The sequence below is a fragment of the Manacus vitellinus genome, unplaced genomic scaffold (assembly GCF_001715985.3).
Source record: "Manacus vitellinus isolate BGI_N305 unplaced genomic scaffold, ASM171598v3 scaffold_29_pilon, whole genome shotgun sequence".
Taxonomy (NCBI): Eukaryota; Metazoa; Chordata; class Aves; order Passeriformes; family Pipridae; genus Manacus; species Manacus vitellinus.
Window position 1 is genome coordinate 7574414 of NW_021940207.1, and position 144179 is coordinate 7718592.

Consider the following 144179-nt stretch of genomic DNA (forward strand, 5'->3'; position numbering starts at 1 on the left):
AATTGACCAAAGGGATATTCCATACCATATGATGTCAACTCAGATATAAAAGCTAAGAAAAGGAGGAGGAGGAAACAGGGGCATTAATGTTTGCCTTCTGGACCAACTGCTACCTGTGCTGAAGCCTTGCTTCCCAGGAAGTGGCCAGACATCACTTGCTGTAGAAGAAAGAAGAGAATTAGAAGAATATAGTTGTTTTTTTTCTCTTTGTGCGCACACAAACTTTCACTTTTGCTTTAGTAAACTGACATGTCTCAACCTATGAATCCTTTTCCATCTTATTTTCTCTTCCCTATGCAGCTGAGAAGGAGGTGTGATAAAGTGGCTTGGTGTGCAACTGGCATCCAGCCAAGGTCAGCCCACCACATCTGGTGATAAATATGTTGTCAAGTATGACTCCTAAGTGTTTCCTGATTTTGGTTGTTTAAAGTTTATATTTTCAGTAATAGAAGTTAGAGGAGACAGGAAATATATATGTCCGTGTTTGCTTCTGTTTAATAATCCTTTAGTAATTGCTTTGTGCTTGAGTGTGTCCTGAGGCAAGGAAAAACTAGTTAGTTACTTTTCTGTTTCTCCAGTTATCTTTCCTCCTCATTTTTTCCATGGTTTTCATGGATTTTAAGTCTGCCTGCTGGTGTGAGGGTGCAGGAATAATGAACAGAACAATTCCACTTCAAAAGCAGACACATGAAATGTGTATATTATGCCTTTTTAAAGTTAGCTTCTGCTGCTAAAGTTCCTTGTATGTGGAATTGCTGGAGGTGCATTTTTAATTCATCAACACTATTCTTAGGGAATTAATTTATTATTGTTATTTTGAAAAAATTTTGTGCTTTAATAACCAGCTATTAATGAGATATCAGAAATTCAGTCTCACTAAAATCTGCTAAAAGTTTATGATTGCTTGAATAAGGAATAGCTACATATATTAGAAATCAAAGTAAAAGACCCAGGACCAGACCTGTCCTCTAGGGATTCATATGGGTAAGTACACCATTATCACCCCTGCAAAGGGGTGACACACAGCTTCAGTTCTGCCTGTAGCTCTGAAGTCCCAGGCTCAAGCACATTTGATAGCTGACTTCAGCAGGGAGCGGAGTTACTCAAATAAATATTCCATAAAGATTGTTTTGGAGATATTTGAAAGTACCTATTTACTTCCATAGCAAGTGCTGCATAGAGTTTAAATTTACAATTTGCATTAGAGTGAGGTCTATGGCTGTTTGACAAAAGGTTTGAATAATACTTTGCAAGTAAGCAAAGCAGGGATCCCTTTGCCCATGGTAAAAAGAACCTTGGTATCATAAATTCATCCACTGTCAATAAACTGGGGAATATATGCAAATTTAAGTAAGGTATTAGGAGCTTGGGCTAATACAACATAACCAGGAGACTTTATTTTCATTCCTCCAGGTAATTAAATTTTGTTTGTTCAAATGTTGTTCTTAGGTATTCAGCATAAGTCCTGAAAACTCCATTGCCTCAACAGTCTTGCACATGAAATTACAAAGGAAAAATCATGTACCTCTCTGCAGAGCAGTAAGGGAAGAATGCGAGAACGTTAATGGTTAAGAATGATCAGCTTCACGTCAAGATGTGGTGGAAAAAAATGTTGCAACTCTCATATCTTAAGGAGAATTTCAGTTGCAAACAGTAACAATTCTGTGAAATATAATCAAAGCAAAGATATCTGTGCTTAAAACAGGTTTCTCAAATACAGTGAATCCCAACAATGAAGTTGTGCTGTTGCCATTTAGATTTTTGGATTTTATGCTGCTGAAGTCTAGTAGTCAAATTACTCCAGCTTGTTCCTTTACCATATATTTAGCAAAATTAGTAAATAAGGTGAAGAATTAGATAACCCAAGAGAAAAAGTATGCAAATCCAGCTAAGGAGTAAGAAGTAGAAGCTAAGGATCTTAGATTTGCCAGAATTGTGGTAAGAACAGGAAAGAAGTTCTGCAATCTCAGATCATAAAATGATAGAGAGAGCATTGGACTAGAGGAACTTGCCATTGGTTTGGTAACTGAATAGCTCTGATGCTGGTTACACACCTCATAAACTGTTGTCTTGTGAAACAGTTCATGGTCTCTTATGAAGGCAAAAATATTGCATGGGAAGTCCTAACTAAAACTATCAAGGGGTAACTCTTTAGTTAACCAAATGGTATCTTATCACCTTTGTAATCTCACTTTTTTTTCTATTGCTATTTAGTTGAAAAATGCTTAATCCTTAAATTTTACAAGAACTTTGGGAGACTTTCTCATTTCTGAAACTGATTGTGCTAAATGCAGAATAAATAATTCTTTGAGCCATCTTTCTTCATTTTGAAAGAACCCGTAACAGCATCCATATTTAATAAATCACCAGACCAGAACTCTCCACTCTTCATCTATCAGATTGTAAGCAATAGAGTGATTTACCCCCCATCCATAAATCCAGACTTTGGAAAACATTAGAAGACTTTCAGCATGCCACCTGTTATTCCACAGCATCTCAGTGAGATGGAGCTGTTACATAAAACCTTTACAGAGTGAGATTTGCAGATGGATTTCTCTAGTTCGGTTAATGATCTTTCCATCTGTATCATCCCTGTAAGTTTTTAATTTCCAGCTGCATCAGGAGATGCAGTCACTTAATGAAACCCCAGGGTCTATATAGCACAGAAAGACATAATTTATATGATGTTTCTCAGTAAAAAAAGCACAGTTAATTCTGGTTTCCAGAAACCAAAATTATAAGTGTAAACAAAAAAAAAATTACTCCTTTAGTCATAATCAAGATTGGTTTTTTGCTAATTGAAGAGAGAGAATAAGCTTGCTAATTGAAAAAGAGAAGGAGCATTGTTTTAAAGTACATTGTCTAACAGTTGGTCTTTTGAAAACATTTTAATTCATATTTGCAAAACTCATAATAAGGTCTCCTTGGGTCTTTTTGTTGACCCAAGGGCAGCCCTTACATCCCTCACATACTTCATGTTGGTTTTACTAAAAAGAATAACTTTGACCAGGAGCTGAGAGTCGAGAAAGACTGCACAACAAAAGGTGAGTCAGGGAAGGAGAAAACAACTGTTTTTCCTGAACTGAATTTATCTCGTTTACTGTAGGTACAGGTACATTGGAAATATGAGTGATAATAGAGAAAATCAAATCTATGTTCAAGGGAATTTATTGAAAAATAGCATGGCTAAAGTGTTTGACTACTAATGGGCATTGTATGATATGGATAGTTATAATTTGTGACAGGAATACTTATGAAACTGATAAATGGTAAAGGTAAAAGCATGATGCAGGGATGGAGTTGTGGAACCAGAGAAACTTGCAGATAAGGGAACCTCTCATGATCAGGGCAAGGAAACAGGTACAGGTTGCATGCAGGGGAAACCACCACTACACTACAAGATGAAGAAGCCATGTCAAGCAAAAAGCAATTATGTGACTGGATCTTAAAATTAGTGAGACAGGAGATTAAAAAAAAGTACAAGAGCACCACAGAAAACAGCAAGAGGTCAGAGGGAGAGAATAACAAAGAAAAAAGTGCAGCTCTGTTGGGGTGGAGGGAAAAGCCCAGCTAGTGGAGAATTCTGTTGGATTGGATCAGGGCTTTATGTGTTCTTTCATGATATATATGCTTATGTACTGACCAGATTGCTCTAAGGCTCTAGTAACTCCCTGTCACCATTCACAGGGAGACTTCCATACATTACTGATTTTGGTCTGGAGAGAATTTATCTTCTGTTCTATAGATATATTTGACCTATCCCTTAGTTCTAGTTTATTTACGTGTTTTACCTGATAACACTTCATTAATGACACTGTTATTAAAGACAGCGGTGATGATTAAGTATACATGAGAGCATTGCAGCACACCAAAGAGGGAGAAGAGATGAAAACAGGGATATATGACTGTGTCTCCTATTTTTCGATGGGTGGCAGTGTTAGCACAGAAATTATTTTTTCACTGCTTAAAACCTGGCTATGAGATCCACAGGCGGTTTGCTTAGATGTCATTCTGATTTTCTTAGTGGAAGAATTTCAGATTACACTATGTCCAAAGTATGTATTCCCTACATGAGTGTGGAAAGCTCGATGTGTCTTTCCCACCCAAGCAGTAAAATCCTAAGCTTCAAATGCAATTATGCACCACTAGGAAAATTAAAAAATGTGCATGAAAGTATGTTAAACCATGATTGATTTAGAATACTTAGACAAAATACTGTGTAATGTCCTTAAAGTTGCATTAGGCTTGGTAAATGGTATAATTTGGAATTGGACTATGATTTCTGACAGAATTTACTACTGAAAGCAAAAAGTTATTAATATACCACAGCAGGGTACATCAAAGCAAACAGGCTGATTTCATTGCTGCTTTAATGTCACTGATTTATGTCTGAGGGGCATTTAGCCCCCTAGACATGAGATAGGCTCAGTGTGCATGGCTATGACGTGGACCACACTGCAGGGCAGTGGAGGAGAGGGCGAGGGACAGGAGACCTGTGCCAGGCAGGCCTAGGAATCTGCTCCAGGCTTCCCCCCTGGCTTTGGTTGTGTTTTTCTCTGTTACATTTAAACTTGCTGCTCATGCCTCAGCTGGTTTAACCTTTAGCTGACCTAGTTATTGAACCAGGGCAGCTGGTAGCATCTGAGGAAGTCAATATTTCTCCTTTGTTGCTTGCCTTTTACCGAGGAGCAGACACACAGACACTGGTGTGAAGCTGAGCAGCACGGAGGGGAGCCTGCACTGGTCCTGTATACACCAGGACCCTTGAAGCTTCTTGTGTCCCTGCCCCTGATGCACAACCACCATCAGCCCCTGAGGGCAAATGCATGCCAAAAAAAAAGAAGGGAGAGTGAGCTAGTGCAGTGCAGGTACTGATGGTCTGGCTGCCTTCTGTCTAGGAGCCTCCTCTTCCTTGATACACGTGCTACAGAGAGGGAGTGACACAGAGATGTTCAGCAACAGGAAAATTCCTGTGCAACTCTACATCACAGCTTCAAGGAGCATGGACAAAGTTTTATTCCAAAGGTAAGTGTTCAAATTACCTTGAATTTTATTCAAGGTAAGTGCAATGCTGCCACAGCACTGCGTGAGGAGCTGGGAGTCAGCACTGGCATGGTGGTGCTGGCACTGTGGTGGTGCAGTGAGCTGGCACAGGGCCCCAGGAGGGAGCAGTGGGTGGCAAATGCTGTATGGAAACTCCTAAACAAACTGGTGAGGCTGAGGTTTGTGGTGAAGGCTGTAATTAAAGCTATTTATAATAAGAGAAGTATAAACAAAAGGTAACTTGCTAATTTAAATGACCCAGTTATACGTTTTGACCCTGAAGACACTAAAGACTTTGGGGCTGCCTTGACTTAGTGGCTTACAGCAGTGTTTTGCTGGTATTATGTATGACCTGCACGTCAGTGCAGTAGTGTTTTGTAATTGAGGTCCTGTCTGCATATTCCTGCTCTGAAGTACAGTCCCTCTTGTGTAAGTGTACGGTTCCTCCTGAATGTTGGGATTTTTTTTGGCACAATTTGAACAGCACAACTTCCCAAGGTATCTGACCTTGCACAAGCATTGCTCTGTGCTGGTCCACTTTCTGTTTAGTTATACCCTGCTATAGAACTGAGTTATCATATACATCATTGAGGAACTCACTCCAACAGTCTTTACAGGCTGTAAGTTGCTCCTTCAGTTATTTATGAATCTTTCCCAACCCCAGCTGATATTTCAGTATTTCAGCTCAGGCTCTGTCTCACTGTGGCTCTCTCCAGCCATGTAGTATTACAAGGAACAACACTTGCCCTTGGGAATTTGAACAAAATCAATCCTGATACTGTAAGGGCTGTGTATGTTTGCCAAAGACCTACACATTAGCACCTAAACCCTGTCTTTTTCTACTCGTGCAGCCAATCCTGCTTTTTAACTGGTATAAAACTTTTCTTTTTTTAATCTCATTGATTATGGCTGTACAATGGAACCAAGGCACACTGCTTTATTGTGTCAGCGAGTGTCTCATTTTTCTAAGAAGAGAATTTGTGGCTCCTGGAAAATATAGGTCTTTCAGCAAACTGAGGCTGAGCTTGCTGACACTCTGTTTATGTCCGTATTCTGCTTGTTGCCAGCTTGGGACAGAAAAGAAATACAAGCAAAGTTGTTCAACACAGACAAGGGTTCACTGTGCCCTGTCCTTTCCACTGGACAAACTTTGGAAAGGCTATGAGAGGTAGTAAGCTAATATTAAAATGCAGCAAGAATTAAAGCCAGCCATTGAAATGAACAAGAACGTACCTCTGTGTTGCTGAACACATGGGAAAAAAAAGAGCAATTAGTTAATGTTTCAGTAGTAGAGAGGAGTGCAAGACAGAGAAAGGTAAAATCTCTAAATCAACTATATTTATGAACTATGTTTGTGCTCCATTTATGCTGTTCAGCTTCTTAAGCAATAAGTTTAGCTGAAGGAAATATTTGTGCAAAAGTGCATATAAAAGAAAAGGAATGGAAAATAAATTTTAAAAATGTCAGTGGTTATGTATGCTCTAAGGAAGCTACTACGATGTGGTGCCACAGTAAAACAGCAACTAATCAACACCTCTTAAGCTGCTAATATGAAATCTTTACAGCAAATTGTTCTTCCTGGGGATTTGCACTTCAGTAATTATGTGGTGAAATTTAGCAAAAGCTTTCACTATCAGATAAACTCAAGCCAAATTTGTAGACGGAAGTATGCACAAGTCAAGTTTTTATCTTTTCAGAAAGATGTAATGAGGTGCAAACATCTATAAAACATGTTTGACTTCAAAATCCTTTGAGCTAAAGCTCTGCAAAGTCAAAGGCAGTTAGCTACCTGGTCCAGAGGGCACCTAACACCATGTAATCCCTGTATCTCAGCTCAGATGTAGCCAGAGCAGTATTTCTATCCAGGTACAGATTAGGTGATTCTTGGTTAATGTACATTTATGATTAGAATTTGACCATTTAGAAATGCAAATATAGCTGCTGACAGTGGGAAATAGCAAGAGAAGGAGGGCTAAAAATATCAGCATAATCAAGCTGCAGCCTGGAGTGACTGGATAAGAGAGCATGATGAGGGCTTTCCTTGGGATGTGCTTTCCTGGAGATGTACTTTGGTCCTGCCTGATTACAGGTAAAAATTGGAAAACTATTGCAATTCCTGGAACTTCATTCCTCCCCTGAGACCATTATCTTGTGCCCCAGATAGCTCCTGAGCTATCTTCCTGCAATTCATATTGATTCAGGTGCTTTTTGTTCAGCTAGGAGGAAGAACAAGGCTTATCCACCCAGCCTACAACAACTGATTCTGTCGGTCCTTTTGCTGCTGAGGTAAATTTGTATTGATAAACATTTGCAAATGCCTTCTTACAAACTCCCACAGCAATTCTACTAATAGCTGATGGCTGTCAGAATGGCATCAACAATTAATTCTGCTGAGGACCAAAATGTTTTAATCTAATGCATGTTCTTTTTTGGCTGTAATATGAGTGTATGTAAGAGGAATGCAGTGAGTGGGCCATTCTGGTCAGAACACCTGATCAAGTGTTTCTTCTCAGGTTAAAATATAAGAACTATAATTTTTTCTTACAAAAGAAGGAAAAAAAAGAAGCCATGAAGAATGATGAAGATGCTCCTCTTAATCTAGCAATTTTGTGCATAAGATTTTTATATTTTCATATACGATGGAATTGTCTAAATAAGATACTTGAATTAATTGTTATATTAGATTTAGTTAGACATTGCCCTGTTTATTGGAGATTTCTGTGACTGTGGAGCAGTAACTAAGTTTCTTCCAAGTCCCATCAGTTCCATGGTAATAATGGAGTAGATCAAAAGTGCAAAAGATTGCTTTGCTTTAAAAGTTTACATATGCAACTTGCAAATGAGTTTTGGTGCAAGACTAAGAATTTATTCCATAAATTTAAAGTCTGTAGAAGGCTGGAAAGAATTCACAGGAATCATTTCCTTAAAAGTCGTATTCACTTCCTCTATCACCACTGAAAAGGCACAGGGTTCCCAGCAGCACTGCTATGGGGAGTGATCTCGAGGCAGGTGGGGAGGGCCAGGGTGTTGCCAGAGGGGCTGCAGGTACTGTTCCCAGTGACATGTGCTGTCCCCCAGTGACTTGTCATGAACTGGCACCTCAACCACAGCATATGTGGAGAAACAAAGCATATTTGCTAGTACCTGTTTTCTGAATCTTTGCTTACTGCCAAATATTTTCCAGTGGGTTATGGGGAGACCACATCACAGAGAGGTGCTGCTTCCTAACTCTCACCCACTCATCATCTAAATTAGGTGTTTTATAAATGTTTAATCACCCAAGTGTCAAAGCCTTTCTCTGCCCAGTCATGCTCTCTGGTTATGGAACCCTAAAATGATGGGAATCACAGACTGAGGTTTGTGTGGAGTTAGAAGTGGATGGACAAATTCAGAATCAAGCCTCCTCCATAATGAGAGACTGATAAATCACGTCTGCTTTCCTCTACAATGCAAAGAGGAAAAAAAGCGAAGGGGTGACCTAATTTAGTCATTGAGATGAATGGTGTGATAGAAGAGTGTTCCTAAAAACGCACATAAAATGTAAATCCTTTTTTCCTGTGAGTGCCTGGGCAGCAGTTGACTTCTGTGACTCACTTAAGAGAAATTCCATGGGAAAAAGGTTAGGCTTTCTCTGGGATGAAAAGAACGAGAGTAAATGATATAAACGGTGATTGTAAAGCAAATCCCTGCCTTATATCCCATCTACACTATATGAAAAGCAAACTCAGACAGTAAAATTTTAATTGCTGCAGTAGGTTCCCTGTCTTTGAGAGGTGAACAGCACAGACTCCCAAAAACAGAGCTCAGCTTTAAAGGCCAGCCTGGGAATGCTGATCCTTTTCAGAAGAGAAAAGAAGTGCATCTTGTCAGAGGCTTTTGGCATGCCCACTGAAAACCGTGGACATTTAACCAGTAGCTTTTTCCTCACTCCACTTAGTTGTTGGTTTGATATGGAATAACCTATAGTGGAGTCACAGCCAAAACATCTTCCCCAACTGGCTTCAGGGAGAAGCAGCCAGAGTGGAAAGAGTGTGTGGATGGCCTACGTGCAGTTCAGTTCCAATGCACAGCGTTTGTTTATAGAAGCTTATATTCAGCTACACCATCAGCTGTCTCAAACAGTCCTAGAGCACAGGGAGAATAAAAAGCTGAAATTAGGTTTGAGAACTAGAGGATTGTTTATAGCAATTCAACAGAACAATTGGATATTGATATACAGCAATCTGGGCTGCTTTTGAGCAGCCAAAGGAAGATATGAAGAGCAGGATTAAATGGCCCACTCTTACTAAAACAACAAGAATCTTCATTCTCTCTGATACTGATTTGGAAAAAGACACATGAGGTATCAAGGACAGAAAGAGGCTGCCACTGAGATTTTGCAGAATCCTGGCTTTAGTGGCATATGAGTTTTCTTGAATTTCTCTGATTTAAAGGGGAATTTTTTCTGCCTTTAAATTGTCTTTGTTTTGCTTTGGAAGTTGTGTCATAGTTCTTTCTCTGGCTTTGGTAGCTACTTGGAGCATGGTCCAATTTAAAGATTATATTTTGTTGTGGAAGCAAGTGGTTTCTATTCTTTATATGGGAAAGCTGGGGATGTTATCACTATTACCTCTTGGGGGGTGAACCTTAAAACTGAGTAACGTGAATAGCCTGTGGCAATAATAATACCTCACAACGGCTTTATATAGTGATTTGAGGAGTCCTGATGGCTCAGTAAATATTTAATAACAGTCTCAACATCATCATTCAGATTGCTAGCCTCACACTATCCCAGGTGGTGCTCAGTAGGCTTTTGCAGGCTGTCACCACAATGCTGAGCACAATGTGTCTGACACTCTTCTGGAGTCAAACAATACCATATTTACTAAACTGGTAGCAATCATAAAATCAAATTAATAATAATCTACTAGGATTACTTCATGTTTCCTGCTGAGGAAAAATGTTTACTAAATATTTTTTTTCCTCCAAAAAACTTCCAAAGATGGTTATAATAGGGATGTGTTATTTAGGAAGGCAAGGTTGAAAAATAAAAATATTGCCTAATTGCCTTGCCTTGGGATGAGAAACCAGTAACATTTGTAGGAGTCCCTGGTTTCCTGCACACAATACAATTTCGAAATTACTTTCATGGACACTATTTTGAGAACTGGAAACCATGGCTTTTATGTTATCTGGCAACTTGAAATCTTTTGTATGGCACTAACCTTCAGGGGCCTGATCCAACAACTGCCTGGATCTGCATTCAGTGTAGGTATAAACACTCCAACTGGAGTATAAAAGTACATGCAAAGTGGTCTGATTCTTCCTTCTCATGAACCAACAACTTCAAAAGCATCTTGATAAAAAATGAAGGCCACCGGACTGTAAACACTGTGCTTGTGGCTGAATCCGTTCACCAAGGGGCTGGAAAAGTGTGCTGATGTTTCTGAGCACTGTTCCAGGCTGGAGCAGACTGGTGAACTTAGAGACAGTTGAGTCATCTCCACACAGAGGGGGCAGGACAAACAATTATACACAAAAGAGAGTTAAAGATAGTCACATGTCCCCGTCATGAAACACAGAGAGTGAAATATGTATGGACCTGCAGAGCTTTTATACTGAGACTGGGCTAATGCAGTTCTAGATACATTTCATGAGCATATTGCAGCAAAAAAAAAAAAGTGAACAGGAAGCATCTTGAAAACAAGGATACATGAAAGGGAAATGATATGACAATGGCTGGTGTAAAGGTTATTTTTTTTCTTTATAATTTGTATGAAATATCTCCGGTTAGAAACATTTTAGTAGCTTAACACAAATGTTTATGTAGCTTTTCCAAGCAGAGTAACAAGAGTAGTATTACTGATTTTTTTTTTTTCCTGAATCATGTGTACAAGTCCCACTCTGTGAATCTGAATGCAAGGAATACTGATATTCCCCACTACATGTGGGGAGCATTACAGCTGAGCACGGCGAATTCTGCAGGCCTTGTTTCAGAAGAATTCTAAATTCTAGCATGCAGAATATAAGCACAATGAGACAGCCACATTAGTAAGACTTTGTGTATGTAAGAATTTTGCAGAGGTGATAATTTGCTACATAGCTGCTTGCCAGAGTCAGACATAGGGGCTAAAAGTTTTTCCTTATTTCATTCTGGCTATATCAAAAAACACTGTTAATGTGTAAATACCTCAAAGGCAAGTATATCCTTACATTGGTACAGGGATACAAGGAAAAGGGAGTTGTATCCACCCCTTTTCTTTGCTATGACAACAGGATGGATTTTACCTGGAGATTTACTAGGAGTGTCCTGGGGATGTGTGCTCTGTGCCTACCAAGTTTCCAGCTTCCTTTAGACACTCTGGAATAGAGGCTGCCTGCATGGTTTATCTGAGGATACTATTAGGTTGAGTGTTGTAATTTTCATTCTTCTAAACCCTACAGAAGTGATTTTGGCTGCAGGAAAATAAACTACACATATCCTCTTGATGGAGGGGAAAAAGACTGAGGAAGAGGAAAAAGCTGAAGAAGACAGACCCAGGCTTACCAGCGTGTGTTATTTAGTCTATGTGCCATCTTGGGCCACTTTGTTAACTCTATTTGGGATTTTATAAACAGCCACTCACAGTGCTGGAGCACTACAGGGCTACCTGTGACTCCTGCTATTTATCCATCACAGTTTCTCCCCAGTCTGGAGGAGGTTGCTGCCTCCTTCCAATATGTAAAGCAAGTTTGTTTAGTTTACTTTAAACAGGAAGGAATTTCATTCCATCACATTCCCTAATGTAGACTCAATCTGTATGTTGCCTTGAACAGCACAGGCTTTGGATTATCTGGAAGTGAAGCAGCCAGATCACCCTCCTAAAGCCCAGACTACAGGAGCAAGATGTACTGCCAATGTCAGGTTTCGCCAACCTTGACACGTCATCAGAATTATTTTAGTTACAGACTTCATCTTCCTGAGCATCCAAACTAAATAAGCACAATTGCAGTCTCTGAGAAATTATTTCAGAGATTCAAAGTAGCCATCCTCCTGGCTTCTGTTGAGTGATGTGCTAAAAATAATTAAATTTCAAAATCTTTTGAGAAGAGTCCTCTTGAGGATCTGTTGGAAGTTCTTAATTTATTGTCATTCCGTTGACAGCTGATAGGTAAGTTGTTTTGAATGCAGAGTGGATAACATTCATCAAAACTATGTTGCTATTCAAAGTTTGCCTCTTCTATGCCCCTTTCCATGTAAGCTGAGAACAGTCAAGCTCCCAGTCTCAAAAAAAAGGGATGTGTGCTTTTGCTCACTGGCCTGAAAAATACAATTGAGAAGAAGCATCCAGTGTACTGGATGTATTTCCCTTTCACAGTACACAGCCTGTAACCTAAAACTTTTTCATTGCTTCAGTAACTCCTTGCCATTTTAGTGTTAAAAGTCTGAATTTGTTTTGCTCTCACACTTGCCCTATCCGTGACTGAGTGAAGTGATTAAGTCCACAAGTGTGGGTTAACAGTTGTGAATGCTTCTCTGCAAAGAAAGTTTTCTGATAGTGATGTGAACCTAACCTCCCTTCATATCCCCTTTTATCAAAATAAATTATGTACACACACAATGCAAGATGGGAGAAGAGGATGAGGAAAAAACCCTCAAAGGTATAAAGCTCCTAAATTTTTCTAAGTTTGAAAGCACATTCTCCTGCTGATTCAGTCATGAGATTTTCTTGCTTGATTGCTTATGCCAAGGACACTGCTCAAAACCTCAGCTTTCCTGGTAACTGTATTTAGCTGTTCATTTAAAGATGCTATTTTTACTTTCCACACCTTGTTTTTATTGGCCACCACCTTTTTTTCCCTATAAAGGTTTTTTTTGTCAGGAGGCAAAATAGTTAGGTATTGCAAAGCCATATAGTATTTTGACCAATGACTAAACTAGGTTCTGTGGTTCTTAGCTTTTCCTCACCTTTCCTGTGGTTGCTCTTTCACACACTGCCTGCTGAAAAGTGGGAGCTGAAAGGCTCTGTGCAAGGGGACTTTGCAGCAGCAAAATAATGGTCAGTCCACCTCCTTTCTTTCTCTCTTGAATCCAGTGCTCCAGAAATGCTGCCAGAAGTTGTTTTGGGGCCATCTGGGATTCTTCATTTAGATCATACAGTAAGTATGAAATAAGACTAATTTAATGGCAACGTTGTTATAAATCAAACTAAATTACTAAAAAAACTACCTGTCAAAATTAGGTTTTGTCAGACAGCAGTTTCTGTTTACCTTATACAAGTCAGCTGGAGAGAATGAGATCATTGTGGACAGACAGAACAGACACAAAACTCCCAGAGCAGAGGCAGGAAAAGAAACTTGGACCAAAACCATTCCAGTAACAGAGAATATGAAATCTGATGTCTTCCCGTAGGGGAATACTTGTGGGACATGCTTCTCTGCTCCAGCGGTTTTCCCAAATTGCCACTGTAGAACTCTCCATTAGTCTTCTGAAATCACAAAAAAAGTAGGCTTTAGGTCAACTATTGTAAAACACATACTGACCCCCCCTCCTCTGTCGATCCTACACGTGTGACACACTCTGGCCTGTTCAGTACCACAGGTGTGTTCGGAGGAACACTTTTACGTTACGATCGTTTGTTGACAGACACAAAACTTCAAGTACCTCCCAGCTTCATAAAATTTCTTAAAGGCATTTTTCTACTAGTTTCTATGAATCCCACAGTTAATGTTTAAAATTATTTTTTTTGCCAGTTTTCTTGAATGTCAGTTCATTTTCTGTTATATTCTTTTCTACATCCCAAAATAACAGAAGCAACACTTTACATTAGTCATTATGATTAATTGTGCATTTCAACACCTCTCATTTGAGAATCTGGGAAACATTTTATAGTTTATTGGGTGATGGGAGCAAAATCTTTACAAGATCAACCGTGCTCAGCTTTGTCTGCAGGATGTAATTCTTGGTTTCTTTGCCTATATAAATAACATAAACATGAGTGCAATGAAAGTGAAAAATGGGAATCAGATATTTGTGTCCACCAGAAGCAGTGACAGAGGTCTAATGCATCTGGTTTAAGGCCAGGTGAGCAGGATTTCTTCTCTTATGCTGCTCATTGACTTCTGTAGCACAGGATAGGCCCTTGAGGCTGGAGCAATCATGTCATAATGCCAAAGGATGGACCACAGACAAAAACTTAGCACAGCTTTTCATGAGCACTCATGTCTTCTTGCTCCCATCTCAGTACAGGAATGTAACTCTCCTTGTAATTTCAAAGCCACTCGCTCAATCTTTTTGAGTAATTATGGGATGACAGCCGATTATACCCTGAAAATGCTTGCTAACAGTATTAATCTTTTGCTCATATGGGCTGTTTATAGCTATAATTATAAATGAGTGAATAAAATGAAGTAATTTCTGATTGGTTGATTTGGGAAAGAAATTATGACTGTGGCCCACAGGGTTCACTCAGTGCTCAATAGCACAAGGTGCTGAGCCTCCACTGAAATCAGGGGGGCTCAGCATCCCTGAGGAGCACTCAGCACATCTTGGCAATGGGCTGGATCACACCCACAATAACAAGACTGAGGCAGGAACTCAAAGAAATGTTCTTATTGAAGTTGGGGATAAATTAAAGGGAGGCAACCAAAGAGAAACTATTTTCAGACAGCAAGTCTAGAATTTCAGTAACATTTAGCCTGATTCTTTGGAAATAAATTGTCTATGGAAGATATCTTACTAGGGTTTAAGTACTTAAGAGGCCCTTATTACAGGCTCTTATACACATAAGTCAAGCAATGTGATGCACATTTTAGTGCCATATTATTGCCAGATGGACTTTCACATTCATATTAATGTTTTTGTGAAAAAAGAAAAACCAAAATTAATTCTAGTTAAATTCTACTGTTTCATTGGCTTGTGGTCAAATTCAAACAACTTCAGGCATCTAAATGAAATATATCTGAAGAAGGTTGACTGAAAAGCAATTTTTAAATTTTTTATTACTTTAGAATGTCAGTTTCTATTGCTATTATATTATACTGCTGCTGGGGAATTGTTGACAATTACTTCTGTCATGTGGCTTTCCACAGACCAATCTTGTTATTTTTCTTTTGTTTTAATTGCTATATAACAAACAATTTCAGTGTTATAAGATTAGGGAAGGAAGTTCATGCGACCAACACTTCTCCATAGTAGCCTTTATTGAAAAGGTATTCTAGTGGGTCTCCAGAATAAAAGAATAGCTTTAGAGGCCTAGATGCAAGATGAGGTGAGTTCAAGGACAGGCAAAGCACAGTAGGAGCAGAGACTGTGTTTTATAAAGACAGTGAAATGAAGAGTAGTCAGAGGATGTGAAAAAGTTCCATAAGAAGTGTCTGTGGTTCAGAAGGCAGCTTCCCTCCCTTTGACTGCAGTGGTGGGCTGGTAATGGTAACTCTCTCTGATAACTCTCTCTGTTTCCATTCCATGTGACACCATCTATATGCATTTTGAAATAAAATTGGTGGTGGTTTGGGGAAGATGGAAGTTGCCAACCCCATGATAATTTCCTACAGACAACCAAGAAAGAGATCTGCGGATAGAAAGATACAGACAAGGAGTTGCCATGACCATAAAAGAACTCTCTAAACATCTGAGAAAGGGGCACTGAAGGAATTGAGATTAGAAACAATTCAGGAAGCTGTTGTCATCTGCAGAGGTCCTGTTAAATTTTGCCCAAACGCCTGCCAGCTGAATCCTAGATATTAATGCTGATCTGTTGAAAATGCACAGGGGCTGAAAAAAAAAATTAAAAATTTGGCAACTGATTATAATGTTAGAAAATCACTTTTCACAGTTACTTTCAGAAGTGAGGACTTCTTGCAAAACTGTTCTTGTTTTCTTCACTACTGCTGTAGTTTTAGGACAAGAAAACTCCTTGGGCTTCCACGTTCAGAGCCCCACAGCTAAAACCCTCTCCTCTCCTCCATGCCTACTTAACCAAACTGATTAATTTCTTAGAATCATGAAGAAATGGTCTTGTTGCAAAGGAGAAGGAAAAAGGCTTGATAAAATTAAAAGTCAGAAGAACAAACAGTGACAAGAGCAAGAAAGTGACCCTGTTTTTTGGGACATGTGTAGGAATTGTTTCTGCAGTTAACCTCTGTAGCATAACACATATATTTGCACTTTACATTACACACTGCTTATGTTATTCTTAAAAATTATTTTGGTTTGAGCATAAGTTCCTACTTAGCAGTTCAGAGATTTAAAGGATGAGTTGCTATAACAGTAATACAGTATTGAAGCAACAGCATCAGGAGAGCTGAAGACACTGCTAACTACCAGCTGCCAGTTCATGCCTTGAAGTTGGTATTTGTGGACAAAAGTAACATTTCTAACCCAAGTGTCTGTGAAGGCAGGGCGAGACAGAGCCCTTGGGCACTGCACAGCTGGTGGAGCTCTGTTCTGGAGTTTCACAAACATTTTCCCTTCCATCAGCCAATGTCCGAGTGAAGCCTCTGGGGGGAGGGAGATGTCTTGACCACATCTGTCACTTTGAAAGAGTGTTTTGGGTAGCTTTCAGCTCCGTTTTCTCTCTGGGGACAAAGCTTGCATTTTCTAAGAACAGTCAAAAATGAAACTAGCCTTCAAGAGACTAAGGAAAATGACAAGAAAATGTATAAGTTTCTAGTCCAAGTCTGGGCTTGCCCTTACAGGTACGAGCTGTGTTTATATCACAATTCTCTCAACCCATTTTCCTCATACATTAGAAATCTCTCTTTTCCAGCAATTTCCTTTCCTTTCATTGTTGCATGTTCACAGAGTTCTTTCACCAATTGTTTTCATTCTTCCCTGCTACTGTTTACGTGTACGTTTTGATAACAAAATGCCTCATGGGATCTCTCATGTTCGTTTCCACCTAATAGTGCTGTTTCAGGACCTGTGTGTTTTCTCTGGTGAAACAAGCTGCATATGACAGAGGTGAGGTGCCAGACTGATCTCTCAGAGCACTGTGTATGTACGTGACAGTCAGCTGCTGATTTTACTCTCAATTCTCAAAGCCAAAGCTTCATCTGCTTCCCGTCCCACCCATGGGAGCCATGACATCATCTCCATGGTATTCTGAAATGTTACCCAACGGTCCTGTCTTTTTCCTCTCAGACTTTAGTGATGAAATCAGTCATTTCTTTCAGGGATGATGGTATTAAGTGTGTTCTACATGTCTTTTCTGATTTAATCTCTTCTCAATGTGTTTTTACTTTTTTTCAGCTTTGTAATTACATGTTCTTTATATCTCTCAGTACAAGTGTTACGATTAAGCTGTTCTGGATCTGAGGTGAGGTTTGATCTGTTGAGGACCTCTTTTGAAATGCTTGTTTAAACTGTTTTCTACCTTAAAACTATAGCTGTCCTATATTATTTTTTCCATCATTGTTTTTCATTAGCAAAATTTCTTGAACTTATTTAAAAAACACAAACAAACCAAAGATTTAGTAGCATCCCACCATGGACATGTGCATAAATGTGGTCATACTGTTTACACTTAAAAGGTACTTGTTCTCTGGTGAATCTCTGTGTGCCTGTCAGAGGTGGCAGGAGAAAGTATGTCATGAGTAATTGCCCAAGAATTGGAGGATCTTTTTTGTTTCTCCATAGTTTGCAGCTGCGCCGTCATCAATTGCATGATTACATTTTCAGTTCCCAGCTCCTGCTTTCATGGGCCTCTATGTTGTAGGAGCTCCTTCAGACCAAAGACCCAGTCTTTTTCTTCGGTTGGCTTTGCCTCCTTCCCTGCTGTGTGTGCTGCCTGATCGAGAAAGAATGAACTCTCCCAATTAAACGTAAAAGTATCTGGGCACATAATGCAGGCTCTGACTTCTGCCCTGGGTTCCAAAGAAAAGCACACAGTTCTTACAGCTGCAGTAGCCTAGGTCAAGTTTTCCCTTCTTTCACCCTTTTTTTCTTTTCTCTGTGGCTCCAGGAAAGCACATCTGTTAAGCCCATAGACACATTTAGGATAAAAAAATGAGGTGTCTTTGATGATTATATAGGTGGATCTCACATACATGACTGTTGCTTTCACCACTAATTTTTGGTTTGGATTATGCCTTTAGTCCTCAAATAATATTTCCAAAGTGTAAATCCATACTGATTCCAATAGGCTGACATCTGCTTTAATAATTTTACATGACTTTTAAAGATTTATGGCAGTTTTTTTGAATATACTTTGTATCATAATAAGAAAAAGAGTGGAGTGGGTCCGTACACCACCTTTACCATGGCTGTGCTTGCCTTCAGTGACTTTTTTGGGCGTTTCTTTAATGTTAAAAGTGTAATCGTCTTACGTGTTAAGCTTAGGCAAATGACCTGTGTCCTTATGGAAAGTTGAATGCTGAGCTGATGGAGTGTTTGACAGGTATGTCTTCCACAAGCAGAGGGGATGAGCAGCGCTGTCCCGATGCCATCAGGGCGCACATGCGAAAGGGTCGCGTTGTTTCTGTTGGCTCATGGAGCAGCAGCTTCAGGTGCTCACAGTCGCCCGAACAAAATTAAATTTTCAGAAATAGGTTTATGGGGACATAACAGCCAATAAAAGCACTCGAGCAAACTGTCTAGAGGGGCAGGCGAATGTATGCCCAATGGCCAGACTGGCCACCGCACCTCGCTGGTATCCGACGCGGGGACACAGCGCGGCCGACCGAGGTCTCGCCGTCTCCGCGCCCCCCGCAGCCGGCCCGCATACCGCTCCACCTGCGCTCGCAACCTAACACGGCGGGACGGGCGAGGCGGTGCTTTGGCCGCGTCGCCCTCCTCCGCGGGCGGCAGCAGATGCAACGGCGCACGCCACGGCTCCTGTTGGCTGCACGTGCCTCTGGAGCTCCACGGCCTCCATACGCGTTCATAAAGCCTGCGGGCGGGCGGCAGCGCCCTTAACGCTCCTGCCCGCATGCGAGGAGGAGACACTAATCGACGGCGCGTCGGCGGCCAGCACGCTTCCGCCTCTTTTCCACCCGCTCTCCTGCCCGCTGATCGGGGCTGTGCGGCGGCAGCACGGCGATGCGGAGGGGAAGATGGGGGAACGCGCCCGGTGGCGCGCCTCTCAGCCGCCGCCGCCGCTAGCTGCTCTGCTGGCCCTGGCGCTGCGGGCGGCGGCGAAGCGGTGGGGCGCCCCGCCCGCAGTGAGCTCGGTGGCGGTCGGGGGTTGGATGCGATGGGTGCCCGCGCGGCTGTGGCGGAGCGGCGGGAGCGCCGGGCGGCTTTGGCCTTTCGATCGGTACATCTGCCAGGGAGGGAAGCCTTCCCCCCGGTGGAGGCCTGGGACCTTCGCCGCTTTCCCCCCCCGGTTAATTTATTTATTTCCCCCCGCCCGCACGGTAAATAACGCGCACGCGCCCGCTCGTGGGCGGCGGAGGCGGCCGGCAGTGCGGGAGTGGGCGGCAGTGCTGCCGGCCGGGGCAGCGCTCCCCAGGTTGCTGATAAGAGGAACCGCTCGGCTTGAAAGTGCCTTAACCCACCCAGGGGGTCATAGATGCATGATCACCCTTGGGAGAAAAGAAAAGGAAAAGGATTCCTTAAAGGGAATTGAGTCTCTTAGGCTTTTGCCTTGCCCGCCTCCCCCCTTTTCTTCTCTCTCCCTGAGACAAGGTGTTGATGAACATGTTTTTCCAGGCTGGGGAAAGCAATAGCGTCAGTCTCTGTGTCTCTAAACTGTAGCAACTGCTGCTGAAGTTTCCTACTTCGTACAAAAGTCAGCTGGAGACTCACTCCAGTGCCTGCCTTGCCTTTCACTTGTGTTCTCTAGCAGCTTTAACTTCAAGGAACCAGAAGGTAGAAGAAAATTTTATCTTCAGCATGTAAAATAAGGGAACGTAGGCAGGAAATTCCCTCAGAGAGAGGTGTCCAAGCACATGTATGTCTATCAATATGCCAAAACATGTTTTTTGCTCTAATACTTTTTGAGAGTCCGTAGTTCTGATTTCTATTCTAAGCGTACAAAGGTATTTCATCCCATTAGATTATTACCACATGATATCCAAAATAGTTTCATTTCTTGGCTTGTTTTACTCAAGTGTAATCAAGTTATTTTTAATATCTGGCTTAATTTTCTAGTGTGCATAAGGAGGCTGCTTTATTTGAGAAGCAAGTTTTGTCAGCAAGTTCTTTGATATGAAAACTGCTGACTTGGTTGAGAACTAGTGAAAAGTTAAAACAGTTAAAAAGAATGGTGTTGACGGATAACAGACTCCACTCAATGAACTTCTCATTTCCACTTTTCTTGGTACTTTGCTACTTTTGGTCATTCAGAGGATTTATCTGAAGGATGTGGTGTGGATGCTGTCTGTCAGAGGGGTGTGAGCGTTACCATTCAGCCTTTGCTGCCCCTTGGAGGTGCACCCCACAGGAACAGTTTTGAGCAAAAAGTTGAGCTTCTGTACCTGTTTTCAGGGCAGTGACTGCAAGTTGAGCACCTTTGGAAATCAGTTATTGCAAACACAGTTATGTTTTCACGAACATATCTATTCAAATAATGCTTTTTTAAACTATGCGCTTGAAATGTGGGATCTCAGGCTGATATAAACTAGTAGCTGGCATGGTAAGGATTTTTCTTTAATCCTGCTGCTTTTCAAATCTGTGAAAAGCAGAGTGCATAGTCCAGACAGCTCCGTATGATTCAGCAACCCAAAAATAGACTGCTATGTCTATATCAATAGTAAAAATGACGCTACACAAATTACAGTGCAAGAAAGCACTGATAAGTTTATATATAGGTGTTCACACAGGAAGACCTTAATTCCTTTTAGTTTAAACATGAATAACCTGAACTGTAGAAATCTGTGCAGGGCTGAAACCACTCTGTGAGTAGTTTCTTGACCCCAGACACTTCCTGCTGTGTTACGTGTTTTTATTCCAGTTTTAACCCTTAAATGTTTTCCCTGTGCTGTATGGCCTGAAGAGAGGCAGACCTTATGGTGCCTCTAGTTCTAGAAATCTGTTTTTCAATTTCTAGTCTCTTGATACTTTGTACAGTTTGGTGTAAAACAGCAGGCGAAGACACAATTTGCATGTCGATTTTTAACACAGCCCATTCATATTGCTTACTTGAGACGAAAGCTCTAACAAGAGTGTCTGAAACTGACTGCCAAGCTGCATCTTCATAAGACTTTATTCAAAAAGTCTTTGGAAAGAGCTGCCTGTTGCACAGCACTGGTTACAGTGAGAGTCAGTGTGGCCCTGTGGCAAACAGTGTTTGCAGAAATCTGTCCTGCGCTCCTTCCTTGGCCGCAGGTTTATATTTCAGGCAATTGCAGAGAAGAGCACTGTTGAGCTCTGAAACACTGGCCCCTGTGTGGTGAAGATGCAAAGTTTCTGTGTTAAAACACCAGTGTTGAAATATTTCCACTGCACCACACTTGCTGCATGCACATTGCTGATTGTGGCACACAGAAAGACAGTGGAAATGACATTTATCATTGCCTGAGAGGCAGACACTGCTCTTGGCAGCAGATGCAGGTGATGTTCTCACCTAAAATGTTTTGTCAGTCAGCTGTTTGCATGGGAAATGAGTTTGCTGCCTTTGAGTCTGTTCCCCAGAGCAGCTGTGGGGACTGGGCTGGAGCACAGCCGTGTTGAGGTGTTGGGGCCCAGGTTGCAGCAGCGGCAAATGGGCAGGTTTTGAGGTGGGTCCGTGGTGTCTGTGTGTGCTCCTGAAGTGGGAGGGGTGGGCTGGGGGGAACAGGGCTCCAGCAGCGTGGGTGGCTTTCCAGAGAAGCCTGGCCAGGAGGTGGGGCAGCACAGCTGGCTGCAGGAGCGCTCGGAGCCAGTGGGCTTTCCTCCACCTCGGCATCCATCAGCTGCTGGTCACAAATGCTTCAAGCAGTAACTGCTGGCTGGCCTAGCTCTGTGAGGACTCACTTGAAGATACAGCACATACTGTTGCCATTTGTGTTGACTTTTTTGGGGTCAGCCAAAATAGTATCTATGAGTGATAGCCATCGATAGACCTTCCCTTCTGGGTTGCTTGTGGTGCCCAAACAAGAGATTTTGGTCATTCAGCCATCTTGACATACTTATTAGAAGTACTGACAGACTCAGCCTGCTTGGTGGAGGAGAGATCATAAATACAGCACTCTATGCCTGCCTCCATCTCTCTGCCCAATCTTCAGTGTCTTGCTTCTTTGCTGGTGCTACTTCTGTCTTCTCTTGTCACCACAGTGCCTAAAACTGCTGCATAAACCTGTATTGTGGAAAAACCTCCTCTGGGTCTCTTGGGGCTGTGCCCTTTCTGTGGGGACTGTATGAAAAAGCTGCCACCTCCCCTTAGAGGTGAATGGTAAAAGCAGAGATTGATGAGCCCAGAACTGACCCTGCAGGAGACAGCACTTGGGTTGCCTGTGTCTGGGACACCGTCATACATTTAGCATCAGTGTGCTCCACTTCAAATAGAAGTATCTATTTCAAAAGATACCTTTAGCCTACAGCTTTGAAATCAGTAGTGACTGACAAATGTAAGTGTGTAGTGAGGGGTGTGAGTATTTGGAAATAAGATAAAAGTAAAAAAATATGGCTGTGGAGGTGCAAACCAGCAAAGTTGTTCTTTCATCACCTCTTTTTCCCATGAAAATACTCATCCTTGAAAACACCCAAAGTTTGCAGTCTGAGTTCTGTGTAGCACTTGTTTTAGAGGCTGCACAATGCCAGTATCTGTGGCAAAAGAAAATGTAGACATTTTTGTTCAGGCTTTTCTTTTTTTCTGTAGGTAGAGGGAATAATGAGGCTGTGGAAGTAGACCACAGAGATGGACGTGACATTGTTTCTCTCTGTGATATACAGTGGAATTACTGCAACTTTGACTGTAAAATGCATTTTTAATTAAAGCAAGAAAAAGTAAAACAGTTGTGACCTTTATCATCAGCATTAGATGCTGTAAACTGCACTGTAAAGGTACAGTGGAATGACTGCCGTGATTATCTGAGCCGGGGGTGTTCTGTGTGAAATGTGTCCCTGTCAGGGGTCTGAACTAATATTATGTTCGTGGCACATTCTGGAGGGTCATTATTTATGTGCAAGTTCTTGGCTTTTTCCCTCCTTTCTGCTTATTTAAGCAAAAGTGACTCAGTCTCTTCACAGGGAAGTGTTTAGGTTGAACTAACACTGTTATGTTGTGTCATCAGAAGCCGTATCTTTCCATTTGTGTAGAGCTGCCAATCTGAATTACAAATTACTTGACATGCTGCTCAAGTGAATTTCCTTGTCATGAAGAATAAGTATGGTTGCAATAAGGGCATTTTTGTTTTTATTTATGTTGTTAGGGGTTTTTATAGTTTTTGAGTGACCAGTTGCAAACAAGTTTGAAAGTGAAGAATGTTTTTGATCTTTCTTAATTTAAACATGAGCAGGGTTCTCTCAAGCACAAAACACAGCTTGACCAAACAGATAAGACACAATCCTGCTACTAATGTGTGGGAGTGTTGTAGCTCTAGAGAATAAACAACACTTAATTATCAAGGAATACATGCTTGCAAGCACAGCCTGACACCACAAATGGCTTTAGGATTAATATAACTGCTCCTGGAGTATTTCCTTAAGGTGAATTCAGTTTTAAAAATATGGATGGTACTGGTCATGAGGAGACTAAATATGTAAAGATGCTGTTTCATCTCAGATGTCTGTTTTCCAGGGGCTAGAATTTGCTTACAATTTGTAGTAGAAGTAAAACAAACAAATGAAAAACAAATTACAAGTGCACTAAAGAAACATTATTTGGTCATCAGAGTAATCTGGCTTCTTCATGTTTTCTGTGTGTGTGCATGCTTTTCTTGCTGTGAACTGGGTTTTTTAATATAATGTTTTAACATTGGTTCCAATGAACACTAAGACTGGAGAAATGTAGGTACCTACTCATTGTTTAAATATTTAGATTATTGACTAATGATACAGTTGACATATTTGAATATTTTATTCTGTTTCTGCATGAACCAAAATTAAAGATACTCTGTATTACTGTATAATTTCTTTTCAGACGTGACTATTTTTGTAATGGAGTTACAAAGTAATTACAGACGAATTTCCTTAATAGTTTAAAGCTAATCAGTAGAACTCTGCTTTGGTTTAAAACATTACTTTCGAATTTATAGGACAATTCTGAAGAAACTGCCTCTATTTTAGTGTTCGCCCCACCAGCTCTTATGGTCTGCCCTTTGAAAATATTTGAGGGTTCATTCTTGGAAAAATTGACAATCTCTTGATCCATTGTGGATTTTCCTAAAAAATAGACATGGGGGGAAAAAAAGGTGTGTGGGGAATCCTTTTTGATGGTAATACTGATTCTTGCAATGATAGAGCAAGTATGTTTTTAAAGCTGCAGTATTCGTAATTAATGCTAACAAACTGTAAGGGAAAAAAAAGACACAGGAAAAAAAGCTAAACAAAAATAGGTTTGTCATTAAAGTGAAGAATGTTCTCACTCCTCTGAGAATAAATTCTTTACCTGTGGGTCTAAGTGTTCTGAATGAGCCCATTGTTGAAATCAACTGTGCAAGAACTAATCAGTATCTGATACAATTGCTTTCCTAATTTTTTACTTTTTTAAAACGTAAAAGTCAATTGTTTAGTTTAGTTTTTAAAGTTCACATGAAACTTTAATACAGTAAAGTGTTCCCTTAGACTATCTTCATAAGCAATTTACTAATACTGTTTTGCTTTGCTGTAAAGCAGCTGTACTTGTGTTGGATCAGAACCAGGCCCATAACTTTATGAGCTGAAGTTGCTGGGTCAAGTGTATTATGTTAAAAGCATCTTTAAACATGCATCATACATGACATGACATGACATGTCTTGTGTCAGAAGTAGGACAGAAGTTTTTACTGCCATTTCATGATTTGAAGAACTGAGTTGTTCAAAACAGGGCACTGATCCCACCAGTGTGGAGTTTAAGTTGCTTGTTTGCACAGAAAAGAGAACTTTGAAAAGTATGGGATTTCCTTCCTTTCCAGGATAGTGTGGCCTGTGGTTCTGTTTGGAGAATTTTAGATGTCCAGTGTTTGTACACAGGACCAGATGTGAAGCTGTAGGGCAGCTTTTTCAAATGAACTGACTGATCCGGGTGGTAGCATCTGCTTACAACATGAACCACAGTGTGGGCACGAAGGACAGCTCTGTGTCTTCAGGATGGCTCCAGTTCCAGCTTAAATTTCTCTCTTTTCTTAAAGTAAAGACTAGTCTAAGGCGAAACCATTATTGCAAGTCCTAACTGCTGAGTTTCATTGATGGATTGATTACCTGTCAAAAAATGGACTTGAACAGTGCCTGTTGCTGTGTGTGACTGCTTCTGTTTAAACAGCTGGATTTGCTAAAGGACAGCTTAAGAAGTAACATGCTCTCCTCTAGATACATATTTATGAGAGAAGCAGAGAGGGCAAGGCTACAAAAAGGCAGAAGCTGAGTAAACTTTCTCACTTAGCCAGCTGATGCTAATTGTGTCCTGCTCTCAGCTGCACAGCCCCGATGACAGTTTATAGCAGGGCCATCCAATCGGTGCATTCAAGCAAGACACAGCTCGTGCCATGACTCCATCCATTCCCACTCTCGAGAAGATTTTTGTGGTTTGATTGCTGTCTGGGCACCAATAAACAGCTGTAACCTGATCTGTTCCCCATTTGTCAGGAAGTTAGGCAGTTCCTTCATGCATGGCAATGATGTCATTTACAAACAGTTGATTTTAATTTTTTTTTCTCATCTGGGAACTAAGGAACTCGTCTTATCTTTGCTTTACTACAGAATAACTGACTCAGTAAATAGGGTCTTATCCAAGTCCTCTGAAACTGATGGAAAAACACTTTACTCCTGCTTGTATTTGGCTTTGTTCAACTATCAAAACAAGGAAATCTTGCATTAGAGTGAGTGCAGGCCAGAGCACTGGCCAGCGCTGCACCCGGGACTGATGTGTGTGATTGATGAGTGCACATACAGTTCTTAATGAGCTCTTGTTGACTGTGTGTTCAGTACTACTAAATTAAAAAAGTAAGTTAAGGGCTGAGACATAATCAGCTTTTAAATGTTTCCTGAAATCAGTTGTATATTGGGAGTAACTACCAATCCTTGAAGCTGTGTATAGGTAATGTATATGCATATACAGAAAAATAGTTACAACCTGTGGGCCATGAGTTTTTATTTATTTTTTTTAGAACTGGCTCTGTTCAACATTTGATCATTTTAATGTAATCATTTTAGGTACTGTATCAGTGAAACATCAGAAATGATGTGGTAATAGACAGCAGTAAGCAGCAGCTCAGCAGGCTTGCTGTTTGAGTCAGTCTGCATGGGAGAGGGAAATGTGTGTTCACACCCTGTACTGTGAATTAAAGCATGAGGGAATTACAGTTGGTAGAAAAGAAAAAGAAGAGAAAGAAAAATTTAGTGTCCTGACCAGGAGCCATGTGTTAGCAAGTGCTAATCTAACATAGATTCTATAATAGGAGAAAATTCAGAGCAGCTCCTGCTTAGTCTAAGTGTGCGTTTCTGCTAACCAAACTTCTTTGCTCTTTAAAACACATGAGAACAGGCAGAATGTACTGTGGCTGAGGAAGTCTCCATAGTACCAGCTATTTGAAAGTAACTGAAACCAGGAAATGATACTTTCTATATTTCGCTCCCTAGGGAGCTCCTGGAAGCTTCCTGCATTTATTGGTTCTATTCCCTGGCTTGGAACAGTGTTGGCAGCTTTGATACCACTGGCTATTGCTCTGTAATTTCAGCAAGGTTTACAAACAACCTGGAGGAGCAGAGGAAGGGTTATCCACAGATAGCCCATGCATTGAGTGATCCTGATAACCATAAATGCCAGTTGTGGTCAGAAACTGTTTGCAACAGTTTCAAGGCAGAAGTTATTCTTGTTTTCCTGCAGGTTGAACCAATTTAAGGGTCAGGTGGTAGCAGGGATGATACCTGTGTACCTCCATTAATTCTGCAATAACTTTATACTAACAAAATAAAGACTTCCACAAATCTGCTAAGAAGGATTTCTAAGTTTTTGGAAATCACATAAATAATGTTCGTGCTACTCTCCGTATTTTGCAGCAAGGCATGTGTGTATGCATATATTGAAGTGCAGTGATTAAAGGGAGGTTTGTGATACAGAGGAAGATAGACCAAACTTTCAGAAGAGGTTGGTACCTCTTCTTCTAAATCTGACCTTTCAGAAGTATTTTAAGCATTGGTTCTTGCTGATATTTCATGAGTTTTTCAAGCATATTTTGTCTCCCATCCAAGGGTATTTTTTAGCATCAATCCAACCATGCTATTTAGTTGCAGAGAATCCAGTCTTACAATGTGATCATGGCTATGGTTAGTGGAACTTTGAAACCAGTCTGCCTTTCTGGGAAGCACAAAAATGTGGGATAAATGGAGGAATGCAGCAGTGTCCTGTGCAGAGCGGAAGTTGACTGTATTATATAAAGATCGGATTAAAAAAAACTTCAGGACTTCCAAATAGGAAGTAGTATTGTTTATGCCCCATTCATCTTTCCCCCTCCTGCAGTGTAATGCACATTTATTTACTGAGAAAAGAAGATGACCATGTTTGCTATTTCAGCACATTGTTGCCTTTCTAAAGAATCCTAGGGAGAAAATAAACAGCTGTCGGATGGTTCTGTCTTTTCTCTCTTTATGCCAAAAGTTTTACTTGACCAGAAATTCTTCTGTTGGCTTACTGCTTTCTTTGACCATATGTACATCACAAGTTCACACTGGATGGGTATATATGTTTAAAGCTTGTGTTTTTTCTCTTTGTGTACTTAAGATATTTGTTTGCTGCTGGATTATATATGTCTGTAGGTATAATGGTTACATTGTATATGATGGGTTTGTTTGCGAAGCCTAGCCATGAGATATGATGGGTTTCTCCTGTCTCTGTCTGTTTGTCATCTTTTCACAGTATGTGGATTTTCAATGGTTTTATTTGATGCAGAATCTTAAGTTTTAAGTAGTCTAATCTTGCCTTTGTGAAGGATAAGTGGAAGATCATGTTGTGCTAAAAGATCTGGAGTCTGAAAGTACTCTTTGATATTTTAGTTGTTTTAATGGTTCTTTGGATTTACACTTAGACTTACAGTCTAAGTCCATATAAATAGGGAACAGAAATTACTGTTGGCACCACTGATGACTCTATAGCCATCTGCAGAGCTTCAGTTTGTCTTGAAAGCATATAGAAGAATGGTTTTTTGTGATCTTGAACTGTGACAAGAGGAATCCAGGTTGAAACCACTTTTTTAGTTGTGTTGAGCTTTAGTACATTCCTCCAGTGATGCTCCTGTGGGGTGTAAAGGCAAGTTTGGAGTTTGTTTTCTTTTTCGTTTGTTTGTTTTTGTGGGAAACTACGTCCTGTTGGTTTCCCATATCTCCAGAGAGGCAAGAGACATAGTAGGCACAATTGCATAGCTTAATCAATGGGCTTGGATGCATCTATGTGCTTCTTCCAGTTATCTGTCCCATCCATCTTCTCTTCCAGGCATCTGCTTAACCCATGCCTTAGTACTACCTGACCTTTCTTTGCCAGTGTGTGGGCTTTTTTTTTTTTTTCTTCCTTAAATCCATGGTGTTCCTAGTATGCTTCTGGTTTCCAAGGTTTTTCTGTGATCTCCAGCAACTTGTTTATTAGCTTGCTGGAAATGTTTGGTGATTTATTTTTCAATTATACATAACTTTACACATTTAATGGGAAGATGGATACACAGTCATTACTCTGTTAAGCAGCTCTGGGTGGGGTGTAATGTGCAAATGGGAAAGTAGATTGTGTTAAATGTAGACACTGGAACATGAATAAAAATGTATTACAAGTACAAAACATCATTTGTTTACCATTATAAGCCTCTAGTTTTAAAGATAGAGATAGATTTTAATGTCATAATGTGGTACCATGCACAGATGTCCTTTGATCTTCCAGCTTGCTTCTGTTCCAGAGAAGTCCATGGTACTTGAATCCAAGGACTAAATGTCAGCTTCCGTGTGGCTGTAAGCAATATCCTCAGTTTTGGCTGCTCTGAATCTACTATACTAGTGCCCACAACCCCTGGTAGAAATTATGTAGTAATCTCTGTCAGTGTTCATTCAAGATAAATAAGAACCATGTGGGTGTGTGAGGAATGACTGCAGTTCTTTGCATGCTTCTTTGCCAGGATACAAGGAGAAAGGTCACTGCTACTTAAAGCAGTCCTGCCATGGAAATTCCTGACTGAGACCTTGCCAGGCAATTCACTGAAGACAAAGGCTCTGGCTTATTGTTCTTATTTCTGGAAATAAATATTTCTGATGCAGCCAGGTCCCTGAAGATAGCAGCACAAAAAATGGGTAGAAGAGTCAGATGTTTTGATAAACCTTCACTGGATTTCCTAATGCACTACATGTGCTCTATATGTGGTGGTGTCTGTGCTGAAGGGTTTCTGAATTTGCATATAAAAATGAATTCTGTATGTCACTGGATATACTTTCCTTGGCCAAACACATGCTCTCTCAGGCTTGTTTTCAAAACAGAACAGCTGTTTTGTGGGTGTAACTATTGGAAATCTGCCCGAAAAAAATTGCATTCTAGTAACTTAAGCACCCTCATACCGGGCATGGAGCTCTGAGGAGATTTTTTTTCATGCCTTCCTGTTGAACTTCAGTATAGGGTTTGCATTTCCTTTTTACACAAACTGACTTGACTTGTGGAAATAAATACCAAGCTTGGTAATCCCCTCCAGTGACTGCCAAGATGCCTCTGGCAGCCTGTGTGCTGGGGTAGCCCAGCCCTTCCAGGCAGCCTGTACCCTCTGTGGCATCCCAGTTCAGAGGAATGTGAGTGGGGAGGAATGTGACCACCTGCTGTGTTCTTGTTTTCATATGTGTTTGCACTTTGGGGATGCTGTTACTGTGGGAAGATATTACTGAGAGTGTATATTCATCCCCTTGTGTGTAGGGGGTAGTCAGATTTAAACTGTAGAGCTCCAGCCTATATGTAAGACCACACAGCAGAGCTCCTTTAGGGTGAACACCTCAGTGGAGGGCAGGGGTTTGTGCAAAGTGGATGGTGAAGCAGGAACTAGCTGCAGCTAGAAATCCTTGTGGGTTTTTTGTGGCACTCTCACTGGGGAGTTCCAGGCCACAGTAGTAGCCTGGGGTCTGTGTAATTGCAGGCATCTTTCCACTGCTACACCTGGTCTTCATTGCACCCTATTGGAGCCCTGGAGCTGGTACAGTGATGCTGCTGGGGACACTGGGCTGGTCACTCAACCTCTGTGTGGGAGGGCTCTGGTACAGCCCTGAACCTCTGCACTGACAGGGCTTGTCGTGGGGCCAAACCTGCTCTGCACAGCAGGGACACTGCGGGTGGCTGCAGCTGAAATACTTGTAGCTCAGCACATCCTGAAATGGAAACAGCGCTTGGATAAACTCACTCCCTTGGGAGTGTTGTACTTGCACTTTGACGCTCCTGTGCCATCATGAAAGTCATTTTGGATTCATGTTGCTAAACACAAATGGGACAAGTGTTCTAAGAGGTTGTTGGACCTAAATGTAGTGAGCAAGGAATAGATTTTTCAAACTGAATGCAGTTAAAAGGTTAAAAAGAAATTACCAGAAGTATTCAGTGGTCAGAAGCATTCTCTTCACTCACTTCCACTGGAAGAAACAAGTGTCTCCCATGCTATGTTTAGTAGAAGTCTGCCAGTGAAGCTGTACAAGTTGTCACTTAAATCTAAATAAAATCACAGCAGCCTACAGGAATTAGATTAATGATTTTTATTAGCTAGAGGAAAATAGTTCTGCTTTCCTCATTTGATAATAATACCCTCTATATTGTGCCAAGGTAACTCTCATTTAATGCACTTTGCATTGTCTCTCCATACACACTATATATAGAATAAAAACATGTTTCTCTGCACTTTGGTCAGACACAGCTTACTTCAAAAAACCCAAACAAACCACCACAAACTAAACAAATGCAAACAAAAAAACCCCACAAAACAACGAAACCTAAGTAATCTATAAAGAATCTCTAATTCTAAAGGGACTTTAAATCCTATAATTACACTTCTGCTGCACTTAAAAATTATTTAAGTACCACATGCATCTAAAAGTCAGTGGTGCAACAAAGACATGAAAATAAAGTCTTCTAAACCTTTTAATCTGTAATTTAAAAAAATTGACCATAGGCGAGTATGTTAAAAAGAAAAACATTTTCAACATGAATAATAACTTTAAAAATAGCTTTCTTTTGTACTGTGTTTGTTTGCAAACCTGACTCAGACAGCCTACTTAGATTTCTTCATTGGCTGCCAGTGCAATACAGGTTCTTTTTCATGTCAATATAAACTGCATTATTTGTCTGCTCAGCTTTCTTCTTTTTATATAGCTCAGGTTGAAATCCCTTATGCTTTGGCACATTGTTCTCTTTCCTCCTGTTCCACAAAAGTCAAGTAACATACCAGGCCCCATAGTGATTCTTGAAATACATGAATAATGTGTATTCCATTAAGAGAGAGTAACAATATCCCATAAAGGACAGTAGATTATTTTTTGCTTGCCAAACTGTACTTGTATGTTACTTTAATACTTTTTTTGACTTAGTGACTATGGAGGGAATCTGGTACAGCCCACATTTTGTAATTTACATGATGTTGTCAAGTACAGATCTTTGAAATCCTTGTTGCTAGCATTCCTCAGGAAGGTGTAGGTGTGAAATATGCCCACTCCAAACCAAATTCCATAGTTCTAGTCAGTGCTTGACTGGTCACCTAGGAAACTTTTAATAATGGATTCTCTTGGCTTAGTAATGCAGTCTGGTATGATCAGATTTTTCCAGTTCCCTGTAATTTGAAAATGTAGTGCTTGAACAACAAAAAAAAGTCATAATTTAATCTGTTCCATAGAGGAAAACCCTATCCTCTGTCTTCTGTTCTGTTTTAGTCATAATCTAAGATATCATGTTCTTTATTCTTTCTGTGGTGCCTTCTGTAGAATTACTTTAAATTGCATGACCTTTAGAATAAATGATTTTGAAGGTATTGAACCATAATTGCTGTGTTTGTGTCTCTCTGTGAGTCAGTATGTCTGTGAACGCCTTGCATTGGAATCCTCTGTGGATGTCCTCCTGTCCTTTTGAGATGTACTTGTGGGATTTTCTTCTGATTCTTGCCTACAAAAGGCTACTAACACTTAAATGGGATAAAGATGGAGCAATTTGTCTTCCAAATCTGTCTTACCCAAATTTTTGGATGTTCGAATTGACTGAAGCATTTAAAGTATTTATTTCCAGTTTCTTCTTTGCTATGCATTGTATTGCAGGAGTGTCAGTCTGGTTCAGTAGAACCAGCAGTTAAAATTGTCACTGGGACTGTTGAGGAAAAGGATTGTGTGTTGTCACCTGTTCCCCCACTCCCACTTGAAAAAGAAAAAGTGGTGTCAGGATGTGAGAGAAATCTATGAAACTGTGCGTGGTGGGGAGGGCAGGTAGAAGTGTTGTCTGCAGTTGATGAACTTGGGCAGTGTCAGATGAAACTGTAAGTACTGGGTACATGGTGTTGTCACTGCTTAAAGGTTGCATCAAGGAGTGACTAAGTAAGAGCAAGGTCTCAAAGCAGATTGAGTGTTTTGGAATGTACAGAAATACCATCAAAGTCAGGAAAACCCTTAGAGACAAGAAAAAAAAAAGGCAGAGAAAGCATCATATGTGGTTATCTTATCCCTGCTCTTCCTCACATACACCATTACAGCTGCAGATGAGGATGGACTAGCCAGGCCTGGTAGGAGTGTTCTTGGAAGTGATCTGTTGACCAGGGCTGAATCTAAGCTTTATTTCAGTGGAAACAGTCCTGGCGGTTCCTGAGACTAATCTCCATAGTTTGACTGCTAGTTCAGACAGACTTGAATTTCATTACAAGGGGTTTTATGTTTCTCTACAGACTGTGTGCTCTGACAGGTATTTTTACTTGACTGAGCAGAGGTACACTTGAAGTATCCTGGTACGGGGTTGCAGAGCATCACATGAGTAATTTGCAGGGTGCATTTCTTCCACAAAGTGAGAAGTGGATTATCATCTCATGTGTTAATTTTGCTGGTGTCACATAGAACAAAATGGCAAGTGGTGAATGATTTTAATACACTTAGGATGATGTCTGGAGTGTCTGAAGGCTGCTAAACCTGCGGTGGTGGGCAAGGCTGAAGGGTTAATAGGAATGTTTTCCATAGTAGCCACTTCTAGCACATTACTGGGCTAAATATCCAGAGGTTGTTTTTTGAGAAAGTGAAGCAGCAACAAGCACTGGGTCTGGAATGCTATTTGTAGGCGATTGATTTTATTTTCTTGTAGGATTGATCTTATGGGCTCTGCTTAGAGGGCAGCTGCTGCTTGCACTTGGACTGAATTGGGGAACTGCAGTGTTCTCTGGCATCCTGGCTGGTCTGATTAAATACTTGATTTTGGATAGGGGTCCTGTCCTCCTCATAGCTTTGAATTGCATAGTTTGATTATTCAGCGTAATGCATAGGGTTCTAAATGTCATTTAGTAGTTTAATTGGGAAGCTGTTTAGTGGGATTTTGTGACCCTATTCGAACTGTGTTAAAAGCTCTGGAATGTGAAGAGGAAATGGGTTGCATGGTCATTTGCCTGCATGCAGTAAGAGGGCAAAATTACCACTGCTATAATGTGCATAGGCTCTGAATAAAAAAACCAACCAAGCAAACCCCTGCGCTTTTGTCTCTGCCCAAGGACTTAAAAGCACTAAATGCTGTCCTTTGGGGGACTGATTTCCATGACTGGTTTTTTTGTCTTGTTTTCATGAAGAGTATGAACCACTGGCTTTCAGGGGAGTTACTGAGGGTGGGTGAAGTTCTCTGGCACCATTCAGTCCTGTGATAAGAGGTCACAGAATTAGCTCAGACTGAAAACTAGTAAGTTATTTTTGCTTTGAAGATTCCTTCCTGTCCAGTAGTCATACTAGCTTTGTATTTGTCTTGATCTAGTTATTTACAGAGTAGATGGGTTTACTTGCTTCTTCTCCCTGAGGATAATTTTAGATACAGCACCCTTGTCCATAGCAGTTCTTGTTTGGTGATGTTTCAAGACTATAATATGATAGTGTATTTGCCTCCTCTATTTGAATGAGATACAGGCAGGTCATAAAGCCCCCTGATCCAGTTCTGTTCCGTGTATTTTTTCTTATAAACTGTGCCCTGAAAACGAATTAATACGTGTTCCTTATTTTTCTCCCTCAGATAAACTGCTAGTCTTTACTGTAGCAACTAAAGAAACCGACGGCTTTCACCGTTTCATGCAAACTGCAAAGCACTTCAACTACACAGTGAAGGTATTGCATGTTTTGTACCAAATATTCGTACTGTACATGCTGTAAAACAGAACCAGTAAAGAGTAACTGACCTTGTCTGAGCTTTCTCGTGTGCCGGGACAAAGTAAAATAGTTGCAGAGCTTGGGGGCAGGAAGGGCACTTGCTGCTCTCCCTGTTGCTTATCTGCTGGTTCCCCTCTGAAGCATCATGGGAGGGAGCTGCTTTACAGATTTGTAGCCCTTGTGGTCAGCATCCTCAGTCACTCACCGGTTCTGTCATGATTTATCATATAGCCTTGTTTTTCAGTGTGGCTTATTTTGTTTGCATGAATACTTCTGGAGGCTGTACTGTACTCATAGGGCTTGGATCTCCTTCCTCAAGAAAGGCTGGATCCCTGCTGCAAGGAAGGAGGGAGGGTCACAACTGAAAATTTCACTGTGTTTTCCAGGAACCTCTAATTCTGAGAGGACAGTGCATTTCTGTAATTCTTACCAACCTTTTCTGCCTCGCTCCATGCCTCCGTATGTCACGTTCTTAGGCTGGCCTCTGTGTGACCTTGGGAAAAGGGAGGGCACCAACCTTCTAAACTTTCCCCACAAATTGGTTCTGCCAAGAGAAAATCCAGCAATTCATATGGTGTTACGAAATTTTTCAGCTTACTTACCACAGTGCCTGCACTATAAATAAGAAATTATTTGGGTCTCTGAAGTTTGACTTCTACCTGGGAAGCCTGAGCTCTGGATACGTCTCTTAGCTTTGCAGATTTGTGCGAAACATCATGCAATGTAGTTCTTCCAGCCTTTATATGTTGCAAAAAACATTATGTTCAAAACCCAGTAAGAGTTTATTTTTTTCTTTTTTTTGACAGGTAATCTGCTATAGCGCTTGGCTTGGGAGGAATTTTTTGTTTATCTGAGTTTTAGCAGTGAGCTGTATAGTGGGGAACCTGTCCTTCCCTTTTTGTGCAAAAAGACTGGAGCTTGCAATTTGAATTAGTTATACCCTGATCCACCAAAGTCTCTTGAGCCTCCTGTTCCTAAAGTGATTCTATTGATTTTTTAAAGGTCTCATTCAGAACGTTTTTCTGATAGAAATTTTGGTACAATTCTTGCCTTTTTTCTTTCTGAAGGAGGCACACTGAAATAAATGGCAGTAGCAGGCAATTGCTCGATTCTTATTTGGTTAAAAAATGTCTCTCTCATGTTTTTGCAGTGATGTCATTGTGCTGAATGCTGCTTCAGACATGGAAAACTTACCATGCTGGAAATGATGGCTTGCTATGCCTTAGTGTGTTGCTTCTGCTTTAGCATCTGTTTTTAATAAAGACCTGCTTTAAAAAAGCCTCATGGTTTTGGGTACTAGCAAAAAGTGCTTTTCTTTTTTCTTGTTCCAGGTTCTTGGAAAAGGTGAAGAGTGGAAAGGTGGTGAGCTGCCTAACTCTATTGGTGGAGGGCAGAAGGTTCGATTGCTGAAAGAAGGCATAGAAAGCTATGCTGATCAAGAGGACTTGGTTGTATTGTTTGTTGAATGGTGAGCAAACCTGTCTTCTTGTCTTTATATTTTAGTCTGGGCAGGCGTGCAAAAGTAGCTGCTGTGACATGCTGAAAGTTGCACACTGCTTTTCCTCCTTGCTGTTTTATTCGAGAGAGTTTGCTTCTATTTTTCTTCATTCATAAAAATAGTAGATTGCTTTTGGAGCAATCATTACTTTTTTAACAGATTTACAGATGTAAGATTTGTTCATAGTTCTACTGCCTCAAGGGGGTAAAAAAATGTTATTGAGAGCTGACAGGCTTTTAGGGAAGCATTTGTCCTCTCCTTGTTCAGCTGTGGTGAGAGCAGGATGTGGCTGCAGGCTGGGAGTGTGAATGGGAGGGGGAGCAAAAGCAGCTCCAGAAATAAAGTGGCCAGTAGGGACTAGAAGCATAATCTTGTTCCATGAAGTTGTAGTGATATGGAGGAAGCTGGAAAATGGGTCCCTGAGGAAATCATTGAACAGGAGAACTGCTTTTACATGTTAGAGTACCAAGACAAGAGACTTGGTGCCAGTTGTACCTGTCCTGTCTGTGTGATAGAAGAATGGAGAGACAGTACTGCTGTCTGCAGGTGCCAGATTATAGCTCATAGCACAACTATGCTTGAACATCCTCCCTGGAGGCCAGATAGGTTTCTCCTTGTCACAGAAAACATGGAGCTCAAACATGCTTGAGTCACACTTTTTCCTTTGTTTCCCCTCTGCTTTTTTCTTCTCCTCCTCCTCTTATTTTGCTTCTGTGACAACAGCATGATCACAGTAGCTAAGAATACAACTTAGAGCAACTACCAAGCTCTTCCACACTAAAGTTAACCAGAGCAGGGTCACAGCTTTAATCTCTGTAAGGAAGGCATGGAACCAAGCCTTGGATCAGGGACAAAGAAGCTCTGATTGCAGACAGGCAGCCTTGGAGAGGCTCAGCTTGGAGAGTGCAAGCTTGGAGAGGTGCAAGCATGGGTTCACACTGCTGTTAGCAAGTCATTGGAATGTCTGCTCCGGAATTGTCTTTCAGCTTTTAACTTGTTCTATTTATTTATTTATTCAAATTTGACAGCAGAAGAATTTTAGGAACACTTTTTTTGAGGTAGAGTTTTGACAGTATTTATACAACAGACATCATCACAAGACAGGAAGTGGTTGGACAGTAGCATTGTATGGATAGTTAATTTGTTTTGCTGAAGTTATCACTTCAGGAAAGTTGGAGTAGCCTATGAAACTGGTAGCAAATTCAAAAATATTACTCAGTTTTTTGTTATAATTCTACCCCTTGTGATGAGTTGAAGATAGACCTAGAAAGGCAAAAATCTAAATCATCTTCAGCAATTTATAAATAAGCATTATAAGGGACACTTTTGATGAAGATCTTCTTTGTATGCCTAGTTGACTGTAAAGGTAACATAGTTTGAAAGTAGACATTGGGGTTGTGAATGTTTTTTGTTATTGACTTGATCAATTTTGCATTTGCTAGGTGGAAAAAGGATCTTTCTAAAAGTAAATATATTACATGTTAGTTCATAATGTTATCCTACTAACCATACAATAGCTGAAACTTTAAGAGATTAATTTGGAAGATTTTATTTTTTACTAAAGCTCAGATGAATCAAATGTTTCCCAAATGTTTTCAACTTATATTGAATTTCTTTGTTTTCAAATTTATTATCCTGATTCATCACTATTTTCTTCCTATATAGTAAAATATGCAAATTTGTTATCAGATTGCTATCAGGGTGTAGCTCAAATTCCTCTCCAGCATAGTTTATTCTCTTGAGGGGCAGGCTGTCTGCTGGCGTGGAGGAGAGAGTACAGAGGACCATGTGTGTCAAAGTGCAGAGGCAATAATCTTTCTTTCCATGAAAAATCACAGGATTTAAGGCCTCCCAAGTTCTCGAGATCCATAATCCCAAGTACATATATATTTAAAACTGGTGGAACTGTTTCCAGATAGAAGAAAAAAGTAGTTTACTGATTCTAGCATTATATTTTAATTCTAATGAGCTTTTTCATTTCCAAAAATCCTGGTTTGCAATTTAAGTGTTGATCAATGTAGCAGTAAGTTTGGAAAAGACAAGTGTCATGAACTTCCTTTCTTCTTCAAGTGTTTCTTATTATATTCATTGTGAAGCATTTGGAATATTAATCTTGGGGGTGGGGAAAGGAAATGTCTGGTTTGCTTACTGTAACTAGGCAAAAAATTTCTAGAGAACTGTTTACTTAAACTTAGTTTCTTGGGTTTTTTAGTTTTGAGCAGTTTTTTAAATAGCTCAGAATGCTGGAAATAGTTTGAGCTTCTTTTGTGGACAATTCATGTCTAGGTGTACATAGAAAAATGTCTGCAGAGGGAACCTCATTTAAATGGGTCTTTTTTTTTCGCTTGAGCTAACTACTAGTTTATTTTGGACCATTTCAGGTTGAACTGGCTAATGGCCAGTATAGACTGGATAAATTGGTTGATGCTGTGACTGTTCATCCAGAATTCCCACAACCATCTCTTTGTATCATGGAAGAGTTTTGAAGCCTCTCAGTTTGTTGTTTGTTTTGTTGTTTTGTTTTGTGTTTTTTTTCCCTAACATTTGTTAAAATGTTGAATTTTAACAGTTTAAGGGATAAACATATCTCAAAATGTTTAAGGTGTGATCCTGGTGGGGATACAGTGTAAATGACAAAATAGCTGTGTGGCTGCACAATGCAGCTAAGATAGATGAGATAGGGGACCTGAATTGCTAGTCACTAGTGGGCCCTCTCTCATTTGTATTTTGAGCTCTTAACCTGCAGCTCCAATAGTAACAAGTTCTCATAGTTACAAAAGTTGTGGATGCAAAAATTGCATGGTCAGTTTTAGAGGACCCAAGTCACCGTTGCTGTTTCCCGTGTTGCCAGGTGCACAGCCAGGGTGCTTTGCTGCTGCAAAAGAGGAGGAGACATGGGTAGATTCCAGTCCCAAGCAACTGCCATCTGGGAGCTTCAGGAAACAGGATTGGGTTGTGGAAACTTTTTGGGTTCTTTTTTCCCCTTGCTTTCAGAAGGAATCAGAAGGAATTATGAAGAAAAAATAAGAGTATCTGAGCTTTTTCCTGCTTGCCAAGGAAGCCTGCTTTTTCCTGGATATATCCACACTCTTCCCTGTCAAATTTTGAAGTCCTGTTTAAAGCAAGCCATGTGCATCACCCTTAATAACAGCATAAACTGTAAAGGATAGTCCTGGGACCTGTTTTATGGTGGTCTTAGTGGTGTAGACCTGAGGTGAATCCTCCCTTACAGTAGGAGTTGAGTGCTGGATAGGCCAAATGTAATCTGACATAGCAGGTAAACAAGAAAAATGATGCATTTATAGGTTTTCATTTGACTCCAGGAGTTTCCCTGTTGCCTGGAGAGAAAAGTGGGAGCCTCATAAAGCAGCTGATGAGGACACTGGCAGCAAGGGGCAGAAGGCTGGTAGAGGTCCTGCCTGGGAAGAGATGTGGTGGCAGTAAATCACCTCTTGATAAAACAGAGTGCCTTGGACATTAATGGAAAATGTAGGTTCATGCTGGATTAATTCTCCTGCATAATATCCATTGCAGTTTAGCAGCTCAGTACTGTGCTTTGGATTATAAACTGTGCTGTATTAAGTAGCATATCCCTTTCACAAACAGAGCCTGTGGCTGGCCCAGCATGTTGCTCAACTTTGGCTTTCTTTTACGGAATGACAGTCCTAGGAAGCAATGTTCCAGGGCTATTTGGTTCCTTCCTGCAGCTGTAAGTCATAGCAGCAGCAGCACTAACCTGATCAAAGAGGAGAAGCACAGCCTGCCATAAGCTATTAAGTTGAAGCCTCAGACAAATCTCTTTTTGTCTGCCTTCAACTTGTCTCCTGTTTCTTGCATGTTCTACAGGCTCATTCTGGCATTCAATCGGGCTACAGAAATCAAATGGAAAAGAGAGTGAAGTGTATTCTGGTATATTTGGGCAGAAACAGGCATTTTTTGCAAAACTGGGGAAGCTCCAAAATGTACACTATTTCTTTCCAGCATTCTTCTGCCAAAGTTACAGAAAAACATAACAGTGAGAGTTTTCAGAAACCCACTTACTTATATAGACTACATAACACACTTCCTCTCCAGGGTTCATACTTTGCTTTGCGGTGAAAATCTTTTGCATTTGTAAGCCAGCTGTTGTTACTTCTCTTAGGCCAATTTCATGAGATCCTCTTTGAATTAAAGACATCTTTAATAATTTCAGAACTATAATAAAGGAGTATCATGTCAGTAATGGTTGATCTGTTGGCACTATTGCTGTGTAATAATACATTGCAATGCAGAAAGTTCTGTACCCTGCAAGCTGAAAGCTGCTGAAGCTAAAAGACTTCGCAAGAAAAACATCTTGGTCAAGGTTAGACCTTGATTTTTGGCAGCTGTACCATTGCCCATTATCAGGGCTGATGACTTTCAGTTACTAAGTTATATGTGTGGAATAAGAATATACCTGTATTCAGATGAGGAAACTTTGAGGCTGAGATGCTACCATTAAATTAAATTATTGTGCTTCTTCAGCCACAGACTAATCTGTGACGTGATTCCAATTTTACTGTGTCATTCTTCATGCTGTGTAAAGTGAACCTTGAACTGGGAGGCACTGGCACAGGCTACCCAGGGAAAGTGTGGATGCTCCATCCCTGGCAGTGTTCTAGGCCAGGTTGGATGGGCCTTTGAGCAAAGTGGGCTAGTGTGTGGCATCTCTGCCTGTGTGGGGGGGGAATTGGGAATAAATGGTCTTTGAAGTCCCTTCTGACCCAAACCATTCTATGAATAATGATTTTATATGTGGATCTCAAGTACAAAAAAGAAACCACATACTGTGAATATTTTAATACTTTATATGTATTTTGCGGTTTTGGTTTGGTTTCTGTGTCTGGTTTTGTTTGTTTGGTTTGGTTGGCTGTGCTCCACTCCTCCCCTCCGAGGCATTGGTTTAGATATGGTTCAACAACAAGAAACCACTAAGCTCGTGATACCACATTCTTACATGACCTTTGCCAACCCCATCCAGATTTCTTTCTGTTTTGGGGTAGTGTTGACCTTTCACTGTGGGTAACTGCCAAAGATGAGCCCTCCACTTTTAGGTCTTTGTCCTCAATAGGAATTGAGACTCAAATCTGATCAACACGTAAAGGCAGGTGAAGTTTTTCGTAAGTGTCGGTGGTTAAAAAGCAGAAGGGGAAATTGTATTGGATAAATAGTTTTGATTGAAATTTTTCTCCTAGAAGGGTATAAAATTTTTTACATGGTGATAAAACATAATTTCATTGAGTCATTTTTCAGAATAAAAGGGCTGTTTGATATTTAAAATTCGAATAGTCCAATGATTTTTGGTTTTCAACATAGAAGCATTAAAATTAAACTAATCTAATGAATGTATTTCTTTACTTTTCAGCTATGATGTTATCTTTGCAGGGGGCCCCGAAGAGCTCCTAAAGAAATTTCAGGAAACTAATCATAAAGTGGTGTTTGCAGCAGATGGACTAATTTGGCCAGATAAAAGGCTAGCTGACAAGTATCCTGTTGTCCGGAGTGGAAAACGATTCCTGAACTCAGGAGGCAAGTGTGATCCTCTTGTGAACCCATTAAACCCTTGGACTTGAACGTGACTCATCTCTGTTATCTGTTTTATGTATTTGTATGTGGAACTGTTCCTGAATTCCCCAAGTATAATACTGAGGACTGAGTTTGCTGTCCTCTTCTTCCCCTCTCCTTCCCACTTTAGTAGCTGCTCTTCTGTGTTTAAGCATAGTTTTCATTTGAATTTGCATAGTTTACTTGGCAATAACTTCTAAAAAGCAGGTAAATAAAGTGACAGCTTAGCAAGCAACTGTGCATTGCAAGGAAATGCTGGGCAGAGATGACCCAATTGCTTCAGAAACAATGTAGTGTTCAAGCCCAGTCAAAGCATCACATGATATTATTTATAGGTACAGTTTAGCTGGGTCAGGATTTCCTGACTTGGCTGCCTTGTTCTTGTGGATCTCTGCATCCAGGGGAGATGAGCTGGTAGCTCTGCCCAGCCTGTCAGCATGGCTGACATGGCTCATTCCAAAAGGAGTGGGAGTTACTCCTGTTAATCTCAATGATGGGTTAATTCTGGAATCCTCATTTAAATGCCAGTTTTGGTAATAATTTTGGAGTTGATTAATACATACACTGACACTGATACTCTATAACTGCTGCAGAGCACAGAATGTCACTTCTAATGAGTGAGTTGGGCAGTGTGCAGGTCTAGGAGTGTCCCTGTTTCTTTACCTCCTCCTTTACCTCACCTATCTGCACTATCTTTTTTTTAATTTTGGCTTAAAAATAATGTATATTGGTTTTGAGTTGAATTTGTTTTGTATTTCTGGCAGTATTGCATTCAGGCATCTCTGCCAATAAGTGATTGATGAATATCGAACTTTTTCCACAGATGGGCTTCTTGGGAAAAGTGGTAGTCTGATCTCTTTGGTATTCTCAGGACCATCCTAAACAGATCTGTTTTAATTTTTCCCTTAAAATACCATTGGTATAAAAGTAACCATTAATTATGAACTCTTTGAAGTAGAACTGTTCTATATCACAGGAAGAAAACTGGATTCTGAGCCAAGTTGTATGAATTTCATACTTTTCCTTTGCTGGCACCAGTCAGAATGAAGTCCCTGACTGGTAGACAGCATTGGCAGGGTAGTGCTTTTTATGGAAATAACTTCTGTGTGTGTGATTTTGCAGGATTTATTGGTTATGCTCCATATATAAATCGTATTGTGCAGCAATGGAATCTGCAGGATAATGATGATGACCAGCTGTTTTACACCAAAATCTATGTTGACCCATTGGCAAGGGTAGGTAGTGAATGGCTTTCTCATTTCTTTCTGCTTGAAATAACATGCTACTCCTCCTAAAACACCAAGAGATAAAAAGAAAAGGAATGCTGTCTCTTTGTTCTGGAGTGCCATATTGACAGTTGTGTTTGCTCTCCTGAGGTTCTTACTGCAGGAATGATGAACAGGCTTCCAAAGGGTCATGACTTGATATATTATTTCAGGCTGTCTTCAGATCCAGTCAGGTTGAGCTTCACTGTTAGAAATAATAGCTCTGAGGTATATGATCAGACACATTCATCTCAATGAGGGTCCCATGTACTTGGCAGTTTGACGGCCAGAGAATGTGGCATTTTTCCAGGGTGTCACTGAACTACTTGCTGATCCAGTGTTTTATACTTTGGCTTGCTGCCATTTCAGATCCTGCCTTCAGCTTTTTGTGCAAATATGTTCAATAAAGCTGCATCGTAAATTTTTGGTGAAGACCTCTTTGTGCCCTAGCTTAACAAAGTTCTCTGCTGAGTAGCAGCATTAAAGCATGATAGATGTCAGAGGCATGTCCCTGGTGCTGGAAAAAGAGAGCTAAGGAAAGTTAGCAGTGTATTGATGCAAAAAGACTTTTAGAAGCTGATAAAACAGAATTTTGAAAATGATTTTGATAATTTGTGTGCTTAAGGCAGATGCAAAGTTTTTGAAATATATACATGTTTTTCCTGGTATAACTTAATGGAAAATCATGTCTGTTTGGATGCAGGTTCAGAAATAGGATAGAATATTTCTGTTAGAAGGGACATACAGTGACCATCTAGTCCAACTGGCTGACTAGTACAGGACTGACCAAAAGCTAAAGCATGTTGTTAAGGTCATTGTCCAACTGCCTCTTAAACACTTGACAGGCTGGGGGCATTGACAGCCTCTCTAGAGAGCCTGATCCAGGGTTTCATCACCCTCTTCATAAAGAAATGCTTCCTGATGTCCAGTCTGAAGGTCCTCTGGTGCCGCTTTGAACCATTCCCAGCCGCTCAGCACCTCCCTCTCCCCTTCCCCTCCTCAGGAAGCTGTAGAGAGCAAGGAGGTGGCCCCTCAGCCACCTCCTCCAAACTAGACAAACCTGGAGTCCTCAGCAGCTCCTCATAGGACGTTCCTTCCAGCCTTTAATGTTCAAATTGATTTCATGGAAGTGAAGTCAGATGCCAGGTATGCAATTGAAAAGGCAGGGTGTAGAGACATTAAAGCTGACTCTGCACCAAAGTCAGAAGTAATATAATTAGTTGTCTAAACAGATTGTCTTCCAGACAATCTGGAAAGAAATGTGTATCTCTGTGCAAGGCACTACTGCACCATGATTCAAAACACCTCCATGGTGCTTACTGTGCATTGCTACTGCTGCTTTATATGATAATGCCCAATGCTGTAGAATATGTGAGAAAATTTTGGAAGACCAAAGCAAAGTGTGCTCTCTGTATAAGGGTTTTTAACTGTGTTTTAAAGGTTATCTACTTTGATTAACTTTTTAAAAATGGTATAACATGGTACTCAAAGTAAGAATTGAGGTAGGATTAATAATACAACATTAGAAAAATGTTTTAAAACTGCTAGTGTTTTCTATTCTGACATGATACTTAAAATTGACTTTTGTGTTTTTGAAACTGTGAAACACAGTATGTTTTGTTGCTTGGCCAAGACTTGCTAATTTTCTTGAGACACAGATTTGCTTTGGCTTATACTGCTAAATTGCTCTTTCTTTGGAGAGTTATGACCTTTATCCTTTGGCTTTAAAGTTTTTGCATATATAAAACTGATTGTTATATAGCTGCACAACTTTGGAATTCAAAAAAAGTAACAATATAAAATAAAGAATTGTATTTAAGAGCTGAACAGTGTAGTTTTACCTTATTACTTGCTGCCACTGTGGTATAATTGCAACATTACTGTAAAAATATTGGCTTTTAGAATGCCTCAACATCTTTGGTACTTTTATTTCAGGAACGCATTAACATTACTTTGGACCACAAATGTACAATTTTTCAGACCCTAAATGGAGCTGTTGGTAAGTGTATGATTTGCACATTGTGTGTTTTATTAACTGTTATTAACACTTTCTTTGCTTAACAATGAATGTAGTTCCCTAAACATATACTTCTTTTAAAGAAATATTTGGATGGATAGACCTGATTAATAGATTAGTTACAGGTCTTTTCAGTTGAATATTAATTAATTAATTGATTTCTCATGTTGATAAGATATTTGATTTAAAATAGAGAAATAGTTTTTAAATAAATTAAGTTAGCAGTAAATATGGAGTTAAGAAAAATTTTCATAAACTTTCACAAACTTAATTACAGGAGTAAGATAGGTAATTAAAATTGTATTTTAGATGTTCTCAAGCAAATGGCTATACATAATGAAATGCAATGTGAAATAATGTAGAATTTCCTTTACTCAAATGTCATGAATTTAAATAGAAAAATGCATCTGTGCAAACTTCTTTTCTTACATTTAACCTCTAATTATGGAACAATTTTTTGTAGTCAGATCACATCTGAAACAACTATGATTTCTCTATAAATAGCATTTGCTCTAAATTAGAATTATTTTTTAAGCAGATTTTATTCCAATACTGAAGGCTGCTGATGACAAACTCTGAGGTTTTGTCACCTTATTTAGCATAAAGAGCTTAGAATTCAAGATCTAATTAAAAAAAAAAAAAGAACAAAAGCTTCCAAATAAGTAACACTGATTATGATAGCAACAGCAAGGTATATTGTATCAGCAACGACTTAAAGAACTCTGAAATTTTAGCTTTTATTTATGAATTTATTACTGTATGGCTTTGATTTGCAGATGAAGTCCTTTTGAAATTTGAAGAAGGAAGAGTAAGAGCAAGGAATTCAGTGTATGACACACTACCAGTCACCATTCATGGAAATGGTCCAACTAAAGTGAGTGGTAGTTTGTTTTTATTTTCTTGCAAAACCACAATTCTAACGTAAGTAAAAAAAACCAACAAACAGTGGTAGAAGTGTCTGAAGTTGTCATAGCATCCACCACTACACATTTCCATTTAATATTAGGAATTGCAAGGATAAAACCCCTATTCTAATAGCTCTCTCAATCATGTTATTCTCCTGTCACTGTAACTTGATATCACTGCTGAAACAACTTGTTCTGCTCCCAAATTCATTGTAGCTTGGGATATAAGGAGAGAGTAAGCTTATGTTAATTTGTTCACTAACACAAAACAGTTCTTGATGCTAGAGATGAATGTCTATCTGGTTATTAAATTGTGATCAGAAGAAGAGATTTTCAGGGGGAAGGTAAGCTAACCAAGAGTGACAGTCTGGGATACAAAACAGTAACACATCCATTCCTGCAAGAGACCTGGGTGTGTATATACAGATATAGAAACATATATCGAATACAGACAAAAAAAAATTCTCTATGTGTGTGGGTGTGCCCTTGTGCCCATGGCTCATGAGCTTTGGGTTCGCGGTCGAGCACTCTCTGCCCTGTGAAAGAGCTGTTGTGACAGATTCTGTTCATGTGTAAGGATTCATTGGTCCAGAGAACCTTGCACAGTTTCTCTGAGGGAAATGACTATGTTTTGGTAATATGGCAGTTGCATTTTTTTGCTCTGTGTCAAAGAAGTGTAAGGGTGTATCATTTATAGGAGCATCTGGTGGCTGAAGGATTGGGCATGGCTACTTTCTAAGTTCTTCTGAATAAGTGTTCCTTACTATAGCTAGCTCCTTGTTTTCAGAAAAATGGCTCTCAGGAGAATTAGGTTTGAAACTCATTAATATCCCAGAGATGGCTGCTGCTTAGTTTTTGCACTGTTTTTCATTTTTGGAATTAGTGAATATAATGATGTTGTTATCTGTTCGGCTTATAATTACTCACTAGTAGTGAAATATTTGACCAATTTCTTCCATATTGCTACAGTTATTTTTGCCTCAATTAAATCCTGAAGTTATGTGTCATCATTGGCTTTGCTGACACATTGCCAAAGAAAAGTTCTGTATTTTACAGTTGGGCACACAGTTTAGGATGGAACTTCTTATACCAATCCATGAGTTATGTTACATTCAACAAAACTCAATCTTTGCATGTAGTGATGTGGTTTTAAAAACAAAGAGGAAACTCTTACTATGCATCACTTTGTCAGTATGGTTAGATTCTTCTCTTTTAAAGTTAGAATTGAATTAAGAGGACAATAGTATACTAGGATTGGAAAAATTTTTAATTAGTTAGTAAAGAAACTAGAATGAAAGTAATTCCCAGAATTTATTCCAAACAAAGTTTTTTATTTAGAAGATACTTCTGTTTCATATTTAATCTCTCCAATTTGCAGGTTAGTAAATAACATTGGTTAGAGAAACTTTTTGAAATGCATACCAAATTATCCTCACCTTCTGACATGAAATATTTTTTTTACTTCAAGTGCAATGTCATTTTTATGAAATACTAATTTTCATAGACTTTATAGTACATATATAATCTGTTTTGTAAATAAAAAGGATAAGAAGTTTTTACCATCTATTTTTGCTTGTTTCTTGTCAGTTGCCTTTAGTTACAAGAGATTAAAGAATAAACCTGAATTGTTTAAAGGTACAGATCACCATTTGTATACATGTTTCATTAATCTGAATTGTTCATTTATTTACCAGATTCACTTGAATTATTTGGGAAACTATATTCCTAATGCTTGGACACGGGAAACTGGTTGCAGTGTTTGTGATTTAGACTTGTTAGACCTGTCAACATTAACGGTAAGAATACTCCTATCTGGAACAAACCCCTTTTGAATACAGTTGAGAGGTGTATAGTGATTTCGGAGGCAAAGTGGCTTTGTTATGCAATATCACGTTTCTTAGACACATCAGGACTTTTTTTCTGGTACATGAAACTGTAAAGATGAAATTCTAATTCACTGGAATAATCAGTGGCTTTAATATAGGCTTCCTCAGTATTACTGAAAATGATCCCATCCCCAAAAGCCTTCCAGATCTTTACCTCTGTTACTGAGGGTGAATGAATAATTTTTGAATCATGCAACGTACAAGTGAATAATTAGAATTTTGGGGGAAGTAGAAAAACTCTTTAGATATTTCAGATTTTTAGCAGCAGACCTACAAAATACTAAGTATGCATCAGTTCAACAATTTCTATTACAAATAGAGTTTAATAGTTAACTAATATGGTTACAATTCCCATTTTCTGAGATAAACAGTCAAAACTGCTTTACCTTGTAAAGGACAATACAGATATCTCTATTGTATATGTAAATGTGTTTCTGTAGAAAAAGTATAATGTGATTGAGACTGGATTTCAGTACAGAATTCTTGTAGAAAAAACATACACATGACATGTGTGTATATCCAGTATTTGGCAATTTTGGCTCTTTGGCTCCAAGCATGATGTCTTTAGTGTCTTTATGAATATTTCAGCTTGTACTCAGTAAATTTTAGGCAGAGTAAAGACTAAGCTCTACCGTGTGGAATTGTGAGGCTTGTACTTAAAAAGAAATTCTGATTTTTCTTAACAGGCTGTTTCCAGCAGCTGTTTTGTTTCTGTTCTGTACTGAAGTTTTGAATGGGAGCAGGTCTTAGAAGGTGGCTGAGGATAGCATGAAAGAAGTAGTGGCTTGTTATCTTTGTAGTGAAGGGAAAAAGTGAAAGAATTTCTGGGCAATAAATAGCTAATGGACTGGGATATAAATTTAAAAAGTCATTACTGGGATTGTAATAACTTTCAGATTTTTTTAATATTTTTAATTTTATTTTTGTTTTTAAGAGACAACATTTGAATGGTGATTTAATGAAATAGTGTTGGCACTCGCATCATAAAGTTTACCTGCAGAAAACAAATTGTCTAAGTTTTTTCTAATGGTATTGGTAATTAAAACATGGTTGAGGGAGCAGTTAAATCTTAAAGCCAGTAACGGGGAGTAGCTTGCAATGATTTACTGGACAGTTTCCTATGGTTTATGTACATCTACTTGGAATGTGTATTTCTTACTGTAATGCATTCCTTGGACTTCATACCTCGCTTACTCTGCCAGTAGAAACAACAAGGCTTTTCTTGGCCTCAGTGGAAGTGTTTACTTCAGGCATTTCGAAGTACAAGCAGTATTTCATTTTCTGAACGTGCTTTCTGTTCAGGCCTGTCTGGTTGCTACTTGACAAGAAATCCTCAGTGAAAAGAGCAGTACTACTCTGATAATTTTTCCCATATTGTTTTATTTAACTTTCTGCATTTGTACACTCATATCTTCTGAGGATTTTGCTCGTTTTTTGGAGTTTTGTTCAAAGGAGCTGAGAGCTTCATGTGCAGAGTCTTCTGCTCAGTCCTTGTGCCCTTCACAGAAACAGGATCTCCTGGGCAGTGATCATGGCTGAGGTGTGGAAACATCAGTAGCTGCTTTCATCTTGTAATGTCAGCAGCCTGTGCCACCCTCAAATTAGTTATCTCTTCAGGTAAAAAAAAGGTAATGGAAAATAAGTTGAAGAATGCACCTGGACAAAAAATGTAAATTTTTTAAGTTGTTGGGTTTTTTAATTTTTTTTTTTTCTAAAACCTAAACTAAACTGGACAACAAACTTAATCCCCCAAGAACTGCTTCTTAAGTCCTAAAGCTTGCTACTGCTATGAAGACTTCCCAGTGCATCTGGAAAGGCTGACCTCACTCATCCTCTCGCTTCACTGGTAACTCCTGTGTCAGGAGATCTGGGACTTTGCTCTGTGTAGTTGTACTGAGACACTGTTCTGTATTTCTTCCAAAAATTGTCACATGCTCAACTACTGCTTGTGAAAAAGTAAAAATATGTGACCTCAGAGAAAACGTAACATCCTGGTGCAGACTGTGTGTTTCCAATGTGTTTTTACTCAGGCACAACTGGGAAGAACCAAAACCTCTGACTTAATATACTCAAAATACTTGTTGTGATGTAGACTCAGATTATGCAGTGACAACTATGTGGTAAACCAAGGTCTACATTGATGAACTCTACTTTGAGAAGATGCAGTTTACAGGAATTTTTACTCTTAATTTTTTAAACACTATTTTGCTCTGGTCACAGATTTTAGTGCAGAGCCAAGTGGTTCACACTTCAGTGTACTGAAGCAGTGTCAGTAATTCCTCACTCTCGGTATAACCTTTGCAGGTCCAGCCTGAACCTGTTTCCCTTTGTCCTAGAAAATAAGGGGAGAATGACAAAAATCAGTTATTGCAGCAGTTCTACCATTGGCAGCACATGTGTGTGCTCTGCTTGGTCCGATGGCTTTCCTGGCCATCAGTGGTACCAGTTCCTGTGACACCACTCTCAGGTGCCTTTTTCGAGACACATATGTCTTCATCAGTTATTTTGAAGATATTAGGATCTCCCTGTGAGTGCTTATTAGGTTTGCAGATGAAGCTGTGAATAGGAGGTAGTCAGGGTAAACACTGGTGCCTAATGTTTCCGATCTGGTGCCTTTGCCAGGGTGTTTCTGGATTTCCGATGTAGACAGTGACACTAAAATCTCAGCATGTGTTGATGGTTTATCCAGACACTCTTCAAGTGGGTGTTGGAAAGCTAGGGAAAGCTAACTGGCAGACTTTTATACTCATATAAGGTTTCTCTCTGAACCTTGTAGTGGATTAGACGTTCGTAATAATTGTCTGGGTTTGAGATGGAAATAATTTTTGTTAAATCAATGTATTTCTTTGTGTAGGAGTTGAGGCCTCTGAAGGTTAAATTTCTTTGTCTTGCATAATGTAATGCTATACTTCAGGAATACACAAAGCACAAAGGTGCTGTCAGTGTTTGTTTTAGTGGTTATGATCTCTATCAAGCACAGGAATTCCACACCAGGAATTAATACCACTGTTCAGAAGATGTGAATTCAGATTAAAATAAGGTGGATAAAAGTTCAATATCTTTGGATGTGAGGAGAGAATCTCTAATTAGATTATCAAAGATCTTCCTAAAATCAGTGGGTGGGGAAGTAATGCAAAGCCCACTTGAAATGATCAGGGAGGAATAGTGCATATACATTTATAGAAGGGTACTGCAGTCTTCATCTTAAAGTACAAATGACTAAAATATTTTGTGGTATTTATTCTTTAACTATTTTTAAAAAACTAGTCTTCCTTATATTTTCTTGTAAATATAACTTATGTATGTATGTGTGTTATTTTCAAAAAATGAGTTGGCTGTGCCATTCTAGGTATATTTCCTTAAATGCTTCTTTTGGTGTTTTAGTATTCTTTTAAAGTAAGAATTTTAAAAACAATAATACATTATTTTCTGCTTCCAGTTTATTATTGAATTCAAAGAATTTTCCAGCAATATTAAATCCATTATCTTTACTTTTTTGTGAAGCCAGTGAAAATAAACAGGGCACATAGCACTTTTGAGCTAGTTGGTTTTGATTGCTTGAAAGCTGTGTGGACTAAATTTACTACAACGTGACATTAGTTGCTCTTTAATATAAGTAATCTTAGAAAGGAGGCAAATCTTACTGGTTATGTCAAAATATCATTTTTTTTAGGAATATCCAAGAGTAAAAATTGGTGTTTTCATTGAACAACCAACTCCTTTCCTACCTAAATTTTTAGACAGACTGTTGACTCTGGACTACCCACGGGAGGCACTCAGTATCTTCGTTCATAATAATGTAAGTATGATGTTGCTATTGTGCAAAACTTCAATTTTGGAAATTATGTAGTGAATCAAAGTGTGTGAGGGAGTATATGGATTCTATATAGGAACACAGTTAAAATGCATAGGAAGAGATAATTTTTCAGAGTTTAGTATGCTGAACTGTGAAAAATGCACAAATTAAATGAAATTGTGGCAGGGCTTACTGAAGTCTTTTTAAAGAAACTGCTTAGATTCTTTTAGTAATGAAAAAGAATGTATTTTGAAGTGTGTGCTTCTGGGGGAGGTACTGCTTGACGTAAAACAAGAGAAGAGAGTAAAAATAGAATAGTTCCAGTTGGAAGGCACCTACAACGATCATCTAGGCCAACTGCCTGACCACTTCAGGACTGGCCAAATGTTATTAATAATTGTCATCTAATAATTGACATAGGTTTTGCTTTTCTTCTTGATTCTCCAATGCATTTGTGTTTCTCTTGGCATTCCTGCTGGGACCCATGGGAAGGACTGATGTGTTCAGATATAGTCTGATTGGTACTACAGAGAAGTTGCTTTCGAATACTTTTTGCTAATTACCTAATGATCTGGTGTTGCTGGTCCTTCACTAGTGCCTTCAGTCAAGTTTTGCTATTTTGAGCAGCCTGGTCTAATGGAAGGTGTGGGTTTGGAAGGAGATGATCCTTAAGGTCCTTTTCAACCCAAACCATTCTGTGATTCTGGGATTTTAGTGAGCAAGGTGTCAAATGTGTATGATTCTTTTGGAAGAAACTGGGCTGGAAGAGAAATGGGAGTAAAAATTAATTGTACCCTTTCTCGCTGTGTGTAAATTACTGTTGATATGGTAGCATGAAAGGGATAAGTAACAGAAGTAGAGCTTATCTTTAAAGCCTTCAATGTGCTTTCCTAAGGGGATGTTAAATGTGATATGCACATAGGAATTGTAGGCTATTTTGTTGCTTCAGCCAGAAGTCATATTATGGTATTTGAAATGAATATAAAAACTGAATCGCTTTTTATTATAGTGGGAGGAAAACCCCTATCCAATATTTTAATTATTCTAAAGTCAGGCATAATAGGCAGAAACTACACTGAAGACACTGGTTTGGAAGTAGTGAATGCAGCTGAGCTCTCGTAAATAGAGGTAGGGTAAATAGAAATTAAAGAAACAATCAGTGTGACTGCATTTTAAAGAAACAATGACTGTGCCTGCACACTTTGATACAGGTGGCAGCTCCCTCTCTAAAGCGATTTAGAGTTGCATGAAAAACCCCTGTGTGAGGTTGTAGGATGGGTTTTAAAGATTGTAACATAAATATCCTGAAAAATATTGCATAAACAATCTGTGAATCTTGCATCATTGTACAGCTTTGATTAATATTGCTGATGTTCTGGATTATTTTGCTAAAATTTTGGACAGAAGAGCTTTATTTTAAATGTTTGGCATCTGTTTCTTTAGGGAAGAATACAATGTGTTCTTGGACACTTATGTTTATGATTTCATAGCAGTGTACTTTTCATCTGCTATAAACAATGTTAACATGATTGCAGGAGGTTTACCATGAAAAGCACATCAAGAAATTCTGGGAAAAAGCCAAGAATATTATCAAAAATATAAAAATTGTTGGACCTGAAGAAAATCTGAGTCAAGCAGAAGCCCGAAACATGGGAATGTAAGTTGTAATTTATAAATATGTTCTACTGATGCATACCACTAGCATGTTTTCATTTTGCATGTATGTTATTTTGCATCTTAACCATTAACAACTTTATATATTCAGATATGAAAGTGGGAGCTTTTTTTGGTAGAAAAGATCTAGACATAAGATATGAGCTGTTGAGTGTTTTATGGTTTTGTCTAACATAAGAAGCTTTTAGTCATTGTGAAAACATTCTTCTGCTTTGGACTACCTAATAGCCTCATCTTCTGATGGAGGCATAGACAATGCATAAACAATAGTATTTGTTTTATTTTTGTTTTTTTATTCAAAACATTTTTAAGCTAACTTTTTATGGAATAGAAGTACCTGTTGCATTGGATATGCTTTTAACAATTGCACTTTGGTTGTTTTAGTCCCTACTCTTTTCCTCAAGTGACATTATATTTAAGTAAACACACTGTTAAGGCTTGATCTGGGTGTGCAGGTGATGGAATTATATTTCTTCCTGTAGTTCAAAGAGGCAGGAATATTTTTTTTTAAGTGATCTAGCTGCTTCTTCCAGTGGGGAAAAAAAGAAAAAAACAAACCAAAACCGAGACTTGCAAAGGCAACTGACTTTATCTTATGGTTTGTCTTGCCTTTTTTCTTTTTTTTTTCTTTTTTTCTTCTTACTAGAGTATCCAAAACTTTAGTTTTTAAACCTGGCACTTACCAGGTCTAAATCTGAACCTCGGAGTTTGTATCCCACATCAGGTCTCCCTGTCCAAAGGTTTCTTTACTGGCTTCAGCACTGGTTGCTATCATAGAGTTGCTCATGGCTCTTCCAGGACATCAGTCATAGTATAGAGTTTTACAGACCAGGATCCCACCAAGATCAGAGTCCCAGGTGGCCCTTGAGCAGACGTCATTCTCTGATAGTTCTTTCGCTCTCTCTTCTACCAAATCTTCCATGAGCAGAGAAGTTAGTTTGAAAAGGCCATTTTCTGTTCAAAACTTAAGAGCAAAGCATAGGCTGTTCATAGCATCAACTGAAAGAATGAAGGTCTAGTCTTGAGTTTCTGTAGTGTTCTTGGAAAGTTGTTTAAATGGCATTTTGTTGTGCTGAAGCCACTTGGAAACTGATCTGTGGCTGAGATCCAGGCCTCTCCCCTTGCCTTTCGAGGAATGCCGCAGATGTCCAGTGTTAGTCTATGCAACCATTCACTTGTTTATAAATAATTCTTTTCTTTATTTCTAGTAGTCTCTAAAGCAAATGTGCCATGTTTGCAAACTCTTTTTAGTGTATGTTATGTGTAACTGAGGTGGAGATTCTGGAGTTGCCTTTGCCTCTTTGTTGCTATATAGACAGCATAAAGCAGAATCTTCAGTGTAATCACTATCTATACTGTTACTAAATCTCACCCAAAGATCTTTAAACCTGTCATCTTTTGATAGAATATACCTACTTATGTGAAAGAGCTTTTGATATATGATCTTTGATTGATCTATGGATAAAATAATAGTAATTTAAGTGCATATTTAGCATGCTAAATAAATAAAAATGCTATCCATTTAGGTTGAACTCAACGATCTCAGAGGTCTTTTATTTGTTTAGTCTTTTCCAACCAAGTTGATTCTGTGATTCTGTAATATTTACACAAAATTATTTTAAATTCTGTTTGAAAGGCAGGGAGATAATCATATGTGTGATGTGTTATCCCTGTGTGGATGTAATTTGACCCATGTTGCTCCAGTTTTGAAAGGCCCCTCTAATAAAGAATCTGTCCTAAAGAGATACATTGTATATAGAGAAAACATGAAGTATAATGTGTGTGGAATGAGACAATGGCAAAACACTGAATCATCCAAAAAGCCTGAGTGTTAGTAGTAGGATCTTTCATGTGGACAATGTAGATATAATTCAATGGCTCCCTTCAGTTTGTCTGAAGCAGATTCAGTTAATCTGCTGCTTGCTTTGCACACCTGGTCTGCATGGCTGCCCTTGTGAACCTCACCAACTTCACTGGAACAAACACATTTTACATTTCTTTAAAAAGTCTAATTTGGAAATACAGGATGTTCAAGGCAAGGGCAGTTACTCTAATAAATTATTTGCTTTTCAACCCTTCATCTGGCTTTGAGCATCATAACCTCATTTATTTCTCACTAATACTGCAATGGGAATAGCTTGAAAAGAGTAATTCTTCAGACTTGTTTATTGTTTTGATTTACAGAGATTGATATATTCAGTCTTCTGATTAATTTTCTCCTGCCTCTATCTGCATTATTGACTGATAGTTTTGTTCCATCTGCCTCAAACACTTGCTTTCTCTCCTTTTCCAAATTAGCTGATTTTAGTATCTCTGTTAATTTCCGGTAGACTTAGAATTAATTTGTTCTGCTCACTTGCACATTTCACACAGAGTCTATTTATTTGAAGAAGCAAAACAGGATTCAATAAATACAGAGAGGGGCAACTTAAGCATTGAAGGACTAGTTTTTCAGCAGAATACTTTGAGTATATAATGCAGTTGATCTACTTTTCTCATTCACATAATAAAGAATAATTGAATCATTTACTTTCTTGCTTCTTCTTGACATGGAAAGCCCTCTCCTGTGCTTGTGAGAGTTCAGTAGGGACCAAAAATTGTGCAATCTGCAAAAACTTGTTAGAATTCAATAATACTGGGGAACAGGAGTGCACAGCTTTCCTTGTTGTGGGCTGAATCGAAATGGAAAGAGAGCCAAGTAGAATAAAGAGAAGGAGGGTTCAGCTGCATGTTTTCTTAATATGTTCCCTGAATGTACATCACTTGATTTCCATGTCTTTCTTTTTTTTTTTTTTTTTTTTTTTTTTTTTTTTTTGTAGCCTTTGTCTATAAGATATAGTTCTTACAGTTTTTTCTTTTTTTCTTTAAGAAAAAAATCTGTGATTTTTGCCTTGGTTGCAGATGAGATTTCAGCCAGCTGTTACAGAATTTGTTATGTCAGAAAACATAAAATAGTAATTAAATATGTTCAAGCAATAACATAAAGTCAGGAGATATGGGAATTTTTCTCATGCATTTCTGAGGCTTTATTTATAAAAAGCTTTTTATTTTGCATGATATTTTTTCCCCCAGTACTTAGTCTTCAGGGTTTTTCTTTTGGGGGCTTGTTTCTTTTTTTTTTTTCTCCTCCCTCAAAAACATTAGTAACAGAACTGTGTGCAGTTTTTCCTTAACTTTTAAAAAAATTTCTTTTACCTCAGCTTTTAGTGGTAAAGTGCACATTTTAGTGAAAGTTTACACTGAAAGCTTTCCAAAGTTTCAGGAAGAGTAGATCAGAATCAGTTAGAGTTCATCGACAACACCATTGAATTTTGAGCTAGATTTGGGATTTCCTGTGTGTTTCTTGAAGGAGGATATTAAATCATTGTCTCTGAGCTCCCATTTGGTGTTGATAAACAATGTCATGGACACAGGAGGACCCCCCTTCAGTCCTTTGAGTAGGGCAAGTGTCTTGGCTGTGGTTGAAGTAAGAGCAGGGGGGATTAAATCTTTTTCTCCTAGATGTCATGTGTTTTCCATTAGAGACTTGGCTTTTCTGGAGGTGCTTCTCCAAAACACTTCAGCATTTTGAATTTTGAGTGTTGCAGAAAAACAACTTTTCCACCTGTTCCTGATTTCAGTAGCTTCCAGGTGTGGTGGACTGTGGTAACAATACTTAAACATGAGAGGCAAAACTAAACATTAGTGCTGTTTTCTGGCTACATTTGTTTGTTTTTAGTGATGGTTGATAAGAGTTTCTTTATACTATCGTGGCTGCCTGGAGAGATGCAAAATGTAACTCTAAATGGCAGGTGATGACACCCTGTCTTTCAGTGGGTGTTGAAGTCTTGTATCTGGAACACCTTTTCTTTCAGAGATCTGTCAGATGGTTTAAGTGCTCTCACTTTGGGCTTGCAGTCCACATTTGGAATTGTATTTTCAAACTGAGGGGTGTAAAAACAGTAACTTGATTAATTGCAAGTTCAAACTATGTCAAAAAAGAAGGTGGCTCAATGGCAAAGAAATTGTCTATGTCTAACTCTTATAAACAGCTAATTCTTTGGAATATCTCAGTGGAAAGTATGAGGAAGAGAGCAGTGACACTTTTTCCCATTTTCAGATGAGGTCACTGTTCCAGATGGGTTTGTGGTTTGTAAACGAAGTCAAACATCACTCTGATTGCAAAATACTTCAAACTGATCTGCTGAGCTTCACTTTACACTTCCAACAAAAAAATCTTGGCCACCTTCTAAATTTTTGTTAATCACTACACTGAAATTACTCTATGTACAAGAATACAGCTTTCTTTTCAACATTTGGTCTTGGTTTAGAGCAGGTGGAGTGTAAAGCAAGTAGTTTGAAGGTTTTAGCCATTGCATTTAGGTAAGAAAGTATATTACAATACATATGAGCATTGCTAGAAAGCACTTTCCACTTGTTCCTTGCAGTGACCTGGATATACATAACAAATAGTTTTACATATGATCTGGAATTTCTGCATCTGGAGAGATTAACATATACTGTAAGAATGTAATACTTTAAAACATGAGAATATTCAGGATTACATTTATCTCCTTGAGAAAGCTACTTGGCAGCACTGAAAGCCTAAAGAGAAGATGCATGAATTTCTTGAGAGTATGTGTGCTTTATTAATGTTGACTGAAACTTTTATCACTGTCTTTCTATCTCTATGTGAAACCTGTAGTGTTTTAGGGAGATTTTTGTTAGTGAGCTTAAAGCACAAAGGATCACCAAAAGGCAAAACTTGGTGTTTTAAAGCATAATTCTCCTAGCATTTTCAGATACAAGTCATCATGTCAAATGTGAAGAATAAGTTTTACCATTTGGTGATCCAGTCTTCAACGTTGTAGAGAAAGAAATACGAGGAAAAAATAAGTCAGAATGGTAACTTTGACATTTCTGGACTATTTAAGACAGTAATGCTTTCAAGGAGTTTTCAGTAGATTACCGAATGAATGAATGTGACTTAGACCAAAGCTTTTTAGTATTCTGTGGTTTGGATTACTGTGTGAATGAAGAACAGGAGGATTTCTAACACTAAGCACATGGGACCAGTTGTAATAGAATTCTCTGGTTCTGGATTTAAAGGGAATGGGGACACAAAAAATAAAAAGGCAAAAGTTGAAGGACAGTTCATTTCACTATTATGCAATTAATTTTCCAGTTAATTTTATCTACAACTAACTATAAATCTGTTTCACTTTATCACATGTTTGTAATTAAAAACGTTAATTCCACTCATATTTTTCTTAGCAGCAAACAGTTTACCTGCTTTTGGGGATGTGCTGGCCAGTGTTGTGGCTGGAACCCTGGACTGGCATCAAGTCTGTTGGTCTCTTGGGTTTATTTTCCTCATTAGAATAATGACAAAGGAGCTGAATGTTTTTGGAAGAAAATTAACATCCAATGCCAAGTGCAATATAAAAGTCAGGTTACTATTAGTAATTGTAATTAAGCTAATGATAAAGCTACATGTGAATTGCATTCAGTAGTTATAAAGCTTTGAACAGAATAGGTTAGTAATGGAAATGTCATAAAGACTGAATTGTAGGACCATGTTATGGCCAAAATAAAACCTGGTAGTTTCAGCTGGGGCAATTATGTGTGAAAGTGCTGATTAAGGAATTTCTGTCATAAAAATATATGCATAAGATAGAAGAAAGTCTCTAGTTTTGCCTCAAAGGACAGACCAAAGATTTAAACTGAGGGTGTTGTCCACACAGTGATCTCAGCAGTAGTGGGGAGACCACTTCTGATATTTGAGTATCTTGACAATATATCTCAGATCAATTAGCACATCTTTAGTGATCAGACTTGAAGAGGAAGAATGTCTTAAATTTATGGAATAAAAAAGCTGTACCTTTTATGATTCCAACCAAGTTACACCTCTTCAGTCCTTTGTGCAGGAGAAAGTTTGAACAAAAAGACCTATAAGATGTTGATAAGTAGTAGTTCTTATGGAACATTTAGTGCTAGGTAGTGGAAGGGAAGAAAAGCAGGCAGGAAGCCATGCCAGCAGTTTTCTTGACTTGTATGTAACCTGTCACATCCAGTGTTTATAAGATCTTCTGAAGTGACAGAGATCTTTTCCTTTGCAGAAAACAGTCACAATCAATCAAATCAAGTGGAACTTAAACTAAATCAGTATTTATAGATGTTTTAAAACAAGAAAGTAGAATAATTTTAGTGTTTCAAGCTGTTACGATGGAATTAAAATAGGGAAAAAATACACAAAATCAATGCCACCACCTGCATGATAGGAAGCTACTGCTGTAGTATTGACTTGAGGAAATTGTTGCACTTCCTCTAAAAGTATATTTGATTTGCTGTAATCTCCTGCTGTTCTGATGGCATAGGAAAGCTAAATTCACTCTAGCAGGTATAGCCTAGCAAGTGCACCCTGACAGAAACATACAAACGTGGTCCGTGTATCCTTTTTTTTTATGGTAGAATGTGTTTTTTGCTTGGTGGCAGCTTTCTCTTGAAGGCCTGGGAATCTGCACAGATAGTTTATTCTTCTGAGATCAAAATGGTAACACAGAAATAGTGTGTGGACAAACTCAATTACTTTTTCGAATTTCCATTCACTGCCTGTGCAGTTTGTTTATATTTCTCTTTACCAACCCTGTTGTTCTTGTAAGTCACAAAAAAAGACAAAGAAAAGGTCTTTAAATGTATATTTCTTTATACTTTTTGTCTTACACCTTCCATAAGGTTTCAATTACTATTCAGATCATCAGATCACATCTGTAGAATCTTTTTCCAAAGATAATATTACAACCACATGGAGTCTTGCTAGAGGAGCTTACTCTTACTTCACTATTTCACTATGAAGTGACTGTACCGATATCCAACTATATAAATTAGTGGCATGATTCTCCCACCCTGTTTTCCATTAGGAAACTGTATAGTAGGTATTACTGAACTTGGTAAAGGTTAGAGGTCACTTAGTTTATTAAAAGAAAAATATAAGGCATCTGATCCATGTATTTAAATTTTCTTTTAGTTAATCACTCTACTGTAATCCAAACACACCTTTCTTTACAATACTGTGCTGCAGAGGGCTTTTAATGCAATGAATTAGTAGAGTACTTAGTTGTGGTTTGGGGTTTTTTATCTGTTTGTTTGTTTTATTGTTTGTGATTTATTTTTTTCTGGACATATGGGAGTTAATAATTCTTTTTTTTGTCTTTTTAGGGACCTTTGTCGCCAGGATAAAGCATGTGAATATTACTTAAACATAGATGCAGATGTTGTGCTGACAAACCCAAAAACTTTAAGAATACTGATAGAACAGAACAGGTGTAGTATATCTCTTATTTTGTAGAATTTCCTTTGGGTTGAAAGGATTCTCTGGGGCCCGTCCAGAGAAAATAAGATCCCCTCTGTTCTCATAGAGTTAGATCCTCTTTGTTTACCTGTGGTATTTCATTGCCATATTTCATAAGAGGCTTGGAGACCAACAATTCACAAAGCATTTTGTACCTGTCAAGCAGCAGTTCCTGATGTGAATTTCAAATGCTTCAGAGTTTGATATTTTCTTATTCAAATATGTCATTTCACAGAAAGATAATTGCTCCGCTTGTAACTCGTCACGGGAAGCTTTGGTCTAATTTCTGGGGTGCTTTGAGCCCAGATGGCTACTATGCCCGATCAGAAGATTATGTTGATATTGTCCAAGGGAACAGAGTGTAAGTAGTTGTAAGCTAATTGTTAAAGTCAAGGCACCCAATATGCTTATATTGTTTTGCATTTTTAATTTCATAGAAATACACTTGTTACTTCCCATTTACAGCTTGAAAAAAAAAAAAAAGCAAAGTGCTTAACCTAATGAGCTGATGTTAGTACTGGACAAAATCATTACTAGTTTACTAGTACTGGTCTGTTTGTGCCTGATTACTCTAGCAGTGCATAATACAGGAAAAGGCAGGACAAACAAATAGCAACCCCAAAACTTTGTCCCTGGAACCTCAGCCAAAAGGAACGATTGTTGCATTCATCAAATGACTTTGTCATCTCTTTGGGACAAATGCTTAACCAGGGGGACAACTGTAATTTCATTATGTTTTTCATCCTGCATATGTTGTCAGATATATCTTAAGGAGCTCTTCAGCAATACTTTTGTCAAGGATAAACTTTTGGGTTTATCCTTCCCCTAATGAATGTGATGTAAGTTTTTCCAAGCTTGACTTTCCCATGTGGTGATGCCTTTTCATTGCTGTGGAAGAACAGAAAGGTCAGAAACAGATTGACTGCTTGTTTTCAGTTGTACTGAAAGATGTGCTCGTGGTGCTGAGAGGGAGGAAATCTGCAGAGTGAGCATTCTCAAAGCAATGCTTTTGTGTTGATATTGGCCCAAGTCACATAAATACACAGCCTGCTGTGGTCCATGGGTATTTGTGTGAGGAGGTCAGACCAGCTGTGTGAAGTCTCAGTGAAGTCTTTAAACTCATTTAAAAATCTGTTTTGGAATTACTTTTTCCATCTGGCAGTGTAGAATAATATTTTAAGAGAGTTTGACTGATTGCTTTAACTATAGAAATATGAAGTAAATTTCTAGTTAAAACTCCATAGAGAATTTGACCTCTCTATATTTTTATAACAATACTTCATAAAAATTGAGTTACTGCCTACGCCTATGTTTGAGATGTCCAGATGTAGTTTTTCAAATGTCTTGGGAACCTTTCAGCTTCTTCTCCTTGCAAATTACTTACTCTTGTCAGCAGATATAGAGATCCTGATTTAATAGAATAGGCAACAAATTAGTTTTCATAGCTTTAAACTATTTGTATGTGTTGGGTTTGTTTTTGTTCTTTTCTCAACAGAGGAGTATGGAATATCCCTTACATGGCTAATATATACTTAATTAAGGGACAAACTCTCAGATCAGAGATGAAAGAAAAGAACTACTTCATGCGTGATAAGTTGGATCCTGATATGGCACTCTGCAGGAATGCCAGGGAAATGGTAAGGTGTATCTATAACAGCTTGCTTTCAAATACACTCATGTCTGCTATACTTCGCTGCTTTACTTGATTGATCTTGGATATTATATTTTAATTCTAATTTAAAGTACTGGCCAATTTTTGTGAGATAGAACACTAGGTTTATTTCTTTAAATTGTTGAGAACAGAGGTTTTTGCAAAGCCAGTGCACTGGTGCACTGACTGCATGATGGTTTCTAGTTAAATTCCCTGGAAATGTCTATTGAGGTTAAAATACCTTTCTCATTGGCGCAACCTCAACAGATGAAAGAGGGCTCAACTTCTCTACTCTGTTTTATTTAAAACTTACCAATGCATTTGGACCACCTCTTTTATGCACATTTTTATACAGTGTGAAACTTGTAGCAGACTAAGTTGGAATATTTTGCAATTTTTTTTATCTAAGTAGGTATATATTTAAAATAATGGTGAGCAGTGTTATATGAGAGGCCAAATAATTTATCAAATGGTCGGAATCTTCTTAAGGAGCATGAATTACTCATTAAGTTTTCTAGATAGATAAAAACTGTATCAGAAATGTGTTACTTGCATTAAGCTGTAAGTACTGAGAGAAAACGTATTTGTACTGTAAAGTTATGAATTTGTAAATCCACATTTCTACTGATATTTACACTAGTTTCAGCACAGAAACAAATAAGACCTAAACCAGACCTATTTCCAGACACTATAGCATTGAAAAATAATTTTGCTGAATTGAACAAGAAAAGTTGGCAAGTATTGATTTTTTTATTCCCTCATAACAAGGCATGATCTCCTTTGTTTGTACTGATTCCTCAGAACGTTGCTGTCCAATCCTGTTGTGTTCAAACCTTCTCAGCATCAGTTATTGCCAACTTGTGCTTTCCATGTGCTCATTAAACTAATCTGACTGGCTCCTCAGAAAATTGCTTTCTCTTTTCCCCCTTCTCAGTCTGGGCTGTAGGATGGTTTGGTATGTGCTTGTTTTTGTATTGGCAGCAGATAAGAAGGGGCTGGTGGAAACAGCTTGGACATGTGTATTAAGAGCTTTGCTTGGAGATGCATGTTGTCTGTAAAGGCATATCAGCTATAAAGCGAAGGCTGCTGTTTACCTGATGTAACTGTGGAAACCTATTCGTAGTCAGAAAAAGAGAGATTATGTATCAGAAAACTGATGTGATGATTCTCCTTCATTTTAGACTTTACAAAGGGAAAAAGACTCCCCTTCTTCGGAAACATTCCATATGCTCAGACCCCCAAAGGTTTTGCTTTATTTTTTTTATTAATGAGTTATTATTACATGCAGTATTATTCTACCACAGGAAGATAACTTCTCTTCTGTCCACTCACTCTAATGAAATACTGCTCTAGCTTTCTCTTCAGTCTTCTGAGGTTCAAGTTTTTACCAGGGACAGGTTCTTCATGACCAGCTCAATGTATCTTAGAGAGGCTCATTGTTTCCCCAGGGAGGTTTCTCAGTGCTTCTGAGGCCAAGGTGTGCTGACGCTGTGCCTCTGTAGCTAAAATTGATTCAGCAGTCTTAGGAAGGAGTAAAGCTCTAATCACCCAGTTCTGCCAGGCCCCCTCAGTGACCACAATGTCAGTTTAAGCTGTATTTCTTGACCCAGGCCCTCCTTATTCTCCTTGCTGCAGCTATTTTATGATTTGGTAAGCGCCCAATGATTTTGGGCATGTTTAACATAATCATTATCTTTCTAACAGTTTAACTCTTTTTCAGACAAAAACGTAGACAGAAGTACCAAAATGCCCAAATGATGTTGTCTTTGTCCGCTGCAAATCCAAAAGTCACAAACATTTCAGAAATGAAGTTTTAGTCTGAAAAACTGTAAACTAAAAAAGTCCCACAGAACCTAAGTTTCTTTTTAAAAATACTATTTTCTACTACTATTTCTAATCAAGAGAGTTCTGTTAATATCTTCTGTTAATAGCTTGATAATAAAGCTGTATCTTACCACACTTCATATCTTGCATATAATTATGTGACCAGACTTCAGAGTGCTCAGCTGTTTTGTATGCTGATCTGAATATTGTTGTGTGCTGTATTTGCCAATATCTTTTTATTTCAGGCCAATTCACCAGACGGATCACGTAGTGAATACTCTGAAATAAGTTTCTTGTTCTGACTTTCAAGAGCCCTGTGATTGTTAGCTTATTCTTTCAGTTTTTAATTGGAAACTAAACCCTAGATGTTGGTTTTCTTGTGTGAGCATTTTCAGTTTGAGAAAAGATGCTTCCAGTGTGTCTGCTTAGGTTTTCTGGGAAACAAATCAACCAGTTGCTTCTCTGTTTTTTCCTTTCTATAACTGTACATGGTTTTATGTTCTCAACAATATATGTTTCAGTTTAATGTGTTTAGAAAATAATACAACCAAATGCTTGTAAAGAAAATATTATGAACAGTAGCTGGTGATTGGAGTCAAACATTTGAAAATTAGGATGCTAAATGATCAGCACATTTATAATAATGTGTGTCCAAGTGTGTGATATATTTTATGGAAGTGCAGTCATAAACAGACCTTTTTAAAACTTGGTATTTGCTAAGATGGACAGTTTTGCTAATGATGCTTTCTCTACTTGGTATAGGGTGTTTTCATGTACATTACCAACAGACATGAATTTGGAAGACTTCTTTCTACAGCCAATTACAATACTTCCCACTACAACAATGACCTCTGGCAGATATTTGAAAATCCTGTGGTATGCATCTAATTATTGATGAAAGAGTTATTTTATCAAGAAAAAAGTAAAGTTTATATATTATAAAGGGCTTAGGTTTTAAGGACTTTACATGGAGAACATTTGTCTGCTATGCATAATATTGATTATGTACTGAAAGGTGTTCTCTCTAACCCACCTAAGCAAACAATATAGCAATAAGCTAACTGATGATGAGAGTAAGGAGTTGGAGATATGGCCCTGATGTAACAGGCTTCATAAGTTTTGACATGATAAGAACCAATTTTTTTATGGTATAAGAAATTGTTTAATTGTTTCAATGCTTTCGATAGAGCAAATGAATAGATTTTTTGTCACTTAAATTTATTTGTTTTGTTATAATGTTTTAAAATCATGGTGTTTTTTAGGACTGGAAGGAAACTTATATAAATCCAAACTACTCAAAGATCTTCACTGATAATATAGTAGAACAGGTGGGTATAAGTAGTTTTCTAAAAATTTGTGGAACTGACTGATAATAAATTGGCATACAGTAACTGTTTCCACACAAATGCTGTTTTAGTCTATGATTGAAATTTTTTTTTTAATGTTTTGGATCAGAACTGAATGTTTGCCATGATGGTCCATTTGGTCCAGGCTTCTTGCTTTCATGCAGCTGATCTGGACAGAGCCCTTGTGTTGGATGATGAGTTCTGTGACAATTAGGGACAGTGACTTAATGAACTTTACCTCCTTAAGAAGCTGTGATAAATTGGTTTTGTGTTTAAAACAATGTTAAGTTTTAAACTGTTCCTCATAATAGCTTGTAATGCAGAAGATCAGGGTTGTTATTTAGAGCCATAAGGCACAGAATGTGTGGGTACACTGACACACCTGTTAATGCTGGGTCATGGCTTACAAGGTAGCTCGTACTTTTTGCTTATGTGAGAATGTACTTGGGGATCAAATTTTTAAATTTTATTTTGTTTATAGCCATGTCCAGATGTGTTTTGGTTTCCCATATTTTCTGACGCTGCCTGTGACGAACTGGTAGAAGAAATGGAACATTTTGGACAATGGTCTGGTGGAAAACACCAGGTAAGTGTCAGCCTATATAAACATGACCTTAATGAGTGAGTACCTTTACAATAGTGAGTCACAGTGTACTGCAACAAAAAATATCCCAACAATTGCCAGTGACCTGAAACCTCTGCTTTGTGGTGTAAAATGCTTAGTTTTGTCTAGCACGTAGCTTCTTGTTCAATAGATTTAGAGATATTCTTCAATTAACCCAGTGGTGGGTTGACCCTGGCTGGACACCAGGCATCCACCAAAGCCACTCTATCACTGCCCTCCTCAGCTGAACATGGGAGAGAAAATACAGCGAAAGGCTCATGAGTTAAGGACAGGGAGAGATCACTCATCAACTGCCATCACAGGCAGAACACACTCAACTTCAGGAGATTAGTTTCCTTCCTACTCTGATTTGATTGATAATATAATGAGCGATGAAAACACATCTTAAAAACACCTTCTCCCCACTCCTCCCTCTAAGGCTTAAATTTAGTCCTCATTTTCTCTACCTCCTCCTCCTCAGCAACTCATGTGGATGGGAAAATGGGAGATTGTGATCATCACATTGTCTCCTGCCACTCCTTCCTCCTCAGGGGGAGGACTTGCACACTTCCTCTGCTCCAGTGTGGGTCCTTTCCATGGGGTGCAGCCCTTCAGGAACAGTCTGCTCCAGTGTGGGATCCCTGTAGCATCACTGATCCTGCTAGAACCCTGCTCCCCATGGGGGAGCTTCCCGTGGGGTCACAGCTTTCCTTGGGCATCCATCTGATCTGACGTGGGGTCCTCCAGGGGCTGCAGGTGGATCTCTGCTCCACCTTGGACCTTTGTGGGCTACATGGGCACAGCTGCCTCACCATGGTCTGCACCACAGGCTGCAGGGAAATCTCTGCTCCAGCACCTGGAGCACCTCCTCCCCCTCCTTCTGCACTGACCCTACTGTCTGTAGGGCTATCTCTCACATATTCTCACTCCCCTCTCCAGCTGCAATTTCTGTTGCACTGGTTTTTTTCCCCCCTTTCTTAAAGACGTGGCCATCACAGAGGTGCTGTCTCTGACACCATTGGGCTTGGCCTGCTGTGGGTCTGTCTTGGAGGCAGCTGACATTGGCCCTCTCAGATGTAAGGGAAGCTTCCAGCAGCTTCTGACAAAGGCCACCCCTGTACCCCCCCCCCGCTACCAAAACTGCCATGTAAACCTTATGCAAACTTTGAATTAGCAAATTAGACACTAACAGTAGTGCAGTTTCTGTAGTAGTTACCTGACAGTTACCCAAGGCTGATTTTTGGATAGCTGTTGATAACTGTTCCACAGGTTTTGCTAATTTACCACCTAAGTACTAATTTGTCAAATTCATCTCCATGAGGGGGATGTTCTGAGGTATTATGTCAGTGTTTTCAGGAGTTTCAAGGTATTTATTAACTACCACTAAAATCAGAGGATTTTATTTGTCTAATTCACAAATGTGGTACCATGGAAATGAGAATAATTGTAGTCACAATTTTACTGAAGGTAGGAGCCTCCAGAAGGGATTTTACCATACTTTCATCTTCAAATTATTTCAGTGTTTTCTGCTGTGTCAAGTTGAGGCCTGTACTCTCTTAATCTGATACAACTTCAATTCCATCTGCAACTCAATAAATAAAACCATTACCCCAAGAAGCTCTCTTACTTACAGGCAACACATCCAAATATTTACTCATCCTTTAAAAAACTTCCAGCTTTTGCTAATTAATATCTCAGGATTTTTCTATGACAGTTAGCTGTGGAATTTGCTATACAGCAAGCTCACATATGCTCACTGAAGTATTGCTTTGTTGCAGTTCTGTGATTCTGTAGATTTCAAATAAATATTTGTAGAAATGCCAGAAACATTTTGCGTTCATATTTCATGGCTGTTTGCGGTGTTTTCATTAGGACAGCCGTATTTCTGGAGGTTATGAAAATGTCCCAACTGATGATATTCATATGAAGCAAATCGGACTGGATAATGAATGGCTGCATTTCATAAGGGAGTTCATTGCACCAGTAACGCTGAAGGTGTTTGCTGGCTATTATACCAAGGTATGGGATTAAAACTTTTGCAGATAATTACTCCATGGCATGACTAAATTTAAGAATTTTATCGAATTGCCCTATTTGATTTTGTTGGGGAGTTTATACATGGCATAGGAGTAGTTATAAACAGATGTTATTTGTTTTTTTTTTTTAACTAAACTTGAAAAAATCCCAAGAGTCCTGTATGTGACTTGGCAGTTCACAACTTGAAGTCTGACTGTATGTTTTATTTCAGGGGTATGCATTACTGAATTTTGTTGTGAAATACAGCCCTGACAGACAACGGTCACTCAGACCTCATCATGATTCCTCCACGTTCACAATCAACATCGCTCTCAACAAAGTAGGAGAGGACTTTCAAGTGAGTTGACAACTTACCAACTTAAAAAATGTCCTTTGAGTGCCCAATGTTATTTTCAAACTAGAGCCCAAATTGTATAATTTACAGTAAAGTTATTGAAGATGTTTGTCAGAGTTGCTGCTTGAATGAGTTGTTATCCAGCAAACGCTAAAGCAAAGCAAGGGGAAGTCTTTGATTGCAAATGCATGTGTGTTGTGTAATGCTCTAAAGATAGTGTCATTTAAATAACCTTGGGATAGCAAAAGAAAAAATTAACAGCCTATTAATAATAGTAAAATATTTGAAGTCATGGATATATAAAAATGAACTTACTTTACTAAAACACAGGATAAATGTTTAGGGTTTTATTTTGTTTGTGTTTTTACTACAGGGAGGTGGATGTAAATTTATTAGGTACAACTGCTCCATTGAGTCTCCCAGGAAAGGATGGAGTTTCATGCACCCAGGAAGACTTACACATTTACACGAAGGACTTCCTATCTTGAATGGCACAAGATACATTGCAGTATCATTTATTGATCCTTAATTTTATTTTTTTTTTCCCTCTTCAACAGCAGTGTTCTTTACACAAACGTTTATTTATAGATTTCTTCTGGAAGATGGTGATAAAAGAAACTTTAAGTTCTTGTACCTACGCAACAAAGGTACTTTGGGGAAAAAGAATGAAAACCAGAAAATATTCTGATATTGTTGAAGATTTCTTGATATCTGCTCTGAGCCTTCAGTCACAAATAAATGTGTCCTGCTTGTTTTTCCATTCTGCTGACCTAAAGAGTAGGTAAGGAGGGCAAATGGAAAAGCATAGTGAATCCATTTCTTCGTTGAGAAAAAAACAAACCCAAACAACTCTAGATACAAAATCATCGGAAAAAATTGTTGTGGTTTTCATTCAGTAAAGCGACACAGCTAAAGTTTGTGTGGTCTGTATATTTGGTACCAAGCAGTGAAAAATCACAACATAAAAACGAAATGAAGTGCATCTTGTTTACAGTTGTTTCGGATAAGCAATAATTGCATATGCCGGTATATACTGAAGGGAAAATATCCCCGTAGCCTGTTTCCTTAATTCATTTTCAATACTGAAATGTACACCTGTAGAAGAAAAAATAAATTAATTGCAGAGATAGAACAAGGATTAAATCATTTATCCAGGGGAAAAAATGGTTTATCATTTGTTTTTGAGAACTCATCCTGTTGAAAACTTACTTTTCTTCAGCAAGTGACCTTCATTTAAAGTGAGTTATTTTTCTAAGTGTGTAATTGCACCCAATTGATACTGGAAATTTGATGTTTATTTTCAGAATACTGGTAAATTGTAATAATAGGATGTTTTGTAGAGACAATTTTCTACTCTTAAAATTACTTGAATTTTGTATCAGGAAGATGAAATGGTGGCAGTCTCTCTTTAAAGCTAAGGGTTTTAACTTGACATTTATTTTAAAGAAATTGGTTTAAAATATTCCTACTGTATCTACTGTTTGTAATTTAAAGAAACTTGAAGCTGTCTCAAAGTCTACAGTGCCAAAATGCACAACATGTTGGAAAAACTTGTGAAAAATAAAGGGTAATTTTAAATTAATGTAACAGCTGTTACTTGACTGTATTAGATAGTTTCTTTGCATTTGCCATTGTTTTACAGAAACTGGACTTACTGACAAGTATTTTCTAACGATCTGTAGATACATTTAGATGGGAGGTTTCTCTAAGTGTAGGGTTTTGGTTTATTTACTACTGAAATTATTTCTTATGTGTGTTGGTGCCCATGTACCAAGCCTTGCATTACATTTTCAGACTGACCCCAGCAGGAGTGATAGTTCTTGGTATTGTTTTTATATAGAGGCTATTTGATGATCTAAACAGTATTTACTTTTTACCTGTGAATCTTTGAAGAAGCTTTATATCACATTTCCCAGACAGAAACTTTATTTGCAGCTGACAGGACTTGGAGAGGGTTTCAAAGATTTTTCGTTTACTGAATATAAGCATGTCTGCTTATTTCCATGCTCTGCATTTTTCTGTACTTAAAGTTATGCTGAAGCAAATACATCAAAGTGAGGTAACCTCAAAAATGTATTAAAATGGGCTGGCTTGAAAAGGAATGGCTTTTGATGGGAAATGCTTTGCTTTCTTTTAATTTCTCTTTACACTGTCAACTTTTCTTCTTTTCAGGCTAATATTTGGAGATTGGTATCCCTCAACTTTATTTCCAGGCATGGAACAGCTGTCTTAGTCTCTCTCTCTCTCTCTCTCTCTCTTGCCTGTGCTTAGGCAAGCCTTACAGATAACAAAATCTTCAAGCCTTCAGAATGAAAGCAGCCTTTGTTAATCATCTTTTTCTGAGAATTTGCCTGTGGTCTCTTAAGCTGACTTAGAATGATATTTCTACCACTGGATCAGTTACAGTCGGTTTATTGTTATGAGGAACTTCCTTGGAAAAAACTCACAAAAATACAATCATGTAACACAGGGGGAGTTCTTTTGCAGATTTCTCCCCCCCAACTTCTGTTTTAATTATGTATTTTTATATTCTAGGTCACATTTTATTTTTTAATGCATATTTTCTCCTCAAACATATAATTGGCTTTACTTACTTTTAAATTTTTGTTTGCAACTATTAATTCACTCTGTCACGTAGTGACACGTAATGCTGTGTTTACTGTGCTGCACATTTGTTGGAAGGGAAAATGTGTTTACCATGCTCAAGTTACTAAGATTCTCACTTATTTTTTCTTTTAATGAAGTATTTGCAAAAGCTGACAGCTGCCTTTCAGGTGAACAGCAACAGGTATGGAAGTGTTCTCATTAACTTCTTAGGAGCTGACACATGCCAGGAAAAGAAGTTTATACTGAACAGTTCACCTGAATTAGTTCTAAAAGTTATGCTATACTGCTGAGCACACAAGCTGACACAGGCTAAACAGAATTGTCACTGTTAGAATGTTCTTTCATTATTCTTAAAAGCACTTAGACTCTCGTGTCTCCTTAACAAAGTTTGTTTCAGGGTGTGGAAGATATATGCATTAGTAGGAAAACAGCAACCCTAATTCCAGCACTGTATGAGAAACCTTGGGAGTACAGGGACATAAGGGTGCTCTGCAACAGATAAGACATTTGTAAAATATTTTGTCTGTTCTGCTTTCATCTAACTTTACTTTTAACTGTTAAGTAGTTGAAGGGACTGTGATGTGGGTAAGAGTGTATATAGGCAATAGATTTTTTAAGTCTTCTTTTGGTTAAAAATACTGAGTATAGCTTGGTTTTATTTCATATTTGTGAACTATTCCATCTGTTCTCCTAAAAAATGTTCAAGGCATTTAGTATTATTTTATACATGTTGAACAAGTAATTTCAATATGTATTTGTCACTTCGTTTTTATTTTTTTTGTTGTTCCCAAAGGATTACTGTTTCACTCTTATTGTGAATGGGTAGGAGTAAGGCTATTACAAACCCCAAAAGAAGATAGATTTTTTTTTTCTTTTTTGCAGTAAGGCAATAATAATGAAATCTATTTGATTGTGCCTATTGCTTTTTAATGCCTTTCCCATGTCTGCTGTATTTGTGGAATAAATGTTAATTCAATGCAGGGCTTCCACAGCAGTTTCTCAGCATGTATGAAGTAAGGAGATTGGGATATTAAAGAGACAGAAAAGTCTAGAAAGGACCTCTGTGATTATTTCCTCCCAGGTGCACGTATCTAGTTTTGCTTTTGTTTTTCTGCTTCAAAGAATTGGTTCAGATTTTTCTTTTCAGCTACTGCAATGAGATTTTTTAAGAACTTCAGTTTTGTTTGACATGGCCTCAGTGGATTCAGTTCTGGAATGAGTAAGTATTTTTTGAATCTTTTCTTCCATGAACTCTCACTTTCTTGCATGGCAGAGTAGGCTGCTCTGCTATTTTTGTGAGTGAAAGGGAACACATTACCTGTCTCAGCAGCCCTCTATGACTGAGGTGTCAGATAAATGACTTGACTATTAGTGTTTTTAGGTATGGGATGTTTTTGATTCCATAGCAGAGTGTGAATTGGAAGGCACAGCTTTCATAAAATAAATTTGTAGAATTGATGTTGGTAGTTCTTAGCGATGAGATTTGCACTAATAGAGTTAACTGTAGAGTTGCAAGAATAAGTAATTGACTTGACTGCCAGGATTTTATTGTACCTAGATGGTGGAAGTGTCACTTCAAACAACTTTCCAGCATGGTTTCCCAAATACTTACTTCATCTTAATATAAAAAGTAATTTAGAATCTAATGAAGCAGATAGTCTTACTCAACAGTACTGAAGACCCTTAGTCCAAACCTGAAATACAATTGAAAAGAGAAGCTTTTATCTACAGCAAAATTTTTAACCACTTCCCTCTTTTTCTTTTTTTTTTTTTGAATCTTTCCTTCTATAATTATTTTCCCATTTGATATATGGGGGAGATCTGTATGAATGCATCTCACTTACAGGATGATGGTTGTCTTTTAGTGTATTTTAGGGCTGGGGAAAGGTGGAATGAGGAAGGAATAGGTGACAGTTCAGAATTCGCCCCATGCAATTGCTTCCTTCTGCAGCTGTTAGTGCAGAGCTGTGTGCTGTGTTCCTATGGCACTTCAGTCCTAAACTAACAGGAGGAGATCTGAGAAGCAGTTGATATCCTGGCACGATGCTAAGGCTGTTAAATGCTGGATCATCTTTTTCTCTTAGTAACTTACTGCTTCTGGAAAGTTAGTTTTCTGGATTGAGCTTCGCTTCAGAAAAGATGTTTTGGCTGTGCTAAAGCAATGCCCCTCAGGATTATTTTGCACAAGGATCAAATGTAAGATCAGCTCTCTGATAAAAACATATTGGTCTTAAGTTATTTAATGGAGTATGGCAACAGTTCAAAAGAAGGATTTCAGTCAGCATGATTACAGCCTTTATTGGCATCAGTGCAGCTGCAGAAATAGCAAAGCTGAGAACCTGGCCAGTGAGGAGGTATTGGCTGTGTTGCAGGTGGTGCTTTGGGGTGATGCCATGGCCCTTAGGTAGTGGAGAAAACTGCCTTTTCTTGAAAAAACTCACTTGGGTTTTAGGTCCTGAATATTGATCCCTTTGCTCTTGCCTACTGCACTTACTAGTGGTTTATGGTTGTCGAATGTCTCGGAGTGCCTGAGGTTGGCAAGGGAGATGTATAGTCATATAGTAACAAATTTAGTCAGGAACTAGTTTTCTGGCATCAAATCAAAATTTTTCTTTTTCCAAGAATTTTACTTCGTTTTAAAGGAGTTGCTCAGCTACTAATGACTCTGCACCATTTTATTTCTGTACTCTGTTGAGGATGGGGAGCAGAGAGAGGAGGAAGGGAGGGGGCATGAAGGCATTGCATTTCCCCAGCTTCAGCTGGAGGGGCAGTTGGTGTGAGCAGTACTGTAAGCCTGGGAGATGGTCTACTATACTTAATACCTTAAGACATCAAGACTACCCTTCAGAGTGGGCTTGACTAGCACTTCAGGCTTTAAGCTTTCTCAGACATGGATTACTAATCTCTCACAGTGTACATCCACTGCAGTGTGTCAAGAGAAGGTTTGCAACCTTGCTTTTTTCCACTTTTTTTTTTTTTTTTAAGAGTGGTGGTATTCAGTCTTACCTTAAAGCATATTCTTCCAAGCTTAAAAAGTAAGTTATCTTCTCCATGTCATAGAGCAGCAGAACTAGTAGAATAACCGCTCAGGTCTTGGTTTCTTAAAGTAAATTGGTGACTGATAACAGTTGTTGTTCTTCTGTAAGGAGTAGGCGTGTCCAACTGGTGGTGTTAATATTCTTCAGCCTCTTGTGGTAGCAGTTAGGGTGGAGAGATGGAGTTGGTGAGGGTACCTGAGAAAGCAAGCTGCATCCTGCTCCAGTCCCACAGTAAACACACTGATTACAGAGAAATTTAGGGTCTGCTGCTATTGCTTGATCTAACTTACTTGCCTCAGGGTGTGTATAAAGTGCTTGGAGAAAATGGACCGTGCTTTGTAAGGATGAACTCCTTGGATGTTTTAGCTCCTAAATTGTAGCAAGTGTCTGAACTTTTATGAGAGACAACGATTTGGGGGGTTAACTTGCTTTTTTCTCAGACTTGTAACTCAGACATGGTGGTATTTGAGGCATTTCTGTAAGAAGTGCCTTCTAAAGGAAGTTACTCTAGCATGAAGTGAACACAAACTCATGAGAACTTGAGGAAGAAATTATTAAGCATAAGTTACTAAAAGCTAGTTTTTACCTTTGGCAGTACTGGGAGAATGTAAGACGTGGGTGGGTGCACAGTGCAACAATGAACTTCTGGCCCAGCCAAATTTAGAGACTCATCATCTCTGAATCACTTTTGTACACTGTGATTCACTAGGGAGCTATTTCAAGCATTTGGTCATTCTTTAAAACACATACCATGTAAAGAAGGACAGGTCCTGGTGTATAAAATGGTATTTTGCCATAAAATTTCCAGATCCAACTGTCTCAGACTTTTCTTTGCTGTGCCATCATCAATTGTAGAGTGGAGATTTTGATAGCATTACTTGAAAAAATAGGAAGTTATCAGTTCTTGTACTTCAATCACATGCATTAATTTGCATGAGAGCATTTTGGCCACATAAGCTATGAACTTTTGATTCTTTTATACTCCTTGCATGTGCCCCCATCCCTGATGTGCACATTTCTTTCCATTCAAACCATACCCCCTTCATGTCCCATATGTTTGCCAGATGTCAGCTTTCCATCAGAGACAAAAAAAAAAGAGCACGGGTGGCCAATGGCTCTTGCATAAATGCAGGCAGGAGCAAGGAAGGCAGAGACAAGGGATCTTTATTTTAAAGTGTTCTTGAAGTGTAAATTTTTAAACTGTTTCTTCTGTGGTAATGAAAGATGCCTTAGGATCAGAACTAGGGAGCTATTATATATCAGGGGTATAGCTGAGCTATGCTCTGTAAAACAGCACAGATGACATTTCCTGATTTTTTCTTTTTTTCCTTGTAGTTTATACAGCCAGTGGGACGAGATGGATACAGAGGGCTTCAGGCAAGAGCAGTTTCTCGGATCCCACAGGCAAGTCCTTCATGCTGACCTGTGGCATCGCTGGTGGCTGTTGGAGTAGGTGACCACTGCCATGTTTCACTGTTGTGGTGTGTATTTGGTGAGGGTTTTTTAGTCTTCATCTCATTATCCATCGTGTGTGTGTGTGCATTGGCACAAACCTATAGTTGATTTTTTCCATGGCTGTATCTTGGCCTTGTTCTGCAAATAGGATTTTTTTCTTCATGCAGCTTAGACTTGAAAAAAATTATTCCCTTATTCTGATAATTACGGCACACAGAAGAGTACACAGACAGGACTTGATTTATTTTTCTCTAAATATCACTGACACAAAGGGGATATGAGTATGAACTTTGCATGAATTAATTGATTAAATAGCAATTAAATTGATTGTTTAAATAGCAGAAGTAGGATGAATGAGATATATTTCAGCTTGAACACAGACGTACAGGAAATGCTGTACATTTTTCATCATTAGGTAGACATAATCTACCTGAAATTACACAGACAGGAAAGGCTGAATGGACACCTCAGTATGTTTCCAAAATAGCTGTGCAGGTGTTTTTGAAATGTTGTTTGAGCAAATAAATGGATCTATTCTTGGCAAGTTGTTCCCATTTTTATTTACTTTTAGTCTGAAGGGGACAAAAGCACATTATAAAGCCATAGCAGCATTCAAATGCTGGGAATCAGAAGCTTGGGAAAAAAATAAAAATAAGTTGAGATTATATTGCAGAGGAGGGGAAAACTTTGCAGCCATTAAAACAACAAAAATATTCCCTGCATGGAGTATTTTATGACCAGAACCCTGAGATGGCGCTTGAGGAATGTCATCAAAATACCGCAGCCTGGAGACTTATTTCTTTTTTTCGTACCATTTTAACTGTCTTAAAGATCTCCTAGTTGCAGACTTTATTCCTAAAGGGTCTTTTCTTCATGTACAACCAAAAATGAGAGATATCATTGAAGCATATGTATTCAAAAATGTAACCAAATTTCAATCTAGCCAACGTTCCCCAGCTGAGAAGCTCCCACATACAGTACTGTGTATAACTCTAATACCTATCCAGTCTCATACTTGGCATTAAAATTCTATGGCAAATAAGTTCTGCAAAGATAGCAGACAAAAGAGTAGACAAGTGTAGGGACAGGTGTGTTTTTGACAGATTTCATGCAGGAACTGACATGAAATGAAGGAAATGAAGGAAACTAATACATTTCTTGACCAATGGAGATCACTAGAACTATAGAAATGTGTTAACACATGAGAATTGAACACTTCTTTCAGAGAAATAGATAAAATACATAATCTGAGTGTTCCAATATAAAGAAATTCCCGTTGACAAAGTGTAGGAGATCTGCAGTAAGCAAATCTTATTCTTTTTGCTGGAAATACCCTTACAGCATTATTTGATTTCTTCAGATAACTGAGTAAAATATGCACAAAGTAAAACTTCAGCTCTTAGCTAATGTAAAAGGAATTGGTCTCATGTAGCTGAAAAATATCTCCTTGCTTCACAAAGAAACTTTAGAGAAGGATACACTTGCATTTACTGTGAGTAACTCATACATAAATTCTGCTTCTGTGTAGTTATTTTATAAATATTCCCATCTGTGTCTGCTCTTTTGTTTTTGATGTGTTTATCTTCAAACTGAAGATTTTATGTGCAGCATGCTGTATTGTAGTGCTGCTCCTTGCTTCAAAGATAAACCAAAGAAGCTCTTTTGGACTGAACATCTTCCAGAGAATATTTGCTCATGATAAAAACTTACAGCAAACTTTACTAGATTTTTATCTTTTCTTTTTTAAATGTCTAAGAAGTGATGAGTGTTTCTTGCTAATGAGAAGAATATTTTCCTTTCACTACTGAAGCTTGCAGATCCAAGAAAAAAAAAAAAGAAAAAATACTGAAGAAAACTGGTTAGGAATTCAGTTTTTTTACAAGGCAAGAAATAAAAGTTTGTGGTCTTGTTTGTTTGAGTTTGGTTTTGGTTTTTTTTTTCTTTAATAATGGAACCATGTAATTGTATATGAAGTAATACTGTAAGTCTAAATGTGTAGGAATTGAGTTTAGAAAAAGTGCAAGGCAGTGGAACTGAGTAAGCTAGTGACAACACTGCATATCATGGAGTACCATTCATGCAAAAAATAACATTAATTTTAGTGACTTATTTCAATCCACCTGCCAAGCTGTAATGGACAGTGAAATGTATTGATCATGTCTGAAGTTAGCAGATCCTCTGTCATTTATTTTCTGCTCTAAGGAGCTGAATTCCCAGTAAGATCACTGCTGTCATTTGTCACATTTGGCCAGCTGAAACAATGAGAATTATTTATAAGGCAACTAATCAGAACTCTTAGGTTCCCCTGCCCCAACTTAAGTTTACTCTTTGTTTCCTTGCCATCAGCTTTTAGATAAATGTGATTCATTATTTTTTGACTTTACTGTGCTGCCTTTTGTGTGTGTTGCTTGAGGGAGTGTCTCATGGTACAGGCAGAGTACTAAGACATGGCATTTCTCCGTCTTTTGCGCCAACTTCTTTCTTGAATCCAGTATTTTCCTAAATGCCTGTGGTCCACTGGTAAAGCGATTACAGAGGTGCCTGCAGTCCTTCCTTACCACTTTATGAAACTACTTCTCTTGGATTCCTGGAAATTGGTTGTAGATACAGAGCTTCTTTCTGCATTCCCACCTGGCTTTAGTTCAGCATGTTGGTAGCCCTCTGTATAAAGCGAACCTTGATAAAGAGAATATTCTTCCTTTGAGCTAGCTTTCCAACTGCCTACATTTCAAATTATGAATGTTTTTCTTTGTAGAAGAGTGGTGTGGGAAGGCAAAAAACACTCCAACAACACAGCCAATACCATTGGCAATAAAAATGCTACTTAAATGTGAACCATGGTTTCTTCATGGTGTGCTTCTCTGGGCTCTGGTTCCTCTCTGTCTCCATCCCTCCTTCAGTTCAGAAATAATTTTATTCAAACCAAATGCCTAAGAACTTTCCTTTTGTTCTTAGACCAGCAATAGGTTCAGTACTATGTGAAAACTTTCATAGATAGTGCACTAACAGCTTTGCACAGTGACAATTTTGTATTTATCGTTCATGAAATTATCTGAAGGTGTGTTGTAACTCTTTGAACTGAACTGCTGCCCTCTGCAAGTTGCAGAGAATTGTGCTTTTGTTAAATAACACAAAGCTCAAAGAAGGCCCTCTGAATATTTCATGTTGCTTTCTATGCTTATTTTCTTGAGAAGCTGGGGCAGAAGGCTATAAAAATTCTCAAATTCACTAAACTTAAACCAAGAATAATAGCAGCATGAAAAAATGCTTATAATTTAGGAGTGAGTTTTGGATAGGCCTACAGTAGCCTTCTGTCTCCTAAGCTTCTGGTCTCTTATTCTGCTGTCATGGGTATGTATTCCATAAATACCATAAGAACAAGATTTAATTAATTTGTTGGTTACTTAAGATTGTTAACAAGAATAATCTTTAAAACTCATAAATAAAGAACTAAATAATAGTAATTTTAACCCAATTAAAATAGCAGTATGCATGAACAATAGTGAGATCTGTTTTTGGGTCATGCTTGCAAATTGCTGAATTTCTGCACATCTGACTTAGGATTCCTCTTGGAAATTACCTTTCTCAATTTCATTTCATGATCTTTGCATTCTATAAACTCTCTTCTGTAATTTATTGGGGAGGTCAAAGTATTTAACCTAGTTAATAAAAGTATGAGCAAACAGACAGTGGAAAGAAAAAGCGCTTTACCTTATGTATTTACTTTTTCCCTGGTGAGTAGAAATTGAAGATAAAATAGTGCCTTTATACTCTGTCTACCATCCTGCAGCCAAAATTGAATTTTACAGATGCTTGTTAGAAACAGGATGGGGTCTGGATAATAGAAATTAGGATAGAAATAATAGCTGCAAAAAGACTTCAACAGAATACTTAAGGTACAGTTACAGAATTCAAATCTAGCTATATTGCCATATTTGGACATGTATACCTAAAAAAAATGAATAATACTTGCATACCCACATTTTTGGCTAGTGCAATTTATAACCTGAGAGAGGATGAAACAGTGTCTGGTAATAGAGCAGTGCTTGTATAGCCTTTCATCTAAATGCGTCAAAGTATTTTGTAAGTAGATGGGAAAACTGTGGCTCAGAAGAACTGATTTGTTCATACCATTTGGCAGCAAATCTGGGAAGAGACTGCAGAGTCTCGGTTTTCAGTCTTGGCTTTGACCTCTGCCTGAGTGACTCAGTTGCCAGGCGAGCGTCCGCGATTCATCCCACTGCCTTCCCGGCAGCCCCACTCGAGTCTGGGGGCGGCGGGACGGGAGGGGGCTGTGAGGAGGGACGTGCTTCACATACCAGACAGGGCTCTCTGCCAACTTGATGTGTAGAGCAAAAAAGTAAGACAAAACTTTCCCAACAAGCTGATGTCTAGTGCGGGATCTCTTCTCAGTCCTATTCTGTTACTTTCTAAAAATGTCTTCTGGTATGAAATCAAAATCTCACGGACTGCAGGAGCCAAGAGCAACACCCGCCAATGCGATGCTGTGGGAGCATCTCTTCCCTCCTCTTGTCTTCAGAGAGGCCTCCACCTCCCTACACTGTGAACAGTCTCTCCCATACCTGGCACTTAAGCACTCATTTTATATTCTGATGAAATGCTGCCTCTGTTGTTTGATTGTTAATGTACAGAGATTCTATTAATACATAATGGAGCGAGTAACTTGTTTATTGCTTTCCTAGATGTTGGTTGGATGTGCCATTTCAGTACAGTGCATGTGGTAAGTTTGAAGTTACCTGTAGAGGTGTGACCCCTTTTTCAAACCTTTCTGCTAATTATTTGGATGAGAGAAAATAACAGTTACCTCCCAGAAGTAAAATTCCATCATGTTTCTTTGAAATTATTTACTGTTCCAAGTACTGAAGCACTAATTTTATTTTTTGATGATGCTCTTTTTTTGTTTGCTTATCTTTGCTATCTTCAGTCCTTACAAAACACTGTCAAATATTTCAGATGACCACTGAAATATGTGTTTGGTTGTACCTTTTCAAAGCCAGGTCAGAAAAATAATAGAACTTAAAACTATATTTAAAAAAAAAATTGCACAGAACCATTTCTTGAAGTTTCTTAACAAGAGGTAGCTGGATAGAGCCATTTTTGTCAGTTCTAATTTGATGGATTTGCCTGCTCATTTTAGTCAAGTTAGAAAAATTTAAGTGGAAACTCTTTGTATACTTCAGTGAGTGTATTAACTGGTTGTGTGCTTTGTGGGCTGCAGAGGGAAAGACATAAAGGAAAAATTATGTACATTTTATATATTAAAATTGTAAAATGCTTGGGCTATTATGTTTTATAAATATTCATTGTTAACAATAATTTGATTACCTGCTCTATCACCCGTTCAGCTTCACTGAGCTGCTGACTGATAGAATGTGAAATCTTTGAGCTATCTTGTAAGTTCTCTGTTGGCAAAGTTCAGTTGTTTCAATGTAATTTTATTGTCAAAGGAAGTCATTATCAGGAGAAGAGGCAATTTTTTTAGTGAGTAAAGCCAGTTTGAGTTTTTTGGATTGGCTTTTGAGTTTGTGGGTGTGGCAGATTGGAGAATAGAACTGCAGAATTTTTTTCTTACTAGAAAGTATTAACTCTTTTATGTGAGCTCAAAAGTTAAAGTTTTGAAACATATAAAGCCTTTTCATCCTGCAGGATTTCCTTTCTATCTGTGATGAATGGGAAGAACATTTTGAAAGAAATTCCAAAACTATCCTTAAAAACTAATCCAGAAAAGAATCCATATCTTGTTTGATGATTACTTAAGGTTTTGCTCTTTCTAAATGCGTTAAAAACTAAAGGAGCATAAAGGGTTAAGAGCAATCTTTCCTATAAGAATGGAAAATGTAGCAACTATCCTTAATTACAATGGGACTCCTGTGGTTGCTTGCACTGAGTCAGGTTAAAGCAGACTTGCAGGACAAGAGGAGAAGAACAACTTTCTTTACAAAGAAATCAGGTTGTTGGTAACACAAAGGTACATCAAGTCACTCTTGTGCCACGTGTCAGCACTGTTTCACAAATACCATGGTGCTGGTGTCCTCCATGTCCTGCTGGATGCCCTGATTATCCTACAGCACTCTTCAACCACAGCTGGGCTGTCAGCTGGGTAAATGATGCTGTGTTTGTGTTGAGAGGTCATTCTTGGCAAGGATCGAGTACAGATCTGGCAGTCCAGATAGTTTTGCAAGTACACAGCAGTGCTGGAGACACCAGGGTTTCATCACATTAGTGGAAAAGTTTTGAGATGCAGAGTGGGTTCAGTGTGTGCTGGGCAGTTACTGGGAGACCTGTTTATTTTCATGGCTCTGCTTTCCCTCGACAGCCGTCCTTGCTGCAGGAACACAGGAGGAGGTGTGGATGTGAGAGATGAGACTGCTGCACCACTGCCAGGGGATCTGCTTCTTCTATCACCCGTTCAGCTTCACTGAGCTCGGGTGACATGTCTGGGAAGCAACAGAAATGTCCTGTTGCCATTTTTAGTCCTGACTGACATTTATAGCATCAGGCACAGAAGTTGTTTCTCAGCTCTGAGTGAATGAAGCCTCTAAATCAAGAGTTGTATGGCTGCTAATAAAACAGCTGCTTACTCATTGGACCTTGCCTTCTTGCAAATTCTTCACATCTCTGGTCAGGTTTCATTTCCTAGATGTATGGAAAGTATATATCCATCAAGGAAGGTGCTTTTAAGGACAAATAAATGTGTGTAGTATATTTTATTTGAATTGTCATTTGGATGAAGGCACTTTCAGAAATGGTTTTTTAACTGGAAGACTGTTTCAGAGCTGAAGTGATTCAGAGGAAGAATAAAGTCTGTGAAACTCAATTCAAACAGGGCTGAAAAGAGACTAATTTGTCTCTTGCTCCATTATATAATTTGACAGTAGGTTAAAAGTGCTTTTAGCTGCAGAACCAGGTCTTCTAAAAGCAGACAATAGATTTTTCTGTGTCCTGAGTTGGTGAGGGGAGTTGGCCTGTGTAGTTACAACCTGTGAGGAGGAAGCTCAGCTCAAAGACGTGTGCCAAAGCTGATTCCTGAGGACAGAGACCATGAGTCCTGCCTGCTGCCAGGCTGTGGGCTCTCCCGACCCCCGTAGGAGCCTCAGCCTCCTGCAGAGAGGTGTTGGGAGCTGGGAAATGTAAACCAGGCCGTGGGTGCTCTTGGCAACATGCATCTCTTTTTATAAGAGAGTAAAACCTGGTTTTTACTGCCCCTCATTTTCTCCTTCCCAGAACAGAGTAAATATTTGTCCTTAATCTCTATCCATCTCCTAATATTTGGAGTTCTGCCCTGAAGGTGTGTGTGTGTGTAAGAACTGGACAGGGAATAAGGAGGAATGTTTCTGCTAAAGTGTCTGCAGAAGAGAGAAAAGTAGCTGCATGAGTTTGGGGTTTTTTTTTGTTTTGTTTTGTTTTTTTTTTCCCCTCCCCCGAAACAAGATCCAGCAAAATTAGCTTTTCAGGAAATGCACAGATATGCTTTTAAAATTTCTTTCTGCTTCAACATATTTTCTTTGCCAGCTGGTCTCTGGAATTCATTTAAATTCATTGAGTCAGCAGCCACTGTAGCCTAAGCACTACTGTAAAAGTTTCCAGGGACTTTGATTAATTTGACTCCTTGTGTTATCCTGCTGCTTAATCAATGGATCAATTGTGGCAAGAAAGATTTCAGAAATTTTACTTCTTTTGCCAGCACATGGTAATTTCTGATTTAAACTTGATGATTGTTAAGGGAAAATGGTGGCTCTTACAGACTCTATTGGACAGATGTATGTGAATGCTGATTATGCTATTTATTGTGTAGATCTCAACTGACTGCATACTAATCAGCAGCTAAAAAGCTAGTCTGGAGTTGCTTTTCTAGCAGTTTCTACTTTCCCCATTCCCTCGCCACGTATGTACTTTCCTAGTCTTTTATTCTACACAGATGCTCTATTGATGATCTTTGAACACAGGCAGGGAAAAGCCCCTTGTCATAAATATTTTCCTTTTTTTTCACCCCTCTTTGGCAGTGAAGCATTTGGCCACGTCTCTGTGTTCTTTTCCTACCAGGATTGCTTCCAGATGTTTTCTTGGTGCATTTTTCTTGTTTGCATTTGGATTGTCGCTTATCATTAGCACTCTGTTTTCAAGGGGGAAGCCTTTGACTTGGTAGCAAGCAGACATGAACCCAAGCCACAATTGTCTGACCTCAGTTTCCTCAGTTTGAGGTTATGTGTGGATTTAAGAAGTTGGTTTGGCCCATAGCAACAGTCAAACCCAACCACTAAGTGCATTTCTGAATTCAGAGGTGGATTTTACCAGTGAGTCAAGACTACGCAACTGATTGCTTCATGTTGACTACGTGTAGAGTCAAATTCTATTGCTAAGGATTTAACCCCTTTGTTTATTCGTTCTTAAGAATGCTATGGACAACTTGCATCTTCAGAGGAATTAAATAACCTGAAAGTCTCTGCTTGAGGTGCTTTTGCTCTTGAGGGCCATAAGTATCATGGCAGGACAGAGGATGGTCTCACTTTATAGGCTGGAAGTGAGACCATCTCTCCTCGAGGTTGGCACTGACCCTGGCACAGACCTGAGCTGTGCTGCTCTGATAAGAGGAATTGGAGCTCAGTTTCTGCTTGCAGCTGCCTCAAACACATTTTCCTTCCCTTAGGTCTGTGCAGTTCCTGGAGGAGTCTTGGGGAGTCAACCTTGCTGGAGTGACAGATGTGACAGTGCTAGGGGCTTTGCAGAAAGAATTATTCATTACCAATGTAAATACCAAAACAAGCCCTCTTCCCCTGTGCTCCTCAACCGCTCTCACTACTCATGAATCAAGCTCAATAAAAGGAGTATGGTCTTTTCTCACAAAGCCCAGGTGATCCTATCCTGTCTACTGGCTGTTGCTTCTGGCATGAAGAAATCAAATATTAGCTTCCCAGTTTTTAAGTGGTGTCTGTATTTTGCAAGTCACTGGGTTTGGAGCATTTCCTGCCTCTTACAGGTGGAGAATTTGTCTCTTTATCCCATCCTTAGGAAGTGGAAAAGTAGCTGGAGACCAACCTAACTACATACTATCCCAAATCAATTCAGCCACAGGTTGGAATACAGATGGGCCCCAAATTCAGTCTGGTACAGAAATGGGGACCTGCAGTCCCCAAGAGACAAAAACATGGGCAGTGACAAACACTTAACTGTGTCGTAACAAGGCTGTTGTAGACAGATTACCCCAGCCTAGTCAAGGGAGAGGCCTTCCTCAAATTTTAAGCAAAAATGGTTTATGCGTGGGTCACTCAAGATTGAAGCCTCCCAATTTCAGGCAAAGGATGTAAAAAAATAAAATGAATCTGCCATTAAAACCTGCTGAAAAAAATGAAGAGCAGGGTTTGTTTTTTTTTTTTTTGTTCCAGAAAACTCCATATATCACCACCCCTTTCTCAGTTGGAAGAAAGCATAAATAACATCTTGTAAGCTGCGGTTGATTTGGCAAGATGCAGATGTTTATTCCTATGGAATAATTTCCTATGCAGCAGACTTTTTCCAAAAGTAGTCCAGAAGAGATTTTATCTGGAGAACAATGTTGCATTTACATGATTCACAGGGATTCAGCTCATCTGGGCTTATTCTATCTCAGCTGGAAAGAGCAAACCATGCCCAGATTTCTCTTGATAGGGTGAAGGAGCACAAGAACTCTCCCGTTTTTCTGGCCCACAGGAGGGCAACATCGAGCTGCAGCTGAAACAAGCGTTGCCAGAGGAGGTGAACAATTTACTGAGTTAAGAATCAATGAACTGAGACGAATTAGCTAATTTAGAGGTATTATAGACTGTGGCTATTTAGTTGCTCTGCATCCACATTGGGTTTGGTTGTATTTGTGGTTAATCTGTAATTGTTCTAAATTGCTTTTGTCATCTGTGGCCAACAAGAATGTGTTGTCAACAATAAGACAAAGTTGTTTATGGGATGGTAGCTCTGTTTTTTTCCTTCATGCTTCTCTTTCCAAACTGTATTGCATAATAAAGCCCTCCCTTTCAGTCCTGTTTACTAGAAACCCAAGGCTAGTAAAGAGTAGGTAAGACACTTTTTTAGATGAGCACAGTCTACCCTGATTTGCCTCAAACTGAGGTCCCAAGTCTGTTCAATTTATCTCTGTCTACAAATTCCCTTCTCATGCCACCCATAACCCCTGTTCTCCAACCCCCCTTTTCTACCCCTGGAGCACTCTACAAACCCTTTCTGACAATGAGTAGTTTCACAAGCTATCTCTGGTGGCAGTGCCTCCTCCAGCCCCTGCACTGGTGCCTTGCTCTGGCAGCCACTGGTGAGCCTTTGCTGCTGAGGAGCTGCACAAATTCTGTCTGTGGTTGGATGGGAAACATCTCAAAGGTATTGCTGCTGCTATGAGAAATGCCTGTGAAGCTGGAGTGTCAGATTCTCAGTGGCACTTGATTTACAGCAAGTGGGATGATGTAGTATGAAAATATGACATTCATAAAAACACAACCCATCAAAAGAACTCCCTTTCTCTCCCGCTCTGTGTCTAAAAAGCATGAAGCATTTGGACTGGATCCAGTTATTGGCCAAGTTTCTACACTGAAGTGTCAAATGGTGAAATGTAGAGGAAAATCCAAAACTGAGGGAGGAGACCGGATAGAGGGCTGTTACAGGGGTTAATATTGTTTCAACGTAAATGTGAAAGACTTCTTTACTCTGTAACCCTGATAAATCAAGTTTCAGAAAACATAAAACATTGAACAATGATGTCAACCTCTTGGACAAAGCTATACACATCACACCAATTAGGGTGGTGTGTTATAGTTTTCTGCTACCAAGTACTTGTGAGTGATTTCTGGCTCGGTTTGACTATTTCAATTGAAAAATATTAATGCATTTCAAAATGAAACATGTTTTTGTGTGCGTGTAGTTCTGTTTGTGTATAAACTCACTGATTTCAATTAGTTTCTTGGCCTCTGGACCGTTGGTATGTATGCCAGGAGTAGGCTATGATTCAGTGATGTTGAGACCTTCCGGAGTAACTACGGATGTGGCAGAAATCCATACAGCTGTAGTGATTGCCTTATTCAGGGTATGCAGAGTCTATGCCTAGGTCAGTGAAGTAGATGAAAGGATTAGGAAGATTAACTGGTGTTTCCAAATTCTGTCACTGAAAAATTTGCTCAACACACCTACTCTCGCAGGCACACACACAAATTGGTCTCCTAAGAAGAAGTGCTCAGCATGCACTGTATGTTCTATCTGTAATCTCTTAGACACCCAGCTTCTGAGCCCTTGAACATTCATAAATGATTTGAAGTTTATTTCCCAGCAGTGACTTGCTACTGTGGAAAGAGTTAGGAACTCTACAAAGGGTTCAGGGACTAGTATTGGGTGATCATAGGCAGAACCCTTTGTCAAGGAGAGACTGGCATTGTTCCACTGTGTCTTATAAATCTTTCCGTGATGCTGCTGTGTGTCACAAACCAGCAAGCCTGCTCCCTGGATGGGGATGGGTAATGGACAGAAACAAGCCCATGGATGGCTTTTGGATCAGGTCAGGTGGCTTTTGGATCAGATGAGGAGGCTTGTGTCCTCCAGGGCATAGGCACAGTGAGCCCAAGTTGGCTCTGAGTGTCACAGGTAGGTAAAGGACAATTTGTTTATCTAATTGTAAAAAGGATGGGAAGCTCTCAGGTGGGTATAAACACCCTCATTCTCCTGAAGTGCATGATGATGTATCTCCCATAAACCTCTTGCTGTAGAGTTTGGCACCTGGCATGTCATGATGAATTGAATTCTAAACTCCTTAACAAGACTAAGAAATTAATATCTAAAGCTTGGGATCATCAGTGTAAGAGAAGGACTGTACGTCTTAATTTCATAGAGTTCAGAGTTTTCATTCTCTTCCGCAATAGTGGAAATTTCTTTAAGCAGGGGTGTCCATTTTAGATCATTTAAATGATGTGTCAGAAGAGCAGGGGCATGATTGATGAGTGGGTGGAGAATAACTATTACTTTGATGTTTAATATTACAGGCTAGCTGAAACCAGAGACGGATGTTTTCATTACATTTTCTGTCTTGAAAAGATGGTAAATTAAGGGTGGTCCTAGATAGCAAGGTGCTTTCCAAAAAAAGCAAGGGAACAGCACTGAAATTGATGTATTAGTCATTCTTCTCTTTGTCCTCTGAAAAATGAAAATGCTGCATGCTGCATTATGGAACTCTGCTTATGGTGTCATTTGTCATGAAAAACTGTGCTTGCTTTCTCCACCACCTTTGTTAATAATTGATACCAATTCTAAGATCTAAACACACAGTACTTGTGTAGTGACAGAAAATAAAACCCCAATAGAGAGCCACGGATAATAAACCAACCTTTTCTTATGCTTTTTCTACTGAGATTTTGAGCAGAAGTGTCACCTCTGGAGAAAATACTTATGAAAACATTTGAGAGTGAACAGGCAAGGAGCTCATATATCTGGAAACAGAAACTACAAGGAACATGTGATGCTCCCATTTTGAAAGTTTAGATGTCCCTATATGTTTGATTTGTTTTATTAGTCCAAAGTATCTGCATTGCTAAGGCAGAAAACAATGATTTTTCAAAAATAGACACCATAAAGGAAAGGAAAGCAACTACTATTTAAAGTTCCTGATTATCTAGGTTTTTTGAGGTTTTGTCAATCTAATTGCCAAGAGCAATTCTCTACCCAGCAGGTATAGATAAGTCTGTCCTCCCAGTTGTCAAATTGGAGTCAGGAACCATTAGATCCAGTAGTATGCCAATGCTATTTGAGCAGACCCTCAGAACTGGTGTTTGGGTCTCCCTGGGAATTCCTCTAAACAATGGGAGTGGTGACTAGAAACAAGTTCTTGACTGCAGGATCAATTATTTGGTGCCAGTCCTCCTTTATCAAATAAGAGATCCATAAGTCTCTAGACTGTAGTGTCCATTTTTTGCTAGACACAATTAATACCACTGTCTCACAAACTCAGTGCCCTCAAAGAGCTGGTAAGGGTCAAATACTTGTGATTTGAACTGACTGGACTTTTTCCCTCAGGAATTCTATAAACAGAAGTACCTGACTTTAGAAAGCCATCCTGGATTTTTTGTTGTGTGACAATCTGTTTTTTCAGCTAGCCCATTGAAATAAGGATTTCTCTTTCATTTCTTCCTAAAAAGAACTTCTGCTAAATGTCAGCAGAGGTGGAAACTATGAGTTCAGTGTGTGCACAAACTCAGCAATACCAGTGCTGGCACTGAGCAGTGGTAAAGCTGCTCAGCTTTGTTTTGAAAGGGCCACCTCCAGGAGCAAAAGGCAAGTTGAACAACACAGGTCTCATAATATTTTCCAGAGTTTGCTGTGAGTGCTGATGATTTTCATACTTTTAAGACTTATTTCATAAAGCCAGGGAAGGAAATACCACCAACAAATGTCAGGATAATCTGTTTGCATCCAGCTCCCCTTGGGTACAGCTAGCTTGCGTTTTTTACATCACAGCTATACAGATTAAAGGGAGGTATTCTGACTATCATAACAGTGGAATTGTTTTCAGCAGACACTTAAAAAAACCCTAGAAAAACCCAAACAACGTAGATGGATTACTAGCAGTTCTAAATCCATATTAGAGGAATTTATATTAAAATTCTGCCAACACGTATTTGAATGAAGGCAAACTCTTAGTAGTACTAAACAGCAAAAATTACTGCCTATCAGTTTTAGCTTAGTGGCAGGAATCTAGTAATCTTCTTCATCAAAGTACAAGTTATTTCAGTGTACGTTCAAGAAGGAACTGCTAATCCTTGTTCTTTTTTAAAGGGATAAACATCCATTTCCTAAATGTTAAGAATTTATGAATATTTGTCCTGTATATTTCGTTGGTATTCATACATTCACTGAGTTTTTTCTCTGCTTACTGTCTTCTACATGGATTTATATGACAACCATTTACCAATGAATAGATTTTGAATAGTCTCACTATAGCAAAATCTTATGAGCATTATCATCTTTCATGAGTAATTTATCCGCCTAGCTTTCCAGCCTCTAAAAATTAACTGCATAAATGGCACTCATTAAAAATAATTGCAAATCTCAGTCTCCTACTTCCCAGGGATATCAGGCTTTTTCCTGTATATATATTTTAAATATTAAAATACTAAAGGTGTTTTTGTGGGGAACATACATTATGAAAAAATATTTCTGCATTGGGCACCTTAAAATCAATCCCTTCTCGCTCATTAAAATAAATGCATATGTTGGCTGGTCTCTACTGCCTGCTGATAAATATCTTTGACTTTCTCTCTATAGAACTTGTGTCTTGGAAAATAAGTGAGGTTTGACTAGTGATCATTGACCATCACTGAATTTCCATACAACTGATTAAGCAGTTTCCTTCTGATATGAAAAAAGATTACAGGGAGCTTTACAAATCATAGATAAATGATGTCACTGATAGCTGTGATTTCATATTTCTTCCTCTTTCAGGTTTAGACAATGTGTGCAAATGCACATAATAGCAGTGAAAACAAAACAGGCAAAGCCCAGGTGTGCAGCAGCACTCACACTGGGGTATCCTTGGAGAATGGTCAGTTTAGTAGAGATAAGTCAAAATCTTGTTTGTTGTAGCTGTAGCTTTAATTAACTACAAAACCTAATAAACCGTTAGGTCATGTTTGCAGTTAAATGCAATAGTATTGATTAGAAAACAAAGTAAATTAAGTATTAAAGGAAAAAAAAAGGTTTGGCAAAATCAAAACAGCAGCATATTTTGCCTGACAGTTCTTTTTGTTCCTGGGAAATACTTAACCATTTTCACATCCAGCAATCTTGCCGTAACATAGAAGGGTGGAGTTTCCTACCTTTCAGCATTTCTCTGTGTGTTACTATTGCCTGCTGTGCTCTTTGCTGAGGAGAAGATAGATAGCTTCTGATGCTAAAGAGGATATTCAGAGACTTTCTGAGAGTGTGCTTGCAAATGGCATTCAGCATTCCTGAGTCTGCATAGAAAAAAAAAATGTTTAGTGGAGAGATTAATTTCAGTAATTAGGATAATATCTATGTTCAAGACATGAAAGTTAAAATATTTAACTGAATCATGAATTTCTTCCACATGCTCTGGAGGTCCTCCGACATTTTTCAAATCTTGGTTACTTAGATGTCCAAGTATAAAACCACATTAGTATTCAGAAAGAATGTTTGAATCTTCATGCCTTATTTGCTCAGGCTAAGTATGCATCCCCCTTTGATTAAGACTTTGCTGATCCTGGAGTAAAATCATTAAATATTCATACGTGACCATTGCTTTTTCTCCTCCTCGAGAATGTACTGACACATTTTATGCAATTATTTGTCTCGAGTATCTTCCTGAACTTTTAACCCCCTTTACGTTCTCTTATGAGTACTTATATTAAGGCCAGAAATCTTCATTTCAAAGCATTTTCAAAAGCTAATATATGATTCATTTGAGTTCAGTGAAAGTAAAATTATGAAAAAGCACCCTGTCATGGAAGGGCTCATTGCTAATTAACTACATGGGTGGTTTCCTTTGAGGAATAATTTCTCCCAATTCTTTAATTTCCAGGTTAAAATGCCTTTGAGTCTAGGCTCATCTTTTAGAAAGATGTTTCTAAAAGTGATAGCTGGATAATGTTGTCCTCCAAGGTAAATTCTGCTATCACATCTGCTGATCTCACGTCTCAGCTCAATGGCGTGGGGGTAGACAGGGAGTTTAATCCAATACGAATTTCTTTTTTTTTTAAATTTCTTTCAGCTTGGCTTTTAAGCACATGAGGTTTGTGCTTCTTTTAGCACTCATCTAACCCAGTCCCTCCATTCTCTCTCATTATTTGTGTGTGGTCTGGAGTGAGAGGGAACGGGACGTTTTGAGGACTCCAAGCTGTGCTCCATGGCACCGAGCCCACATCCAGCCCTAGGCTGTGCCACGGTGGCTGCACACCATCTTCTACTCCAAAGGCCATGACCCAAAGCACCAGAAACCAAACCTGTCCTTGGGTGCTCAAGGACCTGCCTGAGCACATGTACAAGCCTATCCCACCCTGTGGGGGTTTCCTGGCACTGTATGGAGGAGTGGTCGTAAGGAGAACTGTGAGATCCATGGGCAGTCAGTGGCTTTTCTTTCCTCCTGGGCTTTGTGCTCTCAAGCTCTAACTCGCCTGGAGGTGTAAAAGCCCAGAAGAAACAGATGAAAGCCATTATGTTCAAAGTTGGAAATATTTCAATGCTGAAATTCTTACAGCGATTAGAATTGGTAGGTGTGCAAAGCCAGCAGAGTAACCAGCCTTTTTCCATCACTTATTTAAGTGTAAAAAAGTTCATTTTAGAAATCTATAAAAAAGGCTCTAGAATATCCAATCCTTTTATTAAAACTTCTTTAACATGTTTATAATTTTCAGATGTGTACTTACTACAATTAAAACTGATGATAAAACCATCACTGGCTTCAAGAGTAGGGATTAATCAAAATACTTAATTATTCATTACTTGAAAAACACCTGCACAGGATTTGAGGTTATCAAACTTGTTTGCTTTTGATGCCTTGGTTTAAACTTCATGTATATTGAAGCCTAAGTAGGATTTTAGTACAAAATAGGAAGGATATATCTATACTGGAGAAGGAAGGCAGTTTATATTCTCAGTAAAAGCTAGATTGGTTTTGTTTAAGGTGGAATACAAGTCTTTCTATATTTATGGTTTCTAAAGCTTAAGAAAGATAGGGTTTTTCAGTTCTTTAAGGTCTTAGAGATTCTTCCCAGCCGTGTCTTTTTCTGCTGCTTGCTTTAATCAAAAAGCTATGCATTACTGACATCAGAGATACCAGGACACAAACTTTTATTCACAAAGAACAAATGAGAATTTAAATCAAATTATTAAAACATTTCAGGGTGGCTATGTTTTTTTTAAAAAAGCCTTTTTGTATCAGAAATCAAGAATGAAATAATTTCTCATGTGTCCATACATTCAGAGCACAGGATGTGGTGTTGTAGTGGTCATCCTTAATGCTGAAAATTGGTATTCATCTTTATAATCTTTCAAGAGCAAAAAAACTTAAACCTGCACATAGTTTTTTTTTTTTTTTCAGTTTTCTTTACAGCCATTAATGGTATAAAGCAATTTCTTAAGTGGCTAGCCTGCTTTTACATATTTAGGACTTCTGGTTTAGCCAAGGAAATAAGAAAATTTCCTCCTACTCCTCTGATTACATTGCTTACAGTCACATGTAATCTGAATGTAGTCAGTCCTAGCTGAGTATATAAGTAAGAGGGTCCTAATTTCTGTTTCAGAATGAAAAGTGAAGTACATCCCTTGACAAGCTATTTCTGAGACTTGTTTTCAAACATTTTGCAAAGTTTTTTGCCATCCATTGCTCTGCCACCTAGGTGACATGGTTTGTATCTCATCTTTGATAAAGTGTATGTTTTGGATAAACTGTTAGATAGTCATTCTCTCAAACAAAGTTTCTATGAGTTATTTGTATTATTTGACTTTTATATATATATTTTGTGGGCAACTTGTGGCAATCTTACCAACGAATTTTTCTTCTGGATGAAGTCTTTAGTACTACAAAGAAAGGAAATTTAAAGTCTTAAGAGATTACTATTCTTGATACAGCTTTGAAAAAATAGCTGTCATCAGAAAAGCCCCATCAGGTATTCTGCCTTCTTCACTGTCCTCCAGGTTATCTAAGGACAAACACAGGAAAAAAACCATAAAAGTCAGGATAACCTTGGCTTTCCAAAAAAAATGTTATACAGATTTCAACATCTCTTTTATATAAGAAAATGTAAAAGAGTGCTGATTTTCCAGATTTTCCTCATTTGAATCACAGAATTTTTTTATATTATTTAGAACTATAATATTATCAGCTGGATATTTATCTACGTGTATAACTATCCATGGTCTTTTTAGAGTAACCATCTGCAAATATATCTTTAAAGAATGTATTACATTAACCTGCTAATATTTTAAAGCACTGTTACATATGCCTTTTGCCCCTGTTTTTTTTTTACACAGAAGTTGTCTATGATTTATTCCTTGATTGGAAAAAAGTTACCTGTAAGTAAAATTTCTACCTTATTAACCTTCAGGATCTTTACAGAAAGAGTAGATCAGAGAACTGCAGGGGATAATGCCTGTAAAACCTTTTTAATATACAGGAATCTATTAAGATCTGTAAAATTGTGTCTCACGTGCTAACTACCAGTGAAGCTAGTGAGACTGCAGGAAAAGACAGATTTTGGGTAGTTTCATCTCTTAAGTATTTCTTAGTGATCTTTGACAACTGTATGTTATTGCTGTGTTGAGACTTGTTTCTGACTTGCATGGATGGTTTGGTGCTTAGTGCCTTGTAAGAGGGATCTTCCGTGGGAAAGAAAAGAGATCTAGGTTTTGAATGATTTAAGTGTCAAGAAGTCTGCATGTCTTCTGTTGTTCCACTTCTCTTTAAGGGTTCTTTTGTTTCACTGTGATTTAAGAGCAGCGAGTCCATTTAGTGCAAAATTCTGCTTTGCTGATGTGACTGAAGTTGTGGCACTGGCTGGTACAAAGCATTTGTGACCAGCCTTGCAGTGGCCATCATTCCCTTCTATCATAGCAGAGCTTGGCTGCCATTCCATGATAATCTAGTTTTCTCAACCTCCTATCTTTTATTATTACAATATCAGAACTGCCTTCCTAAATGTAGGAGAAAATTCTTGCTACCCAAAAAATGTCTCTCTTGTCATTGAACAGAAAACACCTTTGTTGTGTGCTGAAATTGCTATCTTCTGTCTCATAAAGCTCTCTAGGAAGCTTCGGGCTGGATGGAAACTTGTGGCAGTATTAAAGATATGTTTATTACCACCACTACCTGCCCAATCCATTCCTTCTATTGCTCGTGTCAACACACAAGTTCAGGGATGCTGTGTCTTTGCAAATTGCCCCACTGCTGTTTCCATGACAGTAAAGGATCAGGAAAATGTCTGTGGATGTTTGCTGGTTTTCATTTACCAGCTTCTACAACCATGAAACCATAATGTTTAGGTGGCCTCTGTGGCAGAATTATTGATTATTTAAAAATTATGAGAAAGTAGAGTCAAGGTGTAGATTCTTCACTGTGGTGGAAAAAATTAGTACTTAGGTAGCAAATACACACCACAGTGACCTCAAACTGCCTGATTTAGCAAATTCAGTACCTGATTAATATGCTAAATATGTGAAACATATTTGATAAAATTTAGGGGTATAAATAGTTCATTGAAATGTTTTGAAAGGATTACAGTAAGAAGGCTTTTAAACATGAGGCTTTTATTTTGGGATCAGTATTCCAAATGAACTCATTGAAAGCAATGTTTCTGTCACTGCAGCAGTGTGTTACACAGGCAAGTTATATTCCGCGTTAGGTGACATTACAGACTCTTACATTGATTATAGAAAGCTCGGGAAAATGTACTACAGTAACCCATATTTCCTTTTTAGGTACTGCCACTTGGGCACTGTAAAGCATCCACAGTGATCAGGAGGAATCTGGTGCTTGCTTTGAAAATTCTCAGACAGAAGACGCTCTGGTTTGTGTACGTCTAGCAAACCACACCGTTCTCTGAAGTGCTTGCTGTCTCAACTAGAAACATTACTTCTTTCTTCCTGAGGAATGGCATGGTTTTCAGCATGGGGAAAAAAATGTTGGAAAAGACTCTGAGGCTAAAAAAAAAGACAAATGCAAAATTTTTTGATCAGCATTTCCCTGGTTTGGAGGATGGTCCTTCGTACCTGAAGGCAGGAGAGTTACATTCTGCTACAGGTGCCAAAGTCTCCCCTCTCTCTCTATGCCTTTTTTTTCCATAGTTTTGTAGACACTCTATGCCATCTACATGATAATGCAATTCTTACTTGCAAATGTAGCAGGAACCTGAAAGGTGATTGTAGCCAGATGGGGGACGGTCTCTTCTCCCATGTAACAAGCAATTGATTGAGGGCTAGGCTTCATGAAGGAAGATTCCTCTACCTACACAAGAGGAAATGCCCTCAAGTTGCACCAAAGGAGGTTTGGATTGGATATTAGGAAAAAGTTCTTCACTGAAAAGGTGGTCAAGCACTGAAACATGCTGCCCAGGGAAATGGTAGAAATCACCGTTCCTGGAAATCTTCAAAACCCATGTAGCTGTGGTGCTTATGGACATGGTTTAGTGTGGACCTGTCAGTGTGAAGTTAAAAGTGGGACTCATTGATCTTAGTGGTCTTTTCTGACCTAAATGATTCTGTGATTCTAGGAAGTGCCTGACTGCAAATCATCCTTTAACCACTCAACTGAAAAAAAGTATTTCATGAAGTACTTTTTTTTCTTTTTTTTTTTTCTTTAAAAAAACCCCTTTAGGAATATGCAAGAAAACCTGATTTTTGGGCCTAAATATCTTACAGATGTTGTCATTATACTTACTAAACCACATGGTTATTGTTGGAGCTCATGCTAACATTGCAGAAGCTGCTAGACCACTCTAGTAAATCAGGTGGAGGGAAACTGGAACTAAGTCCTCTGTTTCTGTCTGCTGGCCTGCAGGCATAACTACATACCTCCAGTGCACTTAAGGGACTAACAATAATAGCTTGCCAAATGCACTTTTAGTTCCTGGTGACTTAGCAGATAACTTAGGGGCCTTGCACTTATATTTTCCTGCCATTCCACTTTATATTTTAAGTTATCTCTTTTTCAGTGTAAGCCTTCTGTTGTTTGTATTAGTATTTTTAAAGCCCTGATTACAGACTAGTGGTGATAAGTAACTCAGTCCTCAAACTGTTCACAGCTGGAATTTTTTGTTATGATAAGGGTAAGAGTAGAGAGAGAGCAGAAGAGAGATGGGAATGTGAGAAGTTCCCTGCTTAGACACTGACTTGCAAAGATCAGATCTGGAATCAAAATTAAATTCAAATAGTCTCTTTTACTTTCTTCACACCAATAGTCTATTATTAAAACCCAGTGGCTGAAAATTAGTTTAATTAGCCTAATCTTAGTCAGATAGCTTTAAATATTCATCTACATTGTCCAGGGACCACCTAAATTAAGTTGATTGATAACTGCTTATAAATTGCAAATATACATTGATCCTTTCTGCCCACCCTTGCTTTCAAGTGGAGTTCATGTGCAGGAAAACTTCTTTCCAATAAAGCCAATCCATATTGAAACAGCTGCAGTCAACACATTGACAACATGTGGCATGTGCAAACAGATGAGGATAACAAACAAGTCAAATTTGCTTTCAGGAAAAATACAAACTATCCTGGGTGATACATCGCCATTTCTGTGCTCTTCACTTCTCAGGGCCCAGCTCATTTTCTCACAGGTTCAGCTGCATCCCTGTTATCAGTGGAACTGACCAGAATTTTAACACTGAGATAAGCAGAATATGGAAATGTATTCCTGCTTCCAAATCCATCAATGACAGTGTTTAGTCTTCTCTGGGCAGGAGTGTAAGGCACTGGAATAAGCCATATCCCGCAAAAATGGATCTTTAAGTTTCCTGAACCAGTTCAGTAGATCAATATCTACTCTAAATACCCTCATTAGAAATGCTGACCACTTAGATCGATCTCCTCTGAGGTGTTGTTATGATAGGGCTTGCTAAGTCCACTCCACAGCAAAGGAGTGGACCTTATTAGGCAGAAGTCTCCTCTGGTCCCATTTCCTATGATAGAGAGAGGGAGGACATAAGCTCACCCAGCCACCAGAGAAACAGGACTTGAATCCTGTTGGGCTCTTTGTGTTGCCAGACTTCAGCAGATGGCATGGTAATGTCCTGGGGTCCTAAGGCTGGAGGACTGAGCTCTGGGGGAGCTGCCACAAGAAAAGGAAGTTCCAGCTCCTTGGGGAATTGCTGGCATGAGCACAGGGGTGTGGGAAGGGCTGTGAGTTTCTTCCCTAGCACATAGTTCCTTTTTTCTATTATACCCTATTATGGCTCCAAGCTCTTTGAGTACTATTAACTCCTTCATGCTGCCAGAAACAATACAGGGAGTAGTTCAGCAAGAGTGCAAAAGGGGAAAATTGTGCATATAACAATGCAGGACCAAGACATATAAGCAATATTTTCAGTAAAGAAGTCATTCAAATATTTCCATTTCTTCCTTATTTATTTATTCTGGTGACCATTCATGCTTTACCATTCTTGCTGCATATAGAAGATTAGATATTTTGTGTTCTTGAACTCTCATGCTTGGTTTAATAATTTGGAGACATAATGACAATGAAATTAGGTGAAAATCCCATAAACCATCAAAATGACACATCTAGAGGCACATGGAGTTGAGAGTCAACATTTCTGTTGGAACAAAGATACAGAGCACATTGCTGTTTTCATACTGACTTTCCAAGTTGCTGACATACAGTGGTATGAACAGCATTCTTACTGCTCTTGGTGTGAAATTTTGTTTTCTATCAGTTTATTTCTCAGGGTATTTTTTCCAGATTCATACATCCAAGAAGTAATGAAATCAATACTGTATACTCAAAAGTTGTTTTCAATGCCTTATTGTCAGCAATCAAATGGTGTTTAGTTTCCAGTTGTAGAATGTTCAGATCTAGTATTATTATGGTTATCAGCAGTTTGAACTTTCTTGTGCTTATGCCCCAGAGGTCTTAGAGAAGCAGATAGTTTGTAAAGAGGCAATTTTTATCTCAGTGTTTATGTCACTAGAAAATGAAGACATAGCAAATGTCAAAGTAGTTTTCAGATTTAAAAATAAGATATATATGCATCTTTCCTGTCTTTTATGTTCCAGCGAGCTCAAAACACTACTTATAAAATGACTTATAAAATGACTGCTTCACAGTAAAGGTGGTACTGAAGAAGTTAGTCTCCAATACATGGTGCCATCCATGCCCTTTCTTGCCACAGGCCAACAATTCCTGTTTGTACCAACAGCAAGGTGAGCAATGGACCCACTTGGTCCACGTTCATTTGACCAGTGGTCAGACCTGTCTGGGCTTTGGTGCCACCTGAGGCTTGTTGTCGCTGTCTGCTCGCTCCTGGTGTGGGGGAACTGCAGCTGATCCACTGTGGGGCATGTTCGAGGAGGCTTTTTCCTTCTTGTAATATTGTTGTTCCTTCTACAGAGTTCATCTGGCCTTTTCTCTGTAATTCCTCTGTTACTGGGGAATGACCAACAGGGACAGAGTCATGTGGTCAGGTTTTTTATTAGTTTCTGTTTGTTTCTTGAAGCTGTTTGAAATCTGTGACCGATTTGTGCCCTGAAATCAAGCATGGTGCACACAGCCATCCTTCCAAGGAGGTAGTCAGGTAGACTTTATAGAGGTAAATGCAAAAGAAAATGAAATTCATTGAAGCATTAAAGATGTTTTGGTACAATATCCAGGATATTTGTATCGACCTGTGTAACACTGCCGCAAAAAACCCCACTGCATCTCCTACCATGCTCAGAAATACTGGATACCACTTTTTTCCCCCCAAATGCTTTAAGTCATGTTCATTTAGATGTTTTGTATCAGGTATTCCTACCACTGGAAGAAGCAGTAAATAGATTTTTGAAAACTGTAGCACTTTTTAACATACATTTTCTTGATGAAAATAAATTGATTGAAAATGCACTCAGTAAAGCACTCCAGATTTCAATATTCAGAATTTAACAAAATATTTAAAAAGAGTAAGAAATATACTCAGACAATAATTTTGTAGGCTAGTAAAAATGAAAACTAGGTAGAGTGTTCAATCAATGGGGCACTTCTTTTTTTTTTAATAATTAATCAAAACTATCCATGTAAAGAGATTTTTATATTAGCCTTTTATAATGATAGTAATGTTATCCATTGCTGAGATAGACCTGACTGCTATTCACTGAAGTAGTAGTAGGCTGCAGGAATACCATGCACTGTACTGGGTATGTATTTATATACTCACGTGTGTTCCTGTGCAGAGACTGCTGAAAAATTTTAAAAGCTATCTACTAAAGCACAAATCCTATCAGGAAAGAGGTTTTGTGAGAGATGCAGAGAATATATGAAAAAAAAAAAAGTCTACTAATTTTAAAACCAGATGTGATAGGTCTCTATGAAATCATTTCCTACTGCTATCGTGCTGATTAGCTGCACAGATTGTGTTACTGGTCTCTTGAACAGATGGTCTATACTTCTCTTGCAAACTCTGGAGTTACTGAACGACAGAGGCATTTAATTCTGAAGTCCTTTAAAAAAATAGTCCTGCTTTAGATTTATTTCTTGATGAAGATTCACATATTTTTACTACAGCGTAATATTTCTCCAAAGCTTAAATCACTACCACTTTATTTCTGGAATGATTCACAGGTTTTACCTCCAACATTTGTTTCGTTATGTTGGTCTGGCTCCCAGCTCCAAGTGCTTTATTTTCTGTCCAGTGCCTGCTACATTCCACCCATCTGCCTGTGTGACTGAAAGGAAGGCAACATTAAGCAATCTTTGCTTACAATAGCATCTTCCAGAAGAGCTCAGATGCTTTCAAACCCTCTGAACTTTTTTTCTTGGGTAAGAAAACAACTATTGTTTCAATGACTGTCTTGAGAACTTCTAGGTAAATATATAGTTGCATGAACCAACTTTATGACTATGACCAGTCTTAGTCTGACACAACACAACAATCAAGTACAGAAAAAAACAGCTCTTTCCCATCTGTCTTTATGTAGCACACAGTTTTGTCTGGCAGGGTGGATTGTGCATACAGACGGAAGCATGTTTAAATACTTCCTGTCAGTATAGGACAGAACTGTAACTACTGTCAATGCTACAAATTGCACTGAAGCATTTTATTAACTTGGAATTTATGTTACTCTTAAGTTTTGTTTTGCTTTTCTGCCATGTGTTTTCTTAGAAAGACCTCGAGCTGACAATATATCAACTGACTTCTAATTTAACAACTTTACTGCCTTATTTTATATTTCTGAAAATTATGTTGGAGAATTTAGTACTTGTGAAACTCTAATAGCTTTAGGGCTAAACTCAATACAAGGATCTATAGCAGCACAGCTAGCACACACCATGACAGATAGATAAAGAAGCAGCAACTCCATTTGCTCAGAAGGAGTTGCATAAGTCAAACCCGAGTGCAAAAATTCTACATTTCTGGTAAATAAGCATATGGACTTCAGGGCTCATCCAAGCATCCTTTCAGCTGCTCCCACATGGAGAGGGATGCTTAGTCCCTTCCTCACAGATAAAATTCAGAGAAGCAGCTTTCTAGATGCAGGGACCTCAGCTGTCACAAAAGGATACAACTAATATCTCTCTCTAAATGACTATATAACTTGACTATAGTCTTACTCCAGACTACACACCTATCACCTCCGTGTGAGATGGCAGCATCACTGCTTTTCTGATCATGCTTTTCCTATCATGCAACAAATATGAGTGGCATATATACAATTGGACATGCATATTATTTGCATGTCTGAGGTCATCCAACCTTCCTACATGTGACATAATGAAATGTTAATTCATACTCTATCAATTTTCTTTTTTAGTTGATGTTCCCTGCTCACCATCTCTGTGAAATTCTAGCCCACAGGATACTGGAAAACAAAGGCTTTGTCATGTAGATTGATCCTGTGTGTCTATTCACACCTGCTCCAAGGAGTTGTATCTTTACACTTCTTGCTGATCACATAATGGAATGTAAATTCCCTGACTCACCATGTAGGAAAATGGCTTACACAAAGGATTTTCTCTTTCTCTGTCGTATAATTCAACAGAGCCAGGTCTCTGCTTGCTCTTTTAGCTGATTTAGCACCCTCTCACTTAGGAGAAAAGACCAGGGAATATACCTCTCTTAGATAGTTTTTATTACATTCTGAACCAGCCTCTTAGCATCCTCCCTGGGTTTAATTTTTGACTGAGATAAGCCATTTGAGGAGACAGATCTGAAGAGAAATTCCTACTGACCCCAGAGCCTTGAGAGTCCTTAAGGAACACCTTGATCTTCATGACCTTCACTCTGTTATCCTGCAAGCAGTTCTCTCAGAGAAGGTGCTTAGGCAGGGATGGCAGGAATTGTTCGTTGTCTCGCATATTTTTCCACAGAAAATAATGACATGGCTCTTTTGCATTCCTTTTCCACTTTGTTACCAATTTACAAGCTTTTCCTACAAATCTGTAAATCCTTATTAGATAAATTGACATGCCTGTTCTGCAGCAGAGGATATACCTGGGCTTGTATTATGTGAGAAGTTGTATGGACTATTTGGATGCTAGAATATTTTTTCTAGGCAGAGAATCTCAGGGAATGGACATGCCTGTTTATCTACAATGGCTCTAGTGCTCTTTAGCATCCCTGCTGCTCTCTGTTCTTGTCCACAGGGAAGGAGTTTCAACTGTGAAGAAGTGACCTTATGAATTGTTACTAATTAACACTTCCACATGTAAGTTAGCACCTCTATCATAGGCATACAGAGAGCCTGCTACTCCACATGAAATGCAGGCAAGCAAGTTACCATCAGCTCTGTCCAAACTTTGACAGTTCCTTCCTACATCTTCTGCCACACCAAGCAGAATGACATGCATACATCAATCTTCAAAACAAAGGAATATTCCTGAAGACATAAATGGGAAAGTTATATTGCCAGAACATGTGATCTTCAACACAAATCACATTTACTGGTCTTCTCAGAGTACCAAGGACTTCCCGACTACATGAAGCTTATGAACTGAAAACTCTCCTGGCATGTCTAAATACAGGGAAGTTCAATTTTTTATAGGACTCCAGGGCCCAGAAGTTTTTATTTTCTCTCAAATATTTTTAATTTGCTCTGTCAATCTATGTGGTTACCTCCTAACATTAGAAAATTTAGAAATCTATGGAGTTACATAGATTACAGATTTACAAAACTGTTTGAGTTTATATGCTGTTATGGCACATAAATCAGATACTAGAGGGACAAGCTATCTTAGAAATTATCTCAAGGCCGTAGGAACAGAACTAGTTATTTTTGAGTACAGTTGTTCCTTGAAACTTCAGCTTGATCACATCATGTGGATTTATAACCTCCTTGATGCTAAACATTTAAATGTAAGTATTTTCAATACTGTCTGGAGAAGGGTCATGGATCTGCCTGCTATGGGATTGATCAAATTAGTTTTCAGATAAATAGCAGGCAGTTAGACTGCCAATAGCCTAAAATACTAAGGGAACAAAATAAACTGGCTGTAGAAGAAATGTTATCCTTTATTCAAAATAATATATGAGAAAATACTTGCGTAGAATATCAACACTGCTGGCTTCAGGGTCTTGACCACAAGGTGAAACCCAGAAACTCAAGTTCCTGAACCTGAGGACCAAGAAGGAAGCAATGCTGGTGCAACCTTTACTCTGGTGAGTCTATCAGACCTGGGTGGTCTCCATGTCTCTATATGGTTGTGGGGCAATCTTAAGGAGATGCTTCCTTGAGACAGAGGCAGGAGTCCTGTGCTACAAAGCATCCTCCACTCTGTGAGGGAGAGACATGCTCTTCTCCTGCAGTGTTCCTGTCTTGGAGTCTGAATGTTTGCTCAATTGCTCGATTAACATTTGTGCAATTTTAAACTCTGTGTGCAAGAAGTCTTTTTACTTAATATATATTTAGACCAGGAAATAGTACCTCTTTTCTTATGGAAGCAATCTTGCTGCATAAGAGTAACTGGTACCTATGAATTTAGCCTTTCTAACCTGTAAATCGTATCACAAATTGGCAGAAAAACAGTTTCCATCAAGCTCCTTTTCAGTTCCTTCAAAGGAGAAACAAGTCTGTGGTTAACACATATATGATCCTGAACCCTACAAGTTTGGCATTTACTAGTGTTGTGCCAATGACAGAACCACAAATGTACATGTAGCAAGTTCTCTTACGGAAATGTCATCTCCTTTCCCTTCTGAGATCCAGAAATGTTTCCATTTATGAAAAACATACCATCAAGTGGTGTGTGGAACTTACCACCACAAATGGAGATCTTTGGTCAAATCACATGCATAGGTCTGTTCAAACTGTGCAGTATATAATTTTCCTGCTCCACAAATGGAAACTAAAGAAATCAGTGTCAGATGGTCCTTGTGGCCCGATGTGTGTCACATTGTTTATTTAAACAGATCAGTGATTCTGGGGATCTATTGCACAGCTTAATTCATACTGGAAATAGAAAATGGAAGATAAATAATTCAGCAGTTGTATAGTAAAAGCGCAAATTTTTCCTCTTTTTTCCCCAGCTCGAGGGATGTAGTTATGTGGAAACATTTCCACTGGGACATAGTGATTGTAGCTGGATGTAAAGAGTTTGCATTGGCAATGCTAGGTCCCATCTAGAACTAATCTGTTTAACAGTTCAGTCTGAAGCCACTATCAGTAGAACTCATCTGAAAAGATATTTCTCATGCACATTGACTTTAAAGCAATTATTTAAATTATTGTTACAATCCTGTTTTCCACAGAGCCTGTCAGAAGGCCTGCCTGGCCTCCACTTACAACCAGGCTGGAAAGATTTCTGGAGGTTCAGGATCTCATGGCAAGAGAAAACCTGCAAAATCTCACACAATTCCCAGTGTTCAGTGCTGTGAGTACTTCTGTGGGGTTTAATCCTGCAGCTGCATTTTTGCAACTCATTATTAATACAACTTCAGCCACCAAGGTGTAGCTGACCCTCAGATGCACACCACTCAAGATGGGTAAGAGTCTTATACTAATTTTGTCTATCTTAGAAGAAATCCTGTCAAGGATGTGTAAAAGTGTTTAGTTAGAGACTAAACTTTAGGCAGAATAGGTTCTAATGAAACTTGATTAAGCCAGTAACATAATTTAGCAACACAAATGGGTTTTGGTGAACAACAACAACAAAAAATTAATCAGAAAATTAGTTTTTAGGTAATGATCAAAATGCTAGCCTGTTTGTCTGTGAGCAGTTGATACGTAGTGTTGATGAAGTACTGTGGGTTAAGTTCTGTAAGTAAGCATGGGAAATGCACCACTGGATTTTAATTTTAGTGGAAATTCAGAAAGCTGAGATGAATACGATCATATATGTACTTAATGTGTTTTTTAATTGCCTGTGCTACTTATTTCTTTAAGATGTATTTTTTTTCCTGTATCAGTAACTAGGCAGAATGGCCCAAAACAAAACAACTTGTCTGTACACTTCACCTAATTTTTGATGGGTAAATTTCAGAAAGGATCAAGATGCAGTGGCTTCTCACCAGACCTTTGAAAGCTGCCCTATGCTAGGAGTGAAGTTTATGGAACTTTTCTACTTTTGCTTTTATCTTATAAAGGTAACAGACATGAAATGTGGGTCACTCAGACAAAAGTCTGCTATTCAAATTAGAGAAAACTAAAAGGTGGCTTTCTAATGCTACCTTGAATTGTTCCCTAAACCTCCATGCAGCTTTGTTAACAAGCAGTCTCTTATCAAATAGACATCAAAAACAGTGAAAGCAAATCAGTCACAGCTTGTGTCCAGTAATTAAATGAATGAGTTGGGGTAAAAAGTTATCTGAGGCTAAACAGAGATATTAGGTGCTAGATGTGATATTCCTGTACTTATTCTTTTTTTTGCTTTTCTTTTTTATTTCAGTCCTCTTCAGTCAAAATGCTTTGGACTATAATTACCTTTTTTGAAAAATCTATTGAATCCATAAGGCAAAGTGCTTTCAAGTAGTACTAGTTATGACTTGACTCTGTATTTAAGACATGAACTGTATATAAGAGGAACAGAAAATATGTCCAGATCCCATCATAAATTAAACAGCGTAACCAAAGCCAATCTTTCTCTCTCTGTTTTGAGCAGCTGCAGATCTGTCACACTGGTCCTAAGCTGCTGTCCCACACCACAGGGGAGAACCAGGGAAATGCTGCTGAAGCCCCTTAGGGCTCCTTGCTCAGCTGTGCAGCCTGGCTCCTGGATCTTGTTGGAGGAGCCGTGTGCTCAGCTTTCTCCTTTGTTAATGTGAGTTTTCTCCATTGAGATGCTGAATGGCAAATCTCAAAACAGGAAAAACTGCTTACCTTCCACATGGCAATCTGCCACAAGATGTGTCTGCTGAAAACGTGGTGAGAGCAGTTATCAGGGGACACATCACGGAACCACAATACATCAGAAGAACAGGAGACTGAAAGGAAAAAGAAACAGCTCTGTGTACACTAAACCAGCTACTTTATTATGACAAACTAGGGCTGCAGCAGAGGTGTGAACTTTGTCAAATAAGGCACACCACAAAGTCTGAGATTTTGTCCCTGCCTTTCAGTACACTGTGTTTCAATCAAGTGAATAAAGGCTTAGATGGAAGTGACAGCACAGCCAGAGCCATGACAACAGCAAGCCAACTCTGCACCCCACTGAACCAGTGGGAGATGCAAACTCCCTGAAAGGCTAGGATGGCTGGGGGTGCTGTCAGGAACAAATGCCCCAGTTTAACTCTGAGCTCCAGTATCTCTGATAGATGTCTCAGAAAGCTGGCTGCTATCAGCATTGTCAAACATATTTCTGCCCCAACACAGAAGAGCGAAAATAGCTCTCTCATTTCTTATTAGATGTGCATGGCCAGAATATTCCTGTCCAGATTAATAAAGTCATTACTAATTTAGAAAAGCACATCTCACATATCTCTTTATATAAATCCTGCCTCTGCAGGGATAGCCAAGCAGCAGGACATTTTCAAGCACCACCTGTGCAGCCTGGCTAGCAACCTGACACAGACATGGGTGGTCTCCAGACACCAACTGCAGTTGTGCTGACACTGCACCTCCAGCTATACTTAGAGGGACTTGGAAATGTATAATGCTGTGTTAGTAAGTAAAGCCCCTAGTTAGGCTAACTTAAAGTAGCTTTTAATCTTTTCTAATGAAAATCTGCAGTTATGATCCTAAGTCTTTTTCCCAAATACTTCTGCAGCTTTGGGTGCAATCCAACACCCACTGACTTAAAAGCAAAAATCTGACTGGAGAAGGTCATTCTGCTGACAGTCCTGTACCAGCCCCAGAGGCTGAGTCCAAAACTCAGCAGGGGCTCCCCCAACCAACCTAATGCTCCCACTGCACTTGCACAAGACTCCTGCACATGCCATTAGCAGTGCAGAGTTGGCAGGCACTGTGCATCAAGCTCTGGCATGGGATAAGGTGTGCACAGTTTTTCTTCTCTCAAAGAACTGTTGTCACAGCTCAAGTGGTCCTCAGGTAGTTCTTTCTCTTCTAAAGCAATTTGAGGATTTTGCACAACCAGAGCCTCAGGTTCTTGTTTGTAGAGTGCTAGAAGTTGCATATTCGTGGGCTGAGGAAAGACTGATCAGATTTGTCATGTTTTTATTCTTCTGTTTAGTCACAGTGGAGATGAGTCTCCAAGCAAAATAATGTGCAGCCTCAAGGGACCATTGGACTTGGCACTTCAGCTTCACTTCATAAGCATCTCTTTCGCCAGCAGGTCTGAGCTAGAAATAGCAAACCTGGACATGACAGCTGAGGAGAACGAGAGCAGGTTAGGAAGCACTAATGACTGCAGTTCACTTTCAGACTCCCCTACACCTGAGAGAACTGAGTAATGAGTTTTGACTAGAGCAATGTTAATGTGCTTTTCCCTGTTCTGCAGCCCCAATCTGCCTTGCTGGGAGCAGAGCGTGGCGTGGGCTGGCTCTGCTGCTACTCAGGCAATTTCCCTTACTTTGGGAAGATGCCTGTGCAATTTGTTAAGTTTAAAACTGGCCAGCTCTTCAGGGCCAGCATATGCTTGAAGACTGTCAGTGAGAGAGAAGTTGATGTGTGAGGGGGCAACTGCAGAGAGGTCCCCAGGCTGGGGCTGAGCCTCCTCAGTGCAAACATCAACAAGTTTCTATTGAAGTGTCGTTGCATCCTTATGTCACACCTAGAGAGACAGTGACAGGGAGGAAACTCAAAACTCTTCATGAAGACCCCACCTCCACAGGGAGACAGGACCCCATTTTTGCAGTAGCACTTCAGCTCCAGCCTCTGTGCTCAAGTCCTGAGGTAAGGTTTCAGCAGGCAGAAATAAGCTCATTTAATGAGGTCCAGGGGGCATTGTGCCTCTTGCCAGGTCCTCATTAGTGAACTGACTGCACTACAAATAGTAGTCATCAGCCTGGTGCAGTCAGATTGTGCTGCTGGGTCTGTTGCTGATTTACAAAGCTCAGCTGTTCTGCGTTAAGCAATCGCATATGGGAACTTGTTGGAAGCTTCCTTGAAGTAAGCCCTAAAGTAAGTTACATCTTTATGGGAAAATGTTTAAAAATAAAACCATATGAAGAAGCATGCAGGAATAAGGGCTGGAAGGGGGAAGATAGTTCTGTTTTTATTTTGCTATAACTCACTGTCTACATCTGGTAAACAAAAAGAGGAAGAAGCAACCACTAAAAGTGAAGTTACTATTTCAGGAGTGAAGAAAATGGAGATTATTCCAAACTAAGCTTCAAAGATTTTTATTGATCTTAATTTTTTTTCCCTACTCTGGGCAACAGAACTTAAGATTTCTTTGCCTTTATTTCTGTTTCTCCAGTTGGAAGAAATTATTATGGTAGGGGCAGGCAGTGGAAATAGCATAAGCTGGAGTTATCACTCTCCTGTGGCCTTGAGTATTTCATTATTTAGTTTTCATTTGTACTAGATCAGAGCAGATCCTTTATGTGGGATGGTGACTCCAATAAGGACACAGCCTTGAAGAAACGGATTGGTTTCAGTGCAAGTGTAATAATTTCTTTGACTATAAGAAAAATATTGCATAGAAATGTGACCCGAGCACAGCTATGCTGTCAGTGAATTCCAGTCTGAGGGAATCTGTGATGGAGAGCCCGCAACAGAGTCCATCATACATGAACTGTATTGAAGGACATAAATGCATGCTGTTTGTTTTTACCACAGTGCTGAGGGAGCAGTGAGTGACTTTTTGCTGAGTCTTTAGTTAGGAAATGCAGTTACAGTTTACAAGGGAGTTGGCAGAGGTTTCTCAGGAATGATGGGCTTGTGGTCCATGGAACATTATTTAATTCACGGTGGCAGACGTGTTGGCAGACATGGTGGCAGAAGAAATGGTTTCTATTGGGCAGGCCCAGACTTTCCCTTCCTGTAGTCTGATTTCTCATCTTTCACACCTCTAGGAAAAAGGTTCATGAATATCAGCTCACAATGTGAAAAATTAATTGTAGCGACTTATAACCTCTGTTCTTTTCCAGTATGTTTTGCCACAAGATTTGGATTTTTTTCACAATCAACAAGGGTAAAGGAAAATATTTTGAGAAGTTGGCAGAAACATGCTGAGAGTTTAGCAGGAAGCTGAACACTGTATTTCCATGTAAGTATATAAACTGAGATCTTTTTATAAGTAGGAGGAAATGAAGCTTATGTTTTGTGGGTTTTAAAAATAAGTTACTGTGTCTCCCACATATTGCATGAAATAAAAAGTCCAAAAAGCTAAAATTACTCACATATGCACAAACTGGCGCACACAATTTTATCTATAAATATCTGGAATTGATATATTCATTGATAGCTAAATGGTATAATTATCCTCTTAAGTTTGTAGTGGCTTAGTGATCCTATTTCTACCTTCTAATTGTAATGAAGGTGCAGTCTTCAGAGATCTGCAAATCTGCTGAGAGTGGAAGCAGGTGATGGTAGGATATGTGAATAGACTGACACAATCAGCTGCTTGGCTGGGATGCTCCGGGGTTCCACAGGGTTCTCAGCAGCCCAAATGACTCCTGCAGAATACAGACTTTTCCACATCTTCAAAAAACAAAGCACAGCAACAAAAAACCATCCAATGTTCATTCAAGGATCAGCTCAATGACTTTGATACATCTGTTCACTATTAATCACATGCTGCATTTTACTCCTTGTTTTCTTTATCAATATTTTTCATTATTTTATGATATTCATATATTTTCTGGTTTAACTTATTCTGTTTTGGTGTTGATGACATAGTCAGTGGTTTGGATTTCAGTTTTCCCTTTTTCGTCAATGGAAGTTTTACTTTTACTTTTCCTCTGGCATGAGGCATCTCAAGTCTGACCCCGTACCAGTTCTTTTAGTATTCTGGATTGATATTTCTTGCGTGAGCACGCAAGAAATCCAGCTCAGCTTTGGAAATCCAATTCAGCTTTGGATGAATTTTGAATATGGTAATTTTAATTTCTATAGTCACAGTTCATTAGTTAACCACAGTTTTATCTCCATATTCTACTTTATCATCTTTATTAATAATGTAGGCATATGTTACATCTAAATTTTGGGCTTAAAATTCTTTAAACTTTTTACCATCCTACTGTAAAACAGTTCTGCTTGATTTCTTTTTCCTGCCCCTTTTTTTCCCCCCAGTTACTTGATTAATCATTCTTTTGGAATACATGTTTTAAATTGAATTTGAAAATTCAACCTGAACTTGTATTTTGGCAAACTTCACTTTATTAATTAGGTCTTTGTCCATTGAAATCTGATTATTTTCCAGCCTTTTGCTGGGATCTAATTTAAATAAGACCCGTAAGTGCAGCAGAGCTATCATTCTGCATATATTTGTCAAAAATCTGCACTTGTTATACAGAAGCAGTTGAATATATTCTTCATTTTGGAAATGAAAATTAATAGGACATTATATGGAGCAGGTGACTCTAGAAAAGGCACCTAGGAAGTAAAAACTTTTTATACGTAATTGGTGGATACCATTTCATTGCTATTAATTATAAATGGAAAAAAATATGAGCAACCTTAATTTTTTAATCTTGTTGATGGTCAAGGGCATTTAGAACTTTTACTCATCAGAATAGATTTTCAACAGCAGAGCTTTCAGAATACAAATTTAAAGCTCTTTTAAACAGTCCTGTCAGATCTCTAAGGAGTTAAATTTCTGATTATTATTTTTGCAAGTGTTTTCTAAAGCATTTTGTGAAAGATGAAAAGAATTGCTGAGATCACGTTTATGATAGAAATGGAGAGGTACAAGATGGGTTATATAAGCTGAAGCTGTGTCAATTTTGTTTGTGTACTCATTGATAAAATTCTCTAAAAAATTTAGTAATTTTGCTGCAAAAAAAGCATAATTCCCTGTGTGATAAACACTGGGCATAAGAAATAATTATTATTTTTAAAAATAAGTCATAATAAATAATTTATGCCTGACAAAATGAACTCAGCATTTAGGTGCCAAATGACTCATGCCAAAATCCTGTCAGCTGAAAAAGTTTTGCTCATTTTTATACCTGCAAAAACCTGAAGAGAGAGTTTGAGGTTTCTGAGTTCACTGAGAAGTGAGACTGTTGTAAACAGAGACACCAAAAGTAGTCTCCTTTTACTTAAAATACTGTTTACTCTCTCCAGTATTTGCTTAATTCTCTTGGATGTTGTTTAAGGACATGAGTCCTATCCCTGCATGACCTCTCAAGGGTTATACTGGGCCTTACCAGTGTCCTCCAGCCAGCAGACAAAGATGTGCATTCAAACGCTGGACCTTTCCTTTGGTACTGAGAGTTACTAGAATAACTCCTTAGAAAAGCAGCTCTTTAGCACAGTGTCAGAGTTGTGAAGACTTGTGCTGTTCTCACTGTGCCTGAGTGCTGCCTGCTCCTCACTGAAACATGCAGCAGGCAAAGGGATGAGTTCATGTGATATCATGTGTATTCACAGGCATACCTGACCTTCTCCTTAACAAATTTGTGGTTTAGGAATCTGATTATCTGCTGTGGTAGATATTAAAATACAAGAGGAAAATCTTTAAAAGTAAGTTTTTTAAGAACAGGCCAGTAGAAAAGTCAACAACTGGGATCTAGCTCAAGCCATCTGCACAAACTACATAACAAAGCAGGGTACAGAAGGAAAAATTCTTATTAAGACAGAGAAGGAGATCTGTGAATTGCTTTTATTTCTGTGCCTTAGAAACACTTTCTCCCTCTGATGCCGTAGCCTATGTCCTAACACCATGTTATTTCTTATGCTATACCTTAGGCAATAGGACATTCACCTTGTCTGAGGCCTCTGAATATTACTCCAGTCTTAATTCCTTAATTGGACTTCAGTGCCAGTGCTGACATTCACTTTCTGAGAGTCTGAGTAAGCAATTTAGATGGAGCTGAATCGAAGTCCAGCAGACTAAAAACTGACAGGAGCCCACAGAAAGCTAGATTTTAAAAGACTGGGAAGGATAATGCACGAGATCATTAGAAATATTCTGTTAGCTGAGCACATCATTACTTTGTGACCTATGAGCTACTCTGTTTGAACAAGAGCCCAGTTGAGACACAAAGCCAAGTAACGAAGCCCGTTAAGAAACACATGACATGCAAAAAGATATATCATGGTTTCGTTAATACTACAGGTAAGCCACTGCCACTGCAATGTTAAAGGATGCCCAGTTTTTCCTGGTCAGTTATTTCAGGAAGCTTCACACATTGCTCATCTCTTTCAGTACGTGCTGTGAAACCAATGAGCTGCAGGTCGCTTTGCCAGCTGGAGGAGGGTTTACCTGGTTTTGTCCAGTTTAGGGTGGAATCATGGGGTCCCACCAGTAGCAGACAGCCCACTCTGTAGTCCTTCTCTTACTGAACAGAGCAGTTCAGATTTTCCTATCCTATCCATTTCCTGTTACAAGCGTCTGATCAAATTAATGAAGGTGATTTATAAACAGCTTCCTCCAAACCAAGAATTGTTTATTGTCAGTGTTCTGCAATACCCAGTGCAATGGATTCAAACAAACCAACTCAGAAATATTTAGGTCCCTGAAAACACCTGCACATTCCTCCTTCTTGGAGCATGGCTCTGTACACAGGTCAATACAGATTGCTCATCTGTTTTACCACCTGGAAAGCTTGCCAGGCCACAGTAAGCCAATAATCTCCAGTGTAGCTTGGGAAGAAGATTTCCAGACTAACTGGACCCAGACCAAGGATATTTTTTTAATTAAACCAGCTTAAACAGTTAAATTCTCTGAAGTCTAACTGTAGGATGTCAGAAGAAGAAATAACTATTGAGGTGCTGGTGCTAGCTAATGAAATAAATAACCATAGTCTCCCAAACACTGTAATATCTGCTTAGTGATTGTTTCTTCTCTCCTGAAGAAATTACTCAGTGGCCATCTCTGCCTCTAGAAAATAAAGCAAGAACTAAGGAGGATGCTAAGAGTGACAGCTGAGGTGAACTTTGTCTTTATTAAGTAGTGGAGAACTACTGGTAACTGTAGCATTTTATTGTCTTGCGCCATTAAAAGAGAATTGAAAAGGTTAAAAAAAATCAATAATTAAAAGGTGATAGTTTTGCTTAACAGATGGAAAGAATTTTAAAGATATGGAGGAACCACTAGAGAAGATGGAACACCATATCTGGAAAATGAAAAAGTACAAGTCAGGGTGAAAAAGAAAACAAAAGGTAAGAAACAAGGATTTGATAATCATTTATGTTCATCTTGTCTGCAACAATTCCAGCAGAAAATCCCAGAAGCAATTTTTCCAGCAGATTAACACAAATCCTTATTTCAAACCGCTTCATTTTTCAGACCCACTATGTCACCTGTTTTATTAAACTATCCTTTTTCTGTCTATGCAGCAAACATTGCTTCCTCTAAAAGCCTACAACATTTGCTCAAGTACTGGAAGCTGATTCCAAATAGTGTAATTTTCCCTTTGTAAACGTACAATTCATGATTCATGAGAAGGACTGTGTCTCTAACACCAGAAGGGAGTCAATGCAGGCCTGGGGCAGATGAGGCATAGTGGGAAAAAGCAAGAAAAAAAGTGTGTTTGTGGTTATCATGATCATACTGGTACCTAATAACCATGGCACCATTTGGTATTGCATTGAAATAGAAGTTTGCAGGAGCAAATGTAAAGCTTGATATTCAGTAAAAACTTACTGGCTGGTTCAGGGTTCAGACAGAAATTTATTAAAGCCATGTTACACAACTCTGTGTTGTGTCTGTGATCTGTCTCTTAAAAAAAGAATCTGATTTACAAAAGGATATAGATGTGAAAAATTTATGATTTTTCTACAAGTGTCTGATTTTAGTGATGTAATTCCAAACATTATAGCATTTTTTAAAAATACTGTTGTTGTTTGGTTTGGGATTTCAAAACTTTCCACACAGTAAAAGAGACATTGAAAGGGCTAAATGAATGAAGAATTTAACTATTAAGCAAAAACTATGTTAGCTTTCTTCCAAACTGTTTATTGCCAAAGGTTTATACTGTCTAGAGCAAAGGATTAAAATATATCCAAAATCATATATTTAGTTCCTTACAAACAGCATCTTCTGTCTGAAGTCTGTTTTGATAGAATAGGAAATCTCGTTGCTGTATTTCAGCTCCACTCTACTGGCTGATATTAAAACTTGTGCTTATTTAATCAACATAGGTAAACTGAAAACTGATGACTCCACTAAAAGATATCAGTTCTGAAAATTATTTTCTAGATTAAAAAGCAGAATTAAATCCTTCCTCCTCTATTTACTTTCTGACAGTATCTGTGTCCATTTTGATGATACTTGGAAGCTCATTAAGTGAACATGAGGACTGGATGTGTCACCAGAGTTGTGTTCACTATGACCATTAAGGCCCAAAATGTTAATATAAGGCCCCCAAATGGTAATATTATCATTATAATACATGAATATTATATTAAAGTAGTATATTAATAGATCCATGGTCCTCGTTTTGATATAAACCAAAGCAATATTGGACATGGTAGTTTTGATCTAACTGCATGCAGTTTAGCATTTGGGTACAGACTTTTGACCCTTACACAAGAGTCTTTATTTTAAGGGCAGAGAACAGACTCCAAGTGACCTCCTTTCAGGAGCAGTTAATGTTAAAGTCATAAAACTATGTGAGCTTTGCAGCACAACACACGTAAAGGTGCCTCATAGAGTGTTTTATTTTTGCTGAAGAAACAAATTGTATTGCACACAATATATTTTTGAAAGTAGGTTAAACATGCTTTATACATTCACAAAAAAGACCAAGTGTCAAAATAACTTAAATGCAGTGTATGTGGTGATGATTTTTAACACATAAGTGAGATCAGACGGGTAAGTATTTTGGCAAAAATCTGTGATACCTTCTAAGCTGAAAAAGAATGGCAATTCTGTGCCAGTTTGAAATGTGACATCTATTTCCACACAGCTATTTCTTTGATGCATATAGAAATATTTGACACCTTATTTGAAAGAAAAGGTTCCACTCTGTATGAAACAATTCTGTATTAAATGGAAAATGATTTAAAGTGCACTCTTGACTTTTCTGTTGAAACAATGATTTCAGCAGATGGTTCCTGTGATTTCCATAACCCAAAGGCAGCTGAGGAACCATGCCACAGTTTAACATTCTTTGAAGACAATATGAGTCCTTCCACTGACTTCAACAGATTTGGGATTACAATCAAATTTTTATTCAAATGTGAACTGTGTTCATACCTCATTGGTAAGAACATCTATGATTTTTTTCCCCAATTTGAATCATAGAACTCAAACTGTAGAGCACATTTCCTTTCTTATATCTCACTTCTCCCAGTCAGGTATTGCCATCTTTTTTTGGCCAGTTATCAATGGTTTCCGAGATACATTCAGACGTAATTATAAAGTCCACTGACCTCCTCAGGAAAATCTTAAACTCAGCCAGGAGTGCTTTCATACAAGTGATGCAAATGGGATAGGACACACTTAGTGTTGGATGCACCCAGTCTTGGAGAAAAAATTTCAGCTTCTGTGGTTGTTAACTTTTATATGCAGAAAATAGAATGGAATACACCCCTGTCTCCTATGAAATTTTCAACTGTAAAATACTGTATAGCAGAAGAGCTATAGTAAATTTCTTGTAAAACTTTGAACCAAAATTTTACTAACATAATTTATATCCTGCAAATGACCGCAGAACTGGTCACTAGTTTCTCTTTTGTGAGAGACCATAATGGAAATTCTCCTTCTCCCATTATGCTGACAAGAAAAAGTTTTTCTTTAAGGCTGTTATGCAGCAGGATACGAAACAAGCCGGCACAGGGCCTGTTTCTACTTTTCTAGGGATTTTCTGATATAAGAATCTCCTTTATTTACAAGAATAGCATTTAATTCTTATTTTTTAAAATTCAAAATCAATAAAAAGGAGTGAGTGAAAGAAGTGTTTGAACCTACTTCCCAGGAGGAAAAAAACATGAAAAGTATTAGGGAAAAAAAAGTTTCTCAAAAATTGAAGAGGGTTTTTTATTTATACAGAATCCTTTTTTTTTTTTTTAATTTTCTTCTTTCCTGTGCTTGTATATGTTCCTGATTTTTGCTTTCTCTTGACAAAAGAGAAACTATGAAAAATTAAAAGAATTACACCAAACCCATTCTTATTATAGGAAGGATTTCCATTTCTATTTTTTTTTTTGTTAAAAGTGAGTAAAAAATTGAGCACAATATCTACTTATAAAATTCTGGCATTACTTAGGAGTGCTCTCCACTGATGGCAACACACTGTTCCATCAGGGAAGAGGAGTCAAAGTCTTTACCCACAGGAAGTTGTGCAGCACTCAAAGTTTCCATGGTTTGCAGTGCAGAAAAGTTACACTGCTATTTCTGCCTCCTCATGCAATCAGAAAAGGGTTAAAACCTTTAGCACAGCCAAATTTTACAAAAGAAAGCAAATCCCATCACAAATTCAAGATCAGAAAAATACATAGAACCAAAAAGTGGGTGACAGTGGTGACATACAGGGATCTAGATTTCCTCTCATATACTGCCCAGAGAGGGACTGACCCCTTATTTTCAATGATAGTTCAACCTTAGGCTGCTGCTGACTTTTTTCTGCCTTCTGTAGCCTTGGTCAAGACGTGACTTCCACACAAAATAGTGTGGGAATAATATGGTGAACTTTCCTTTGATGCTTCTTCAACTATGAAACAGAGTTACTGGATTTATTCTGCTGTAACAGTGAAATCTGCATGGAAATGTCTTGGCACATATAGGAATAATTTATTTTGTTCCAGGTAACATGTGGAGATATTTGCATTATACTGCATATTCATTTAGCTGTCATCACTACGGGTGGGTTTCCATTTTCCACTGTAGGTGTTGGTAGAAGACAGTTCCTAGACAGTTACTACGGGAACACATGAAAAAGTGATCGAGAGTAGCCATAAAAACAGGCTAGGTGGAAAACGGCTTCACCTACAGGTATTGATATTTCATTGCGCACTTTAATCCCTATTGAGCAATTGCTCATAAAAAGAAAATGCTCTGGTTAAGCTGGCAATGACTAGAAATGCCACATATATATATTGCAGACTGCAGTCCTGAGGAAGTAACAATCTGTCACTCAATTACAGCCCCACCGTGCCCAAGATGCAGGTCATACACAGCCTCCTGCATGGCATTCCTGGCCTGGAATGTGGGTGCCCATTAATGATAAATATGACACAGTAAATAGATGGCAGAAAAATCAGAGATGTGAGGATCCTATACACTGAAATGGAAGTAAAACTGGAATTTCATAGTGAGAGATTCCTATTATCAGACAGGAAAAAAAAAGCAACCTTCCAACTATTGCCAATATTGCAGTGAATCCTTTGACTGCATGATGCCCTCAGTTGAATTGCTTTGCTGCTATTAGGGATGGAACAGCACCAAAAATAGTTGTTCCCTGCACAAACATTTAATTCGTGCTATCTTAATAGCACAAAATTAAGTCACACATTTAGTCATTTTGAATCATACTTATGTTGCCATTTCTTGCGCTGGGCTTGTTGTTTATTTTCTGTGCACACCATGGTTAGTGCACATGAAATGCTTACCCCATATTGTGCCACTTGGGCAGTACCATTACAAATAAACAGGCATTTGCCCAGACAGAAAATTTTGTAGTAACATGCTGAAATATGCCAACAAAAGCACTGAAACAATACTTTTTTTTTCTGAAGGTTCAAAGAGTTTTCTACTTAGAATTTCATTTAGATCTGACATTTCAGAGGTCCAGAAAATTGCAGGACAAAGGTTTCTAGCTTTCATGTGGGTTTTGTTGTGGCTTTGTTTTTGGAATAGGTATTCCAAACAACACAAAGCGTTATTCACTAAAGCTGTATGTGGCCATTAGACCTCTACAGGATATTTTGATTCCTCCCATAATGACATCACTTCTCAGTAAGCCTCCTATATAAACACCTCACTGTTTGGAAGAACATTTATTTTAGTTTTCTGTATTCTTGACTTCTGCTACTTGTGCGGCTGAAAAACTCCCCCGAACAAAGCAAATTACAAAGTATCATTGGAATGGCTAAATTCCATGGAGAAGGCCCCCAAATCACAGACTTAGAACAACCACAAAATGCTGACAAAAAAAGTTGCAGAAAAGTAGTACCTTTTCTATTCTATTCTAGAACAGGCAGTACTGTGCTAAGGGAAGAAGGTGGGAAGCAGAGAAATGTAGCAAATTCATCCTGCCATCAATTTCTGTCTGAATGTTAAACCCTGTTCCACAAACACATTACTTTACTAAAAAAGATTGTGCTGCTTTGCTTGAGATTCAGAGTAAGATAAAGTTGAAAAATAATCTTGTTGAGGTACACCTAGTAATTGGGAATCAACAGGGATAGGCAAGTCAGGGATAGGCAAGATCAATTACCTGTGTTTGCTCACGTACAGTCCTCATAAAGAAAGGCACAGACCAAGATGAGCATTTGCAAACTCCTACTGCTCTTTCTGAATCCTAAAGGCTCTCCCTTTGGCTAAGTTTGAGCTCTCTTACAAAATCTGACCAGCCTAATAATAGTGAGTACAGAGAGAGCTGTATGAGAACAAAAACATCTCCTAAAATCCTCTTAAAGAAAAAATATTAGGAAACCCTGCATGTATTACATTACATTTAATGAACATGTTAGAACAGTAATCATGAAACTAAACGGAACTTTTAATTTTTCAGAGAAATACTTTTTTCAAATTCAGATGTGTAGGAGGTGCTGGCCTCTGTCTTTTTGTTTAACTATGTAGGCTTGAAAAATACAAGCTATGCATTGAAAAAGATCTGCCACATTGAACAGTTTTTTGATTTCACTTTGTCTTACAAACTTAAACCAGAATTGTATTTCATGTTAGATACCTGTGACCAGTTTCAGATATGCCAGAACTTTTTGGTAATTACCAAATTCTTTGCACAAACACACCCCACTGCCCCATAGCAGAAGGCATTGGAAGCTGTGTGCTTGAAAACCCGGGCACCCTGCAGACATGGTGGCCCAATGCATTTACTTCACCCAGCAAAAGATGGGTATTCAGAAATTTTAAGAGGGAAATATAACCCAAGGGTCTGGTTTCCTTGGCAATGCTGAGATTAATTTAACTTACATGATGGGTGATTTTGATTATGAGCGAAGAGAAAAAGAAAGGGATCCAAAGAGTAGTCTTGAGTTTCATTCTGAGGTACCCAAACAAGTGATAAAACAATTGCTTTCTATGACTAATTGAAAGACTGTGCCATTGACAACACACCATCTAGATCAGCCTGAAATAGTGAGGAAGCTTCATCCTGTGGATATCTGTACCTATTTCAGAAGAAATTGTGCACTCAGACTCCTGAGGTATGTGAGCTTTGACAAGGTAAGGCCAGTTTGTTTAAGTGCAGAGGAAAATAGATAAGTAAGAGAAAAGCTGTCCCTCATGGAGAGTAGCAAAAGCCAAAAGAAAATAATATATCTCAAAAACCAAGGGAAAATAGAGAATAATTTGGCAAGATCCAAGGTAGACCCTGATTTATTACACAGTTCTTTGGCAACCTACAGCAAAGTGATGAAGAAATTTTCTAGGCTGGGACATAATTTTATACCAATTTTTCAATTTGTTTAATTCTGAGCTTGGTGTAGGAACATCAGAAGGAGGATAGTACTTGAAAGAGCTCAATTCTACGTATGCTTCGCATCTAATAAAAAATATTTTTTGTATGTTTTTATAAGCTTGCATCTTTTGCCTATCAAATTATTTTAATTGTTTTAATTGTTGTTGCTCTCAGTAAGCTGTTCCTAGCATTTTTGCAAAAAATGTATGCAAAGCATTATGCTGGGCCAATTTCTTCCAAGGTAGCTGATGAGAAAAACTAACTTTCCTAGAAATAACATTTCTTTTTTTACTACTATTTCAATGGTCCAGTCTTCATTCCAATTTTATTGTGAAATATATTACTGTGAAGATACATTTTGACAGCTCTTCTGAAGCTGAGTAGAGAATAATTAAAAAAGAATAGCAATTAACCTGTCTTAGGGAAAGCATTGTAATATAAGTGCTGCTTAAGGGAAATTTCTGTTGTAAAATCAAAAGGATACACAGAGACCAAAATAGTCTTTAAGGCAAACTGCCAGTCAAATTATGTTCAGGCAAGTTCAGTATGGTTGACTTAATCTTCCTTCATCTTCCTAGTCAGAGTCATGGTCTTGAGAAACATATTAGGAGCATGTAAGGAGCTATAAATATAGAGGATATAAGATGGAATAAAAACAACATTGCAATTTAGGATTAGAAAAATTAAACATACATATATACATACATACTCATTGGAAAAGCAAGCCTTAGTTATTTTATTTATAGAAGTATGTCTTTTATACTTTTTATTGAGTAAACTGCTTAATACACTGAGGCATGTGGGTAAAAGCATTAAAATGGCTATACAGGGTAAGACCAAAGTTCCTTATATGCTGTCTCAAGCCATGACCAAAAGCAGATGTCTAAGACAGACCAAACATGAAATCAGAAACTACCTCAGTCAGAGAGAGTTTTCTTTTTTCCCTGTTCTTAATAGTCCCTAACATTTATCTTTACTTTTCTATTCTGTGAGCTGATGGATTGTGTATTACTCCGCAAGATGCAGTCTGCAGTAATTTAGAACCCATCATTTTATATGTGAAACTGTGATTTCTCTTTCCTTCATCTATATAATTTCCCATTTATTTTGTTGAATTTTATCTACCATTTCAATGACCAGTTGCCTCTCTCAAAGGATTTTTATAGAAATACCCTCAAAGGGTATTTCTTTAGTGAAGCTTCAACTTCTACTCTCTGTTTTCAGCTCTTTAATCCTTCTCCTTTGGTGAGGGAGATTTTGAGAGCCTTTTTGAAAGCCAAATATATCAAGTGGATCTCCTTTATCAAAGACTTTTTGTCTGCTTAAAAAACCCAAAGAATAAAGACTCATCTATATTCTAGTTTATCTATTTCAATTTTTCTTGTACTTTCTAATGATTTTTGAGGTATTGACATCAGATTTATTGGCTTGTAATTTTGTGGCCTTCTTATGAACCACATATGTCATATTTTCTGTTTTTCAGCCCTCAAGTACCAAAGGTACGTTTGAGCTAGAGGTCATAAAAAAGGTTAGTTATTGCATCCCAGAGAAACTTTAGAATGGCTGGAGACAGTCCTGGTAGATCTGTGTCTTGCATAGGCATTATCTTGACCACAACTGATTTTACTGATATTTATGCTGATATGTTCCTAACTATCCTTAGATATTCATATCTACTTCGTGCTCCACAGAATATGAACCAAACTGTGCTATAAAGCCAGACCCTCTCACACTCTTGATGGCAACTTCAGCCTCTGCTAAGTTGACTGTATATTTTTCTGCTAATTTCAATGGATCTAAGTTGCCAAAATGCAGAATTTACTTTTCCAACTCAATAGCCAGTGAATAGCAGCAACAGGAAAATCACTTTTACAGACAGAGGAACAGCAAAGTGTTGTTTCCATTTGTATTTCTGCTTGGTATGAAAAAAAATTGCCTGCACCCACAAGCCCAAATATTGCAGAAAGTCTAGTATTGAAAATCCATACAACTTCTCCATGAAAGAATGTACTCTTCTAAAAATTTCTGGAATTACTGACAAGAAGAAAGGTTCCCTTCTCTCACTCATCTGCACTACCTGAGCAGTAACAGAAGGTGTATTGTAGAGACCTGATCCAGCAGAATCTGTCACTGTATCTCCTTCAATCAAGAAAACCCTTCTGGACATCTTAAACACGTGATACTTAGGTGCTGGCAGGCAGCTGCCAGTACAATATCTAAAAAATAATGAGGGATGTTCAGTGCTGAATCTCATAAAAACATTCGCCCTCCAAGGAGTAGTGCTAATGTTTATAGCCACTTATGGTGCAAGCATTCTTTTCAGACTAGAGAGACATTTGTTTATTTAATATGGACATTGTGTGGCAAGCAAATGTGTACAAGTGACAGTAGCAAGTTTAGCAATTATTTTTATTTTAATCCATGGATTTCAATCAATTTGTCATTTCCCATTCTGTAGTCAGCAGAAACCAATCATTTTTATCAGCACTTTGAATGCTACAATATGCCACCAGAACTGGAGAAAAATGGGGATATAAAAGTAATCTCTGCAACAGGTGGGGGTGTTTACATATAGATAGCATGTTTAGTTTGATAAATACTTCTTCATGTAGTCAGATAGTTTTCTAATATCTGATATCAAGAAAACACACAGAAGGTGACAAGTTTCACTTCTGTTTTCTATATAGAACAAAATGTACTGAATTTATAAATGTCACTTGTGAGCCACTCATTTACTGACATTAAATTCTGAAAATTGTGAAGAAGGACAGCAAATGAGAGGCTATTTTATTTTAATATAGAAGTGACAGTTCTTTGACCTTTCTTTGTCATTTCTTATATGATCTTACCAAGCAGCATGAGCAAAAATGACACTTGGAACAAGAGACCAACACGGTGAATGTAGTGACAATTTTTTGTTTTCTGCTTTTTCCAGAACTCTGTCTTGAAAAAAAGGATATCCTGCAAGTCAAAAATCTGTGAGTGCAGCATAAAATTGAGTAAAACTTTATGACAGATGAACTGCATTGGTTCACTCTGCCAAAAAAGTATATGGGTTTTAGAGTTCTCTGTTCTTTGCTTTCTTTACATTTATGTGACATCCTTAGTTTAAAGTAGGGAAAGACACAATCTATTCTTCTAAAAGAAAACCTATAAATATGTAGATACAGTGTTAGCATGAAACCAAAACCCAGACACCCGAATTTACCATTGCATTTTTGCATTTTTTTTCCTGATACAGTTTACTATTATTTCAGGTTAGGAAAAAAGAAAAGACAACACCAAATATCATGCAGAACATACAAAAGAGTATTTCACGATTGTTTTCAGAGCATAATGTTCAGACATGGTATTTAAACTACATGGATAGGATATACCACTGTGTTTGTTTGATTCTTTGTAAATCCAAACCTGATGCCTTGCCTGTGGCAGTGATGGTGAGGTAAAGCCTAGGAGAGAGCTCAGGCTTGATCAGCACATCTCCCCAGGTTCCTCCCAGCTTTAGCAATGTGATACTGCAGCAGGCCAGTAGAGTTTTCACAGCTCCAGCCCTGGGTAGCCAAGGGCCAGCCCAAGGTGTACGGAAAGCAAACCCTCAGTACACAGAACCCCTGCTTTGCTGGGCACGAAGGAGAGTGATGCTCAATACCTTGCACTAACACTGCACTGGAATGAGTGTTCTCCCTCTTGGTGTGAGGGTTCTTCTCATCTTGATGCCACAAAGGTACTAAAACCCTGTAGAAAACCTGACAATTATTATTTTTTTCAATAAAACCATACAGGTTATTTTCTCAATTTCCAAGAAAGGATTAATTGAGGTATCTATTTTAACTGATCATAGCCTGCTAGTATAGGCTACAGCTGCAAAAATGTATTAACAGCCTTCTCAAGCTAAATCTTATTTTTCATGGCTCATTAACTTTGGTGAAGTCTGCTCCAGGCTGCAATTTTACAAGATTCTAGCTCTAAAATGTTTTCTTTAAGAACTGATAACTAAAAATGGTTGTCAAGTTCAATGTTATACAAAAATAAATAAGTTATTAGCGTTAGACACTTCCGATTTACAGGGCTTGAAATTTCTGACTAAAAAAAAAAGGTGGCAAACAGTTATCACTGCTAATTACCATTCAGCTCTGTTCTGGACTCATCTACAGTAGCTGTGAATGAAGTGCTACTCTTCAATGCATCTGAAATAGACTAATATCATTTTGTAAAAACTTCAGTAATAATGTCTTTGTCAAAGGCAAAAGGTATTCAAATTTCAAGCAGAGAATTATCTTAGCAGCCAGAAAACTGTCCTTTCCCAGCGTTGTGCAAGAAAAGAAGCAAGAGGAATCTCTGGCAAGTTTTCCTCATTCCTTTGCCAGCTCATTGAAGGCAACAGTCACACCAGGGTGTTCACAGCCTCCACAGCTCCCCACGCCTGCCCCAGAGAGTGGCAGGTCCCTGCCCTGTCCTTGTCCTCCCTGGGCAGCGTGGCCAGAGCAGAGCCCAGGGACATTCCCCCAGAGAGCCTCACCTGTTGCCCACTCACCACACTCCCCATTGCAGCTGCTGTTACAATAAGGCTGTGAATTTGTAGTCCCACAGGCAGAAATAACTCTGCAGTCTGAGCTTCATGACTTTTCTCAGCTCCTCACCCAGAGATAGAACAAAAGAACTTTCTAGTTATGAAGTAATTCTTAAAATGCAGACTCAGTGGTGCAAAACATCTCTAAATCATCATTGGGCACAAAGTGGGCCCCTGCCCACCTCTGACCACCTATTGCAGATGCAGATCACTGTGATTGTTTAATGCAGAGGGTATGTTCTCCCACTACCCTCCCATCATGTGTCCAGTTGCAATACATTGCTCCCCAAATAGCCCTGGTTCTCCTGACAGACCACAATCTAATACTTTTGGGTCAGGGAAGGACAAGTGTGTGTCTGACGCTGTTTAAATTATTGCCACACATTAAGCGTGACAAACACCATAGCTGGGAGGGGGCACTTAAAAAGAAAAGTACTCAAGAATGCAACAAGGTTTATTTATTATTTATTTTACTTACCATTTTTCAGATACTGAAAGAGCTTGACCTTATATTTACTGCCAAAAAATATTAATAGTTAGATTTTTTTGTACTCCCTTTCAAGAAGGGATTTGAGGGTTTTCTTTTTGGAGGGGGTGGGAAACTAATTGCCTCAAAGCAAAAAGGACCTTTATTTTCACACAATATGGATCATATTTCTATTATTAGGTCAGTTTGTAAAGAAAGTTTGAAAGAAACGTTGGCAGAGAATCCAAATACAAGTCAATACATTGTCTTATCAACATCAACTCTACTTTGAAAAAGCAATACCCATTTCACAGAAACTGAATCTATTGATGTAAAGATGGAGAAAAGATTCTCCCAAAAGTAAACATATTTTAAATTTTTTGGTTTTTTTTTTCTAGTTTTTTATTTTTGAACTGGGTTTTATACTATACTGTGTATCATATGTCTGAAACTGCTTCAAAGGAAGAAAAATGGTTTCAATATGTATAAAGAATTTCTTTCCATATGTCATCAGAAAAAAAATAATGTTTTGACAACTGTTTTGTCATGAGGCAAGATTTGTATGTTCTGAGATGCAGTAACATGTCATCAGCTAAGCTAGTGAAGAGCAGCAGTTCTAAGCAGCCAGTGAGGATGGCTGGTTCAAAAGAATTCTACTTTTTGAAAGCCAGCTGCAATGCCATTTTTCATTTAGCTGGTGACTGACAGTCAACATTTTTCTTTGGATTCAAATAAATATGATCTATATAATGATTTATTAGCATTTTAGTGTCTATTCTTCCTCTCTTGTCCAGCAATTCTAGGCTTTGTTATGTTCCTGACTGTGACGTTTGGGATCTGGTTTTCTTCCTTTCCATTTTTAAAGATGACCTTGCTGGTAAATCTGCTTTCAAAGGTCCCTCAGCTCCATTTAAAATATGGACCTTTAAATGTGGTCTTTAATAGTTGTGAAATGTTCTCATAAATTCCAAGCTATGTATTTTCTATATTGTTTCTTTATGGTTCATTTAGTGTGACATTATATAAAAATTTTAAAAAGGCATTTCCTTCTCAATCACTTTTGAGTGAAGTGTCTGAAAAAAATCACTCTTAAAACTTTTTGTTTGAGCCATTAATTAGCTTGCTGCTTGTTAACTGCTGCTGTAGCTTTTGATTCACTGGCATGAGCACACTTCGGGTGTGATGGATGTGCTGTAAAGGCTTAGATAGATAGGCTTAAATGCATTTGCATGTCAAAGCAAAATGAGATATGGCATTCACTTTCAAAATGAACTTTATGGGATAATACTTCATAGAAATAATGATGTTGTTCTAGATACTAAAGCTTTGTAAGTAAATACAAATAATGCTCTGTGTGTTTTATCAGCCTTTGTCAGCGTAACCTTTAACATAAAATTAAGAAAAATTCAGTGTAGTATTTTAAGATAAAAGGGGCATTATCATAAAAGATAAATAACAAGCCAAGAATTTATGTAGGTAGCTATGAATAAAGATACAAAGGTTTCCTGAACATAAGAAAGAGTCTGCTGTGAGCGAAAATGAAAAAGCCACGTGGAAGTAGAAGGAGCTACCGGAAATCAGACCCCTTGAGATGGGCAGGAATTCAATGGTTCTGGTTTATTTTGACTCTTCTCCTATAAAATAAAAAAATGTTTTAATATTGCCTAACAGTTTTCTATGTGAATTATGTATAACAAATTGCAGTGTAGAAAGCTTTTCACCTAACGGGAATGAACAACCAAGAAGAAAAACCCAAACAACAGAAAACGGAGAGGGACATGTGTAGAGGTAACACATCACCGGTCACCATCCTCTTTCTTGCCCTGGTGAAATCTCAGGCCTTAGGACACTTGTGTCTTCCAAATGTCCTGTAGCACTGTCATTGCTAATACAGTGTGGATGCAAGGCTCCCAGGTGCTGTGAGCATGTCCACCCGCACAAACTCATCAGGAAAGTGGCTACAGTGAGCTGAAGGGTCACATCTACCAGAACAGTACAGGGTACTCACCACAGTCCCAGCAGGCTGCTACGGGACACAAAGCGAACCCAAGGAGGTGGCTGGGTGAGCTCATGCTGACCTCTGAGCAGTCACCACCTGCATGAACCCCCTCTGAAGATCTCTGCATGCCATGGTGGTGCATGAGGTGGTCTCCTGCGGTGGTCTCCTGCAGCTGCAGTGCTGGATACAGCTTTGAAGCTGCTGAGGGATTAAAGGCAATGAGGTGCTCAGATGCCACTGTAATGAAAGGGCTAGAACAGTACTTCAGAGAGGAAAAGCAGCCCAAGAGCAATGGAGAAACCACAACTGATTACTGCCCTTGGTTTTGTTGGTCACCAGGAGCCATAACATAGCAGCAAGAAGTGACACCTGTTATTTGTCCACAATGAATAGTTCTACTGCTGGAGTGAAAACCCCTCCTGGGGCTGCAGTTTTGCATGAAGGCAGCAGGCTGGGTGAGTGCCTGGCTCAGCCAGGGCAATGCCAGCAGGTACCAGCCTCCGGCAGAGCGCAGCTCCTCCAACCTGCCTGCTCAGAAAGCAGCAAGGAACAAAATAGCATTAGTAAGGCTATAAGTAGATGTCTCAGAGAATTATCAGGGACATTGATGAATCACACAGGCATTTAGAACATGCTCCATGGGAGCTAAAAAGTGAAAAAGCAATTTCATTCTGTAGTAGGTTTTCAAAATACCTGGAGGCAGACATTTCCCTGGGTCAGGGCCCAGCCTTGCTAACTTCTCTTCTTCAAACTCCTTCTCTATTTAGTTCTTTCTTCTGGTGCTCTTGTATGTGATATAATAATAACACATTTAGGTAAAGAAAGTTGCCACTGACAGCAACAGCACCAAGACTCAGCTATGGGAGAATTGTGTAGTATTTTTATTTGGTCATTACAAGTAGAATTAATGAAAGGCTGAAAGGACAGTATTTGAAAGAAATAACAAATGCTTTTTAAAGGTTGATAAATCTAGTAAATAATCACAGCCACCAAAAAAAAAAAAAAAGAAAAAGAATAAAATAAAAGAAAATGTCAGTTTACCTTCTGCAGAACTATATTTTTAAGAAAACAAAGAGAGATGAGTTTTGGCAGTCAGCATTAAATTCAACTGTTGTGTTGCTGTGCATCATCTCAGGACAGAAAAGTATTATATAATGCTTGTAGTTAATGTATTCTACTTATGTCAGTCACTAAGTGATAGCATGTCCTATCTAATTAAATCCAGATTTCATGTGCATCTCTTCGTTTGCTTACTGTGCAAATAATGGAAGCTAACATTAAAGTATTAAAATCAGATAAAATTGCATTTCATATTAATACAGTGTGTGGAAATGTATAATTTAAAATATATCTTATGAAATGTAATCTCTTTTACATATTACATACAACTCTGATATTGATCAAGATATTCCCGGGAGTGTATGATGAGAGGAGGAATGGAGTATGTTATCCTTCCTCTAGGGATAAGCTAGCTTATTGCTGATCTCTCAGACTGCTTCTTTGAATTAAACTGGTTCTTTTTTGGTTTGTTTTCTTGTTGTTTAAGGAAGGTTAGTTTCAAAAAGGAATATCAGAATTAACTTCTCTCTAGTCAGATATTTTGCAGAGCAGTAGGTGGGCAATCTGTGGCCTCTTCATCTCTGTCCATTTTCTGGTCCCACTGGGATCAATTCCTAAGACAGACTTTGCTTTATTTTCCCACTTTCAGAAAAACAAAGGCCCAGGGGAGCCAGCACTGTCTCGCTGACAAAGGCACAGAGTGGCTGGACTCGGTTCGAGGGCTGTCCTCGGCAAGGGGAGGGCGCTGTGATGTGCTGCAGAACAGACAAGTTACTACCTCTCAGTAGGGAGCGCCTGGACACCTCGGATGGACAGGTCATGTTGTAGCTGCACTTTACCTTTGCTTGCAGTTTGAAAATTCAGCCAGTTTAGAGACAGAAGAGGCTTTAAATTACCTTCCTGAACATTGTGTCTTTCAGATGGGTTCACACGTCATTCACATGGGTGTAAATCCTCTGAAGCCAATGGCAATTGTGCTGGGCACAAATGCAGTATGAATGAGGTCCTGTATCACATGTAGGGTCTTCTCTTTTTTGGAATCTACCATGCCAACATTACCTATTTGTGAATAAGAATTTGTTTTTTTTAAAATATGATTTTTTTTACAGAAATATTCAAACATAATCGTCCTGTGCTACCTACACACACATTTGTAATCGAAAGTCTTTAAAATCCTTCAGTCTTGTTCCTGTAAATATCTATATAGGTATACTTGAGGCAGGCACTATTAAAATTAAGAAGTACTTTCAAATTTAAGAGACACTATAGGATTAGAGCCTTACATTTTAATATCCAACATCAATGCTTCAAAGAAATTTATTCAAACTTGTACATCAGCAATATGTAAAGTGGCAGGTGTCCTCCTACATAGCTATCTGGTGTCTGGGGACCAAAAGCAAAAATTAGCGATGTAGGAATCTGAAAACTGAAATTAAAAATGCATTCATAAAAAGATGACATGAGCATTGCCTATGTCACTGGAACAATAACTATTATAGTTTTTCAGGTTTTTTTCTTTTTCATTAAACAGGCAGTTAAAAATGTTCAAAGAACAACATTATCTGAGAAAAAAAAACCCCTTTCATTCAGTGTTATGTTTTCCTTTAGAGAAGCAAAATTGTTTGCCAAATGTGAGATGATTTCTTTGTTTAAATCCTGACTGGCAGAAAAAAAAAATCTGCTCTCTGCTAAAATTATCTAATTTTGTAGCTGTCTCAAGGATGTGTCTCCTTTTATCAGATGATGCCCTTTCTTCCTGGCTAGTGGAATACTCACTGCACTCCACAAACAGTCACTTTGCATTATGTAGATTATTTTCCAAGGGAAGTGAGGAAGCAGGCTTTTGACAATGATGGAAACAACGAAGCATGAAGAAATCAGAGAAGATCAAAGGTGCTCATTAGTTTAGATGGTAAGAAATAGAGCCGTTAACAATAACACAGTATCTTTCCTGTTACTCTTTCATACTCTATGAAATTCCATAATTGTTGCATCAGAAAATGTCTCATTTACTTTTCATGAATCAAATATTTAAAAGAAATCCTTATGCTTCATATCACATGTAGTAGAGGGACACCCTCATTTATTGTGTTCCTTTGATGTATTTTTTCATTACTTGAAAGGCTAATTCAAATTGCAGAGGTTTTATGAATATTTTATAGACTCTGTGTTCTAAATGATCAGAAATATCATTCTGTGATATGCACTGGGCTTACAATTCTGCTGTGCTCAAACTAAGCCTGGCAGAGGAATAGACTGTGGAAGCAAAAAACCAGTTGAGTCATCTTCCATATTCCTGTACTTCTAGACAGAGCATTCCTAGAACAGCTACAGGTGCCTCCCATATGTATACAGTAGAGCATATCTATGGTGCAAAGTAATTTATTTTTCATGTCTTTTCTCTGGTAAGACATACCTTTTCTGAGGGAGAACGTAATTCAGGCAACTTCATTTTATAACCATTGACTTAGTTCAACTTAAAACTAATTTTGATCTTACTTATTTTCTTGCATTGAATTATAAATGTCTGCAAATCTCCTAGTATGTGGTTCAGCAGTTTTAATATTACTATTTCCTGCTCTATTTGAGGTTGAAGGATAACAATAATACAACTTGTTTAATTAAATTTTTACTACTTTTTATGTCTGCTTATGATAACCAGACTTGCTGTATAGATACTGAATTATTTTTATTTAGTAGCACATCAACAGCTACTAAATTTTATTCACTATTGACTTTCTCCCTGTATATCCTGCAAAACAAAAAGGGAGCAATGTGTTTAAAAAATTGTAAGGGAATATTCTGGGCCAAGCAGTAGATACATCAGTGAAGGACAGATAAAAAGTACATTAAAAAATCTCCCAACTCAGGCTAAGGGCAGAGACATTCATCTGGTTCTGTGACCCAGATCAGACATGATCAGACCTAGGCAGATGGATCCAGACAGATGCAGAACAAGCCCAACAATAAAAACTTCAAATAAATCTTCCAGTCTACATCCCAAGCTCTCCAGTACACTCAGAGCATTGTTACTCTCTAAGTTTTAAAAAGGAAAGCACAAGAAGCAAAGCCATCTGCCTATCTTTTCACTGAATCCTGCATTATACTTTCTTTTATACAAAGCAGGCTAAATCTGTACAATCTTACAACCCACAGGCATTTTCTGTCTATAAGCAGAGATCAATTTATAAAGTACCAAGGAAAAAAAGGCAGCCCAGAGCAGGATGCAAAAACAACTGTAAGCTGCCTGCCCTCTCTCAGGTGCTCTCTTTTTGGGCAAGAGCATTTCCACACTGGAGGTAGGGAGTGAAAAAATAGTGATGAAATGAAGTCATCTCTTCAGAGAACAGTAATGTCATCCCTAAAACTTTTCTGAAGTGTTCTACTTCACTGATTTTAGGGCACTCAAAATTTATTTACAGCACATCAGAATTTAAATAAAAGACTCAATCCGTGCCAACTTTTAAATGCTTTCTTGTTCTTCAAGATATTGGCTATCTGATACCAAATCCACATCCCTTTATTTGTTTTAAGAAGACCTTACAGACCTAGAAGTCATTTTCCCACTCTATCAGAATTCTAGAAAGGACATGAGAAAGGTCAGAAGAAAAGCTCTGGTTTCTCTGACTTTGACCATACAGCTCTCCAAAAAGCATATTGAATATCATTGCACCCAAAGAGAGAAACATCATACCATCACCTTTTTAATCTATGATGGATGGCATTATATGGCACTAACAGAGCAATACAATAGCAACCTTGTCTTCTTCCAGGTTTCATGTAAATCAAATCCCCCAAATGAAGCCCAATTTATAAAGGAAAAAAAAAGAGCTGAACTTTAAATGCTACTATTATTTAAGTGTGCCAGTTAGAGTCCTGCAAGGTGTTCCTTTTTATCTGAAAGCACATGCAAGTTCAAAATCCAAATTCAGATAACCATATACTTTTCTCAGGGTGCTCTGGTTGCTTTGGTGAGTCTCGGGTTCCTGGTTACCCAGATCAGGAGTCAGACCAGAGAAGTAATGGTGAAGTTTGCATGGCCCTGGCTTCATCTCCCCTGGAAAACAGAGTGCAGGACCAGAAGGAAAGATTTTAATAGTTTACACCCAGGTCTCACCTGTGTACATAAGGCTTTACAAACCAGTATTTCTCATAGGCAGACGTCCTTCCAGCTAACATAGTGCAAAAATCCTGCTGTACAGCAGAATAATATTCTGAAGATATGCTTAAATTTGGGAAGTAGTCGGAATATTATCTATCTATAAATATACCTCTGTAGATTTTCTTTAAAGAAAGTTGTAAGAACTGAGCCATGCTTATTTTGTAACTAGGCTACAGAAGCCTTCCTTAGATGTCTCTAAACTACATGGAAAGCACAACATGAAGGTATGATGAGATTTAGGAGTGCCATGTAGACATGTGTTCTGTCCTAAGCAATTACAATCCTTTACAGAAGAAACTGTGAGTTAAATTAATTGATACATTCTAAGTGTATTTGGTGCTTTGTGATTTTCAAATGGATAGAAGCACAACTACATGTTGTTTAATAACAGCTTAGCAGGAAGGAGGTATCTGTATGTGAGATGAAGTGTGCCTATGAGAGGAGGAACTTTCCTGTGAGTCTGCAAGATAAGATGGAGATAAACTGTGGGTTACAGGAAGTCTAATACCACGGTAAGTGATATCATAAAAATAAATAATTTTTTAAGTCATAAAAATAGAAAAGTCATAAAATGAGAAAAAGAATGAACTGCATTTCTGAGTAGTTTAGAAGAGAAAAAAAATATTAATCCAACCCCTTAGAGCAAGGCAGTTAGAAATGGTTTATACACAAGACTGACAATGACAATAAAAATTAAAACCAAATTATGGCCTTTATCATTCTCCCCACTTAGAGACATGAAAGATATTTGTGCCTATTTTGCGTTTACCAACACTCAATTTTCTGAAAGGTGTAAATATTGATAACTAAAACAACAATGTTAAATCATAAAAAAACACTGTTAAATGAAGAATATTCATCAGGCTCACACCTCAGAAAACAAACTCCCCATACAGATGGCTGCAGCCCAGTCATGCTGCTGTTGGTGTGGAATTTCTCAATGTGGTGGAAATGGACAGGTTGGAGATTTTGCAGTTTTCCTAAAGGGATTTTAGACTTCACAGGCACCTCTCCAGAGCCCCTGTTGACTGAGATCTTTGTTCCCCTCACCAAGCAAATCAAATGCAATGCACTTGCAAATTGAACTCTTTACGTGGCAGGTTCAGTAAGGAACAGAAAACCAACTGTTTGGTTGTCTTAAGCTAGGAAACAACAAACTCCCAAATCTCTGTGTAAGTACTCAAAGGTTGAAGTGCTTGTGTCTAGGTGTAAAACACGCAAAGTCTTTGACTTGTACAGAGCACTTGCTTAGTCCCATGTAGTACTTTTTAATTTCTTTGATCATGAACAGTAATGCCTCTCAGATTTGCATTATCACAGTGCTAGAGGCAAAAAGCTCTGTAGTTGCTTTCTTTTTAGATAACAAATGAAGTGATACCATTCACATTTTATAGATAAGAATGTTAGCTACAGAGAACTGAACTGTCCTGCCTAAGGTCACAGAGGAATGAATTAGTCTGAGCTGGTTATCACGTATTTTAGTCACATAAAAGAATTTGCATCTCAGGTATGAACTATTTATCTTTAAATATGTCATGAAATAAAGAATGAAGACTCAGCAACACTGTTATAATTCAACAGAAAGACATCTTGTTGTGGTGAATCATCACAAAGTGAAGTTCTGTAACAACAGGATGTTTTAACAAGAGCAAGATTAGAGGTTAAATATTAGAATTAGAGAAAGCACATAATAAATAGAAGATTACTGAAAACTTCTCTAGTTTCAAAAAGAAGTGGATATGGTGCAAATCATATCACAGGTTTCAGATTCTCATGACTGCCTTGGTATCAGGCTTAGAAATAACAGTTCCGATTTTGGCTTCCTGTTGCAACCTTGTGAAACTCGCCCCTTTTACATTTTGATGTGAAAACCAGTTTGACTTATTTCAAATTTTTTGAAGCTTTTAAATTCCCAGACTCAAATAAAAACTCAGGACACATAGAACAGCAACACAGCTAAAACAGTAAACTTCTACTGAATATACAAACTTGAGTATTTAGTCATAAAGGTTTCTTCTTCCATAGAAACCATAATCTGCACTGTTACAGTAAACATGCTTGCTCACTGAAGTTGAGCTGTAGGACTTACCTAGCACCATTACTTATTCCTACTTTATTGCGTTTTTTTTGTCATTGTCAAATTTTCTGGCAGTGATTTTGTATCACTTTTCAGATACTTGCTATACTTGTGACTCAAGAGATTTAATTACTCTGAATAGTGTATTTCTGTGAAAGGCTTCTTGTAAATGATGCTAATGGAGATTTCTTATTGCAGATAACAATTTGTAATCTAATATTTGATAATGCCTAACCTACTTACATTGAAATATATTAACTTTGTATAGATTTGTTTTAAATATATTGTTTTCCATGTCATTAATTTCAAATATTTTTAAATTTCAGATGGTTTGGTCATTCAGAATGCATGTTTGCTTTGAACATCATTATTCTAACTAATGGGTAAGTTTGCAATTTTATGGTCAGATGCACAGAAATAACAGACATTTTTATTCTCCCATAAAATTTAATATGAATGGCAATAAACAGCTCAACTAGAAAACTTATTGTTAATTTTAATTTGATTTATGTCTTTTTTAATACTATGTTTTTAGTGTCCTCTTTAATTTTTACAGTTTATGGTGAGTTTTGGTACTAGAGGTTAATTCCTGTGATAAGAAAAACTAGCACATGCAATAGAATGTATAAACAAAGATTAATTTTATTGCAGAAATACTTAATCTTCTAAACTTTATGATGAAAAAAATCTAGTTATAAACTGTAATGAAATAGAGCTTATTTTCTAGACTTGCAGAAATTCTTAGAATGAGGAGAAATGGGAACCCCACTGGCAATGAGTACTTGGTGATGCACAGGATTACCTACACTTTTCCAAGCACTTCCAAACTCTGAGTTCACACAGACACTGCTGCCCATGGGAGAGTGGAAATGGCAATTATATACATTTGCTTTACACCCCTTCCTTTTGTCCCATCTCAACAATGGCCTATTTACATGAAGCAACCAGAGAAGATAATATATTCTTCATAATATTCTTCTGAGTAAAAAATACATAAACCAGTTTACTCTGATTGGAGATATGTGTCTACATTGGACAGACAAACTGACAGACATACAAGTACCTAGGTCAGATCTCCATATTTGCTGGTGGGATGTCCTTCCAGTGCTTCTCTGACTATTCCTTTTAACTGCTGCCTCTGGAGCCTCATCCAGTGCTTCTTGGACGGAAATTTCTACATAACTAAGGAGGAAGAAAGGTAATTACAGGAGGAACAATGAAAGAGAAAAAATACACTACAAATGCCATTTAATTAAATATTATTTTCACGATACTTTCATGATAAGAACCTTTTGATGCCAGTGGCACTCATTTTATCAGGATACAGAAGGAGATCAGTTAGCAACACCAACGTTGCACAACAACACATGAGAACTTTGCTAAAGGCAGAACTAAATACTACTCCATAGAGCTGCAGTCAACATAAAGGTGAGGATAAGAGCTGCAATCCTTTCAGATTATATCCATAAAAATAAAGAAAGCTCTTCAAAGGGTTTAATATCAAATTATGTTGTCTGGTACAGGTAATTACATGCTAGTTTATATCTATCAAACACCTAACTACTCATTTTGATTTAGTCTAAGAATTCTGGTTTGAGTCAAGAAGTTCTGGTCCTACAGTCTGTGCTTTTATCTTCCATCTCTTTCAGTGTATAAATGCATGCCACATTTCTGTAAATTTGCCTCATAATTCTAAATACCACTGGGGGGGGGGGTGTGGTGTTTATTTGTTTATTTGATTTTGGTCTGGTTTTGTTTTGCTTTTTTTTCCGGGCCAACTTCTCTAGGAAGAAAATTAGTTTGTTAAACCAGTTAATTTAGAAATGGGCTGGGAAGCTACTGAATTGACAGTAATAATGTATTGTTACATTTGCTCATTTGAATAACAAACTATTTTGATTTCTTGGTAATGAATAAATGGTCAGAGAGTGTTTTAAGTCAATGTCACAGAGCTTGCTGTACAAGTTGACTGAAAACCTCAGTCTGTTATCTTTGTAAGCTCAGACTACAAGTGATTTTTACTAGTAATTTGATAGGTCAAATAAAGTTCAAAGGCAGAATGATTTTTATGCACCATATTATCCAACAGTATGTTATTTTTGAGCAGATTTGAAGCTAAAGGTATGTAAGTGTAAACCTAAAGAAAGTAGTCACTTTTGGATTATACTGATCACAATAAGTAAAAAAAAAGTTTCTCAAGATACCAGAAAATAATATCTAGAAGTATTCAGAAAAGACTTGATCTTATTCACTGAAGCATTTTTAGATACAGTCAGAGAGCTCAGCCATGGTGAGTTGTATTTAGCCTAAGGCTGAACAAGTATTAAGAAGACTCAAGGTGGCTTTATACCAGTTGTGTCTTTTATGAATTCAAGGCTTTAGAAAAGGGCAATTTGGCTTCCTTACAAGTGTTGTGTAAAAGCAGGTTTAGAGCTGTTTAAATCACATCTGTGGGATTTGAGAAGCTGTACAAGCCAGAGACCAGCAGTGACACTTGACTGCTTCCTACATATCACATTGGGATTTCTAAGAGACTCTTACAGGTCACTGGCTTCCAAACACTGAACAAAGATGACAGCAAGAGGGAGAGGTGAAGGCAGGTTTTCTATCCATCAGTTTTAACAAAGTCTAATCTTATTATATAAAAGTACATCTGCTTTAAGTAACAACTTGATATAGCATTATTTATGATGCTATAATATATGAATTGGAAACTAACACATTCATGATTTTTCTCTGCTGCTTTTTATTAATATAAAAGTAAATAAACTAACCTCAAAGAGTCATAGAATGGAACTCCTTTGTAAGTAACTTACATTGGTTCATCAGAAAAATGCTCTACAATAATAAAAGCAAGGTACTGTCAAAAATGTCTGCCAGATTTTTCAAAGAAATTACTTTGAAGGTTGCCACCTCACTTCTTCAAAACAATATCCAAAAATATTTCTCTCTAACCAGGATGCAATGCAAGGTATCGTTCACAAGAATGCCATAGAAAGGATCACACTCTTTTACCACCTGGGCAGCTTACCAAGCATCCTGGTATGCATACCAAATCGAGCAAGCTCTTTTCTTTTTTATTGAGTGTTTCTGTTAGTTTTATCAAGCAAATGAGCAAAGAGCCTTATAAATCCTTTTTTTATAATGCTCTAGCTGTGCAGATTCTATACAAGAAAAATCTTGCATTCTTTAATATTTAAAAACTTCTTCTAATGCCTTTGTTATAACAGACACAAAGATCACTGTACAGCAAAGGAATTTAGAGTATTCTCTTTTTGCCAGTGGTACATTGCCTGGGGGAGGACCAGGAGGAGGTAATCTGTGTTCAGTCACTCCTTTAGCCTAAAAATAATTGAAATTGAAATTAGAAAATACTTCTTCAGCCTCTACAACACTGTGAAGGAGTAGAAAAAGTAAGACATGGTTTTCCAAATCTTCAACTATTTAGGAGAGCAGGAGTCACAAGTAAACTAGCACATAATTTAAAAATGTATCCCTATAAAAAAGGGATAGCAAAATCAAATTGAGCATAACAGGGATGAAAGAAGCAGCTTACTGGAACCAATAAGTAGCCCATGTAGGATAAATGTACAATATTAATATTAAACATTTTACAATACCATATCTGAATTTCACTTTATTTTTCCATTAATTCAATTCCTCTACTCCCTTTTTGTACAGCCTCTGAAATGGAATACAAACCCAAAATAAATAGTTGAGTGACTATTGAATTATTTCTAACCAAATAAATTCTTATTCAAGCTCAGGTTTCTAACTAATTTATTTCCTCTCTCCCATTTACTGTAAGTTAGGAGAAAATTGGCTGCTTGAGCTCCAATTACAGACCTCTACGTAAGAAAGATCTATATAATTTATATACTTCCTAAGACAACACCATAGTGCCTTAGTCTCTGAAACATCTCTCAGGTCAATTAATATTTTCCAGATGAATGGTATTATCACCAGAGAATAGGGATTCCCAGTGCTGGTTTGAAATGGCACTTGGACACTCAAACTGAGAAAGGTACCAGTGCTCAGTAAGGCCCATGGAATCACAACATTTGCTATAAATGTTAAGATTAATCTTGGATCAGAAGGGTCCCTTATCCTGCCAAAACAGTTTCCTGCAAATGAACCTCAAATTTCAGTCTGAGATGACTCCAAGCCCCTGTTCCCTAGTGACCTTTTGTGGAATTTAACAGGATGCAATACGAAGAGTATTTTTCCCTAAGAATCAGCACAAATTTCCTTCTGCTTGTTTTCACCCTATTATCCTTAAGACTACTTCAGACCATCCTAAACATTTCCATGTTATCACCAGCAACATACCTATTGATAATAACACCCTCAGTGAAACTTCCCATTGGTGTTCACTCCTTTCCAGCACTTCCAATGCAATCAAGGTGGACAATGCATGTGCTTGAACCACCACAGCAATAAGCCAGACACAATAAGGTAAAAATGTTTCAAGAACTAGAAAGATTAAAAAACCCAACCAACCAAAAAAGAACCCCCAAACCAAACAATCAACAGACAAAAAAAGTCCACCAAAAAAATCCCTGAAACCACTTACAGAAGTCCATTATATTTGTGCCTGGAAAAAAAAAAATTACTGGACCAGACATGTATTCTTCCAAGCTTTTATGGAGACAATAAACCAAGAACTGAATAGTATGTTCTGATCATCTGTTTTAGGCAGACTCAAAGTACTTGCCTGGCAAAATTATTGTTTTATATAACAGTTTGTTCTTTTTGTTTTGATTAATGACCATGTTAGTTTCTAGGTAGCAACAGTTCCTACAGCTACGTTGGAGAAACCACATTTTTTGGAACTGTTGTTACCTGCTGGTGAGAAAATGACTGTCCTGCCAATGCATTTTACAGAAAGCAATTAAATATTGTTCTAAAATAGAAAGTGTCTAGTGCTGCTTTTAAATATGTAAGAATTTTCAAGCATCCTGTTCTTGTTTTTCTAATTCAATTGCATTAAACCCATGCAAATTTTCAGACAAGATAAATTGCTTTCATTTGAAATTAATTTACTATATAAACACGTATTCTCTCCAAATATCTTTGGAAACACTCATACTTCCTCACAACTCCTTTTGGTAGCTCAGACAGTTTTTACAGCTTGACTTTTTTTTCAGGCTCAGTGCCGTAGAAGTACGTTGTGAGCTCGTCTTTTAGTGTTTAATCTTTTTCATTTAAGGAGTTTGGTCACAGAACAAGGACACATGAAAACAGAGCTTCATTTCACAGGCATATGAACCAAAATGGCAGCCTTCAGATAAGGAAACTGAACAGACTTTGACTGTTGCAGGAGCTTGAACACTGTTGTGCCTTTTTCTGTCTAAATCAAAAGCAGAAAACTGGCAGAGCTAATTTTGATGGAGATGAGTTGCTGCGAAATGTAATGGACAAACACAACCCACAGTCCACTGCTTCCATTTCTTCAGCTCTCATGTAGCTTAGTAAGAATCAGAACAACATCTGCAACCAAGTACCATCTTCTGATCCAACTTGTGTTTCAAAGCAATTGAATTAGGACAGAGGAACATTAGGAAAATGCTGACGTTTCCATACCTTTTTAAACAAATGTCTTCAAATTTTTAGCATGTCTTTAAAAAACAGGAAGGACTAGGAAAACAGGACAGCTAATTTTTAAGTCACTGTGCTTTGAATGCAAAAACTGGGAACCAAGTCTTTAAAATATGGTTCAAGATCTACAGCAGGAAAGAAGGTGCTCTGATTTCCCACTGCCAAATGTTAGAGCTGCATGTGCAAAAATCTCTTAAAAAACTGCATGGGCTGAAAAATGCCAAAGTGGTAGCCAGATTCTGAGAGGGCATCTGCCAGAGTTTTGTGTTGAGTTGTATCAATTGGACATATGGATTTAGTTATATTATGTGAGAAGAGTTTGGTGCACAGAAATTGTACTTCTGTAAAAAGCCAAGCAATATAACTCAGGGGAGCCAGGAAAAAAAAAAAAGAGTCTTTCAAACTATAAGGCAGAAAGTGAAAGAAAAGATCAGAGAGTTGTGGGATCTTCTGTCCTGTAATAAAAGGAAAGTAAATTTCTCAGAGTATTCATGAATAAACCTAGAGCTTAGTGACATATTCCAAAAATAAATCACAACAATCTGTGTACAGAAAAGGTTAACAGCCAGTCTGCTCCTACAAACTTATTTAGTTTTGTTTCTAAATCCTATTATTGTGGTTTTAATTGTTGGTTTTGTTGTTTCTGGTTTTGCCTTTTTTCTTTTTCAGAAGAAACTTCTTACTGTATTGGGCCAGAGACAAATCTATTAGCACAAAGGATATTCCAGAAGTAAGTAAAGCCAACAGCAAACACCAGAGGCTTTTCCAGTGAATGGGTGGAGAGAACACAGCCTTCCCACCAGAGATCCAGCCAACACTTCAAAAGCTTCCACTCCCAGTTCCGTATCAGCCACGTGGTAGGTGGGGGCTGGTTTTCACTTTTAACATCTTGCTTGCTGAGCCTTAAGTTTGACTTTATGCTTTGAGCCAACATCTTCCTCAATTTCCCAGCTTCTGGCTGCTGTTGCACATCTGTGGATGTGTCCTTATGCTCGCTCTTTCCCAAAATTTATGGCTCTGGAAGGAGATGAGAGATCCCCTCTGTTACTTTTCTCTTATGCAGATCTTACTAAGAGAGTGATTAGTTGTGGTATTAGTTGATTATTGTTCAGAATGGTGCAGGCCAGAAACACCTTTCCTGGAGACTTAAAACTTGCTTAGGACTTTCTACACCTACTATTATTCTAATTCTTTGCAAACGATTTGCTTGTTTTCAATCCATGTGATCTACAGATGCTACCAGATGATGTAATCTGCATAACCAATGACTTTCTGACATGCTTGGTCTGATTAGAATGAAAAAATCTTTGCTGATGCTTGCTTTATTTATTTCAATTAACACTCATCCAAATTCTTTTTGCAGTTAGATCTTCACTGTATTTCCATATCAATGGAGCTGAAAAACATACAGGGCAATGTAAACACAGCCTGAACATTCCTGACAAGGTCTTTTCATACTAGTTGCTAAATTACCCCTATGATCCTCCAGTCACACCACCTGTGTCAGGAACTGCACTTTCTCGATCATTCATGCTTGCCTTTTTTCCTGAAATCACTGTCAAAGAACAAATTAAAAACGGTAAAAATATCAGGATCCTAAAAATGGCACTGTAAGACAAATCCGACAAAAACTGGAGGTTTTAAGCTCTCAGTGTGATTCCTTCAGCCTGACCGAGGTTTGAAACCAACCTTGTATTTATTATGAAGTCTTAGTGTTTGTATATTCTTTCTTCATGCAGCTGTGGGCTCAGGACTTCTAAAAAAAGACTAAGACGTGGAGAAAGACAATCAAGCAAACAGGATTGGCAGTGCCCAGCATAAGGCTGAGAAGCTGTGCTGCAGCACAGGAAAACTACAGAGCAACTTTGAGTGATGACTTTAACCAACTCTATCTTTGACCTTAACTCAGTCTTTCTAATTATTGTGATTTTCTTTCTGTTTATTGTGGTTTTTTCAGAATGTATCTGCACTTTACAAATGCTCTGTTTGCTTCGGTAGAAAGAGACAAAACAAACAAGCGAAAACCCAAGCCAAAAGTACAACCCCAAAGCTTGAAACTGCGTATTAGATGTAGGAACGGTCAAATTCCTCTTGCTCAGACGTCTCTCTTATTCCCAGCCCTGTATTCAGAAGGGAGAAAGCAAAAAAAAGTTGGCCATGTTTCCATGGTGCTTCATCCAACCCTGCCAACCCAACCAAAGCCTGGTAGTGTCTACACATATACCCAGGCAATGTACCAGCCCCTACAGCTGGTCAGGTCTGCCAATAAGCCCATATTCCTAGGGAGCTGCTGGAAGTGCTGTGCAAACCAGGTCTGGACACTCAGTCTGCCTTCCCCCAGGAAAGGGTATAGTTGCTGTTGAAGTGAAAGACAAACTATTTTCACAACCAGCTTCATAATATGTCTGTATTATCTATAAAAAAGTTGGAAGATTTATAATACTTTCTTTAGTAGTAAAGTACAGAGGGGAATGAAAAGCCACTTTTTGTTTCTTTGGTCTCTTTATGATCTGAAACCAGCATCTGCCAAACAGGTTATCATTCACATGTACAAATTAGCTATACTGCAAGACTGAAAAATTAATTAAACCATTGTTTATTCAATTACATGCTGTGTCCCTTCTCTACCTAGATAAACAAACTGAATAAACTTCTGAAAGCTCTTAGCCTGAAGAGTCTGAATCCTATTATCATCTGTTAAACATTTAGAAGGCTACTTTCCATGAAGGGATATTTCCAAGGACCTGTGGTACTTCTGAAACAGCACATTTAAAATATTTTGGCATTTTAAACAAATTTGCCTTGAAATTTTCAAGACCCAAAATAGGCCTAAAAATTAAGTAATTTCCATTTAATTTTTCCAGCAATTTTTATAAAAACCAAGGGGAGTCATCCAATAAATAAGAGATACTGTGCTTGGTAATGTAATATTTTCTTACCTGAAATCATAGACAATATGGAACAGTGTGAAAGTCCTCTCTACCTCACCCAGAGCACTGTAACTAGGTGTAATTTCAGAGCAGACTTCAGAAACTGCACTCATTAATCAATGGTCAAAGTAAGAGCGAGGCTCAGGGCCAGGACCAACAGCATTTACAATCAGAATAAGTTATGAGAGGTAAAGCAGATGTAGTTGAGCACAGAAACCACCTGGCAAGTGTCACTTTACAGTCCAGCATGTGCAGAAATGCCTTCAGAAGTGATGAAGTTTACAGCACCACTGGAATCATAGACTTTACTACACGAGAAACTGGCAGCAATAGGAGCTGCAGGACAGAACTTCCACTGGCCAACCACACCTTTTTGAAGGGGGGGGAAAAGAAGCTCATGTATTCAGAGGTTGAAACCAGAATATGATATGCCTGTGTCATAGAGACATCCACTGGTTCAGCAGCTTCAATCATCAGCACTGAAGCTAGTGTTTTAAATTTATATTTGGCTTTTGGACAGAGATTTTATGAAGAAGGTTAGCCAAAAAAACATAGTGAGAAAAAATGTATACCACATAAATTTCCATCTTCAAGTGGCACCAAGCATGCAGCCTATGAAGGGGTTCTCAGCTTCAAACAACAAAACAAGATAAAAAATATTGTCACTATTGAGTAAAAAACAAAGTTAAAAGAACAACAAAAATAAACAGACTACCTACTCTTTCTGAGGAAGTAGAGTCAGTATGTGAAGTTTTATACCATTGCACTCTTCTGTTATTTCTTTATCTGTAAATAAACTCTTATTTTACACAATGTTCAAAAAAGAACAGCAGTTTTCCCACTGACTGGATAAAGGCTTCAGAATCAGAAATCTGAATCCTATGTGAGCCCGTTCCCAGTTTTTCTTCATTATTTATTATTTATGTGATTTTGCCATGAGGAGGAACATAGCATGGCTCTGTCCCAGAAACAGTCTGGAGACTGACATGGGCGGGTTCAAGATGGTTGTTGATGCAAAATAACATTTTTCCAGTGTAGTGCACCTCTTGATTTTACACAGGATGCAATAACCTTTGCTCAGCAGTGAGCATGGTAAAGCATCACACAGATGCTAATGCAGTCTGAAAATTTGTGTGGCACAAATAAGAGTTGACTTTTGCAGCAACAATGATAATACAAAGGCATGTCAGTCCCCTGAGTCCAGGTGAATCATACATTTTTTCTTCTATGTCTTGCAACAAGAGGACGGATCCTGCTCATAGCAGAGCTCAACAAGTTTAGCAGGGATTATTTAAACCATCAATTTTGGGCTTAGCCTGTGCCACAGGAGCTGAGTGTCTGGGTGAGCAGGGAGGTCCCCAGAGCCATCACTCTTCCCTGGTCCTGTTGGTGGCAGTATCAGGTTCTTGCCTTGCACCATCAGGCCCAGGGCCCAAGTTTTATTCAGCACAGTACATTTGCCATCAACAGTTATTCTCAATTTTTGGAAGTGTGCAGGTCTCTAGCAAAGTCACAGCTGTCTTTGACCAGTTTCACACACGTGTACGATGCTGCTCTGCTTTCCAGTACGTGAGTCAAAGGCTTCCTGTCAATGTGGGAGAGACGATGGATTTGACAGAGGAGTGTCAGGAGGGAAAGAATCATAGTTTAAGCTCAGATGCACAGATATTTATTCTGATACTTGAAACTGAACACTGTTTAGATTACAGCTCAGATTTCACAGCATCAATGTCCTTTAGTCCTTCTTGAACAGAGCAGGCAGAAATCTGACTTGGGTGATTAATTCATGTTATTAAAGTTTAAAGAAAATAAGTACAACCCAAATGAAAAACCTCTCACTGCGACTGAAACCAAGAATTCAAACGTGCCACTGCTCTGAAAACTGAGCAGCCAGAGCTTTGCCTCTCTGACCCCCGGGGGCAGCAGCAACGATCTGCACTTGCACTTGAAGGCACTGTAAATCATCTGCCTGGGGGAATATTGTACCAAGTTCAATGGATCAGATTAGCCCTTACTGTCTTCAAAGCAGATTTACTAGGGGACTAATGGGGTTTTAGGCCTTCCATCTCACTCAGTGACACTTCCCCATGCAGTGTTATGCATATTTCTGAATAAATGACATACCATTCAGAGAAGTAACTCTTGTGCACCAGATCTGGACTTGGTTTTCTTTTGTCTCTGCAGGTGTACTGCAGAGTTCAACCAATAGCACATGTAACAGTTATCCTTACTCTGCTAGTGACTGCCCATGAACCTCAGTCTTATCAGGAGCTGGGCTGCATCTGTCCTGAGAAACCAAATCACTTCAGACATGCCCTCTAACTTTCCCATTCATA

General features: G+C 38.4%; 1 protein-coding gene across 1 annotated transcript; it reads left to right on the forward strand.

Annotated features, from left to right (window-relative positions):
* Positions 1-4440: 4440 nt before the first annotated feature.
* PLOD2 (procollagen-lysine,2-oxoglutarate 5-dioxygenase 2) lies at positions 4441-69698 on the forward strand. Its single transcript, XM_029960743.1, has 20 exons — positions 4441-4502; positions 4931-5025; positions 34233-34324; positions 35698-35834; positions 41248-41411; positions 42570-42682; positions 44648-44711; positions 45506-45603; positions 47329-47430; positions 51194-51319; positions 52852-52973; positions 60188-60292; positions 60556-60681; positions 61816-61957; positions 64558-64671; positions 65058-65123; positions 65623-65727; positions 67618-67764; positions 67994-68119; positions 68490-69698. The coding sequence occupies exons 1-20, from the start codon at positions 4441-4443 to the stop codon at positions 68643-68645; spliced, it is 2262 nt and encodes a 753-aa protein (XP_029816603.1). The 3' UTR covers positions 68646-69698.
* Positions 69699-144179: the final 74481 nt, after the last annotated feature.

What these genes read in the sequence shown, in the direction of transcription:
- PLOD2 (XM_029960743.1), top strand. Translation starts at nt 4,441, where the DNA reads ATGACGTGGACCACACTGCAGGGCAGTGGAGGAGAGGGCGAGGGACAG. An exon ending in GGACAGGAGACCTGTGCCAG is followed by an intron (nt 4,503 to 4,930) that starts GCAGGCCTAGGA and finishes CACGTGCTACAG; the next exon opens with AGAGGGAGTGACACAGAGAT. An exon ending in AGATATTTGAAAATCCTGTG is followed by an intron (nt 64,672 to 65,057) that starts GTATGCATCTAA and finishes GGTGTTTTTTAG; the next exon opens with GACTGGAAGGAAACTTATAT.